The 102,359-nt window shown below is 49.5% G+C and overlaps 6 protein-coding genes across 6 annotated transcripts; 5 read left to right on the top strand and 1 right to left on the bottom strand.

Moving 5' to 3' along the window:
- The first annotated feature begins 344 nt into the window (after positions 1–344).
- STAT6 (signal transducer and activator of transcription 6) lies at positions 345–13,770 on the top strand. The gene is made up of 22 exons (XM_082850630.1): positions 345–478; positions 3,083–3,219; positions 3,627–3,765; positions 4,061–4,144; positions 4,565–4,703; positions 4,830–4,882; positions 5,055–5,203; positions 5,792–5,923; positions 6,045–6,233; positions 6,565–6,652; positions 6,777–6,899; positions 7,497–7,589; positions 8,286–8,492; positions 9,681–9,775; positions 9,872–10,008; positions 10,348–10,494; positions 10,712–10,775; positions 10,882–10,992; positions 11,186–11,278; positions 12,087–12,152; positions 12,257–12,385; positions 12,464–13,770. Exons 2-22 carry the CDS (start codon positions 3,104–3,106, stop codon positions 12,651–12,653), a joined length of 2,544 nt encoding a protein of 847 aa, XP_082706756.1. The 5' UTR covers positions 345–478; positions 3,083–3,103; the 3' UTR covers positions 12,654–13,770.
- A 406-nt stretch (positions 13,771–14,176) lies between these two features.
- Positions 14,177–19,590, bottom strand: NAB2 (NGFI-A binding protein 2). The gene is made up of 7 exons (XM_082850631.1): positions 19,388–19,590; positions 17,048–17,921; positions 16,577–16,710; positions 16,189–16,240; positions 15,963–16,095; positions 15,561–15,752; positions 14,177–14,592 (listed from the first exon to the last, which is right to left on the bottom strand). Exons 1-7 carry the CDS (start codon positions 19,468–19,470, stop codon positions 14,483–14,485), a joined length of 1,578 nt encoding a protein of 525 aa, XP_082706757.1. The 5' UTR covers positions 19,471–19,590; the 3' UTR covers positions 14,177–14,482.
- An 8,598-nt stretch (positions 19,591–28,188) lies between these two features.
- On the top strand, positions 28,189–43,679 carry NEMP1 (nuclear envelope integral membrane protein 1; the record flags this gene model as incomplete). Its single annotated transcript, XM_082851212.1, has 9 exons — positions 28,189–28,338; positions 35,492–35,616; positions 36,802–37,021; positions 38,396–38,468; positions 39,854–39,947; positions 40,421–40,535; positions 41,254–41,479; positions 42,590–42,763; positions 43,496–43,679. The coding sequence occupies exons 1-9, from the start codon at positions 28,212–28,214 to the stop codon at positions 43,677–43,679; spliced, it is 1,338 nt and encodes a 445-aa protein (XP_082707338.1). The 5' UTR covers positions 28,189–28,211.
- Positions 43,591–72,792, top strand: MYO1A (myosin IA; the record flags this gene model as incomplete). The annotated part of the gene is made up of 28 exons (XM_082851211.1): positions 43,591–43,639; positions 54,601–54,734; positions 54,841–54,956; positions 55,220–55,314; positions 55,508–55,612; positions 55,806–55,852; positions 55,988–56,051; positions 56,254–56,352; positions 58,252–58,355; positions 58,471–58,618; positions 59,094–59,212; positions 59,293–59,379; positions 60,730–60,795; positions 60,939–61,043; positions 63,075–63,137; positions 63,344–63,544; positions 63,718–63,944; positions 64,309–64,509; positions 64,773–64,866; positions 65,323–65,472; positions 65,582–65,650; positions 66,095–66,169; positions 70,438–70,572; positions 71,200–71,306; positions 71,695–71,827; positions 71,932–72,084; positions 72,263–72,390; positions 72,666–72,792. The coding sequence occupies exons 2-28, from the start codon at positions 54,621–54,623 to the stop codon at positions 72,790–72,792; spliced, it is 3,132 nt and encodes a 1,043-aa protein (XP_082707337.1). The 5' UTR covers positions 43,591–43,639; positions 54,601–54,620.
- Positions 72,793–78,769: 5,977 nt separating this feature from the next.
- TAC3 (tachykinin precursor 3) lies at positions 78,770–82,653 on the top strand (the record flags this gene model as incomplete). The annotated part of the gene is made up of 5 exons (XM_082851213.1): positions 78,770–78,883; positions 81,303–81,408; positions 81,601–81,630; positions 82,124–82,177; positions 82,580–82,653. 5 exons carry the CDS (start codon positions 78,770–78,772, stop codon positions 82,651–82,653), a joined length of 378 nt encoding a protein of 125 aa, XP_082707339.1.
- An 11,776-nt stretch (positions 82,654–94,429) lies between these two features.
- Positions 94,430–96,565, top strand: ZBTB39 (zinc finger and BTB domain containing 39; the record flags this gene model as incomplete). The annotated part of the gene is made up of 1 exon (XM_082849588.1): positions 94,430–96,565. One exon carries the CDS (start codon positions 94,430–94,432, stop codon positions 96,563–96,565), a length of 2,136 nt encoding a protein of 711 aa, XP_082705714.1.
- Between the last annotated feature and the right edge of the window lie 5,794 nt (positions 96,566–102,359).

The raw sequence follows: 102,359 nt of genomic DNA, 5'->3' as shown, positions 1-102,359 counted from the left end.
GGAGGAAACTTGATTGCTTTTGAGGGGGGACAGAGTAAGTGGGGATCAGCATCCCCTCCAGCCTGGCCCCAGGGCCCCCAAGCCCCAGTCCTGGCTCCCCACCACGCCATGCTCCCCTACCCGGTATCGGAGGCACACACGCTCACCCCACTTTCTTCCTCTTCCTCCTCCAGCCCACTTTCCCTTGACTGTGTCGTCAGAGCTCCAGGGAGGGACCTGGGTAGTCGGAGAAGCCGGAAACAGCAGGCTGGGGCAGCCACTGCTTACACTGAAGAGGAAGGACGGGAGAGGATTGTGTGTGTGTGTGTGTGTGTGTGTGTGTGTGTGTGTGCGCGTGTATTTTTTTTCTTTTTGGTGCTGGAGGTGGAGGGGGGGGTGCTAGCAGGGCCAGCCCTGAACCCGCTGGACAGAACTACAGACCCATGGGGCCTGGCAGTGGCCGCTGAGAGAGGGAGAAGACAGCAGAGGGGTTGGCAAGGTGAGGGGATGCCTCCAAGGAGGGGAGGGTGGGGGGCCTCTGACTATGAATATGTGGGTCGGTGGGTTGCGGGGAGTGCCTCTCAGGATCCTCCCTCGGCAGAGTGGATGGTCCCCAAGAAATTGTTTCAGCTGGGGTTGGTGGTTGGTGGTACTGAGTTTTGGCAGTTTCGAAGTGTCAGAAGAATCTGGGGTGAGTACAGGCCCAGCACTTCCCCTCCCCCCCTCCCCACCGTGGGTCACTTTTTCCATACACCCCGTCCCCCGCACCTCCAGGGACATGTAAAGGCAGGGAAAGGAGGGCAAGGAGGTGCTCCTCTGCCCTCTGAGTTGGGGGGAGGTGGACGCCCCTCCCTAGAAGGCTGATACCAGAGGGCAGTAGGTCCTAGACAAACCCGTATCCGGGCCCCCCAAAAAGGTTCCTGTTCAAGGGTGCGGCTAAGGGGTGAGCGAGCCCCAGACGCAGACCTCATGGTGTCCCAAAGGAGAGGGAATTTCCCCCCTCAAAACTGCTCCACTTTTGGCGCGGCCAAGTCACGCAGTTAACCCTACTCTTGCTGAACTGGCTCCGCCTCCCGGCCCCCCGCCCCGCCCCCGCCGCCGCAGACACACACTGGGCAACTCAGAGAAGCTCGTTTGACTCTTGATCTTGTGGTCCCACGGTCAAAGGGTTCGGGAATGTAAGGGTTGAGGTGACGTTTAGGCCACGAAGAGGGCTGATGAAGATCCTGGACGTTGGGTTTCCCTTCCCGGTTGGGAAAGGAACACTGGCCCCGCCCCCTCAGGCCGCGGCTCCTCCCTCCCTGCCTGTGTTGGGGGCCTACAGCAGAAGGTGCCCCTGGCCTGGCCGGCCGATTGACCCAACCTGGTTACTGGGTGTGGCTGGGGGAAAGTCTGGCCCCCTGCTGCCTGAGGATGGAGTGGGGAAGATCTGAAGCCAGGACCAGGCCAGGAAGCTGGTCACTCAACAGGGGCATGGAGAAGAAAGGGGGGCTGCCTATGGCTTAGGGATCGCCTCAGTCCCCAATAGGGTAGGGAGAGAGGTCAAAGGTCTGAGCACCGTGAGACACAGGAGAGGAAGAGGGAAGAGAGAGATGGAGTCCTCCCCTGAGTTTGAAACACAAACCAAAAGGGGCCCCACCCCAAGGTGGGTGTAGAGAAAGGTCTATTAGAGGACCCTGAGCAGGACTGGGGGAGGATTCTGCCTTTGGGAGAAAAGAGCTCAAGGGGATAGGCACTGGGGGGAGCGGCAGGAGCTTCCAGAAAAGGGGTCCCTCTGTTCTCCGTCCCTCTGGGAGTCCTGGGAGAGAGGAGGGGCTAAAAGTGCAGCAGGAAAACTTGGGGTTACCAGGTTGGGGGCGACCCAGGGAGTTTCCATCCCCATCCTTTCTGTCATCTCTGGGAAGAGGGATATTTTGAGAAACTGGAAACTGAGAGACCCCTGGGAAACCACTGGTTTACCCACCCCACCCTGTGGCCCACCCAGAAATGGGGAGACAGCCCTCTCCCCTACCCTCCCATCTCCTTTCCTCTTGCCTCCTTTTCTTCTCTTCGTTGTAGCCCTAGCCTCCTTACCCCTCTTCTAGGCTTTTCATTGAAGGCTTATTAACCCCACTTTTTTCTCTAATCTCTCACCATCTTCCTGAGTTCTCTCTACTTTTCCTTCCGCTCAATCTCCTCTTTTTCAATTCTCCTCCCATGCCCACCCCCTTAGGATTATGGGATTTGGATCTGGAAGGCATCCTAACAGCACAACGTGGTGGTTAATCCCCTCTCGGGTTCAAATCGCTTGCTGAGTGGCCTCAGCAAGTTGGAGAACCTCCTTGAACTCGGTTTCTCTACCTGTGAAAGGGGATAATTCTATATTTTAAAAATTGTTGCAAGATTTTAATGAGGTAATGAGCTCAGTATAATGCCTCATACATAGTAACTGCTTAACAAATGGTAGCTATCATTACTCTGCCGTGCTCTTCATCATCTAGCCAGGTAGTTTTCAGATTCTCTCACGGAACCCTGGAATTTTGAGGGTTTTCTCCAGGGACACCTTTGGGGTCAGGAGGTGGGGAGAAGGAAGTAAGAAGCAGTAGAATTCCAGGCCTACCACACTTGCTTTCAACAGAGAAACTCCAATTTTATATAATTGGGATTCCACAGATTAAAACTAAAATTGTCCACTGCTTTAAAAAGTTTGGAAAGTTCTGCACTTTATGCAAGCCTCATATTTTATAGATGAGAAGATTGAGGTCCACAGAGGGGAGGTTTTTTGCCTACAGAACCAGAGCCAGGCCTAGAGCTACAACCCACATCCTCTGTCTTGTCTCAGAGAGCTTTCCCTACTGCCCCATTGCCCCTGTCTCCCACCCCGCCCTCTGACTGCAGCTCAGCTCTTCCCACCCCATCACCCCTGTGTCTACCGTTGAAGGAATTACCTTGTCTGAGGCATTGGCCAGGAATGTCCCTGGTTTGAGGTGGTCTGGCTGTGAGTGGTGCTGGGGACGGTCTCTGGGAGGGCTGTCTACGGGAGGTCCCTGGCTGCCCCCAAACAAAAGCCAGCTTTCTTGGGCGCCTCTCAGAGTGCCCAAGTAGCCTTGTTCCTTTTCTCCAGGCACCCTCCAAACCCCAGATCATGTCTCTGTGGGGTCTGGTCTCCAAAATGCCCCCAGAAAAACTGCAGCGGCTCTATGTTGACTTCCCTCAACACCTTCGGCATCTCCTGGGTGACTGGCTGGAGAACCAGCCCTGGTGAGTCCTGGCTGCCCCATGTTGGTCCCCCAGGTCCTCCCCAACCCACCTTCCCTTTCATTAGATTTTCTTCATCCCATTTCAAGACTTGGGACTCGTTATTCCATGTGCGGCGGTGCAGATTTAGCTGGGAGTCTGTGCCTCACCAGACTATGCGTGTTGATATGTGGAGTCCCCCATCCCCTTAGGAGGCTGAGCCAAAGAGGAGGGAGGTCAGAGCTGGGGTAAGGGCACCACCCACAACAGCTGGAAAACTGGGGAACAAGGGGTGGGGCTGAGGGCTACAGAGGGCTTGGATGGAGGATAAGAGGAGGAAGGAGCCGCTGAGCTGACTGCTGTGGGGTAAAGGGACAGTAGAGCAGAGGAAGCCCTGACCCGAGGCTGCCTCATCCTTGATCTTCCTGCAGGGAATTCCTTGTCGGCTCAGACGCCTTCTGCTGCAACATGGCCAGCGCCCTACTTTCTGCCACTGTCCAGCGTCTTCAGGCCTCAGCTGGAGAACAGGGGGAGGGGAGCACCATCCTGCAACACATCAGCACCCTGGAGGTGGGGCAGGAGGGGAGGGGACAAGGCTGGGTGGGGCCTGGAATGGAGCTGGGGTGAGCATTGGATGCTGGAAGAAAATTGGTTGGATGCTGGAAGCAAATTGGTGTTCCTGTGGCTAGCTGTTAGCTAGCATGCAAATTAGATTTTAAAAGCATGCAAATGCATGAAAACTTCTGGAGCCTACAGTTGTGCTGCCTTTCAGTGCATGCGTGAATGGGGGGGCTGGGGATTGGAAGGGGAGAAAGACATGGGTAAGAGCCAGGCTAACCCTGTCTACCACCCTTCATTTCTATAGAGCATATATCAGAGGGACCCCCTGAAGCTGGTGGCCACTTTCAGACACATACTTCAAGGGGAAAAAAAAGCCATTATGGAACAGGTACTGTGGTACCCCACCTCCCACCCCAACTCAGCTCCCTGGGACCTTAGCCTGAGCCATGAGAAACTAGAAGGAATTTGAACTTCAGGAAAAGTTCAGTGTTCTAGGCCCAGGATGACCAAAGGAGTCAAAGTGAGCCCCAAGTTAAGCTCAGAGAAGCTTGCAATGAGGGACTGAGGGTAGTGGGGCCTAGGAAGGAGAGAGCAAGTGATAAGGAGCTGATTCTGCCAGGAGAGAGGTCTTATCTTCAGGAAATTCCAAAAGGTCAGGAAGGACTGTCAAAGGAGAGAAGGGAGTCAGACAAGAGAAGTGGTCTGTTTTCTGCAGAGCATGGCGGTTGCACCCCTTTAGGGAGTGGAGGCCGAAGGGAAAGGGCTGGGCAGAATGTCTCACCTCCTGGCATCTCTCCTTCCTGTGCAGTTCCGCCACCTGCCAATGCCCTTCCACTGGAAGCAAGAGGAACTCAAGTTTAACACAGTCCTGCGGAGGCTGCAGCACCGAGTGGGGGAAACCTGCCTTCTCCGCAAAGCCCTGCAGCCTGGGGCTGAGGGAGGCCAAGGTGGGAACCTGGGCCTAGAGCCCTAAGAGGGTCCTGAGGAGTGTGTGGGAGTGATCCCCTCTTGGATCTCAACCTTGACTGAACCTCAAATCTATCTGCACCCCTGATCTCTGCCCCTACCCTCAGTGTCTTTGCACAGCCTGATAGAAACTCCTGCCAATGGGACCGGGCCAAGTGAGGTGAGTAATGGACTGGGACATGGAGATTGAGCTCCAAGGGCAGACTCTGAGGGTCTCAAATCTGTGGAGGGATGGAGATTAGACCTCAGAGAGGTGAGAAAGAGAGCCCTACCCTCCAGAGCTGGGTGAGGAGGAAGCGTGTGGCCCTGGCTCAGGCCCTTTCTTCCCACAGGCCCTCGCCACGTTCCTGCAGGAGACTGTCGGGGAGCTGGAGGCTGCCCAGGCCCTGGTGCTGAAGAGGATCCAGATTTGGAAACGGCAGCAGCAGCTGGCAGGGAATGGCGCACCCTTTGAGGAGAGCCTGGCCCCACTACAGGAGAGGTTGGGGCAGGGCTGACAGGGAAGGGTGGGGGGCTGGGGGTGGACACCTGCTGTCCCTGCTGGAGCACCCACAGGTGTGAGAGAGAAAACCAGGCCAAAGGGTCTTGGGGTGAGTCAAGACTCAGAGAAGCCCGTTCCAGCAGAGCCATGCACACTGTTGTTCAGGTTGTGTCCTGTACACGTGCACCCGGCGGACGGGGCACAAGCAGGAGTTCTTCCAACCCACAATTCTCTCTTCAAGCCCCGTGCCCAGAGGAATGGGAAGTCTATTTGGTCTATTGGGCGGGGCACCTTTGAAAATGCACAAAAGCATCATATGTGCTGGCAGCTGACCTGGGTACCAGAGCCCTGGGGAAGAGGCAGCTGGGTTTCCACAGAGCTTCCAGGCACTGAGAAGGAACCTTCCTCCCCAGAGCCAAGGCATGTCCCACAACTCGGTTAGCCCAGGTGCCTTGCAGCCACGCCCACTGCTCATCCCACCCCTCCACACACACTCTCCTGCTATCTTCCTGGGTTTAGGGGTGGGGGGTCTGGGCGGGGAGCAGGCAGCCTAAACCCTGTGCCCCCTAACCACTGTCCTGGCCCCAGGTGTGAGAGCCTGGTGGACATTTACTCCCAGCTGCAGCAGGAGGTGGGGGCGGCTGGTGGGGAGCTTGAGCCCAAGACCCGGGCAGCGCTGATTAGCCGGCTGGATGAAGTCCTGCGAACCCTCATCACCAGGTATGAAACCCCAGCCTGGCCTAGAGCAGACCCCAAGGAAGGAAGAGGGTCAGAGCTGTGGGGAGGGCACCAGGAGGGACCCAGCTGCTAACTTCCCTTGTGTCCTCCTCACTCCTCCCAGCTCTTTCCTGGTGGAAAAGCAGCCCCCCCAGGTTCTGAAGACTCAGACCAAGTTCCAGGCCGGGGTTCGATTCCTGCTGGGCCTGCGGTTCCTGGCGGCCCCAGCCAAGCCTCTGATGGTCAGGGCCGACATGGTAACCGAGAAGCAGGCGAGGGAGCTGAGCATGCCCCAGGGGCCCGGGGCTGGAGTGTAAGCTGGGGCTGGAGAGGGGCTGGAGGGTGGTGGAGGCCAGAGGAGCCTGGGGGACTGGCACCACGAAGAACGGGGTGATGACAGGGAGGGCGGGCCATGGGATGTGGGGACCCTGTGTGATAGTCAAGGCAGAGGAAGGGGAGGGACCCATCAGTGCTGGAATGGGGTGGGAGCATCATGATTTGGCTAAGATGGGGACTTCTCCCTTAAGAACTCAAGCGGGGAGATGGAGATTAGGGGCCAGTAGTCCAGGCCATTAGCCGGTGGACTCAAGCCCCAGCCACTCCTGGCCCAGTTGGGATGAGCCACTCTCTGACTTGCCTGGCAGAGAAAGCACTGGGGAAATCATTAACAACACCGTGCCCCTGGAGAACAGCATTCCCGGGAATTGCTGCACTGCTCTGTTCAAGAACCTGGTGAGGCCTGCGGGGAGCAGTGGGCGGGGGTCCTCAGGCCAGGACATTCTCCTTGGAGAGGGTGTTGGGAGCCCAGGAGAAGCAGTCGCTGCCCTCACCCTCCTCTCCCTCGCCCCACCCGCAGCTTCTGAAGAAAATCAAGCGGTGCGAACGGAAGGGCACAGAGTCTGTCACCGAGGAGAAGTGTGCCGTGCTCTTTTCCACCAGCTTCACGCTCAGCCCCAACAAACTCCCTATCCAGCTCCAGGTGAACCGAGGCCCCAGCCCTGCCCGAGGCGGGGGCCCAGGTGCCCCTCCCGGCCACACACTGGGGCCCTGCATCCTCACTCTTCATGACTGCCCCATACCCTGTGTGTTTGGGATTTGTGCATGCTGGGGCCCCGGGTGAGCGGGGAGGAGCCAGAACCGGAGTGCACACCCCAGGGAATGACAGCATAGGAGCAACTGGCACTTACGCACGTTTCATAGACCAGGGCACTGTTTTAAGTCACACACGTGCACACACACGCGTGGTTTTCACAATAACATTCTGAGGTATGTATTATTACTAGCCTGATTTTATAGATGAGGACATTGAGACACAGAGACATTAAGTAATTAGCCCAGGTCACACAGCTACTGAATGTTGGAGCTGGCATTGGAAACCTGGGGACTCTATAGCACTGACCTGTAACCACTTCTCTGCCGTAAGGCCCTAATTGAGCTTCAGAAAGCACTCGATAACATACCATGAGTTTTTCACCATGTTGTATGAGTCCAGTAGCTCCCCTGCACCCTCAGAGCCAGCCCTCTGTGGAAGCCCCTTGCCCCAGTAAGAAGAATCCCCTTTCCTCACCCACTTCAGGCCCTGTCTCTGCCCCTGGTGGTCATCGTCCACGGCAACCAAGACAACAATGCCAAAGCCACCATTCTGTGGGACAACGCCTTCTCTGAGATGGTGATGAAAGACCTGGAGTTGGCGGGGGCAGGGGGGGGTCTTACCTGGGAGGTGGGGTGCAGGCTGGCAAGCATGTTCAAAAGAGAGTGACCTTAACTCCTTCTCATAGACCTGTTTTTGTACTCCTGACCTCTTTTCGTGCCAATTTTTTTCATACTTCATTTTTTATCTTATTAATTTATTTACTCATTTATTTTTTGGCTGCCTTGGGTCTTCGCTGCCGCGCGCAGGCTTTTCTCTAGTTGCGGCGAGCGGGGGCTACTCTCGTTGCAGTGCGTGGACTTCTCATTGCGGTGCCTTCTCTTTGTTGCAGAATATGGGCTGTAGGCGCGCGGGCTTCAGTAGTTGTGGCTTGGAGGCTCTAGAGCGCAGGCTCAGTAGTTGTGGTGCACGGGCTTAGCTGCTCCGCAGCATGTGGGATCTTCCCGGAGCAGGGCTCGAACCCGTGTCCCCTGCATTGGCAGGCGGATTCTTAACCACTACACCACCAGGGAAGCCCCCTTTTCATGCCAATCTTAACAGCTATCCTGCAGTAGCACCTTAGACTCCTTTGGAAAAGCACCATCTTTGTTGAGCAAGTTCAGGGGGACAAGGCTGGGGAGCGGCAGGCTTGGGGAAGTGGCAAAGATGAAGGCCCTCCTGAGGAGGGATGGGGATGTCAGCCTGAGGCTCCCTTTCCTTCTCTCCTCCCCCCAGGACCGCGTGCCCTTTGTGGTGGCTGAGCGGGTGCCCTGGGAGAAGATGTGTGAAACTCTTAACCTCAAGTTCATGGCTGAGGTGGGGACCAACCGGGGGTTACTCCCAGAGCACTTCCTCTTCCTGGCCCAGAAGATCTTCACCGACAACAGCCTCAGCATGGAGGCCTTCCAGCACCGTTCTGTGTCCTGGTCACAGTTCAACAAGGTCATTCCCCGGCGCTTCGGACTTCCCACCCCCAAGCTCTTCATCCCTGGGGCACTCAGGGCTTCCCCAACGTCTGCCCAGGGATCAAACCGCTGGGATCTTCACAATGCCCCACCACGTTCATCAGGAAGGCCTCTGTCATGGCCCAGGCAGGAAAACCCCTCAGGTCTCTGGCATCCCCCCGTTTTGGTCTGGGGGCCCTCCGTCCTCCCTCTTTGCTAGTGATCTGCATGACTCACCCAGATTGTGTGTAAACACAGCTTTGGTTCAAAATGACTTTGACCCATTGGGAAAATAGATCTTATTGCAAAAACAGGGACGAAATCCCACAGGGACATATGCAATAATACCAGCTACCAAGTGTTGACAGCTTACTGTATCCAGGCACTGTGCTTCAGCAGTTTAGATATGTTATCATCCCAACCTCCCTTTGAGGTAGGTACTATTACCCCCATTTTACAGAGGATGAACCCGCCCAGAGGGGTTAAGTGGTTTGTCCAAGGCCTCCCAGCAAGTGAGTGGCATGTCTGGGATGGAACACCGTATTTCTGACTCTTGTCCTTAGCGACTACATTTTACTGCCTCCAAAATAAGGTGGCTCAGGACTGGATCTGTTACAAGAAACAGGGGAAAAAGGAGGTCTGGGTGTCTTGGTTGAGGACCAGCTGGGTAAATGCAGTCACGCACTGATCCCTTTTTTAAAAAAGGAAGAAAGAAAAGCCCACACGACCAGAGGATGTGTTAGCAAAGGGAGCAGGACACTCACACCCTGCAAGCTGCCTTCTCTGGACACCACTTCCTCCAGGCCTCATTCAGGAGGGTGTGGAGCACAGTGGTTAAGAGGGGGCCCAGCCCAGACTTCCTGGGCTGAATCCCAGCTCTGCTTCTCACCAGCTGTGTGAGAAGCAAGTTATTTGACCTTTCTAGGCTTCCATTTCTTCATCTGTAAGATGGGATACTCACAGGACCTACCTCCCTAGGCTTGTAAGGATCAGATACATTAATTTATGAAAAGAGCACGGAACAGTGCCCGGCACGTGGGGAGCCTGAGTGTCGGCCATGTCATGGATGGGGTCTCAGGTCCAATGTGGTTCCCTCAGTCCTGTGACTCTGTCGTGTAGGTACTCACAGCCCAATGCCTGCCCTAACTAGGCTCCTGTGCCCCCACCAACTCCCCTCTCCCCACAGGAGATCCTGCTGGGTCGTGGCTTCACCTTTTGGCAGTGGTTTGATGGCGTCCTGGACCTCACCAAACGCTGTCTCCGGAGCTACTGGTCAGATCGGTGAGTCCCCGCCCCAGGTGGCCTGAGCAGCTGTACCTCCAGCTCCCACTCCACACCCTGCGACCCCATCCACATCCTCTCCCTCATCCTGGCCAGGTTGATCATTGGCTTCATCAGCAAACAATACGTCACTAGCCTTCTTCTCAACGAGCCTGATGGAACATTCCTCCTTCGGTTCAGTGACTCAGAGATTGGGGGCATCACCATTGCCCATGTCATCCGGGGCCAGGATGGTGAGGTCACCCCAGCCAGTCCTCTGCCTCTGTGCCTATGCCCTCTGGGGTTTCTTCTGGGGAGGAAACATCCTGGCCTTCCTTGAGGCCAACCCTGGTCTTCAAGAAGTTCTTCCTTCAGTCCAACTTCTCTTCCTCCTTTTGTGGTCTAAACGTCTACCTTCTCACTGTGAGCTCTGTGGGAATGGAGACTGGTGGGTCTCCCTCCCTCAGGACCCTCACCCTAGCTCCTCTCCTCCTCACCTTGGTAGATTGAGAATGAGTCCAATAGTGGGAGGAGGTTGGGGTAGGGGAATAAAGTCTGGACAGAGGGGACTCAAGGTCTCATTCCTATTTTAGGCTCCCCACAGATAGAGAACATCCAGCCATTCTCTGCCAAAGACCTGTCCATTCGCTCACTTGGTGACCGAATCCGGGACCTCGCTCAGCTCAAAAACCTCTACCCCAAGAAACCCAAGGACGAGGCTTTCCGGAGCCACTACAAGCGTGAGCTGGGGCTGGCAGTTCTGACTCCGTCCTGTTGTCCACCTTCTCCCTGCTCCCAGCTGCCCCCTCCCTGCCTGCTGTGTGTCATCCCCGACTTCTCTCTCCGTTTTCATCTCCCTGCTTCTGCTACCTGCCCATCAGCCATGCTCACCTTTTCCACCTCCCTTCCCCCCTAAATCAGAAGCACTCCATGGCTCTCCTTTCCTCCCCACAACAGCTGAGCAGATGGGTAAGGACGGCAGGGGTTATGTCCCAGCTACAATCAAGATGACTGTGGAAAGGTGAATGTGCTGGTATGGATGGAGGGTGGGGCCCAGTACTTACCTGGGGGAAGGGGTGGTGGCATCAGCCCCTGGTCAGTCACACATGCCTCCTCCCCTCCTCCAGGGACCAGCCACTTACCACCCCTGAGCCCCAAACGCCTACCATGATGCCCTCTTACGATCTTGGAATGGTCCCTGACTGCTCCATGAACATGCAGCTCGGCCCAGATATGGCGTAAGAAGCTTGAGAGACGGAACTGGGAGTGGTCTGCGCCAGCAGGCTGTTTCAGCATGGGCAACTGGGGGAGCTGGCACTGGGGGCTGAAGTAGGGAATTCCCTTTCCTTGAAAGGGATTCCCCATCTTGAGGCAGGGATTTGGGGTGTCCAGGAGAAGGGCTGGCATCAGGGGTCTGCTTTCTTTCCCCAGGCCCCAGGGGTACCCACCACGCTCTCACTCCATCCCCTCATATCCAGCCCTTCCCCGGGAAGAATCGGTCAATGTGCTGCCAGCCTTCCAGGAGTAAGTGGGGCCCCCTCTGGGGAACGGGGTGGGATACCCACCTGCAACGGGCCTGGGCACTTGCATTTGTTAGGAAAGGCTCTTCTGTGAGAACAGGGTGGCAAAAAGCCAACACCTGGGTCTCTTCTGTCCATTCCACTGAGGTGTTAGTGGTTAAGATCCAGGTTCGAATTCCAGCTCCACCACTTGCTGACTTTGGGCAAGTTACTTAACTCTGATGTGTCATCTGTAAAATAGGGAATAATGATAATAACAATACCTACCTCACAGGGTTATTGTGAAGGTTAATTGAGTTAATAGTATGTGTAAAGCTAAACACAGTACCTGGCTCACAGGAAGAGGTATGTAAGTATTAGTATTATCTCTCCCGCCCCTGAAATCTACTGTCATTTATCTGCTGTCTTGATTTTTATTTATTTATCTTTTTGGGCCTGAAGTGGCATAGACACTTGTTCTCCAGGTAGCACTCAGGTGCTTACTAACTCTCAGTCGAGGCATGACATCTCCCCTCCCAGGAGTTGAGGTAGGGGTGGGGACAGGGGTACTTAGAGCCAGCAAAGTTCAAAGTCCAAAGAAACATCAGAAATTAGCTAATCTAGCCCTCCTCTCTCTCCTGCCCCCAGTCGCCAATGCATACGCATTTATACAGATGAGAAGTCCAAGCTCACAGGTGGAAATGGCTTGCCCAGTGCTTGCCGTCAGGATGAGGAGCTGGAAATACTGTTTCCTCACTCAGTGGTCTTGACTTTGCAACACCCTGCCCTCGTCCAGCTTTTCTTTCTGACTGTGTCCTCCTTCCTGATTCCAGACCTCACCTGCAGATGCCGCCCAGCCTGAGTCAGATGGGCCTGCCCTTTGACCAACCTCACCCGCAGTGAGTGACACCCACCCCCATCCTGAGCTCATGCGCCTCATTCATCCCCAGCCTCAACCCCCCGACCCCCGCCACCACCTCAGTTACTTCTCTGGGCCCGGCAGGGGCCTGCTGCCTTGCCAGCCTCAGGAGCATGCCGGGTCCAGCTCCAAGCCCTTGCTCTGCTCAGATGTGACCATGGCGGAAGACAGCTGCCTGACGCAGCCGGTGGGAGGGTTCCCTCAAGGCACCTGGTGAGTGTCAGCCGGGGGGTGGAGGCTGAGGAGTGGGTGCCATGCCTATCTCACTGCTTCCCTCCTTCCTCCCTGCAGGGTCCGTGAAGACATGCTCCCGCCCTTGCTGCCTCCCACTGAACAGGACCTCACCAAGCTTCTCCTGGAGGGGCAAGGAGAGTCAGAGGGAGGGTCCTTGGGAGCCCAACCCCTCCTGCAGCCCTCCTGCTATGGGCAGTCTGGGATCTCAATGTCCCACCTGGACATAAGGGCTAACCCCACTTGGTGATCCCAGCTGGAGGGGGAGCCCAGAGACAGCTCTCCTGCCCCCATGGACCTGCTCTGAACACCTGCCTGTGCTCCTGCCAAGCAGCAGCTGGGGAGGGTGTCCTATCCCCACCTACTCCCTGGTCAGGAGGAAAAGACTTTGCCAGGAGAATGTACAGTGGGTGGAACATATCTACTCCTTCCTTCCCACCACACACCCCTGCCCTCCACTTTCCAAATACTGGAAGGGAAATTCAGGTTCCAAGTGAGACACGCCCCAAAACGCCTGCACACGCAGAACACACACACACACACCCTTTCCTTAGAAGATGTGGCTGAGCAGGAAGGGGGCTGGGCCAGAGCACAGGTGAGGGCATGGAGGGCTTCTCTGCTTGCCCTGAGCCGGGGCTCCGGACACACATGTGGAAACACACAGACACGTGCACACATCTGCTTCAGAGGCTAGGGGTGGAAGTATGGGCTTGGGTCCCAGCCCTGGGGGCATGGGAAACCGTTCAGGAGACCCTGGGAGAGAGGGGGGTCTGTACATTTGGTCGCTGATGTGGGTTTTGCCCAGATTAAAAAACAAATCCCAGTCAGCTCCAAATTCCTGTCAGTCAGATGCAGGCTTTTGGATATGTGTACGAGATTGTGCAGAACTATAAGGGCCGAGTTTGCGTATAGCTGTGTGAAAGTGTGTGGACCTGAGATGTGTTAATATATAGATGTCACACGTTAGTTTTATGGCCACATAGAACACACACCTCTCTGATTTTGCCTGTGTGACAACACGTTTGGAAGTGTGAGACAATGCTCAAAAGACACCAGCGAGTATACTCGCCTCTCTGATGTATGCTAACCCAAATGTACTAAGCTTTGAGTATGACTGTGCCCAGGTTGGGTCTATGTGGCTGTAGCTTCGATGGCTCAACACCTCCAATCCTGCCCAGAGGCAGAGGCTGAGCCTGGGGTCCAGACTCAGGTGTGTGGTCCTCATGGTGTATTAGGGGCCCTACCCGCTTCTTCTTTTCTATTTCCCCACCCACCGCCAGCTTCCCTCCACTCCCCAACCCCATGCCACCCTTTCTCCATCTTGGGGGTCATAGATCCTAAGCCATAAAATAAATTTTATTCCAAAATAACAAAATAAATAATCTACTGTACACGATCTGAAAAGAAAGACGCTCTAACTGCTCAGACAGGTGCTGCGGCCCAGATCCCAGCTGAGGGAGACCCTGAGTCCACCCAGGCCTCCCGAGGGGGCCGGTGAAGGGGACCCCACACCCCCCTAGAGAGGGCAAGAGGGAGAGAACCGCTGAGGGCTTGGGGGGAAGATGGGGATGGGTGGGCAAACTGCAGCACTTGTTAAATTAAAGAAACAAACTAGAAGCACAAAAATGGAGGAGCAGAGGGGAGGAGCAGGTCCAGTGTTCCCAGGCCCCCAGATCTGGGGGGAAACCGTTTCCATTTTTAGCTGCTGGACCCTCCCAAGCCCTTTCCCCCATGTCCAAACTGAGTCCAACTGCTCACGTCACTGACTCTAACTAGAGAGGATGGGAGTGTGCTGTGTAAGGGAGGGGAGAATCCCAAATGCCCTGGAGGCAGAGTTCTTGCCTCCTTGCTCTGGGCAAGGGTGAGGGGGCACCATGCACCCTCCTTGTGTCCTCTCGCCAGGCCCCTGCTTGTTATTGCTTGAAGCCCCATAGTTCTATGCCCATGGGGCAGGTGGGGAGGCAGGAGAAGGGCAGCGGAAGGATCCAGGGTTGTGACTAGATGCCAGGGATGGAGAGTGGAGGGGTCTGTGTGAGCCAGAAGCCTGGTGCCCTGGGTCTGAGGATGCCAGTCCCCCCCTCACTGCCGGCTGGCCTCAGCCTCCACTTTCACGCTGCTCCTTCGACCTTCCACCAGAGCAGGATGGGGTCCTGGGGCAGGGCATCGGTCCAGCAACCCCTCCTCGAACTCTGCAGGGAGAAGGGGTAGGTTAGGAGGCTGCGGGATGGACGCTGCAGACAGAGCGGGGCTGAGAACAGAGGCAGGGGTAGAGAAGGCTGCGAAGATGAGCTTGAATTCCTGACTCCTGCCCACCTCTGGTCTAGGGGGCGGTTCCATACCCAAGTGTGTGTGCCCCCCTCCCCTTGCTGGCTGTGTGTAGCTCTCTGTCTCTGGATGTGTCTCTCTCTTTCTGTCTCTCCCGCCTCCGTTCTGCTGGAATTTCTGGTTCTGTCAGGAGCTGTGGGGGCGGCTTGGCTCTGACCTCTCCCCCTCCCCCCTTCCCAGGCTCTGCTGCCCCCGCTTATCCCTGGCCTCCTCTCAGGGCAGCCCCCCAACCCTACCATGCCCCCCAGGGTTCTTAGAAGCCAAAACAGGGGGGACACAGGAAGCCAGCCTCCCAGCTCCTTCCCCAAGAAGAGCCCCCCTGTCAGTCCCTGCCCCCAGTTCCCACCCACACACAGTTTAAAAATACCAAGCTAGGGTTGGTGGCTTTGTCTGCTGCGTCACTCTGAGCCCAGCCGATGCCCGGCCCTCTGCCGGCCTCCTTGCCTACTCCCGCTTCCCCCATCCACACACAAAGCATCCCCCTCTGGGCTCCTCCAATTCCAAGCTGGCAACCCTACCCCAACTCCTGGCCTGCTCCACCCTCCTGCGTCGGTAGAAGTTCCATCCAAACTTCCCTTCTTGGTGGCTCTCCTCTTCCTGCTCCCCTTCGTTCCCCATTCTCTGTCCCCCTGCTCCCCAAGCTCGCCATTCACAGACGTCCACTTGGGGTTAGACCCTCCCCACTGGGAACAGCCCTGCAGGGTTCCCCCCTCCTCAACCCAAGGCCTGGTTAGCTGGAGCCCCACCATGCTACTGCCCCGAGGACACCAGGACTGCTGTGCGGGGCCTGGGCGGCAGGGGTGCTTGGGGATGGCACTGCTGGCTGCCTCACCTGCGAGAGGTGGCTTTGCGGGCACACAGGGGCTGAGGCGGCCCACACGGTCGTGGGAGACGAGGCGGGCTAGCCGCAGCCCCTCGTCCATCAGCGTCTGCTGCAGGATGTGGCGGCTCCACAGCCCATGGGCTGGCAACGCCAGAGGCAGGTCAGCAGGGGGCGGCGTCAGCCTTGGGCACGACCCCACAGCTGTGGGCAGGGGCACGGGTCAGGTAGGGGGCCGCAGTCAATGGAACCCTCACCCTCAACCACACAGCCAGCCCCACGGGCCCAGGCCCATTCGCTCCCGCCCAGCCAGGCCTCCCAGCCCTGTGCCAGGCAGTGGCCTCCTGGCGCCCTCCTCCCACACCTCCCCCCACCCCAGCCCCCTCAGTGAGAAGGGCTCTGACGCATACTCACCCTGCAAGTGTCCATCCAGGCTCTCCCCGGACAGGCTGGCGCTGTCTTCCTCCAGGCTGGGGCGGTATGGGTGTGCATAGGACTCAGGGCCTGGGGGAGGCTGCTGGATATCAGAGTGACTTTGTTCTCCAACCTGTGGATGCCCCAAATGGGGAAATGAGGACTGGCAAGAGAGGGGGCTGGGGAAGACTGCCCTAACCTCCTATATGTACCCTAGCAAACCTACCTCTTGTTTCAGTTTCTTCAGTGGGGGGCCTCCCAGTTCTTCAGGGTGGAGCCTGCAAAGATGGAGAGAAACAAGGAGGATGAGGCTGGGGAGGGACACATGGTGGACAGGACACAGAATCTGATGGGGAACATGCATTATTCCCAGGATCTGGAAAGATGAAGGGTAAGCAGCAGTCCCCAGCTCAAGCACTATTGTTGTGGGGGGCAGAAGGGACCTGAGAGGGATGGGAGGTGGGGCCAGACCTAGGCAAGTGGACTTGGCCAAAAGCAGGGACACGCAGGCAGGTGGGAAGCAGGCCTACAGGCACCTGAACTGGAGGTCAGGACGTGACCCATCTCCTTGGCGGGATTCTGATCTAGGGAGAACCTGGAGAAGGGGGTCTCACCTGGAGCCCTTCAAGGAGGACAGGTAGGTGCTCTCTCGGGCCACTTGGCGGGACAGGGAGAAGAGTTCCACCCTCCGCAGTAAAAGAGTGTTGTCCCTCATGCAAAACTGGGCAGCAGCCTCGTTGATGGTCAGCTGTGGAGAGGACCGCCAGAGCAGTCAGAATCCTCACTGGCCCACCACCTTGCCCAGACCTCCTCACTCCCCTTCACCACCAGACAAATGAGGCTTATCCATCGGATGTTTGCTTGGGTTTGGACATCATGCAGGAGCTTTCTGAGGAAGGAAAACAGAGGTCAGCACCCACAGCTTCCTAGGAACGCCTGGGGCCTCCTCCACTCCTGGGGCATCCTGAGCGGCGTGGGGCTGGACAGCCAGGCTCTTGCCTGTGTCTCTGCTTCCCCCTTAGTTGAGGGAAGCACTGCAACAACTGAAGTTGGTAGGGGAGGGGATCAGGGCCTGGGGTCCTCACCTCATGCAGGCTCAGCTGCTTGCCCTCCCGCCGCTTGGAGTCAAAGCGGCCATAGATGATGCTGTATTTGCGTATCTCCTCTTCCTTCTGGCTGTCATTATCGTCCATCTCAAAGATGTGGCCCACGCTCCGTGCCAGCTTCTTGTTCAGCTTCAGCAGGGAAGTTACCTCCCCAGCATCCCCCCTTGGGAAGCTTCGGAAGATCCTCTCCACGCTCTCCACCACCATGCGTACCATCTCTGGCTCCAGTCGATCCGGACCACCACCAGCCCCAGCTGCTGCCAGCCCCCCAGCCCCAGTCCCCTCAGGGACTCCTCCCCCTGCAGGTGGGGAGAACGGGGGTGAGCCAGCCTCCTCTTCTCCTCCTGCCCCAACATCAGACTCTGGAGTGCTCCGGCCTGGCCAGATCCGGGGGTCCCCTGCCCCAGGTCCCCCAGACAATGGCGACAGCTTCTCTCCGAGTTCAAGGGGGCTCTTAGGGCTAAAACTGCGGGCACTGCCCGCCTTCTCCCCTGGGCTGCCATGCCCGTTGCTCATGCTCCCTTTCCGGGTCCCTGCAGTTTCAGAGATCTTGAAGAGTGGAATGCTGGAAACGGGCACGGCAGGCACTGGCTGGCTGAAGAGCCCTGGATTGGTGGCCCACTCTCTCAGTGCCTTCTGTAGGCGTCGGACATGGAGGGGCTTGGTGGCCATGCCCACGAGGGCCATGATCTCCAGGAACTCCTCCTCACCCGCCTCACACAGTTGCTGCACGTCGTCCCCTCCCTGCTGGATGAAGGTCTCATAGTAGGAAAGGAGATTGGCGCGCTGCAGGACCCGGTACAGCTGCAGCTCCCCCAGTGTCCGAGGCAGGGCCATGGCTCGGGCACTGGGCCTGAGAAGGAGGCACACAAAGGGTGGGGGGGCAGTCAGTGCAAGTTCCCTTGCTGGGTACCAACCCACACTCACAACTGTTTTCTCTTTCCTGCCTGTTTCTCTTCCCCTCTTTTGAATGCTCTCTCTACCCAGACCTGAACACAGACTAGGAGAATCAGGCACTGCTCAGAGGCATAGCCATGCCAGTGCTATCCCAGACTGGCCGCAAGTACCAAAAGCCAGATCAGTTTTTGCCAAAGTCAAAGGCTCCAAGCCCCCGCCCTCAGCTTTTACTTTTCTGGCCTGAGGCAAGGAGACCTTGAGCACTGAGGCCAGCCAGCACACCCCTGGGATGGCTGGACCAACCTCTCTTCCAGAACACAGTCCTCACCTTCCACCCTAAACACCTAGCAGTCTCAACATTACACAAGTTAACTTCGCACACTGAGGTGAACGCAGGACCCCCATCCTCCCTGCAGTGGACACCTAGGACCACTATGGGTCAGCTTTATTCCCTGGTGGCATCCTGCTCATGTGGCTGAGAGGCAGGGGTGTGGCCCCTACCCCTGCCCTTTTCCAGTCAGTGAGCTAGGCAGAACATCCTCTGCTCCCCTTTTCCCACCCCTGTTCAGCTTTTAACCACGGATTAGGCATTCTTTGCCCACTCTTGCCCTCTCTCCCCAGGACCTCCCCTGCCTTCCAGACTGCCCAGTGCACCTCAGTTGGCCCCTCTCCCAGCAGTGACCTTCCCACCTGCTCCATAGGTAAGCCCATCCCTTCAGCTCGGGCACGGGAGAGAGGAGGAGTGCCTCAATTGTTCTGCTTCGGGGCCCGGTCCGCCCCCACACACTCCCACAGTGCTACCGTCTGTGGGCGAACACCGCCGGGGGGCTCCCGCCTATCCTTCTCTCCCTCATTTTCCACCCTCGTCTTCAAGGGTTGTGTGGGTGCGACTCAAGACCCCTTGAGGGAGGGGCCGCACAACGAAACCCCCCCCCCCCCGCAAGCCACAGAAATGGAAAGAGACGCCTAAGGCATGCCCCGCTTCTGCAGAGCTCCTTTGATGCTCTGTTGGTTCAAAGGCGCCGGCTTCTCCCGGACCCCGGAGCCGCGCGCTCCGTGCCGACGACGGACTGAGCCAGCTGAGTGGCCCTCCCCCGGCACTGGTGCCAGCTAAAGCTCCAGGGCTTCCCCTAGCGCTTGGGAGCCTCCACATTCTTTGCAGGGGGCTCACATGCCAGGTCATGCGCACAAAATAAACGGGCGATGGAGAATTAGGTACTGCTCTTTCACATCCAGCTTCATCAGCTTCCTGCCTGCTCCCAGGGCCCCTAATTCGAAGACGCACCCCCTTTCCGTCAGTCTCCACCCCCCACCCCCGTCCCGCTTCCCCTCGTCCTCTGCTCGACCTCCGCCCTCCGGACCCCTTTCCCGAGTCCAGCTCCACCCATCTCCACTCCCCGGCGCTTCCCTTTGCCCACTAACTTGAGTCTGGGCTGCGGGGTCCGGCGGGCGCTGTCCCCTCCGCCCGGCGGCTGCTCGGCTGTGGGGGAGGGAGCTCTGTGCATGGACGGCTGCAGACCACCGGGGATGCCCCTCTCGGTGCCCAGAGCTCAGCGCCTGCCGCGCGCTGCTCTCTTCCGGGCGCGCGAGGCCGTGTCCGCCGCTGTCCGGGCTCCGTCCCTCCCTCCACGTCTCCTCTCTTCGAGCCTCCGCGCCTCTGTCTGTGCCTCTGCCCCCCCCACCTCCCCGGCTGCGCTTGCCGCCTCTCCGCGCCTCCGCCCCCGCAGGACGCACGGGGAGCGAGGCCCGGCGCAGCTCTGGCTGCCTGGCGGGCGGAGGGCGTGGGCCGAGCCGGGGGCGGAGGCCGGGGGCGGGGGGCGGGCGCCCGGGCCTCTCCGCGGGCCTCAGGACGCCGCGGCGGAGAGATTGAGAGAGGCGGAGACTGGGGGGGAGGGGGTGTGGAGCAGGAGGCGGGGGCGGGGACTCGGAGCCTGGGCGCCGAGTTGGGGACTGAGGTGACCGACGCTGGGCTGTGGAAGGCGGGCTTGGGGATCCGGCGGGCGGGGCGAGGTCGCTCCGTGCCGCCCACGCCGGATGCACAGCCGGCCTTCTCCGCGCCCACGTACCCACGTGAGAGCCCAGCCGGCGACATTCTTACTCCCACCCCCTTCCCCTCCGAGCGGAGAGCGGAATTTCACAACCACGCACAGGTACACAAAGACCCAGAAGCGCACGGACGGGCACAGGCGTCTAAACTACGCGGACGCCTGCCTGCAGACACTCGGGCTTCGCGGTGCTGTACTTGTGAATGTTAGGAGCGAGCCCGTAAAAGTTGTTGGAGACTCGGGGTGCACGGCTCCTTTCGCGCGTGCATGTGATTCCCATAGGGTGTGCACTTCAGGCAGGCCTGTGAGCGTGGGGCTCTGCAGGAATCTTTTGCATATCCTCGCGCTGTTCCCCAGCCCCAAAAGGAGTTATTTGAAGAGGCCGTTCTCGGAAACCCAGGCGTCCTCCCATCCCTGCCCTAAGTTCCCGTCGAAGTTTGGCGAACAGGAATGGGCGGGGCTCACTAGAAGCTACCACTTAGACGCGCGGCGATTAGTCGCGTCGGGTTTTGTTAGCGCTTAGGTCAGGCTGGGGTGGGAGGGGTACCCCGCCTTCCTCTACTCGTCGCACCCTATTTGCTGAGGCCCCAGGGACCTGCTCCTGGGGAATTGTGTGGCAAGCCTGGGAGAAAGAAGATACCCTTTCTAGGGATGTCTATTAGGGCACTTTGCCCGCAAGAGTCCAGTAGAAGATGGGCAAGGGCCGGCTGCATCCAACGTGGCTCCCTACAGAGGAGTAGGAGGGAGGAGCTCCTTCGAGGAGCCTAGCCCCTCCCCGCAACCCACCCCCCTCCCCGCTTTGTTTCTCCCAGCCCCATCTGGTTCCCATTACACTCCCGCCCACGCCTGGGAGGGCGGACAGGCGGGGGCTCTGAGCGCCCGGCCCTGTGGCTCTAGGCCCCGAGGAAATGAAGGAGGTTGGGGGAGAGGCCGCGGGAAGCGAGCGGACTGGCCAGAAGCAAGGTTCCCCCTAGTCCGAAACCTCACCCCCGCCCGCCATTCCGCACTTCTGAGTGGGTGGCGTGGGCCAGGGCTGGTTATACATTCCGCCTTGGTGAGGGGACCGTTAGGCCTCCGGTGGGAACCGGAGAGGAGGGGGTGCATCACTGGGGGGAATTTCGGTAGCCAAGATTGTCTTCTCCATGCCATTAAGCCCCAAACACGGGGGTGGGGAGTGATAGAAATGAGCTGAGTCCTCGGTCCCGAAACTGGAGGGTGCGGCTACACGGGGTCCCTTCGGGCTCACTCCCCGGGGGCACTCCCGACCCCTCTTAAGTGTGTGGGCGCCCCTCCCCCCTCTCTTCTCCGGTTATTTTAGAGCCTTGGCTGCCAGCGGCTGGCCCCGGGTTTCCACGTGCCTCCGCCCTCCCTCTGCCCACGCTCCCCGTGACGCACATCCTCCGCCCACGCAGCCTCTGCTCGAGGAGCCCCCCTCCCTCCCACCCGGGCCCCCTTGGGGTGGTGCTGAGCCCCCGGATCCGGAGGGAGACGCTGGCCCGCCCGGGGAAGAGGGCGGAATAGGGCGTGAAGCAAGGGGGCGGTAACCAACTGGGCTCATGGCAATTGGGTCCCGGCCCAGGAAAGAGCACGGTGGAGGAGCCAAATCTGGGGCCTCAGCTCCACGGTACTGGGGCCGGTACTAGGCCAGAGAGGGACGGGGAGCGAAGAATCCCACGCACTGGGCCAGCCCACTCCCCTAGGGGTCAGAAGGAATCTGTTTGGGTGCGGACGTGTATCTGAGAGTGAAACTCCCGAGTGTTTGTATCTTTGTTTCTCAGGGTTGTTGTGAGGTTCAAATGAGAGGGTGTATATGAAAACTTTGTAAATTGTGAAATGTTAATAAGCAGATTTAAGACGCTATTGCCAGTTTGTGCCTCTGTACCCTGAGATTATGTATTTATACGTTTCTTTACATCTAGTTGTGTGTGTCTCTGTCTCTCTCTAGGTTTGTGAGCCCCTCTGTGTGGATTTAAAAATATGTACATTTAAAAAATCATTGACTTGTCAAGCCCCACCAGAGGCCGAGACGCCCCCGCAGCCGGAGCTGCTGAGATGTCTGTTCTTCGCTTCCCTCCCACTCCTACCACCTCCAACTCCCCTCCTACTCCCTTCCGTTGACAACAAGGAATTTCCAGCCTTTAGCAAATGGAGAGAAACAGAGACAAAGAGACCAAGACTATGAGAAACTACGGAAAAACAATAAAGATAAGAGACAGGTGGGGGAGAGGTTGACAAAAAGGGGGTGCGGCAAATTAAAAACCTTAATTTCTTCTTTTTCTCCTTGAGCCCCGTTTTCCCCAGTGTGGCTCAAGCCCACTTCCCTACCTGACTCACCTGCTCCCTCCCCTCTCCTTCCGCGTCGGTGTTCTCAGAGGCTCACAGAGCTGAGCAACGGATCCCATTTAATCAAGGATTAGTTTAATGCTACACTGATCACTTCCAGGAAGGGAAACGATCCTCAGTCCCCATTTTCCAAGAACAGAGGAATAGATTGTGAAGAAAGTGGGTGGAAGAGGAGTGTAGAAATTGCCAACCAGAGGGATTGTCATTCCTAGGCATGAGTAGATTTTCATCCAGCAGATTGCACTGCTCACTGACCCCCCACCCCAAGTTTTCACCAGACCAAATCCAGCTCATACAGCAAGATCTGGCTCAAATATCACCATCCTGGTTCCTCCCCTTCTTGTACCTCCTCTAGGCAGAATTAATTCCTCCCATCCCTCAGTGGCCCCATGGCTCTTCGTATACATTTCAATTATAGTTGCTTGTTTCACCTTTAGCCTGGGACCTCTCCTAATCTGGTCTCTGGTGGGCCCTCTGAAATGAGTGAGTTGATGATGCTATTTCCAGGCCTGAGCAGCTTTGAAAAGGGCAATTGACACAGATTTTACTCCAGAGGGGGCTGAACCTGGGCAGAACTGTTCAAGTGGAGACAATTGTTTTCTATGTCTCCTTCCTTTAAGCTTAAAGTTTCCAGCGGGTCTCACAAGTCTGGTTCCTTGGCCTTCTAAAATGTCCACTACTCTGGCAAATTAATTCATACCCAGGTGCTAAAGGTAAAACTGAAATCCTTGCTGGTAACAGAAAAATATGAATATAAAGTAATGATCCTCTTTTTTTTTCTCTTTCGTCAACATGTTAGAATTGTAGTCTTCAGAGGAGTACTGTACTTCAGTTTTGTCATCTTGCCAGGGATGCTTCACCTCTCAAAGACAAATAATCCTGACTTCTGCCTTTAAGGAACTCATAGACTAGTGGGGGAGGTAGCCACGATTACAGTGTAGTGCCATAATAGGGGTACAAACAATGATAGAAGTATAGGGGGCAAGTGATGTCTTCTGCTTGGAGTTGTGAGGGACTGGTTTAAACAGGCATCCAAAGGAGGTGATGATGCAGCCTAGGATTTTGAAGTGTAAATAGATTTCCAGGAAGAAGTGACAGTCAAATCAGAGAGAGCAGAATTTAAATTTACGTGGAAGTATGGAACAGAATGATATGTTTGAGAACCTAGAAATTGTTCTAGGTTCTAGAGCCCAGGGAGGTGTACAAGACCATTTCATTAAGAATATTAGAGACCAGTACTTCTCAAACTATAGTAAAGGACCAATTTTTAAAACAATTTCCAGGGACTTCCCTGGTGGCACAGTGGCTAGGAATCCACCTGCCAGTGCAGAGGACACGGGTTCGATCCCTGGTCCGGGAAGATCCCACATGCCGCGGAGCAACTAAACTCGTGCGCCACAACTACTGAGCCTGCGCTCTAGAGCCCGCGAGCCACAACTACTGAGCCAGAGTGCCACAACTACTGAAGCCCACTCACCTAGAGCCCGTGCTCTCAACAAGAGAAGCCACTCCATGAGAAGCCCAGGAACCTCAATGAAGAGTAGCCCCCGCTCGCAGCAACTAGAGAAAAGCCCGCGTGCAGCGACAAAGATCCAAGGCAGCCAAAAATTTTAAAAAATTATAAATAAATAAAACTTTATTTTAAAAAACCCCAACAATTTCCAATCACGGTAGAGTCCACTACTCTATAAAATACACTAAAAGTGAATTATTAGAAAAAATGAAATAAAATCCCATTTTTATTAAATTCAATAAATATAAAATTTCTCTGTCAAATTCCTATCAAAGTTTCTAAATGCCTACACTTAATTTCTGAAATTGTTTCATTGCAGATTGGTCACAAACTTTGAGTAGCACTGTTGTAGTTAAAATTTTTTTATGTTTTAGGTCATATAAGGGCAATGGACTTCATCACAGGAGATACCATGGAAAAATAAAGACTTGGTAACATGGGAGTGACATGGTCAGATATGCATTTAGGAGTAGTGTAGAGGAAGGGTTTTATGGCTGCAAAAACAGCAAGGAGGCCAGCTTGAAGGAAACTAAAGTGGTCCAAGAGAGCAATGGTAAGGTGCTAGACTAAATCACTGGCGTGGGATGGAGAGGAAAGGACAGATTCAAAGGATAGTCAGCAGGTAAAATCAATAGGACTTGATGATTGGCTAAAGGGTTGGGGGAAGAGAAGAGTTTAGGGTGACTCTTGGGCTTCTAGCTTGGGTGATTGAGTGAATGGAATGGAGCATCTTCAAATATTTACCGTCTGCAGTCTTTTTCCTAAATTGAGATTATGAAAACCAAAATTTTTAATTTCTCATTTGACCGCAGAACCTAATCTGACCTGAACTTATTTTGTGGCAGACCACCTAAACTTACATGAGGTTATTTATAGTTTCATTTATCCCACTTTCATTTATACCCATGTGGATCTTCATATCTCTTATTGCAGAAATATTAATTTGTTTATGAGGTGCTATCCCAGACCCCATTAGGATTGCTGCCTTATATATTATATATGTATCATATTACATTTCTAAAATGCAAAATTCTGAAACACATTTACTGTCCAGATTTTCCACCCCATTTACTCATCAGTCTTGGCCTGAGTTCTTTTGGCTATTTGCATAAATCAGATCCGCCTGCAGGTAATGAATAATCATTGCATTGTGTGCTATGGAGTCTGAAGATGATTCTCAAAGTGTTTTGAGCAGTGTCCTTATTATTAAAACAAGGCTAAAAGCTTCTTGAGTGTCTACCTGGAAGTGACAGAACTCATTTGGATGATAAGGTGTGATGTGTTTATGGACAACCAGTCTCCTTGCTGTACACTTTGTTTACACATTTGAACAGTTAGTGGCAGTCCAGTGGTTAGGACTCAGTGCTTTCACTGCCAGATCCCGGGTTCAGTCCCGGTGGGGGAACTAAGATCCCGCAAGCCACGCAGCACAGCCAAAACCAAAACCAAACCAAACCAAACCAAAACAAAACAGTGGTCAGTGATCCTCTGGAATTAGTTCCCCTGTTCTCTGGACTTTGTTCAAAACCAAAGAGCAAGCTCTGAATGCTGAGAATTTGGGACCTGGTAGAAAATGAAGTGTGTGTATGGGTGTGGGTGTGGCTGTGGGTGGGTGTGTGGGTGTATAAATTATTTTTTAAAACAGTTTTAGACTTGCAGAAAAATTGAGAAGATAGTACAGAGAGTTCCTATGTACCCCACATCCAGTTTCCCCTATTATTATCATATATTAGTATGGTGCATTTGCCACCTTAATGAACCAGTGTTGATACATTATTATTATTATTTTTAAATTATTTATTTTATTTATTTACTTTTGGCTGCGTTGGGTCTTTGTTGCTGCGTGCAGGCTTTCTCTAGTTGCGGCAAGTGGGGGCTACTCTTTGTTGCGGTGCGCGGGCTTCTCATTGCGGTGGCTTCTCTTGGGGAGCACGGGCTCTAGGCGTGCGGGCTTCAGTAGTTGTGGCACGTAGGCTCAGTAGTTGTGGCTCACGGGCTCTAGAGCGCAGGCTCAGTAGTCTTGGCGCACGGGCTTAGTTGCTCTGTGGCCTGTAGGATCTTCCTGGAGCAGGGCTCGAACCTGTGTCCTCTGCACTGTCAAGCGGATTCTTAACCACTGTGCCACTAGGGAAGTCCCTGATACATTATTATTAACGAAAAGTCTATAGTTTACTCAGATTTCCTTAGTTTTTACCTAATTTTTTTCTGTTCCAGGATCCCATACATGATACCATATTACATTTGGTTTCCATGTCTCCTTAGGCTCCTCTTGGCTGTTAGTGTCTCAGATTTTCCTTGTTTATGATGACCACGAGGCGTACTGGTCAGGTATTTTGTAGGTTGCCTCTCTCTTTTTTTTGGCCATGCCGCACACGGCTTGCGGGATCTTAGTTCCCCACCAAGGGATTGAACTCCTGTCCTCAAAGGTGGAAGCGCCAAGTCCTAACCACTGGACCGCCAGGGAATTCCCTAGGTTGCCTCTTTATTTGAATTTTTTTAATGTTTATCTCATACTTAGATTAGTTTTAGGGGTTTTGGGGAGGAAAACCACAGAAATACGATTTTCTTCATACAACATCAAGGGTACATAGTAGCAACGAGCTTAATTTTTGTTGATAACTGACCTCTTTAGGTCAGCTAGGGGAGTGTGTGGTGTATGTATATGAGAGACATAGGATGATGACTGCAGCAGGGGTGGCCTTGACTTTTCTGAGGATGAAATTTCTTCTCTTGCCCATGGCTCAGCCCCATTTTGACTCTTAAAAAAATCCTTTGTTTTGAAAGCTTGAACCTTCCCCAGCAGTTACCTCCTTCCATGACTTCCCCCTTAACTCACTAGCCTCCATTATCTCTAGTATTCCTACCCACCACTATCAGATCCTCTAAAAAATAAGATGCTTCAATTTCGACTAACATTTACTAAACACCTGCTATGTGCTAGGCATTCTGCTAGGCCCTCACTGTGTAAATCATTTAATGGGAAGCGCCTGATGCATAGAAAGAACCCAGGCTTTGGGGTAAGACTTGGGTTGGAACCACAGCCCAGCCCAACGAACTATGCAATCTTAGGCAGGTTCCTTTGCCTGTCTTAGCCTTGGCTTCTTCATAAATGAAGCTATTTATCTCACAGGATGTTGTGAGGAATAAAAAAGTTTCTCTTAATATTCACATGCATTTTGCTTCCAACAAAAACTACCCTATGACCACATTTTAAAATTAATTTATTTTGTCTGTGTTGGGTCTTCGTTGCTGCGGGGGCTTTCTCTAATTGCGGCAAGCGGGAGATACTCTTTTTTTTTTTTAAAGAAACTGCTTTTTATTTATTTATTTATTTTTGGCTGTGTTGGGTCTTCGTTTCTGTGCAAGGGCTTTCTCTAGTTGCGGCAAGCGGGGGCCACTCTTCATCGCGGTACGAGGGCCTTTCACTGTCGCGGCCTCTCTTGTTGCGGGGCACAGCTCCAGACGCGCAGGCTCAGTAGTTGTGGCTCACGGGCCTAGTTGCTCTGCGGCATGTGGGATCTTCCCAGAGCAGGGCTCAAACCTGTGTTCCCTGCATTGGCGGGCAGATTCTCAACCACTGCGCCACCAGGGAAGCCCCGTATGACCACATTTTTAAACGTTAATGTTTATTCCTTATAAAACTGTCAACACAACTTTTTGTCACTTCCCTTCTAAATCATTTAGGATTTTGGAGGACACAATGTCTTAAGTTTCCCACAGTGACAAGATCGCGGTGAAAAGGAAAGAAAGGAAACAGAGGGAACCTGAGCCAATTTCGATGGAAATACCAAGTTTGGTAAAAAAGAGTTAACTCCGGGGCTTCCCTGGTGGCGCAGTGGTTGAGAGTCCGTCTGCCGATGCTAGGGGATAGGGGTTCGTGCCCCGATCCAAGAAGATGACGTGCCGCGGAGCGGCTGGGCTCGTGAGGCATGGCCACTAAGCCTGCGCGTCCGGAGCCTGTGCTCCGCAATGGGAGAGGCCACAACAGTGAGAGGCCCGCGTACCGAAAAAATTTGATTTTCTATTGGTTAAGCTTACCATCAATCGCGCCAGTTGTAAATAAACTGGAGACGGAAGCATGTTGTTAAGGGGTGGGATCTTCCTGTCGCCATTGCTAATATGAGAATCAGTTTTCTAATAGGCTGAAAGCTGCTTCTTTCCGCCCTCGCGCATCAGTTGCTAAGAGGCGGGACTATAGGGTCCATAAAGGACTGAAGGCTCGAAGCTTCGCCCGTCCGATTGGTTGGTAGGGGGCGGGTCTTGTAGCGGATAGGCTGCTGGCCCTGCCAGTTCCGGGTTAGTTGCTGGGGAGGGGCACGTGAGGAGGAGGTGGCGTGAGGAGACCATGGCGGGAGGAATGAAAGTGGCGGTCTTATCTGCAGTTGGTGCCGGGCCCTGGAGCTGGGGGGCCGGGGGCGCTGGTGCAGTGCGACTGCTCCTGGTCCTCTCCGGCTGCTTGGTCTGCGGCTCAGGTACCGCCCGGCAGCAGCAGCCGAGGGAGCGGGTACCGAAGGGTTATATTTAGAAAAGTGGGGAGCGTCCCCAGGGCGTGGGCCGTTATTCTGACGGGCGCGGGCGTGGTGCGAAGGAAGAAGCTTCATCCTTGGCGAACGGGCGCCGGCACTGAGGGACCAGGGCCCTGGGGTGGCCTGCGGGAGCTACCCAGAGTGGGGAGGAGCTTGAAGCCTTTTTGGCGGAGACGGGGAGGCCTGCGCTGGGTGAGAAGCGGTCCTGGGGGCTGCGTCCTGCTGCATGGGCCTCTTCGATTTTTTTTTTTGTTGTTGTTCAAAGGAAGGTGACCCGAGGACCGAATGGACAGGCAGAGCTGCCACTGGGAAGGGAGCATACCGTTCATTCAGAAAATTAGCAACACCTGAGCGTATGCTGTCAGGACTCGGCATGGGTGGCTGAACAGATAATTATAGTTCACTGAAATGCAGTGAGCTCTTTCAGTATCTTACGCCCTTGTAAGATCCTGGCTCCAACCGGCCCTATAGAACCGACCTGGAGCCGTTAAATTCCCGTTTCCAAAAACGCTAGTCAGTATCGAGTAGTTTTCTTTTGGAAATTTATTCATTCCTCAAGCAGACTTTCTTGATGCCTGCTACTGCATAATTGGCTCTGGACTGGGATGAAATTGTTTTCCTTTAACGCTCTAATTCAGAAAACCTAGAGTGTGTTTGTAAAAAAACCTCCTTCTACCCTTGTTAAGTGCACAACAGAAAGATAAGCGATGTTTCCAAGCTTCCACTGGAGGGAGTAGAGACTCATGGGGCTAAGGAGAATCGTATCTTGTAAACACATATGCTCTCTCACCTTTCCGTCGTTTGCTGCCTATCTCTTGCTGTCACTTATGATTATCCTTAGATGCAGCTTTAAGGTTATCTCAGGATCCATAGAACTAGTTTCAAACTGCAGCGTCCTTCTGAAACGGTTTTTATAGGGAGAGGGGAATAGGTAACCAAGAAGGTACTTTTCCAGGGGCAGGGCCCAGAGTAACATTTGAAGGGCTACATATGATCTGAATGAACTTTGACCAGATGTTTAACCTTAGAGGCTGTGTATTGTGGAAATGAAAGAGAATATTTATATCAAAATGCTCCCACGTAGTCCGTGCTCAATCAGCAGGCTCCAAGTTTCTTTAATAAGGAGAGGAATGGGGACTTTTTGGCTTGGAGAAGGGTAAACTTGGGATACGTGTTCTTTGTGGCCTAATAGATCATGTAGGTGGCAGCTACAAGGAGACAATCATGTAATAGAGTAGAACTTTCTAAAAGTGGGATCTACCTAAAGAGAGAATGGAGTACTTCAAAAGGCAGGGAGTTCTTTTAGAGCATTTGGCAAGTACAATTAAGTATAAGGAAGTAGAAAAATCACTTACTGTTTATTCCATTCAGAGGCAGTCCGTTAAAGCACGCTTTCTTCTGGTCTGTTTCCACGTGTTTTTAATTAAAATTTTTTTTTGAATTGATAATATATTCATAAACGTGTCAGCACTTCAGTTCTCTTCCCTGGAGGCCACCAGTTGCTGCCAGAGATAGTTTTCTCATATGGTTTTGTAGCATAAACATTTTCCTATGTCATTTAAAATTCTTCATAAATGTTATTTTTAGTTTCATCCTGTGGACAGATTTTTTTTTTTTAGGATAGATTCTCAGAAATGGATTTATTCAATCAAAAATGAAAATATATTTAAGACCCTTGAAACATCTTGCTAAAATATTTTTCTGAAAAGGTGTGCCGGTTTATACGATTATCAGCTATATTTGCTTGTGACCCATTCCCTTGCCAGCATTGGATATTCCAGACAGAAACACCTTTGCTAATTTGATAGATTGAAAGCGGCATCTTAATTTACTTTGCATTTCTTGCATTATTTGTGAGGAAGCATCTTTCAAATATTAATTAGTTATTTAATTTTCTGTTTAGAGTTTACATTTTTTGGAGAGTGTGTCCTTTGCTCTTGGCCTATTTATTGTGATTACTGTTTATTGGGATGTTTGTGTACTTTTAAAATCAGTTGATGAACTTTTTAATATTTTAAGGATGTATATTTTTATAATCTATTTATTACAGAACTTTAATTTGCCCCCTTTATCTTTTTAAATAGAAGATTTATATTTTTTATGTGATCACTTGATTTTATTCTTTAGATTTATTTCCATTGCTTTTGTGCTTGAAGATTCCTCCAAAATTAAATTTTTGTATATGTATATTTTGTGGTACAATTTAATTATTTTTCATTTTACTTTTTAATCAGTGGTTAATGTTAGTATTTGGTGTGAGGTGAGTATCTAGATAGATTTTATTTTCCAAATAACCAGTCAGTTGTACCAGCATCACATTGAATAATCCTTTGCTAAGCCCACTAATTTAAGATGCTAGTTTTTAAGGAGCATTTTAAGATGCTTTTAAGTATGAACTGGATTACCTCTTGACAGAAATGAATAGAGGCTATTTAAGAATTAGAAGAGGTGGTTTTTCATAAATTTTTAGGGTCTTTTCTGGTCCTCACATACTATGAATCATTTTCATTACCTTCTACCAGTAGATGTTAAATGATCAGTGTTGTTGATTGATGAATATAAGTAAATACGAAGTTACTAACTTTTAAGTAGCTGGTTTATGGGTAAATACAATAAGCAAGTTGTGATTCACTAAATTCCAAGGAGGCATTTTCCAAGAAGAACTAGATCTTTGGGCTCAGAAGGCATTTTTTAAATGTTTAATTTATTGTGCTTTTTAACATGCTGGCTAACTCACTTTGGGGAGGGGAAGGAAAGTGTTGTGTATGTCCTTTTGCTATGGGAAGCACAAGATTGTAACATGAGCATTTTGACAGCTTGTACATATTGAAGGTAATTGGTGTAGTTCTATGTTTTTCTAATAATTTAAGCTATAGCTGGAGTGGTGATTGTTTGCACAGATTATCCCCTTAGGCTGATTTGGTGTGTTTTCCCTCTCAATGAATTTCCAAAGATATGGCTGGCCAAGGTGCTGATTTCTGTAGGAGATTGGTGTTAGAGAGGTTTGTTTGTTTATTTACAGTGCTTTCCTTTGAATGGTGTGGAACTTGGGTAAAGGAAGGTTTAAGAAAATGTTGCTTGTTAAATTATTTATTTATTTGTCCGTGGGATCTTAGTTCCCTGACCAGGGATAGAACCTGCGCCCCCTACAGTGGAAGCACGGGAGTCCTAACCACTGGACCGCCAGGGAATTACCCCCAAAATGTTGCTTTTTATAAAAGTTTTATTCCTTTAGGAAAATGACATTGAAGAATTTTAAAATTGGTTTAAAAATACTGATGTCTTTTCTTGGCATTAAATTTTTCAAATCTCCTGTGCTATTGACATATTATTTGTATCTTACTACCCTCTTGAAAATAATAATGGGCTTAAAGAGATGTTGTGTTATATTACTTGGTGCTGTGGGAGAAAGGAGTTAATAAAGTGTGACTCTTAGGTTTTTTAAAATTTATTTGTAAATACACAGTTTTAAGCTTTACATAATCTTACTCTCTTACAGTCTCCAGAAGAAAATAAACTCTTGATCCATATTTGTGAGTGGGTGTTCTTTCAGTATATTTGGGCTTGCTAGTGAAACAAATGTCAATAGGATTTTGAAAGGGTTTCATTTTATGAAAAATAGGCTTGGAGGAAATCCAAATTACTATTGAATTAAACCCTAGTGAGAGATTGATAGATGAGGTTCAGGACATACTACTCCAAAATATGGCACCTTGGCATATTGAATATTTTAAGCTGAGGGAGTTTGAGAAAACAGCAAAGCCGAAAAGTCACTCTGACCTCCCGCACTTTGCCCTCCTTCCTTGAAATAGGCCATGAAATCCTCATGTGAGAGGTGTCCTCCCTATACCTGGAGGAAAGGAGCATCCTTGTCTTCGAAGACAAAGGGGCATGACGAAGAATCCTAATAAACAGGCCTTGCTCAGTTTCCCCCACTTTACTACACTTACCTCATACTCAACCTATCTGCAAATGTCCACTTTTCGTCAAACCTAGCATAAAAGTACGTGGGTCTGTTTCTTTGGGTCTTTATTTCCTTAGAGGTTTTCATGTCACATAAAAGATATGAAATAAATTTGTATGATTTTCTCCTGTTAATATGTCTTTGTCAGTTTAATTTTTGGACCCAGCCAGGGACCTAAGACGGTCAAGGAAAACTTTTCCTCCCCTGCAATATCAAGACTGAATTTTAAAATATTGAGATATAATTCACATACCATAAAATCCACCCTTTCATTGGTCTTCCGTATACAGTTGATCCTTGAACAACACAGATTTGAATTGCATGGGTCCACTTATACGTGGATTTTTATTTTCAATAAATATATACTATAGTACTACCTGATCTTTGGTTGGTTGAATCCACAGATGCGGAACTGTGGATCTAGAGGGCTAACTAAAGTTATACGCTGAGTTTTGACTGAGCAGAGAGGTGGCATCCTTAACCATGGTTGTTCATGGGGCAGCTGTATTCACAGTATTGTGCAGCCATCACCACTGACTAATTACAGAATTTTTTTTAATAGATTTTATTTATTTATTTATTGGCTGCGTTGGGTCTTCCGTTGCTGTGCGTGGACTTTGTCTAGTTGCTGCGAGTGGGGGCTACTCTCTGTTGCGGTGCGAGGGCTTATTGTGGAGGCTTCTTGTTGCGGAGCATGGGCTCTAGGTGCGCAGGCTTCGGTAGTTGTGGCACGCGGGCTCAGCAGTTGTGGCTCGTGGGCTCTAGAGCACAGGCTCAGTAGTTGTGGCACACGGGCTTAGTTGCTCCACGGCATGTGGGATCTTCCAGGACCAGGGCTCGAACCTGTGTCCCCTGCATTGGCAGGCGGATTCTTAACTACTGCAGCACCAGGCATCCCCAGAATATTTTTATTACTCCAAAATGAGGCCCCATACCCCTTAAAGGTCTCTCCCCATTCCCTTCTCCTCCTAGCCCCTGACGACCACTAATCTACTTTCTGCGCCTTTGCTTATTCTGGATATTTATATAAATGGAATCATTTAATATGTGGACTTTTTCTTGACTGGCTTTCATTCAACAAAAAGTTTTTAAGGTTCATGTTGTAGTATGTATCAGTACTTTTATGGCTGAATAATATTCCATTGTATCAATAATACCACATTTTGCTTATCCATTGATCAGCTGATGGACATTTGGGGTGTTTCCACTTTTTGGTTATTATGGATATTGCTGCAGTGAACATTTGTGTACAGGTTTCGGTGTGAACATGTTTTCACTTCTCTTGGGTGTATACATAGGAGTGGAATTGCTGTGTCATGTAATAATTGTGTTTTAGTTTTTGAGGAACTGCCAAGCTGTTTTCCAGAGAGACTGTACCATTTTACATTCCCACCAGCAATGTGTGAGGGTTCCAGTTTCTGCACATCCTTGCCAACACGTGGTTATTGTCCTCTTTTTGATTAGAGCCATCCTAATGAATGTGAAGTGGTATTTCATTGTGGTTTTGACTTGCATTTCCATAATGGCTAATGATGTTGAATCTCTTTTCATTGTGCTTATTGGCCATTTGTGTATCTTCTTTGGAGAAATGTCTATTCAAATCCTTTATGCATTCTAAACATTGGGTTATTTCTCTTTTTATTGTTGAATTGTAGTAGTTCTTTATATATTCTGGATATTAGACCCTTATCAGATATATGATTTGCAAGTGTTTCCTCCCACTTTGTGGGTCATCTTTTCACTTTCTTGATAGTGGCCATTGAAACACAAAAGTTTAAAATTTTTGAAACCATTGTCAAATCCAAGGTCACAAAGGTTTACACACCTGTTTTCTTCTTCTAAGAGTTCTTTAGTTTTCGTTCTTAACATTTAGGTTTGTTTGTTTTTTTTGTTTTTTTGTTTGTTTGTTTGTTTTGCGGTACGCGGGCCTCTCACTGTTTTGGCCTCTCCCGTTGCGGAGCACAAGCTCCGGACGCGCAGGCTCAGCGGCCATGGCTCACGGGCCCAGCTGCTCCGCGGCATGTGGGATCTTCCCGGACCGGGGCACGAACCCGCGTCCCCTGCATTGGCAGGCGGGCTCTCAACCACTGCGCCACCAGGGAAGCCCAATATTTAGGTTTAAGACCGAATTTAACTTCAAAATTAGTCTGAGCTTCACTCTAAAACCATTTTGAACTGATGGGTGTCATTACCTTTTTTGTGTGTGTAACTTTGGCTTTGTAAGGTTTGTTTGAGGTTTTTGTGTTTTGGGGTGTTTTGTTTATTTAAATCTACCCACCTTTATACTAAGAACCAAAGAGTTAACTAAATTTCCCCTAAGAGTAGCACTAAATGAGTTGGTAAGTACAGTGTAGAGCAAGGAAGAAGATATTGAAATGTTTTGTGGTGAAGAAGGTAACTTGTGCAAACTTGGGTGGGAAGATATGATAATGGTCACTTGTAAACCTTAAATTAGCTGAGATTGAATATAAATTCCTCAGGGGAGATCTGTTTTGGTAAAATCAGAGGGACTGCATATGTTCATTGGCTGCTCTTAAAACTTGAATGAAACAAAACAGCTGGAAAAAAGCAACTTTGCAGTCTTTTAGTATCTGCTTAAAGTACTCTAAATACAAAAAGTGTTGCTAATTCTGTTCATCCTACTCAGGATATGGATAGAGAAAGTCACCAGATGGGGTTACTTTAGCTATGCCTTTATAAGAGAAACAAGACCTGGGTGTGAATCTCAGTTTAGCTGTTTACTAGCTGTGTGACTTTGGACAAATTACTTAATCTTTCCTAAGCATCAGTTTCCTCATTTGTAAAATGGGGGTTATGAGAGTGCCAACCTCACAGCATTGCTGGGAGGGTTAAATGAGACAGACAACATACTGTCTGTCTTAATAAACACGTAATAGTGGCTTTTATTATTACTTATCCTGGATTAGTGACTATTTGTAATATTTAACTAATTACATTTGGCAGGAATAAGACTGCCTTATTTCTTCTCTCATCTCAGTTTTCTTCGTGTCTTAGTCGCTGATATTTTTAACCCCAGCTTTAAGAAAGTGGTCAGTTTAATTCTTTTTATGAAATGAGTTATAGTTACTAGCTTGTTCCGTTATATACTTAATTATTTTCTTTCTTTGCATAAAGCCGGAATTGATTTAAACGTGGTCATGCTTCAGGAATCCAAAGTTTATTATATGAATACCAGTCAACAATCCTGTTATAAAAATGTGCTTATCCCGAAGTGGCATGATATATGGACACAGATACAGGTAATGATTTGGAGGCTCCTGGCAGGGGCAGTTTCTGTGAATATCTGTCTGTCTGTGATTAGTGAGTACATTGACACTTTCTTCCCTTCTCACATGCAGTTAAAAAAAAATATATATATATATATATATGTGTGTGTGTGTGTGTGTGTAAAATTAACAACCTTGATAAGATTATGATTATTCTTAATCTCATCAGTGTTTTCATCAGTAAAGCATTTATGCCTATTTTGTGTTTCTCTCTCTGTTTCTTTAAGTGGCCTGAGATAAACTTCCTTCCTCCTTTTCCCCAAGAGAGTACTTCCTTCTCTTCCCCTCACTCCTTTTACACTCACAGAGACACAGACACACACATATAGACCTCTCTTTCTTTTTAAAGGTCTTAGGCCTTCTTTGGGCTGGAAACTGTTGCGTGCCTATCAGGATGTAAACTCTCGCCTTGCTGCTCCTATTCTATTTTGATTCTACACAAGGTGTTGCATAAATGCCCTGAGCTGAAGTTTCCCCTTGATAGAATGACTTTGGTCTCATTTATTTCATAACACTGTTGAGCCAGAGTGTCTGGCTGTAATGATTGAACAAAATGAGTCCTTGGAAATGTTTCTGCTGCTATAAGCATAGTTACTGATAAGGGATTTGTTCACATCAAAAACATAAGGTGGGCTCGTGGGTTTTTAAAAAAAATTCTCTTTTTTCATTGTCTGATATAAAGATCATATTCCATCTGGAGCACATTATAACCAACATTTACCCATAATCAGTGATTTGTGACAAAGGGTTGAACTTTTCAGCTTGTCATTATGGGAAACATTTTTGGTGCTGTTTATGCCTGGCAGTTTTCTTAATATTCTAGACCCTTGCTTTGCATGATCTCTCATAAATAGCGGTATTGGTAACTCTTTCAGCTTGGAAGTCTTTTTTTTCCCCCTATGTTCTGGCCTAATACTAGATTCAGATCATGTTAACAATAAAACATTCTAACAGCTGCCTCTCTGTACCATGTACAGTGTTATTTGCCCAGTTATCTTTTAGCTGCTGTATCTCTGTATTTCTCATAAGCCTGTGGAAAGCTGGTGCCATTATTGATTTAGTTATTTACTCTAAAGTTTTTTTTTTTTTTAATTATATTTGTGAAAATTTTAAATTCCTACTTTCTTCTTTCTCATCCTGATTTTACTTGTGTTACAGATTCGGGTAAATAGTTCCAAACTGGTCCGAGTCACCCAGGTGGAGAATGAGGAGAAACTGAAGGAGCTAGAGCAGTTTAGTATCTGGAACTTTTTTTCCTCCTTTTTAAAAGAGAAATTGAATGACACCTATGTTAACGTGGGTCTATACAGCACAAAAACCTGCCTCAAAGTTGAGATTATAGAGGAAGACACCAAGTACAGTGTCACTGTGACCCGGAGTAAGTCTTACCTCTGTTTTTCTGATGGATTCTCTGGTGAGAAGGGACTGAGCTTTCGAGGATGTAATTAGTGAGAAAAGTCAGCCCAAGACAGCTCCATTTTGGTTCTGATTATAACCTGAATATACCACTGCTCCAAACAGTTCAGAGAGCCTCCACCCCTCATAAAACCCTTTAAGCCTAGATTTGAGACTTTACCATAAGTCATTCTGAGTACTTCCTTACCTGGAATTGTGAAGACTTGTATTTCTAATACTTCCAATGGCTCTGAGCTGATATGCCTAGTATTCTTCAGAGTAAGATAGATGTATTCCTTGTCTTCTGGGCACTTATAGACAAAGATAGATGTCTTGAAATGTACAGGTCTACATTTGAAGACATGAATGGTTAACAATAAAAACTAAAGAAGGGTAGAACTGAATACCTCACAAACAAAAGAATATATGTGGAACCATAAATAAATATGAAGATCACTGCAGTTTCAGGCTTATTCAGTCTAATTGGGAGTTTTCCCTTCTCTGAATGTGTCTGAGAAAGCTTCACAGAAGAGGTGGACCATTATTATCCTCTTGGATTCTCTGTGACTTTTGGTCTCTCCTTGGTAACTACTGTCTTAGGAGAGTAATGTTTTAAGTAGTAGAAATGTTCCTGGGTTTTGCTACGAAATACATTGTGCCCTTCCAACTGTCCTAGGGTTCCACAGTTCTTTGGTTGAACAGGATCAGCCTGTTTTTTGGTGTTCCTTTTGCATTTACTGATCCCTCTCACTCTTCTGTTTGTGGACTTCCCCTAGACTCAAGAGCTCTTGAATGTGAAAGCTGTGGGAGTGTCTGGTATGCCAGTAAGGGGTCTATGCTTGGGCCCCCTGGTCCTGGGTGAGATGTGTTTTGAGTATAGGCTTTTCCAACACAGTGCTTGTGTAGCGAAGAGAAGTAGGTGGTGGTGTTGGTCAAGCAGAGACCAACAGTTAGAGAACAGCAGAGGGCCCTGACCCCAAGTTCTGGGCTGATCTGAATCCGAGCGTGTGTGACTTAAGGCCCGAAAACCAGAGTGGTGGAGACCCCTTGTGGGCGACTGCATGAAGCGCTGATGGCACTATGACTCCATCAAAAGCAAAGCTTAGCTTCTTTTAGCCTTAGCTTAGTAGCCAAAATAAAAATAAACTCTTGAGGGAAGTACAGGTTAGACAGAGACCTAATTATACTTTCTCTTTGGAAGGGTGCCCAGGCTTTGTGTGGAATTTAAAATGCTGTTTAGGTGGGCTGTTTGCATATATTTTATTAGCTGACCAATGATGCCAACATTGTCTTTTATTCTGTAATGCCTTAAATTGTTTTGTTCCCATATTAAGCAGAAGTCTTTTATTTATTTCAGGATTTGACCCCAAACTCTTCCTCATTTTTCTCCTTGGACTTATTCTATTTTTTTGTGGTGACTTGCTGAGCAGGTAGGTTCCAAGGCTAGCGGGCAGAATGAGGAGGCTCAGACCTACCCTGCTTGACTTTTTTTTTAATTCATTCTTGGCTGCGTTGAGTCTTCATTGCTGCGCACGGGCTTTCTCTAGTTGCGGCGAGTGGGGGCTACTCTTCGTTGCAGTGCGCGGGCTTCTCACTGTGGTGGCTTCTCTTGTTGCGGAGCACGGGCTCTAGGCGTGTGGGCTTCAGTAGTTGTGGCACATGGGCTCAGTAGTCATGGCTCGCGGGCTCTAGAGCACAGGCTCAGTAGTTGTGGCGCACAGGCTTAGTTGCTCTGTGGCATGTGGGATCTTCCCAGACCAGGGCTCAAACCCATGTCCCCTGCATTTGCAGGCAGATTCTTAACCACTGCGCCACCAGGGAAGTCCAACCCTGCTTGACTTTTATCATAAAGACTTGAAGTGCTGCCATTCCCTTTTCTAGGACCTTTATGGATGGCTAGGCCATTGCCTGCTTCAATAATTTAAAAAAATAATATGTGTTATAATTATTTTCTTGTATTAATAAGATTGGTAATAATGAAATTCCCCCATTAGGTTACCCATCATGTGTGGGATTTAGCCAATACAGCACCACCCTTTCCACCGTTAGAAATGTTTAGCCCTCATTTTTACAGGGCTGCGTGTTGATGAGTTTCATGCTGTTCAGAAGTAAAGAAACAAATATCAACCACTTACTCATTTCCTGCCTTTAGGAACCTACTAGCTAGATGAAACAGACATGTACAAATATAAAGAAAACATATAGATAACAAACATTGAACAAAGGTAGAATTAACATTAACTTTGAACACAAGGAGAATATTTGTGGAATAGTGAATGAAAGCTTACCAATTGAAGTTTAACTGGAGCAAGGTTGGTGGAAGTTGTTCCTTATTTTGGGGATCCTGAGAGAAACTCAAAGTGAGGGATGGATATCTGGTAGAAAGAACCTAGAAGAGGAAGAGGAGCTCTCTGTTCTGTGCCCTGTGTTTGGTTTATCCTTCTGGGTAATCAGTTCAGTTCTAGTTTCCAGTGTCTACTGGGGCTCTTCCTTCTCCCTAGAGAAGCTGTGCAGTTCCCAGAAGAAAGATTCCCATTAGAAATTGCCTGGGGAGAGGTACTGGGGATGGGAGCGGGAGACTAAGCAGAGGTTTATTACTGGGATATATTTGAGGGGCCCTTATTGATACTAATCTTCATAATCTGGCAGCAACTACATTGTACTAGTCTCTTCAGTTTTCTCATCTGAAGTGTTGGGCAAATACCTGCTCTCACCATGTACCTTTTTTCTATCTTTTGGCTGGGTTAGTTGTCTAGTTTGAACAGTGCCATATATGAATACACACGTAGTCATGAAATGAATTTTATCTCTGCAGAAGTCAAATCTTCTACTATTCCACTGGGATGAGTGTGGGAATTGTGACCTCTTTACTAATCATCATTTTTATGCTGTCCAAGTTTATGCCCAAGGTAAGAAGCAGAATCCTCACATGCAGTTAGGATGAGCTTGGATAGTTGAAGGATTGTTTTTGGATAATCTTACAGCACTGAAAATTTGCATTGATGGCTGATAAGTAAATGTCCTACTCTTTCCTTGATTCAGAAAGGTACTTTCCATGATGAAACGTGCAGCCTCATTACATACAATCTCTCCCTTTTTATTTGAAATCCTGTATACAGTGGGGGTGATTAAAGTCTTCTTCCTGTTTGTTAATTATATAGATTATATAGCCAGGCTTTTAAGTTATTTAGCATCTCATTTTCCCAGTTTTCTTTGCAGACTGTACCATTTAAAATATAAAGGACATCTTTTTAAGAGATGTGTTTTGTGCATTTTTAGTAGGTTGAATTTTTTTTTTTTTTTAAATCACAGTTCTATTTTGTTTCTTTTATGTATGGAAAGCCCATTGTAACTTTTTGCTTTCACTTCTACTCTTTCTTAGAAAAGTCCCATTTACATCATCCTGGTAGGAGGCTGGTCCTTTTCTCTGTACCTCATTCAGCTAGTTTTTAAAAATTTACAAGAGATCTGGAGATGTTACTGGCAGTATCTTTTAAGTAAGTGTTGTTGGTTTTGCTTTACTTTTTATATGTTTATAGGCTGTTTTAGTTAATTTGATCATGAAAAGATGTTGCTTGCTTACTGCTTACAGGAGTTTAATAGTCTATGCCATTTTGTTAACTTGTAAGAATCATAGTTCTTTACTTATTTCTAACCCCTCTATACAGTTGTGACCTTCTCTTAAATTAAAATGATGCTGCTAGGGAGAAGACTTTAATTTCTTGGTGTTTATAAATACGTCTCTGTTTACACAATAGGCATCTTTCTGAAAAGCCGTAAATTGACTTTATGAATATAATCATATTTTAAATACACTTGAGGACCTTAAGAAGTAAAGGACTCTACAGTGAACCTTATCTATAAAGCGAGAATCTTTTGGTTATAAAGATAGTAACTCTTAATCTATCCTTTGAGAGCAGATTAATCTGGATTTTCATATATTAGGTTTTTTAAACAGACTATTTTAGAGTTGTTCAACATGTAGGTTTAATTCTCCACTTGAGAATTAAATAAATTCAGGATAGTAGAAAGGATAGAAGCTTAAAGAGATTAATATATATGAATAATGAAAAAAGTGTGAATAATTGAGTAAAGATCTTACCTATTTCCCTGGTTCATTAGGCGCTACATAGTGAATTTACTGCTGCTCCCCACACAGATTATTTTTACCAACTGTAGATTAAAAAGAATGTCTTCTGATAACTCTTCTCATAGGCTATGTCCTTGCAGTTGGATTCATGAGTTTTGCAGTCTGTTACAAGTATGGGCCCTTGGAGAATGAACGAAGTATCAACCTGCTGACTTGGACCTTGCAGCTGATGGGCTTATGTTTCATGTATTCCAGTATCCAGATACCACACATTGCCCTTGCCATTATCATCACTGCACTGTGTACTAAGAGCGTGGAGTACCCTATTCACTGGCTGTACATCACCTACAGGTGACTGAAAGGCAGTGTAACTTTGTACTGAAACATGCAATGTGGGATGCAGTTGCTGCAAAAGGAGACAGAGGTGTTGACCTGGTAGCCTCTTTGTTAATGCAAATTTATGGTATTATGCTTCACTTTTATTTCCTTCAAGTCTTTCTTTTTAGATTCTCTGTAGGCATTTTTATAGAATTTATAAATTCTGGTTATTTTATATATAAAATAAAAACATCTAGTAAAGTGTCATGTGTTCTTGTTACCACTAGGTGATGCAAAGTATATCACTTTTATACCGCATGCCTCAGGTCACCTGGTTTCAGATTATTTCACACTGGCTCTCAGGTTGCTCTGGGAGTCCTATTCTTTTTTTTTTTTTTTTAATTTATTTTTGGCTGTGTTGGGTCTTCGTTTCTGTGCGAGGGCTTTCTCTAGTTGTGGCGAGCAGGGGCCACGCTTCATCGCGGTGCGCAGGCCTCTCACTATCGCGGCCTCTCTTGTTGTGGAGCACAGGCTCCAGACGCGCAGGCTCAGTAGTTGTGGCTCACGGGCCTAGTTGCTCCACGGCACGTGGGATCCTCCCAGGCCAGGGCTCGAACCCGTGGTCCCCTCCACTGGCAGGCAGATTCTCAACCACTGCGCAACCAGGGAAGCCCCCTGGGAGTCCTATTCTTAGTTTAAGATGTAATTCAAAGCATGTTGTCACTTTGTATGGTGACTGTGGAATGGTCATAGGTTCTGAGGTTATCAATGTTCTTTTTATTACAGATAGTCAAAGTAATGCCTTCAGTTCGGGGGGAACCAAGTTAATGAACCACAGTCTTATGCCATCATTTCTTGTGGTTTTTCCATTTATTGGGAAATAAATATTTTGTCTGTCACTTATTGGAAAATAAGTGAATTTGTTCACATTACTGAATAATATTGATGACTCTGACTTGTCACTCATAGTCTAACATGTCAAGGGTACATTATAACTAAAGATGTCTGTAGAAGAAAGGTGGGAGCAGTGACTCTTAATGCTCAGGGTCTCTGCTGTATGCTTGACCCACTGAAGGGAGTTAGACGTAAGGGTGGATGTAGATTACTGATTAATCATTCATGATGTTATTTTGGTGAGCACAGAAAGATGTGTAATGCAACAGAAAAGACTGTCCCCCCTCGTCTTCTGACAGAAGAAGAATATCGGATACAAGGAGAGGTAGAGACCCGAAAGGCTTTAGAGAAGCTTAGAGAATACTGCAACAGTCCAGACTGCCCGGCTTGGAAGACTGTTTCTCGAATCCAGTCTCCAAAAAGGTAAATAAACTCTTTGCCAGAAGTGCCAAGTGTCTGTCAGGGTGCTTGTGACCTTCAGTTTTAACAGAGATTATGCTTCTGTAATCATTTTGTATTTGTGGCTTTGTTTTCCTTGTTCATCTAGGAGTAGTCAAGAGAAAGGTACTCATATCACATGTTAAGCAGTAGCCTGTTTTCTGATTCCTCAAAGAACTATTTACTCTAGCTTTGATTTTAGCATTGAGATGAGAAGACTTTAGTACCATATTAAGTTTCCCCTTTGATAGTTTTGCACTGCTCTCTTGAGTGTTTTTTTAATTTTTTTTTTTTTTAGGAGAGGGGATCCTTTTTATTTGGAAACATGTGAAGCTTCAATTTGGAATCCTGATGGCATAAAGTTTATAGGGCCATAAACACAAATAAATGTGTAAGGCCCCTTAATCTTATCAGGATTACGGATGACTAAAGGAACTTTAGCACTTCCATAACTAAAAAGCGTAACTAAACTTCCATAACTAAAAGTGCTTATTAAGCAGGATGGGGTTGCAGGAGATGTTGGCCTATGATCCCAGCTTTCCTTTTCTTCTTATTTCTTCCTTTAGTCTACTTACCTGCCAGAGTAAGGATAAGGGTGTTGGCTAGACTCAATATAATTTGAGCTGAGAGCATATCAAGGGTTTCAGTTTGCTCTTATTTTGAAAGAAAACAGGACAGAAGGCAGGTTCCTAATGAGTATTATCTTCTGTTTTTCAGATTTGCTGACTTTGTGGAAGGATCTTTCCACCTCACACCCAATGAGGTTTCTGTCCATGAGCAAGAATATGGGTTAGAGAGCATTATTGCCCAGGATGAACTCTATGAAGAAACATCCTCTGAAGAGGAGGACTTAGATTCTCGGTACCCCCCCATCACACAACAGAACAGCTTCTTGACTTAGGTGGTCGTCAGTTATTTTTATGTGGATTGGCTTGGTACCTCAATGGTCCAGGTTGCATGTGTTGCACAATTGCTTCTCAAATCTTGGAAGTTGAGTGAGATAGTGCTGAAATTCTCCCGCTGAAATTAGAGGCCTGAGTAGACCTCCCTCTGGAAATGGTCTTGGTGGTCTCTGGGGTCCCGAGGAAGCAGAGTGGATAAAGTAGTGACTGCTTCCCAACACGTCCCATTGGTTAAGTTCTTGGCCCACCTTTATATTTCCGAAGAAACTGGATTGCCACAGCTAGCATGGCATTCCAGCTCCTCTTTGAAAGTTGATTCAGTCGTGGCATTTCAAACTCAGAAGTGATAACTGTTATATGTGAAGTAATGCTTTCAGACTATAGGCTGCATCTTTCAGAGACAAATCCACAAATCTGAGCCTCTTTTACTTCTGCTTTTATTTCAGTGACTTTAGCATAATCCTTGTTTCAACTGTTTTAAGAGGAAAATAGATTATTATTTGTCTGTCTTGTTTTTTAAGTGAATACATTTTAAAAAAATGTGACAAACTCGTTCCAGAGCCAGCAAGTGCTCCAGAGTGACCAGCCCAGTAGGCCCCTACGTATTTATTAATATGGATTATCCATTAAAGCCCGAGGAGTGTTGTGCTGAGCTTTGGATTAGTTCTCACACCTATGATATTCTAAGTCCTGCCTGCAGGCCTTTCTGTAGATGAGGTCTGTTGGGGTTTTTATTATATTTAACTTTCAATTCTATTTTAAAAATAGGTTTGCATTCTTCCCTTCTAAGTCCTCGTTGCCCCATTTGCCCTTTCAGGAAGGGTCTATTCCGTCACCTCTGAAGTATATACATTTCAGTATATACATGTTTATATATACAAGTATATACATTTAAGTATATACATGTTTCATTAAGTATATACATGTTTCATTTCTTATATTCTCTTCCCTTTGGTTTATAATAGCATTGTTTCTGCTGATTAGGAGGAGTGATCTTATTTAGGGAATTTAAATGCTTTTTAAGGTTCTCCATTTTTCCTGTCAGTGGGTCACATATCTTTGAATTGCTGTGGGATCAAGAAACTATCTCCTTTTCCCTTGCCTTCCTTTGTCTACCCATTCTACCTATTCTTTTCAGCCTTTCCGTACCACCTGTATCCCTCCCCACCGGAAGTCTGGCTAATTTGTGAGCCTAAAACTATCTGTGAAGGTTCTTGATACAATATACACATTGTAGCTATGTGGCTGCCGCAGTTTGCATTGTCAGGAGATAGACCTCCAGATAATCCTTATGCCTCTGGGTGCCTGTTCAGCCATCAGGAGCAGATGCACTTTTCTATGAACTTATTGTACTTATTTGCAATTCCATTTCTGACCAGAGGTTCATGCTGCCTTTTATTACAGTGGCATTGGTTTCACTTTCTTTTGCCATTGCAAAGTACCCTTATAAACAAGCATTGCCATTTATGAGGGAGCAAATTCCCAAGTCTCTGTCATTCGCTTGGTTCTGTCTTTGTGACCCTCGTACCTTGGAAAAAGCTATAATTACTTTATTCAGGAAGATAGACACTGATGGCAGGAGCACAGCATTGGACTGACTGGCTTAACCATGATCATGGAGAAGGCAGATGATTTTTTAAAAAGCTGTAATGACTCCTTCAGACCAGCCATTAACAGATCATGTTGAAAGGTTCTAGACTCCATTACAGACTTCCAAAATGTCAGTTCTGAGATTCCCCTCCAGGTGACCAGTTGATTTTTTTCTGCCGGTGTTTCCCACAGCTTTAAACTGTCCTAAAGTGACGACTACCTCAGTTGGCAGCAGATAGACATATAGCAGAAAGTGAAAAATAAGCAGTATTTGGACAGATGCCATGGGTTAAAGTTGCTTTATATTAGGAAACCTTTCTATCTTTGTGAATTATGTACGTGGTAACATTTTATCTCTCTACAAAGAACTGTTAAGACCTCTGAAATTTACTATTTTTTGCCTCATTAATAGAAATCGAGACTTAGCATGTTTGAGCCTAAGCTGATTTGAAAGAATAATTCGGCTGCACAAATGGTCTCAGGATTCCCTGGAGACTTTGGTGCCTTCCCCATATAACTACTTAGAGACATGGTTGCTTGCCTCCAGTGTGACTTTTCCCGACTCATGTCTTTATTTCAGCAAGAAAGCATTGTGAAGTAGAGAAAGATTCTCGTCTTTTTCTGTTTAGTAAACCCCTTGTGATATACAGTTTCCATCTCAAGATGAGTTTTTCTCACTGTGTTTGAATTTGGGATGAGTAAAATCAAACTCAGTTTATTACTCCCTGTCTGGTAGTTGGAGAACTGAGCTGTAGGCAGTGGCAATGACAATGGGTCCTGCAGCATGAGAGCTGCTCTCAGACAGTGAAGGACGGTGCCTCTGGTGTGCTGTGTCCTTGCCCTGTCTTCTTGTGTGGCTCTGCCCCAGATGCCTCAGAGCCTCTGTGCGCCTGGAGATTGCTTGACTTCGTAAACCTTTTTTTAGGAGCTGTTCTTGTCTCCCTTTTGGCCACTGAGTCTGCTGGCTCAGTCACTACTTGAAGCCCCCACTTAATTTTCAGTTACAGCTCTTGCAGTTTCGGCATAGTCTCGTCTCAGACAGATCTCATCAAGAAGGATTGAAGGGATAACTGTGGAGTGAGCTGGACATTGGAGCTACGTCTGCTGCCATGTCAGCATCTTGCTCGGCAAATATCAAGCTGTAAATTGGCCCTAGGGCTCTGGGTCCCATCAGCATCAGAAATCTATTGCCCCTAATGGGTCTGACCAAGTTGTGTAGAGCATGACTCCCATTAATGGGAATACAAGAGCCAACTGGCCTAAAACATTTCCCCTTCACTTTCCCACTCAGATTACTTTCAGAAGACCCATGGAACCAATGACTGATAATAAGGAAAATTTAGCAACTTTGATATCTTCTAATAAGAAATTCCTATCAGCCACTTCATCCCACCAAAACTAGTTTACTTCTTCCCCCAAATTCATGACCTTTATGTTAGTTACGGGATTTTGCTGATGATAGACTTTGAGTCCCAGTGTTCCATTTTGTGCTAATACATCCCATTTTAGGGCCTAGCCTTCTCTTCATTGGCTGTGTTCCCTTCAACCCAATCCCCACTTTACATATACAATAGAGAGTTGATGAATGAAAGGACCCAAATAGGCCAGATAGTTCCCCCAGGCCCTGATATCCATAAAAGGCTTGGGAATGGATTATGCAATTGCCCTCAATCTTTTTGTTGTTCCAGAAAAAATGATGGGCCCAGATGGATGCCTACATAAAAATGGTTCCTAGCTGTGTACTCATAACTTTTCTCTGAATTGAGTAGTGAAAGTTGAAGTAGGAGAAAAGGAAATTAAATGTCCTTCTAGTATTCCTTTGGACTCAGGTCTGACATAAGAGATAATAACCTATATTGAAATGCCAAGAATTTTATCTGAATCAAGGAGAGGACAGTTTGACAGATTTATTATGCCTTCATGTTACATAGGCACTGAAACCAAGTAATAAACATAAAATAGCCATTGCACAGGCAAATGCACCTAAAACCTTTTGTTTATGTTTTGATGTAGCAGAAATTGATTTTTAGGGAAACCTATGCAATTGTGGTGTTCCAGGGGTATCTCTTGGTAACTTAGCTTATGGATTCAGTTGCTATTGAGTTGGATTCTAGACAGTTATTACCTTGAAAAGGGAATTTGGTGCCTTATATGATGGGAGCCAGAGACTGCTGGGAATAAACAAAGCGGATTCACACCAGTGTCAACACACAGCTTTAGTGGGGAAGGGGATGGCACACAGTATCCCCAAATTTGGGGCTTTTGTCTCCCGTACCCCCCGCCCATGTGTCTCATCTTCCTTTTCACACTCTTGACACTAACTTGAAAATGGTGAAACCACCTTCTCCGAAATTTTCTACAGCATGGACAACATTCTTTTCTTATTAACATAATAGATAGCTCATAAGGTGAGTGTTAGAACTGTTACAGCCTGCAGTTGCCTCCCTTTATCAAGTTTCTAGAATTGATGGTGAAATAGGGAGTTACTGGGTAAGTTTTAGCCTGTGGGTAATGCCTTAGTGTTATTTTAAAAGATTTGTCATTTATATTTAAAATAAGTTCATGAATGTTTGAAAGCAACAAAATGATCAGGGATGACTCTTTGCCATGGGTCTCATTTTCACTCTTTCCTGTAAGGAAAAACAATGACGTCTTATTATATATTTTTTCATTTTTATTGTACAAGTTTGTAAGTAATCCCAATTTTAATAAAGTTTTATAGACTATATAGTGGTTTCTCTTAATGAACATGTACTTTTTGTTTTTTTGCGGTACGCGGGCCTCTCACTGTTGGGGCCTCTCCCATTGCAGAGCACAGGCTTCGGATGCGTAGGCCCAGCGGCCATGGCTCACAGGCCCAGCCGCTCTGCGGCACGTGGGATCTTCCCGGACCGGGGCATGAATCCGTGTCCCCTGCATCGGCAGGTGGACTGTCAACCACTGCGCCACCAGGGAAGCCCTGAACATGTACTTAAAAAAAAAAAATTTATTTAATTTATTTATTTTTGTCTGTGTTGGGTCTTCGTTGCTGCGCACAGGCTTTCTCTAGTTGCGGTGAGCAGGGGCTGCTCTTCATTGCAGTGCGGGGGCTTCTCATTGCAGAGGCTTCTCTTGTTGTGGAGCACGGGCTGTGGGCGCACGGGCTTCAGTAGTTGTGGCTTGCGGGCTCTAGAGCGCAGGCTCAGTAGTTGTGGTGCGCAGGCTTAGTTGCTCCACGGCATGTAGGATCTTCCCGGACCAGGGCTTGAACCCGTGTCCCCTGCATTGGCAGGCGGATTCTTAACCACTGTGCCACCAGGGAAGTCCCAAACATGCACTTTTCTTGTTTGATCTCTTGTTCTCAGGTAATCAGCAATTAGCTCTTCTGTTTCATGTTTCTGATGAGATTGTTTTGTATGCCATTTATTTTCCTTTTTTTCTTAACTACTGCTCCCCATCCTGGGTCTGTCTTGGTCTACTTCCTTGGACTGGATGATTTCCCAGGATGCCAGATCTCTAAGGGGTATTCTTGCAGGAGCAAAAGGTTGTACCACTGTGCTGTCTCATAGGAAAACAGTGTATAGGTTATTCCTGGTCCAGGGAGCTACTCTGTACTTTAGTTCTTTTCTTTTTTTAATGGCATAAAGTATCTCTTTTGTTTCTCAGTTGGGGTGAGGGGAAGACCTATGGATCCAGCTGTGAGATGCCTGCCAAGAGCTTTATGTAGGGTGAAAGGGAGCAGGGCTGTAGTGAGTATTAGGGGGCATGGAATAAAAACTTCAGTTTTGGACTTCCCTGGTGGCGCAGTGGTTAAGAATCCGCCTGCCAGTGCAGGGGACACGGGTTCGATCCCTGGTCCAGGAAGATCCTGCATGCCGCAGAGCAACAGCCCGTGCGCCACAACTGCAGAGCCCATGCACCACAACTGTTGAGCCCACACACCGCAACTACTGAAGCCCATGCACTCTAGGGCCCGCATGCCGCAACTACTGAGCCCATGTGCTGCAACTACTGAAGCCTGTGCGCCTAAAGCCCATGCTCCGCAACAAGAGAAGCTGCCGCAGTGAGAAGCCTGCACACCACAACGAAGAGTAGCCCCTGCTCGCTGCAACTAGAGAAAGCCAGTGTGCAGCAATGAAGACCCAATGCAGCAAAAATAAAACAAACAAACAAACAAAAAACTTCAATTATGACTAGGCCCAGCTTCTGCATTAGGAAGGAGTCTGGTACCTTCCATTTTCTTTTATGTTTTGGCTATTTTCTTTGCTCTGGGAATCCATTATAGCATTTGCATTAATTCTGTACCTGTCCCTTCTGAGTTATTTTGACTACATGGAAATCCACTGTCCATTTTTCAAAGACAGTTGGTGAAATAGGAAGAAAACAGGGTGTGGATCATATGTAAATTTATGTAGATTAATGCACACCGATGACATCTTTTCTCCTCTTCCTTCTACAACCAAACTAGGTAAATAAGAGACATTGGATGATCATCAATGGTTGAATTAATAAAAACTTAAAGCATAATTGCCAGGTTTGCAAGATCATAGGGTTTTAGTGAGGATAAAAAAAAGATAAGGTGTGTAAAGCAGTTCTTCTCAAACTTTAACATGCATAGGAATCATCTGGACTTCTGATTAAAGTTAAACTGTAGACTTCTGATTCAGTAGGTCTGGGTTGGGGCCCAAGATTCTGCATTTCTAATAAGCTCCCAGGTGATTCAGATGCTGCTGGTCTGTGGACCTCACTTTGGATAGCATTTAGCTTGTTGCCTGGCACATAGTAGCACAGCTGACTCTTAAATCGGGGGTGGGGAGGGTTAGGGTCTCCAAGCCTCTGTCCAGTGGAAAATCCACCTATAATTTTACAGTTGAAGGCCCTCTGTATCTGTGCTTCCACATCTGCACATTCAGGCACCCATGGATCATGTAGTAGCAGTAAGTACTTATTGAAAAAAATCTTGAGTTTAAGTGGACCAGGGAGTTCAAACCTATGTTGTTGAAGGGTCAACTGTACTTGATCAATGTTGTTACTAATTGACACCAGATAGTTTGTGAGGGTCAAAAAGACCCTCTACCACCAAATATCTTCTCCACCATGTCTGAAAACTCCTGTGTTTTTATTGTGTAACATCTTTTAAAAAAGTGAATGTCCCTGGGAGGACTAGTGAGTGTGAATTAGACCAATTAGACTGCCGCCCTCACAGCTCTCAGAAGTCAGCATTGAAGGGTTTAGAATTGCTGCTGCTGCTTCTAGTGCTTCTTTGCCAGCTTTACTGAAGTATAATTTATAAAATTGTACAATACAATAAAGTTCACCAGTCTTAAATCTTGCTGAATTTTGGCAAATGGAGACAGTTGTGTAACCACCACCACAGTTATGTTATAGAGCATTTCCATCACCTCAAAAAGTTCCCTCATGGGACTTCCCTGGTGGCTCAGTGGCTAAGAATCCACCTGCCAATGCAGAAGACACGGATTCAATCCCTGGTCCGGGAGGATCCCACATGCCGCGGAGCAACTAAGTCCGTGCGCCACAACTACTGAGCCTGCGCTCTAGGGCCCGCGTGCTGCAACTACTGAAGCCCATGCACCTAGAGCCCATGCTCTGCAACAAGAGAAGCCACCACAGTGAGAAGCCCGCGCACCGCAACGAAGAGTAGCTCCTGCTCTCCACAACTAGAGAAACTCCACGCACAGCAATGAAGACCCAATGCAAAAAAAAAGAAAAAAAAAGTTCCCTCATTTCCCCCTACGCGACTAGAAATTCTAATGGCGGGATAAGGAAGGGAATTTCAGAGTCAGAGTGGAGGAAGACCAACAAGCTCCAGTTGCTTCAGTTTTGCCTGGGAAGCAGGAGATCACAACCCTGCATCCCCTGTGCCTCCTCTCCACCCCAAGAGTGCTTTGACAGATCTTCAAATCCCAGCTGAGTTGGATGTGTATTTTGTACCTTGTTAATTTAGAATGACCCACTCATCCCCGTTTGCCCAGAACTTTACTGGTTTTAGCACTCAAATACCCATGTCCAGAAAACTCATCTCAGGTCCCAGACAAACCATTGATGGTTGGTCACCCTAGCTGTGATGTTCATGCCATTGTTTCTAAGCCTGAGGTTGCCATCTCATTTTAGAGTCACTTCTCTCATGTGAGCACATAGTAGGCACTTGGTAAATGAGTCTGTGGATGGACACAAATGAACCTCAGTTGTAGGCAGCTGCAGATTCCTGGCCTGGAGAACAGGAGACCTGTGTTCTGGTCCTGGCGCTGCCAGGTTTGCAGCGGTGTGATCCTAGGAAAGTGGTTTCTCACTCTAGGTGTGTTTCCTCCACTGCAAAATAGGGGAACTTTAGTCATTTCTGCCTCTGCTGTGATACTGCTCTCCCTGTACATGGGATTATGTTCTGATGTCACTTCCACTCAGCTTTCTCTCTCTCTCTCTTGCCTCTTGCTTTTTACCCCCTTCAAATATATATATATTTAGTAGATCAATAATTTATGTAAGGGCAGGTTGGTAATGGAATTGCTGATGGGCCAGGTTTATGCAGAGTGCTTCTGTGAGAGCAATAGAGTTTGGACCTTGAACCAAGCAGCTGTGGCTGGGAGTTGGAGCATCAAGTCTCTGTCTTCAGCTAAGTGTGTGTAATGACCTAATTTGCTCTTTGTGCGTGCCTGGGAGGGAGGGGGGTGGGCATAGGGAGCCTGCTGTTTAGGAATTTTCCTGGGTGGATGAGGGGGTACCCTGGGAAATAGGATTTTAAAGCTTCTTGTCCACTGGAGGGAGTTATTTCCAGCTGAGATAGTGCCCAGGAAAGAGCATCCCAGGGTCTTATTCGGTATTCTAGCACAGAAGAAGGAATAAAATGAGAAATACCAGGACTTGGGCTGGAACCTGTGGCCAACTTAGGGTCAGGAAGCTGCATTTTTCTGTTCCTGGTTCTGCCATGTGCCGTCTGTGGAACTAGGGGCACATTGTGTAACCTCTCTGAGCCTCGGTGTTTGTCTCTAATTTTCCTTTTTAATGGAGTGAGTCTGCACTGCCTACCTCACAGGGTGGTGTGATTCAATGAGGTGACATAGGTGGGAGTTCACTGAATGAATGAAATGTCAGTTGTTACCACTAACTTTAATCTTTGGACCTTTATGATGGGGTCTGATTCATGGGGGGAGGGAAGTGGAGAGAAATTTGGGGATTTTGTCTGCTTAGTTCTTCCAATAATGTCATCAGTACCCCCTGGCTCTGAACAAGATAGGAAGGGTAGGTTTGAGGGAGGTACTACTTCTTTGGTTAGAAGACACCCCAGCCTAACTTCCTCTTTGACAATATTCCTGACTTTTGGAAAAAGCTTTTCCTTGGCTATAAAGTCTGCTCCTTCTGCCCTCATTTCCAAATTTTGGGGGCAATGGAGCAAGAACTCTGCTTGAACCCCTCAGCTAAGGCCAGCCAGATACCCCTTCCTACCTAGAGGGGGCTTTCTCATGCGACTGAGTGTCTCCCTCCGGGGCTGCAGGCCTGTGAAGGGTTAAGCGAGCCACACCCTCAGCAGGAACAGCCTCGGACTTTGTGCTGAGCAGCCATCTCAGGGCTCGCCTGGCCTGACTGGCACAGGGAGCCCTGGCTGGAGGAGGCTGCACAGAGGAAGGTCAGCATCGTGGACGCTGGGAAGAAGAGGGTCGGATATCTCCTGTCTTCCTTGACACCATGGACAGCTCCCATTAACGAGGGCACCTCTCCAGCCTTGGGGCCTGGGACTCCTATGCCCCCTTCCTGTCGAATTGGGATTTCATCCACCAGTTTCCAAGAGACACTGAAGTTACACCCTAGTTCCAGTATTGGGTGAGTCCTTCCTTAACCTGCCTGTACTTCTCTTTTCACATCTTTGGGTGCCCCATGTGGGGGCTGCTTTTTTTCCCTCTTCCCCACCTCCAACCAATCTTATTCCCATTCCTTTCAAATCTAAATCCAAAGAAGATGCCTTCTCCCAGCTCTGCTTCTGCTTCTCTCCCTTCCCTGCCAAGTTATTTAAAATCTTAACTTTTTTTGTTTAATCTAGAAAATGTGGGATGATAATAGTATCTACTTCATGGGGATATTGTAAGCATCGAGTGAATTAGTGTATGTAAAATGTTTAGAGCCTGCCTAGCCCGTAGTACATACTACCTGATTGCTAAAGGTTGCGATAGTCATTATTATTGCTCCCTCCGTTGTGACTTTACAGGAAGTGACAGGTGCTCCCTTTTCCCGAAGCTTGGGGAAGGCAGAGTGAAGGGAGAAGGCAGCCCGTGCCCCCTTCTTGCCCCACCTTCCCTTCCTGCTTCCCTCCCTTCCCCCAGTCAGTTTCAGCAATGCAGCACAGGAGGATGTGGCTCTTTTATTCCTGTTAGGGAGTGGCGTTGACCATTGTAATAGTCCCGTCCTGCACAGGTCGCCCTGCCTACTCAGTCCCCCAGGAAAGACTGAGGAGGTCTGGGCTTCCACTCTAGGGAGCACCTGCCATATGCCTACTGCGTGGAGGCCGAGCCGCACGGTGTCCCCTGCCCCTCTGACTCTGCCCATTCCCACCAGCTACTAAAAAGCTAGGTGTGTCCCTCTGGGGCAAAGTCCATGCCAGAAGCTTATGGTCATGGGTGTAAAATCTGGACATGGAAATATAGGGACAGACGTGTAGGCACATCCAGAGGTCCTGACAGCTACTTGCTTTTGGGGAAACAAACCTCATTTTCATTTTCTTTGGGGCATTCCAGCCTTTTACGGAGGAACTTCCATCTCTGTCCTTGAGCTCATCACCTCTTCCAGTCCCCATTTAAAAAATGAATCTCACTGTAGCAGAGAGATGGGAGGAAAGACACTGGCACAATTTTTCAAAGGGGTATGGGGTGTGCTGGGTGACTGAAACGGGGGCTGTGAGAGGCGGGGAGTTGAGAAGGAGAATGGGGGACAAAGAGTCAGGGAGTCTGGACCCTGGCCTCAGCCTCCGTGCAGGAGGGAGGGAGCTTTTGGTGCCTGGCTGTGGCATGAAGTTTGCTTACCCTTTCCTCCCCAGCCCTCTCCCCTGCAAGCACAAGGATGCTCCCCCAGCTGCTGCCTACTGGGTGCCTTCTTTACCCTGGTGGTCCTGTGCCACCCCCACCAACCCTAATTCAGGGAGCAGAGGATTCCCTCGCCTCCCACCAGGAGTTTCTGCAGCCTCCACTGTTAGCTTGGGCTGGCCCAGAGGCCTTTCCCAGGTTGGGGGCTCTCTCTAGGGCCAGAACTGGGGGAGGGGAAAGCTCTCTTAGGTCCTTCTGCCTTCCTCCCCTCAAACAGCTACTGGCCTCTAGAGCTGAGCAGACGTCAACAAACTGACCCCAGGATCAGCTGCTCCTCTGGACATGACTCTCCTGGAAGGGTCCATTGGGGTGGAGGACCTTGTGCTCCTGGAACCCCTGGAGCAGGAGTCTCTGATCAAGAACCTCCAGCTGCGCTATGAGAATGGGGAGATTTATGTGAGTGCTTACGGGTGCCCCTGCCTGTGGCCGTGTGGCCAGAGAGTTCATGTGCCTCCCCCTAACCCCCACCCTCGCTCATTCCCTTCATCTTCCCTGGCTCCAGACCTACATTGGGAACGTGTTGGTCTCAGTGAATCCCTACCAACAGCTGCCCATCTATGGCCCAGAGTTCATTGCCAGATACAGGGACTATACCTTCTACGAGCTGAAGCCCCATGTGTGAGTAGAGGGACCGAGGAAAGGTGACAGGGCCCCGGCTCGCTATGATGACACATCCTAATTTCCTCTTTCCTTCCTCCTGAAGGAGGTTCTCCAGCTGCCCCTTCCTCCCTTGGCCCTCTGGAGGCCCCTTCCTGGGCCTGTCACTTGCCTTGGTCTGGTCCAAGTGGGGAGGGCGAATGAGTCTGGGGGTTGGGGGTCGAGTGAAAGGTGTTGTCCTGGACTGGTCCCACACTAGTCACCACCCACTTCCTCCCCACAAGCTATGCACTGGCAAATGAGGCATACCAGTCACTGAGGGACCAGGACCAAGACCAGTGTATCCTCATCACGGGCGAGAGTGGAGCTGGCAAGACAGGTGAGGCGCCCGGCGGGGAAGCCATGGAGTCACTGCTGGAACTACCCCCTTGTCTCTTTCCAAGCCAGGCCCAGTTCTGCCCCCACCCCCTGAAATTCCTCCCTGGCTTTTTCTGACTCTGAGTGGTGTGAGGTGCTGGGATGAGGGAGGTTAAGGGCATTGGTGGGGATTCACGCGAGGGTTTCTCTTGCAGAGGCTAGTAAGCTAGTGATGACTTACGTGGCGGCTGTCTGTGGGGAAGGGGAACGGGTGAACTCTGTGAAGGAACAACTGCTTCAGTCAAATCCAGTGCTGGAGGGTGAGAAGTCCAGTCTCTGCCCGATCCACCCCCACCCCACCCTACCGTCCCCAGTGTTCCCCACATCGCCGTTCTTGCTCAGCCTGAGAAACCTGAGATCGACCTCATGGCTGGAGGGCCTTCCCCCTCCCCCTGCTCTGGAGTCCCTCTTCTCGCCTCAGCCATCGTATTCCCCCTCCCCTCATCTCCGCAGCTTTTGGCAATGCCAAGACCATTCGCAACAACAACTCCTCTCGATTTGTGAGTGAACATCTCCCCGGACTGGGACAAGAGGGTGTGGGGCCTTGAGAGGGAGGAACAAGGCGCAGATCCCTCCTGGACAGGGTGGCGAGAAGGGGAGGAAGCCAAGTCTCTCTCTCTCTCTGGTCTCTGAAGGGAAAATACATGGATGTTGAGTTTGACTTCAAGGGATCCCCCCTTGGTGGCATCATCACAAACTGTACGTGTCTCCCCATCCCGCTTACCACCTGTCCCACCTGCCCCCGCGGTGTTCCTTTTGGCTAATCTGCTGCTGTAGGAAGGAGGAATGTTAGACTACCAGGCTTCCCAACCACTAGGAATGCTAGGGATGAGGGCAGAATTAGAGGGAAGCTGCAGTACCTCCCAGGTCCTCAGAACGTGATTTTCAAATTCTCTGCCAGATCTGCTTGAGAAATCCCGCGTGGTGAAGCACCTTGAAGGAGAAAGGAACTTCCACATCTTCTATCAGCTACTGGCTGGAGCAGATCCAGAGCTGCTGAGTATGTGCCTGCCCCCGACACATGGCAGAACATCCCTAGCCTCCATTCAATGCCCAGAACCCCTGGACCCCTCTGGATCCCTGTAGCCCTCTTCCCTTGAATCTCAGGGCAGTCCCCACCCTGAATCTCATCCACCCATTGTTGGGAACAAATCCCTTGACCTCTGTGTTCTCTTCCTTTTCTGGGGTTTTATTGCTAGGAATAAGCCTTCTTACCTCTTCCCTGCTCTTATTTCTCTGTCTTGTCTGGATTCCTCTTTCCCCACGCTGGCTTCAAAAATGGAACACTTATTTCCATCTACCATCTCTCCTATCTTCAATTTAAGGGACTTTATCCGTAGCTCAGCAGGAAAGCAGGCAGGAGGTTACAAGTGTTCAAGAACTTTCAATGAGCTCTAGCTGAAGTTGTCCTGGGTGTACATCTGCCTTGCCCAGGACCTTGTCCTTGATTTTCTCTTCTTAGATAGTTCTGTGGAGGTTCCATTCAATCATTCATCAAACATCTCTTGAACACCTACTATGCTTGAACATTGTGCTAGCTTCTAGGGATACAGAGGTGAGTAAGAGACCTTGTCCTCGAAGAACTTAGAGTCTTCTAGGGATGGCAGATGCATGAACAGCTACATCGCAATACAGTGTGATCAGTGCCAATAGGCTCTGCAGCTAGCTAGAGGGGCAGAAGGCATGGAGCACCTTACGTTGTCTTGGGGAAGAGACCATCTCAGCCTGGATGCTGGATGGGCCTGAGGTGGCTCGGGATGGGCATTACTGCAGGGTCTGATGGGACTTAAAGCCCTGCCAGAGTTTCCCCTCTCAATCCCCCCTCTAACTGTGGGCACTGTGGGTGTCTTGGCCTCCAAGAACCTGTCCCTTTGGTTTCTGGTTATCCTATGCTGGACTTGTGCCTGTCTCCTTTCCCCCTCCTGGAGATCTCTATGGTTCAAGAGCCCCCACAGGTCTCATCCTCCCTCCTGGCTTAATTGTCTTGACTGTATTCTGTTTTTCTGAATCATAGGTACTAGAGTTGTGCTCTGGCTGAAACTGCCATTAAACTCTAGTTTGAGGGTCACTCCCTGATTCTCAGATCATTTGAATAACAGATAACTGATATCCTTCAAGCTCCATGATTAACCCATTCCTTCCCATCTCAGGTGAACGGCTTTGACCATTCCCTTGATTCATTTATTAAAAAGAAAAAAGTTCCTGCATGCCAGCCAGGCACACAGAATATGAAGATGAAAAACACAGTCCCAACACACAAGTTGTTCATTTGTAGGAGGGACAGAAAAAACCCCAAAGCCCAGCGCATGGGATGTGGTCTGGGGTAGAGATGCACAATGGGGGAACCCAAGAGGGCCATTTGGCTCAGCTATGCGCAGAGAAAACCTTCCCGAAGGGAGTCAGGGTTGGGGAACATAGTATCTGTCACTTGGTTGGTGCTTTGTGAACAAATAATGGGTGCGCCAACATGGGCCTAGGGTGAGGCCTCGAGGCTGGGGGTGGGTGGCAGATGTGTGCTCTCCCTTCTTTCCTCACCTTCATCCTCCGAGAACCATTGAGAACTGAGCAGGACAGAGAGGTGTCTTGTTTGTTTTTACTGTTTGGAACCTGATGGTGGGGAAAAGAGTAGAATGAGGCTTTTCTTTCATAAAAGTTGGGGAAAACCTCAACAATTATGAACACCCAAACCCTAAATACCACTTAAAAATGTAGTCGATCATCACAGGAATTAGTGATCCCAAAACAAAAGAGGCAGGGGAAGAAGGGAAGAACCTAAAACAAAAACGGCTCCTCTGAATAAATGAATGAACCAACCTAGGACAAGGACCGTGAGGGTCAAGGCTGGAGGACTCCAGAAAGCATGTGTACTGACCCTCTTCCCTCATGCTGGCCCTCCCAGAGGCCCTGAAGCTTGAGCGGGACACAAATGGCTATGCCTACCTGAACCCGGGGGCATCCAGGGTGGATGGCATGGACGACACTGCCAACTTCAAGGCCCTCCAGGTGAGTACCTGGGATGGGCCATTAGGCCATGCCCTGAGCCCAGGCTCTGGCTTTGAGAAGGGAGGCGTAAGACTGGCACCGCAGTTCAACTTTGGACTTCTCCTTTCTCTCCAAGAGTGCGATGACTGTGATTGGGTTCTCCAAGGAGGAGATTCGGCAGGTGCTAGAGGTGGTGGCCCTGGTGTTGAAGCTGGGGAATGTGGAACTGGCAGACGAGTTCCAGGCCAATGGGGTACCAGCAAGTGGCATCCGTGATGGGAGAGGTCTGCACCCAACCAGCTCCCTGAATCTCCTGCTACAATTTCTGTTCTTCCACCATCTCCAGCATAATAGACCTCACTCTGATTCAGTCCCCCTCTGCCCGCTCAGGAGTTCTTCCCCAAACATACTCATTCAGAACTCCCTGTGAGGCATATTGGAATGAGGTTTTGATGTTTGGTAGACCTAGATTCTGGGACCTCTCTGAGTCTCAGTGGATTCTTTGCAGAAATGGGGACAATTACACTCATTTCAGGAGATTCTCATATTAAAGGAGATAATGCATGCAAAGTGTCAAGATCTCCCTTTCCTCCTCCTCCCCAGAGATTCCTCCAGAGCCATGTTCTGGATTGGCTGTAAGGACTTTCCCAGTAAGACCCAGGAACAGCAGGCTCTCAGCAGTTCCACTTTTCAGCCCTCCCTCCCTCCCCTGGGAGCAAGCCCTCTCTCAGGCCATGTTGTATTTCCTCATCACTCCAGGTATTCAAGAGATTGGGGAAATGGTGGGTTTGAATTCAGTGGAACTAGAGAGAGCTTTGTGCTCAAGGACCATGGAAACGGGCAAAGAAAAAGTGGTCACTGCACTGAATGTCGTCCAGGTGAGGGGACCTGTGGGAGGAGGCTGAGTTTTGAGTCTGTTCTGTGGCTGCCACACTAACCAGTTGGCACTGCCCTGCAGGCTCAGTACGCTCGGGATGCTCTGGCTAAGAACGTCTACAGCCGCCTTTTCACCTGGCTGGTGAATCGAATCAATGAGAGTATCCAGGTGAGAGACTGCCCTCCTCCCTCAGCACTCTCCTCTGCCCGCCCCATGCCTTGGGTTCTGAGATGAACAGAGTAAGGAGGATAGGGTGTATTTATTTATTTACGATAACGTAGTGTTTTGGAAACATCTCTGTTTTTTTGAGTTCATCTATTTGGGTTCCCTACTTACCAACTGTGTGGTCTTTCAGTTTCACAGAGATTCTGAACCTCAGTTTCCCGATTTGGGAAATGAGACACACTAATGCCTACTTGTTTCACAGGATTTAGTGAGGATCAGATGAAATTGTGTACGTGGTTACCATATAACCCAGCAATTCTACTCCTAAGTATATATCCAAAAGAACTGAAAACAGATGTCCACATAAAAACCTGTGCATAAATGTTCATAGAGGCATTATTCATAATAGCCAAGAAGTGGAAACAACCCCAGTGTACATCAACTAATGAATGGATAAACAAAATGTGGTATATCCATACAGTGGGATATTATTTGGCCATTAAAAGGCACGAAGTGCTCATACATGCTCAACGTGGATGAACCTTGGAAAGATGTTGAGTGAAAGAAGCCAGACACAAAAGGTCACATTTTGTATGGTTCCATTTATATGAAATGTCCAGAGTAAGCAATCCATCGGGATGGGAAGTAGGTCAGCAGTTGGCAGGGGAATAGGGAGTGACTGCTAATGGGTTACATGTATAAGATTTCATCTGGGGATGATGAAAATGCTCTGGAATTTGGTGGTGGTGGTTGTATACCTTTTGAATATACTGAAAAAAAAATCCCACTGAATTGTATACTTTTAAAGGGTAAATTTTATGGTGTGCAAATTCGGTCAAAATAGAGCTATCATTTAAAAATTCGTATGTGAAAGTGCTGTCAATTTAGAATCTGTTACCAGAAGGCAGCAGGGTAATACAGGATTTGAATCTAGATTTGGGTAAATGCTTAGCTCTTTTGAAGTTCGATTTTTTTTCATCTATAGAATGGGAATAATCACACCTTATAGGGATAGATGGATTAATGAAATAAGATCATAGGATTTTTTGTAAAATGCTCTACAGATATAAGGGATGGTTATTTTCCCGAGAAGATTTTAACGTCTTTCTACTTTGTACCATGGGAGCATTTTCCTGGAATCTATTACATCTTCCTTTTCCTCCTTTCCTCCCTCTTTGCTTGTCCCTCAGCATATAGAGGAAAAGGGAGAGTAAAATTACACCAATTCCTTGCCAGCTTGGTCAAGCTCACCCAAGTTCTGTTTGCTCCCTGCTTTACTCACATCCATCCCAGAGGGGCCTGGCCTGGTGTGTAGAGGGCCGGTCCTCAGATTTATCTTTTCCTCCTCTTCAGGTGGGCACTGGGGAGAAAAGGAAGGTCATGGGGGTCCTGGATATCTATGGCTTTGAAATATTAGAGGTGAGAGAGCTTCAGCAACCTCAGCACCCTGCTTCCTGAGGGTTAGGAGCGCCAGGCTCCAAGGGGGGTGTGAGAGAGGGGAGGTAGGGCTGAGACAGAGGAAGTGTCTTGGTCTCACTCTCTAACCTGTGTACCCACCACAGGATAATAGCTTTGAGCAATTTGTGATCAACTACTGCAATGAGAAGCTACAGCAGGTGTTCATAGAGATAACGCTGAAAGAGGAGCAAGAGGAATATAAGAGAGAGGTAAATGAGGACTTCCTGCTTCCCCTCTCTCAGATGACTTCTAGGCGTATGCCAGATCTTTCTCCTTCATCACAGCTTCCTCTCAATTGTCCCCAGATGAGAACACTAAGGACAGAAAGTCTCCCTTGCACAGCTGAATATTCCAGCATTACCAAGAAGCCCTAATTCTCTGCTCTCCAGTTCCCCATCCTGCCCTCCAGGCCAGGAGAGGAAGGGAGCAGATTGATGGAAGGGTGTTGGGGTGGGTAGGGGTGGGGGAGAGGGCTGACAAGAGTGAAGTGACAGCTGTGCTTGGCCCAGGGCAGGCTATGAGCCAAATCTAGAAGGGGCATTTCTCCTGGGCTTGGCACCCTACCACATCCCTTTCGGTGCCCTTCTCTGACGTCTCAGAATCTTTTGTCTCCTCTGGGCTGGACTGATGTTGCCGTCCCCTCTTGTAGCACCCAGACTTTCTCACCAGAAATGCCCCGTGGCTCAAAGTTTCCACACTCCTTCCCCTGGTCAGCGAAAACCGCACACCCTCCCCCCCCCCGGCCCGCACCCCGCCCCCCCCCCCCCCCCCCCCAGTTTCCTATGGCCAAGTGTTAGAAAAGCTCTCTGTTTGAGCTAATTCACTCCAAAGTGTGAATGGCTGAGTCTCACTCATCAAAACCCTCCCAGGGATGTTCCCTGTGAGCCCTCAGGAACCTGCTGTGGCAGAATTTCAGGCAATGTGGTCACAACTAAAAGTTTTTTTAGTTTTGTATGTTTTTACTTTAAAATTTTAAATTAGCAAATAGATATACATTCCCATGCTTCAAGATTCAAAAAGCTTAAAAAGGTGTATAAAGAAAGGTCTCCCTCCCACCCCATCCCAGCTTCCTAGTTCTCCCCCCGCATCTAGAGGCAACTGAAGTCGGCCTCCTTCCAGACGTCTTTTATGTGTAATCAAAAAAATCTGTAAATATATTTCCCCTCAAAATTTATTCAAGTGGCAATGAATACACTCTGTTCTGCATCTTGCTTTCACCAGTTAACAAGAGACCTTTCTGTATCAGTACATAAAGATGCTTTTCTATAGCTGCATAGGATTGTTCATTTAGCCAGTTGGGGAGGTATTTTGGGGATGAAGTGGGCGGGCAACTTTACTTGATTCCACTCTGCATTCCCTAAAGACCTGTGAGGGAGCAGGAAGAGAAAGGCTCGTGTTCCCCAACCACACCTGGGAATGGCCTGAGCCTGGGAGGTCTGGCCCTTGGCTGGTCCAGAGCTCTCCTGTATATAGGCCTGTTACCCAGCAAAGCTCTAAATTAGAGATGCATGGTCTTATGGGTCTTCTGCTTCTATACCATTCTTGCTTTTTAAAAAACAAATTATACAGCCCCAAAGTATCATGTAGATCAGTTGTTCTGAAAGTGTGGTCCTGGACCAGCAGCAGCAGTGTCCCCTGGGAACATGTTGGAAAGACAGATTTCCAGGCCCTGTCCCAGACCTGCTGAATCAGAACCTGGGGGTGGGGCCCAGCCATCTGTATTTTAACAAGCCCTCCAGGTGACTGTGATGCACACTGGAGTTTGGGAATCACTGATGAAGGTCTTTGAAGATGTATCAAATTAGCTTTGTTGTTTTATGATAAACTCACCTATGTGCTTTGGTTCCATAGCTTGTTGCCAGAACAGTATGGCTATTTGCTCTTCTACATACTCAAGGACCCTTCCCCACTCCCACAGTGGGGTAATCCCTATCCCAGTCTTCACCCAACATATTCCACTTCCTTCTCCAACCTACAGCACCTACATGGCTTTCTGCACTGTCTCACCCTCTCTCACAACTGCTCTGGGTCCTCCCACACGTCTGCCCACCCACCCCACAAATTCTCCATCAACCTTGGAGGGATGAGGATGTGATAGAAACCACACCAAGGACCCCTCTGAACTATAGGGCTTTCTGATGGTCCTTTGTGGGGTGGGTGAAAGGGGGCCTGGTTCTGGTGAGACCGTTGGAGACTTGTCTTGGACCTGCTCCGTGTAATTTGTCATCTCCCGTTGCCAGGGCATACCGTGGGTGAAGGTGGACTACTTTGATAATGGCATTATCTGTAACCTCATTGAGGATGTAAGTTATCCTTCTCTCATCTCTGGGACCTCCCCCTCCAGGCAGCCTGAACACCCTTCCCCTGTCTCTCTCTCCCCTCCTCCCCCACCCCACTTGATAAGGATGGTAAAGAGGGCAAAGGATGAGGGGGCAGAGGGGCGGCAGTGAGGACGTGGACGTCTTGAAGGACCAGGTCTAGGTTGGGCTGATCGTGTTCCCCTGGCCAGAATCAACGAGGCATCCTGGCCATGCTGGACGAGGAGTGCCTGCGGCCTGGGGTGGTCAGTGACTCCACCTTCCTAGCAAAGCTGAACCAGGTCTTCTCCAAGCATGGCCACTATGAGAGCAAAGTCACCCAGAACGCCCAGCACCAGTATGACCACAGCATGGGCCTCAGCTGCTTCCGCATCTGCCACTACGCGGGCAAGGTGATGTCACGGGGCTGGAGGGTGAAGACTAGGGCCTGGGCACAGGCTGAAGGCAATGGGGGAGGCACTGGGGGGAGGTGAGAACCAGGAACACTTCGCAGTGAGACTGGGGGGGCCACGCGCACGACAGACAATGTGGTGGGCTGTCCAGACCAAGTGCTGTTCCTGTACAGGTGACCTACAACGTGAACAGCTTCATCGACAAGAATAACGACCTGCTCTTCCGGGACTTGTCCCAGGCCATGTGGAAGGCCCAGCACCCCCTCCTTCGGTCCTTGTTTCCTGAGGGTGATCCAAAGCAGGCGTCTCTCAAACGCCCCCCAACTGCTGGGGTCCAGTTCAAGGGTTCTGTGGCCATTCTCATGAAGAACCTGTATTCCAAGAAACCCAACTACATCAGGTGACATGCTGGGCACATAGGGGAACATGCTGCATTTGTGATGACACTTGCAGGGTCCATGCATGGTAGAACATGTCCGTGCGGGGGTGGGGGGGTGGCTGTCTCTGGAATAGGATACCAGATCCCTTTGCCTCATGAAAAACAGAGCCAGCTGAGGAGCTGAGAGTCCTGTAAGGGGGAGAGCGTCATGGTCAAGTAGGGACCATGCTATAGTGAGTGAAACTGGGAAGGCCAGTGTGTCTGCTTCCTCTAAAAATTTTCAGCTAACGGGAATGTGTACAGAATAGAGGTGTAGAGACCAGGGTGGGTGACACTGGCAAGGGTGAAGCTCCTGGAGCCCCGGCCTCGCCTTACCTCCCACCAGGTGTATAAAGCCCAATGAGCATCAGAAGCGAGGTGAGTTCTCCTTGGAGCTGGTGGCCGTCCAGTCTCGGTACCTGGGGCTGCTGGAGAATGTGCGAGTGCGACGAGCAGGCTATGCCTACCGCCAGGCCTACGGGTCCTTCCTGGAAAGGTACCGATTGCTGAGCCGGAGCACTTGGCCTCGCTGGGACGGTGGAGACCGGTAAGACTCAGTGGGAGACTGGGGAGAAGGGAAGGGCAGTGCAGGGAACCTCTGTGGGGGAAGAGACCAGGTGGTGCCATGTGTATCGCTGAAGCTCGTGAAGGGGCTTCTCGGGGAAATGAATTGAATGATCACTTCTCAGAGGCTCTGAAGTCTGTCCGAACCCTGAACTCTTCTCCTGAGGTGGAAGGTGGTAGAGGACAGGTGGGAGAGGACCCTCCCCTGGGATGCCCTTTGGCAGCTTTCCCCACCTGCTCCTGTAGGGAGGGGGTCGAGAAGGTCCTGGGGGAGCTGAGTGTGTCCTCAGAGGAGCTGGCCTTTGGGAGGACAAAGATCTTCATCAGAAGCCCCAAGACTGTGAGTTGGAGGGTGCACTTGTGTTTGGTGGGGCTGGAAGGTGGAAGAGTTGGAGAGCCCACGTGAGTGAGAGGCTGGGCGACGGGAGCTTCTAGAACCTGGAATGGATAGTGGATGAGGAAGTCTCCTCTCTGCAGGGACTTTATCCCTGGGAACTGAGTTCTTGGGTTCCTGCCCTGCCTGCCTTGAGCCCTGGAATTAAGTGTGCTTGCATTGCTGGTCTGAGCGCCTCTGCCTGAAGCAGGACTCCTTGAGAGTCAGGGTGTCTGAGTTTCCAAGTCTTAGCACAATGCCTGCTAAAGAGTCAGAGCTCAGTAGCTGCTTATTAAATGAATGAATGCATAAATGAATAAGAGGACTAAGGAACGATTGAATAAGACACTGGCTAGGAAACCTTTGGTGCCGTGGGGTTCCCCTAGGTGAGCCCCTCTCTGCCCCCCTTTCACCTCTCCACAGCTTTTCCACCTGGAAGATCAGAGGCGCCTACGAATCCATCAGCTGGCCACACTCATACAGAAGATGTACCGAGGCTGGCGCTGCCGCGTCCACTACCAACTGATGCGCAAGAGTCAGATCCTCATTTCCTCTTGGTTTCGGGGCAACATGGTATCTGTCACCCCCAAAGTCCTATCCCCCTTACTCTAATAGGAGAGTGGGAAGCGGAGAGGTGGTTCAGGAGGTGGAGTTTTTCTAACAGGCCCACTGTTTTCTACAGCAAAAGAAACGCTATGGGAAGATGAAGGCATCAGCATTGTTGATCCAGGCTTTTGTGAGAGGTTGGAAGGTAATGGGGAAGGGAGAGGGGTTTCCTCCCCTCACGTGGCTCCTCCGGGTCATGCCAGCTGCTGCTGGTGGGGAAGAGTAGCAGAGAGAAGGTCCTGCCCTCACCCAGGACACATCTGTGTGTGATGGTATGTCTGTGTCTTGGTGTGTTTCTGGGTCTGCTCTGTGTGTGTCTGGGAGTGTGGATGCATCTTGGGGAGATCTGAATATATGCTTGGGTGTGTTTCTGACTTAGCAGCAGAGCTCTGCCTTCTGCTTTGAGTGTCCTCCTGACTGCCAGCTTGTCTGACTTTACTCTCTCCCTCCAGCTATAGTCTCAGCTCTTTTCCTTACTCTGTTCTTTGTGTGGTTGAAAAATAGTAGAACCTCTTCTAGGCCTGTCTTCTATCTTCCAGGTATAACTCTCTATCTTTACTTTGGCCCTTTTCTTGTATGTCCCTGCCAGGCTCGCAAGAATTATCGGAAGTACTTCCGGTCAGGGGCTGCCCTCACCTTGTCAGATTTCATCTACAAGAGCATGGTAAGTGGTGGGGATTGAGGGTGGAAACGGGGCATTGAGGAGGGAGGGACAGGTTGGGAAGAGGAAGTATGTGGGGTTTGAGAGGAGGTGACTCAAAGCTTTTCCCCAAGAGCCTCCTCTATCTGATGTACTTAAACCCTGGGAGCAGAGGGGATGGGGCAGCAGCCTGCACGGGGAGGCCCCCAGCGCCTAGGGGCCTAGGGGCAGAATCAGAGCACATTTTGGCATGAATAGACACTGCAGGCAACCTTGTGGCAGGAAGGGGTCCCAGCACACCCACCAACTAGTCCATGGTGAGTAGGCTGGAGAAGAGACTGGAGCTAGGTGGTTAACAACAGTTGCAGAGGCTGCGCCTCATTGAAGAGCAGAGAGAGGACACACATAGGGTTAAGTAACCCAACCTCCTGAGATTCATTTTAGGGCTGGGGGTGAAGGTGGAGGAGTCATAGCTTCCTTCTATCTCTTCTGACACTGTAGCAGGCCAGGCTGAAACGGAATCTCAGGAAGGACCTTAATTCTGGAGGACTTGGGTCAGGGTGGGCAGGAAGAAGCCAAGAGCAGGTCTGGACGTTCAAACTATGGACAGTTTCCAGTGAGAGGAAAACAGGGACAGAGAGGGGTGATTTCCAGAGACATACATCCGATAGCAACAGTGCTTCTGAGAAGTGTTGGAGGGAAACCAGATGGGGGAGAGCAGCACTCCATTGAAACCTTGGGAAAGACCAGAGAGAAGAGCGGGAGATCTTGGACAGAGGGCTGGAGTGAATTAGAACTGACCTCGGCTGATTTGATTTTTGATGGTTGTTAGGACTCTTACTGACTTTGCTCGTAAAGACACGAGATGCATTGGAGCTCCTCTCTGTTCCCTTGGCTAAGTTGAGGAATGGGGGCTCTGGGCCTCTTCCCACCTCCCTGAGTCTTCACTGTGTCCTCCTCCCCCTCCCCCGGGAAGCTCCATTGTCCTAGGCCTCTTCCATTGCCAGGGCTCTCCTCAGGCAGGCTCCAGGGTGTCTGCCTTACCAGAGTACGTGCTCTCTTGCTGCACACCCGAGACCTGTAATCTGATTTTGCTCTTATCTCCTGAATGACCTCTAGTCTACCTTCTCTTTCACCTGTATATCATCAGGCATCTGCTGAATGTCACCACAGGAGCTGTTGCCTTTAAACCAGTATTTCAATAAATCAGACCCACTGTGGAAGTCTGCGTATAGGGGACCACAGGGCGTTGATTGCCCCAGTGTTTCTGACTAGTCCATATTTTGCCATTGCCTTGCCTATAACTCACTTACTATGTGCTAAGCCCTTTACATGCATTAACTCTAATGCTTTCAACAACCCTCTGAGGTAGGCCCTTATATTGCCCTCATTTTATTTTATAATTAATTAATTAATTGAACTTTTTTTTTGGCTGCTTTGGGTCTTCATCACTGCACATGGGCTTTTCTCTAGTTGTGGCGAGCAGGGGCTACTCTTCATTGCAGTGTGCTGTCTTCTCATTGTGGTGGCTTCTCTTGTTGCAGAGCACGGGGCTCCAGGCTTGTGGGATTCAATAACTGTGGCAAGCGGGCTCAGTAGTTGTGGTGCACGGGCTTAGTTGCTCCACAGCATGTGGGATCTTCCTGGACCAGGGATCGAACCCGTGTCGCCTGCATTGGCAGGTGGATTCTTAACGACTGCACCACCAGGGAAGTCCCAACCTTTTCTTTTTAAAAGCACAAAACCCTATATACTGAAATTGTACACATCAAGTATTGGTCCAATCTTATATCAATCTATTTACAATTAAACACCATGGTTTTCTTACCTAGGTTAGTTAAACATGCCCAGAAAATTGTTATTCAAAGTATATGTTTTTTAAAAATAAAATATACTCTCTCCCTCATTTTATTGGTAAAAACTAAGGCCCAGAGAGGTTGAATAACTTGTAGGAGTTCCATAGCTGGTATGTGGTAGAGCTGGGATACAAGCTATTTGACTCTAGTTTTAACCACCACCTGTGACTGTTCCCCTCCCCTTCCTGCCTCACCACTCCCAACACACTCACAGAGGCCTGGACAACCCAGGTATCCATGGCTCTGGGTAGACCTGTGGACAGGAGGGCTGCATAGGGAAAGCAGAACTTTCTAGATCTAAAAAAACAAAAGAAAAACCTCAGAATCTCCACATCAGTTGGAACATGGGGGATTATGGGACATGCTAAGGAATGTTTATTGAATTAAATCAAACCAGGCCAAGGACTGGGGACTCCAGGGTGATTAGACCAAGCCCACTAGATCTTTGTAGTGGAAGGTACAAAGAGCTTGGATTGTTCCTGGAGAGTTACAGCAATGCACTGTGTGTTCTGCCTTTTTCTATTTTAGTTTTTTAACCTAATATCTCAGTAAAAAGTTTTCACAAAAATTCCAAAAATTTGGAAGTGTTCAAGGTCAAGTCATTTTCTATACCTTCAGTAATTCTATCCCATAAATAAACAGGGTGCTAGGTGCTCCCTGAGATATAAAGACTTAAGAGTCCTTGTTCTAGATTGGGGGAGACTAAACAGTCAGATGCCACGGGTGAAACTTGATTGGATCCTGGATCAGGAAAAATTAAAACGAAGTTAAAGAGTACATTTTTAAAGTTTATAAAGGACATTAGAAGAGATTTGCATACACATTACTGTTGGGTGAGTGTGTCCAATTAATGTTAATTTTCTTAGGTATGGTGATAGAATCATGATTGTGTAGGAAAATATCCTGGTTCTTGGGCAATGCGTGCTTAAGCTTTAGAGGAAAATGTCGTGATAACTGTAACCTACTTTAGGATGCCATAGTAGCCAAGATTTGTACATATGCGTGTATTTATATACTTACATGCATTTGTATTTATGTGTGCGTGTGTTAGAAAGAGCACAAAGATAGGGTAAGATGTTAACATTATCAGCTGGTGAATTTAGGTGAGAAGTATATGTTATTCAGATGTTCATTGCAATGTTGTTTCAGCTTTCACTCAAATTCTAAAAATTTCAAAATAAGAAAATAAGTTGTATTACATTTTAAAAAGTAAAAAGTAAAACCTTAAGTCAGTTTATGTCACTCTTCCTCTAAGACCCTCTAAAGGTGTTCCATTTCACCCCACATAAAGCCAAATGTCCTTACCACAGCCTACAAGGCCCTTCATGATCTCTCCTTGGCTAACCGACTCTCTGATCTTTTCTTCTCTTGCTCAATTTAGCCCAGTCACACTGGCTTTCCTTCTTGTCTGGAATATGCTACCACTCATTCCTGTCTCTGTTCTGCTTTTTTTTGCATCATAGCGTATATAATTATTGGAAGCTACAGTCTATGTTTATTTGCTTGTGGGCTGTCTCCTTCTCCACCCACAGTAGAATGTAAACTCAGTGAGAAGAGACTTTGTTTACTCTGTTCACTGCTCTGTCCCCATACCTAGAACAGTGCCAGGCACAGAACAGATGCTTAATGATGTCGAATGGTGAAAAAACTCAGGACCTAGCATCCTGACTCCCAAAGACTCACCCTGTTGAAGAGGGAGATTTCCATGCAAATCACAGTAGTACAAAAACAAATGTATAGACAACGTGCTATGGGGCTTCAAAGAAAGGAGAGACACCACTGGCCCAGGGAATCTGGGAGGGCTTTGAGCTGCATCTCAAAGGATAGGTAGAATCTGGGTTGGCAGAGTTGAGCTGAGAGCAGCATGAGCTAAGGCACAGAGTGATAATGAATGGGCGGGGCAGAGGGCAAGTCAGGGAGTCCAGTCTGGTTGGTGTGCCAGGATTAGATAATGCAGGGGACCCTGTGACATGAGGTTGGGCTCTGAGTAGAGGACTTTGAATGCCAGGTTGAGGTGTTGGCCTTGACTGAGCAGAGAGGAGGGAAGATTTGGCACCTGTCCAATAGCTAACACAGACAGTGGGGCAGCCATCTGTAGGCAATTATAAGCCTCGAGAATAGGAAGCTACAGAAGCAAAATATTAAGGCCAGTTTTCATATTGCTCCTCCCACCTCACCACCCTGTGTAGAAGGTATCTGCTTGGAACTACTCCTTCTCTCCCCTCCATCTCCCGATCACGCTCTTACTGCCCAACCTCAAGTCTGCATTCACACTGAAAGAGATCAGGAGGGAACTCCCTTCCATCTCCTCAACTGCACTTGTTGCTTCTCCCTGTGGGTGGCCTTCTTTCTCAAAGTGGTGGGATCTGGGTGCCAGTTTGCCTGTCAGGAGGTCTTCTCGTCATCCCATTCCCAACCCCCCTGCTCCCAACCCAGGCACAGAAATTCCTCCTGGGGCTGAAGAACGATTTGCCGCCTACCAATGTCTTGGACAAAAGGTGGCCAGCTGCCCCTTACAAGTACTTCAACACAGCTAACCACGAGCTTCAGAAGCTCTTCTACCAATGGAAGGTGAGCGGGGCCTGGGCAGCCTCTCCTGGTGCTCAGGCAACTCCTCTCTCATTTGTCTTTTTTTTTTTTTTCTCCTCCTCCTGATTTTCCTCTTCTGCCTCCCTCTTCCACTTAAATTTTTTTTTTTATTGTGGTAATACATAAAATTTACCATTTTAACTATTTTTAAGTAAACAGTTCAGTGGCATTAAGCACATTCGCATTGTTGTGCGACCAGCACCGCCATCTGTCTCCATACTATTTTTCATCATCCCAAACTGAAACTCTGTACACATTAAGCAATAACTCCCCATTCCTCTGTCCCTCAGCCCCCAGAAAGTGTGATCTACTTTCTGTCTCTATGAATTTAACTAGTCTAGGTACCTCATATAAGTGAACTCATGCCACATTTGTCCTTTTGTCTGGCTTGTTTCACTTAGCACAGAGTTCTTCTACTCAAGAAATACTTTTGAGCACCTGTCTGGGAGTAGGCCTTGTGCTGTGCTGTGGGCACACAGCCCTCCTGGGGCTTGTATTTGACTGTTTCCATCCCCCTCCCCCAGCATCCCTCAGTCCCCCTTCCCCTCCCCAGTGCTCCTCCAGCCCCTGCCCTCTCTGAAGTGTCCTCCTTCCCCGCCCCTGTCACAGTGCAAGAAATTCCGGGATCAGCTGTCCCCGAAGCAGGTAGAGGTCCTAAGGGAGAAGCTCTGTGCCAGCGAACTGTTCAAGGGCAAGAAGGCTTCATACCCCCAGAGGTGAGTGCCTCCCAGACCCTGTGCAGCTTCATCAATAGCAAAGAGAAGATTCCCCAGGTGGAACAGAGCTGTGGTTCTCAAACTTTAGTGCGCCTCAGAATCACCTGGCAGACTGGATAACAGCCAGGTTGCTGCATGCCCTCCTCAGAGTTTCTGTTTTAGGAGGTCTGGGGTGGGGCCAAAGAATTTGCCTTTCTAACAAGGTCCTAGGGGATGCTGGTGTCGGTCCTGGACCGTGCTCTGAGAACCGCTGAGACACAGGGTACGGCAGAGGATGGGGGATGGAGCACGGGAGGACCAAGATGGGAACTCGGGGGGGAGGTACAAGGACCTTGGAGGTCGGAGGTAAGGACCTTATCTCCACTGCGTACCTCCCGTGTGTCCTCAGTGTCCCTATTCCATTCCACGGTGACTACATTGGGCTGCAAGGAAACCCCAAGCTACAGAAGCTGAAGGGCAGGGAGGAAGGGCCTGTTCTGGTGGCTGAGACGGTGATGAAGGTCAACCGTGGCAATGGCAAGGTGAAGGCCCATATCCTGAACTCCTCCCCCAGCCTGATCCAGAGCCTCGGCTGGTAGCTGGAAGGGTGGGGATGCATCACAACCCTTCCTCACACTTTCCCTAGACTTCCTCTCGAATTCTCCTTCTGACCAAGGGGCACGTGATTATCTCAGACACCAAGAATTCCCAGGCCAAGATTGTCGTCTCACTAAACAGTGTGGCCGGGGTGTCAGTCACCAGCTTCAAGGATGGGCTTTTTAGCCTGCATCTGAGTGAGGTATCAGAGCTGGGTGGGGGCAGGGCCCCAGACTGGAGAAGGTGGTGGGCATCACAGGGCTGGGGTGAGCTGGAGGCCATGGAGAGCAGACCTCTCACTCTGGGCCTTTGATATCTCCCGGGCTGCTCCTGAGGAGAAAAAAATGAATCCCTTCCCTGCTGTTTCTCTCCTTCCTAAGATATCGTCAGTGGGCTCCAAGGGGGACTTCCTGCTCGTCAGCGAGCATGTGATTGAACTGCTGACCAAGATGTACCGGGCTGTGCTGGATGCCACACAGAGGCAGCTTCCAGTCACCGTGACTGAGGAGTAAGGCCATGAGCTGGGGGTGAGGGATGGCTTGGGGCAGATGACCAAGCTGGCGGTCATTGTGACCGGGAAAATTTGTCCTGTCAGAAAGTGAAGCGTACTATGTCGGGTCAGGGCCACCCAAGTTCTCTGCGGCCTTGAGTCTTCTGACATAGGGGGCTGGTGGGGGGATGTACTTGCCTCAAGAAGGGGAGGGGAAGCCACCATGAAAATACAGGAGTAGGGGTGAGGGGATGAGGGCACTAGCTTTGTCTTTCTGTCTGTTCCCCCTCCAGGTTCTCAGTGAGGTTCAAGGAGAGCAGCTTGGCTGTCAAGGTCATCCAGGGCCCTGGGGGTGGTGGGAATGGCAAGCTGAGCTGCAAGAAGAAGGGGAGTCGTTGCCTGGAGGTGACGGTACAGTGAGGAGGTGCAGCAGTTTCTTCTTGCTGGACCAGCACCGGCCCTACTCCCACCCACCCACCTTCGTGGGAGGCTCCCGTGCCTGAGCCCTCTGATGGGAGGTGGGGCTCAGAGAGTGCAGAACCCTTGAAGAGGACCTTGCTTCTCCCAATCCTTTCCAATCCTCTCTCCAAACTTAGCTTCCTCCCGCCCTCAGCCTCTTTGCCCACTAATAAAACAAGAGGCTTTGCAAACGTATGGTCATGTGGGTGGGTCCCTGTTCCCCCACCTTTTCACTGGCTTGTACTCAGACCCTCTGCCCCCCTCCCTCTCCTCTCCTCAGGCTCCTTGGAGCCAGCTAATGCAGATAATAAGAATGAAGAAGAAGGGAAATTGTCTCCGGGCTCCTTGACCGGCTGAGCTCTGGCGGGGTTTGGAGAGACTGGGGTGGGGGTGGGGCAGTCGGGGACGGGGCTCAGGTCGCAGGTGGCCAATGAGCTGATTCATTAAGTGTGTCCCTGGAGGGAAGAAGTGAGGATCCCTGTCTTGGCAGAAACTGGGATCCTTTGGAGATTCAGCCCAGAAAGAGGCCCAAGGCTGGAGGGCTTATGCGAGCTGAGGTGAGCTGGGGAATGCAGGGTCCCCGGCTCCATAGCCCCCTCCACCCCAAGCTCAGCACTGGGTTTTGTCACACCTGCCCCCTGGCACCCCTTTCCTTTCTGTACACCAGAGATGCCAGGCTGCTGCCAACAGTTATCTTACTAATCACGGCCCCACAGCTGGGGCCTGCAGCTGGTGGCACTTGACAGGGGGACACGCCCCCCCACCCGGACTCCCCCATTCCTGTGACTGACCTCTCTCATCTTCATTTATTTTCCATGTGTCATCGTCATTATTTCTTTCTTGGTTTCCAACTGTCTGACACCATCTCGTTGTCCCCGTTGCTGTGGGCTCTGACTAATGGTGACACGTAAGAGTTTGTATAATGCTTTAAATATCACCCTCCCCCACTTCCTTCATGGCTATTTCCTCATAGATTCTGTCTTGTCTAAGCCTCTCCCACTCTGCTCTCTACCTTTGGGGAACAAGCATCTCCTGGGTTTGCAGTAAAATGTAGACTGCGCTCTATGCGAGCACACAAATGGCTGCCTTTTGTTTCTGTCTGGACGGCTCTGCCTCCTTTCGGACCTCTGCCTTCCCTGCCTCTTCCCTGTCTCCGCTGAGCTCACGGTGCCTTGAGGCTGGGGTCTCCCTCCACCTCAGCCTCCACTGGCAGGCAGCTCACTCTCCAGGTGGTCACGCTGGCGGGAGACCTGATTAGCTCATCCTCTGACTGCAGATTAATCTAGCCCTCAGAGCACAAGCCAGCCCCGTGTTCTGGCACACCCTGCTCTGAGCCGAGATGGGGCCCAGGGAGGCAGCCCTTCCCAGTGGGTGAGGGGTTAGAGCTGTCGTGGGGAGCCGTGTCCAGAGTTGGGGCTCTGGCCACCCTTCCGCCACCCCCAACAGTTCCCCCATCCTTTACTTCTCAGAACCAGGCCGAGAGGGGGGTGGTGACCAGAGCCTGACCGCCCCCGCTCTCGCCTCATCTGCTGCTCCCAGGGCCCAAATTGTCGTCACTTTCCCAGTGAAGTGTCTGGTCATTTCAGAAGCAATTTCAGGAGAATATGCAGCTGCTGCTCCCTATCCTGCTTTTCCTTTCCCAGGGCTGAAGGCACTGTCAGCTCTCCGGGCTGGGAATGGTAGGAGCGGGGAGGGCTGGGGCCCCTGCTCTCTTTCCTGTCCTCCCCCCGTCAGTCATGTGGATAGACGGTAGGCTGAGGGAGGTGTGTGGGGGGTCCTCTCTTCTTTACTCTCCCATCTCTCCCTCCCTCCTCCTCTTTCCTGTCTCTGCTTCTCTTCTCTTCTGGAGCTCAGGAGTGTGTGTTTTTGTCCCCTGAAGCCTATAGGGGCTCAGTTTCCCCACCTGTTGTTATAGGGCTTGAATTGGCTCCATCATGATGGGAGAAGCTGAAGTTCTGCTGCCCCCCCCGCTCACAGCCAGTCCAGCTCTCTCAAAGTCTAGGCTGTTTGAGCCTCTGAGGGGCACAAGCCATCCTGGAGTCCCCTAGCCCCCAAGAGGGGCCATTTGAGCATCTCACAGCACAAACCACTCTAGCTCAGCCCTCTTGGCTCAGCCCATTTCTTCCCCAGGCTCTGAGGGACTCTTCTCCTCGTGCTGTGGGTTGTCTCCCGACTGTGTCCTGGCCACAGGACTCGGCATCCTTCCAGTCCTCACTGGTATCTCCACCCATTGTCACATATGGCCCAGCCCCCTCCCCCAGCAGCCCGCGGCACCCCTCCAGAATGTCGAAGGGGTCCACGTGTCGCGCCCAAGCTGTGCATGTTGTGGACATACGCAGGCCAGCTTGCGCGCACAGTCACGTGCCCCACCTGGACCCCTGGGAAGGGCCGATTAAAGCATCTCAGCTCAGTGTTTTACTGGCTTCACCCCCAACCTGCACCAGCAATAAAGAGGGGGGGCTCCGGAGGGATGGTCTGCTAGGGATCCTGCTCCGCTAGGCCAGTGACAGTTAGTGTCTGAGGTGTGACTCAAAGAGTAAGTGTTCAAAGGAAACACACCTAGGTTCTCTGTAGCTGCAGCACCTGCTTTACATGTCATTTGCATATGATTTGTGGGCAAAGTGAAGCCCAGCCTGCCCTAGCCCTCCAAAGCCTCCCTCCTTCATCACCTCTCTGACTTAGCATCAGCTTTTTCAAGTCTTTGCTAATCCCCAGAGATCAAGAGGTGGTCAATTCTCCCTGCCATTCCCTTGCTCCCCCCATCCTTGGCTCCTGCCATCCTCTGTGAGATGCCTCATCATCAAAGGAGATTATTCATGACGGACCTTTGCTGAATCCTTGCTTCCCTAGTCCCAGGGCTTGGGGGCAGGGATGGATGGGTTGGTGGGGGAGGGAGGCTGATGTAGAGATGGGACCCAGGAGGCTTTTGTTCTTAGCCCTCAGTCTAACACATTCTTCCTACTGCACCCCCAATTTCCTCCAGCCTGCCCAGCTTGGACCTCCTTTTCCAGATTGGTGAGGGAGGAGAAGAGGAGGAGGTGGGAGATGACCTGGTCCAATTAGGAATAGCATCAGAGCTTCTCAAAGGCATGAACAAGTCATGCCATTAACATGTAAACAGCCTTCCACTTCTACCTTTTATTCCACTAATGGCTCCCAACCCTGAGTCCTGGGCCATGGTTGCCCCACAGAGCCCTGTAATTAGCTGGGTAATGGGAAGCCTTTATTGAGGCCCCATTGGCCTCTCACATAATTAAGGGGCCTTGAGACCTAGCTGCTGCCCTCACTCGGGGATGAACATGGGGCCCCGTGAAGCCGGAATGACTTCTCAGTATGGCCCAAACCCCAGGGTGGGTAGGGTGGGGAGACAAACATTTCAGGACCCTAGCAGTGCTTGAGAGGCTCTGTGGAGGATCCACATTGTGGGCCGCAATGCAAGAAGCTGGACTCAGACTTGCTTTTTTGTTTTATAAATACATTTTTATTGAGCACCTATTATATGCCAAGCACTATAGAGCTAGGAATCCAACAGTAAAGCGACGGAAGTCCTTGCCCTTATAATGCTGACATTCTGGTGGGATGTGGGGTAGACAGACCATAAGTAAAATTGTAGTATGTTTGATGTAATATATGAAGAAAAGAAATGAAGGGATATGGAGAATGGAGTGGTAGTAATTTTAAATAGGGTGATTGGGGAAGGTGCTGGTGAGCAGAAGTCTTTGTAGTAAATATGCAACAGAGCTATGATTCTCTTCCCAATCCCAAGATGTAGAAGAGTACAAGGTCCCAAATCTCCAGGTCTTTTGGAGAGGTGGACCCCCAACTCCCTCTGGGAGACTTAACTGTTCCCTTACTGGTCAAAGTACAGACCAGTGCAGTAAAATGAAGGGGAAGTTTGGAGTGAGAAAAACCTAAATTTGAGGCTGTTCTCCAATAGCTATATGTCCTAGAGCATGTGACTGAATTTTTTGAGCCTCAGTTCTCTCATCTGAAAATAGGAATATTTCCTACTCACACGGTGGAGGTGATGAAAATCAGTTGGATTGCTCTCTGCCGAAGCGTCTTGCAAATGTTCAAATTCTGCACCCATTATAAATGCTAAGAGTGATGATTGCTCTGGAGCCGGCTTTCTCTTTCCCTCCCCTCGTCTCCTACAGCAGTATGTTTTTCTCTCTGGGTCTTTTCTTTCTGGATCTGGATCAGATCCTGACTCTGCCTCTCCCCTGGGATTCTCTTACCTTGGGTGTGAAGTGAGCAGAATAAGGCCCCTCGACTGTGGGGCGTGAACTAGAGGCTTGAAAGTTCAGGGGAGAAGATGCCTGAGCTGTAGGGAGACAGATTAGAGTGGAAAAAAATGCAACTGTGAGGAGAAAAGGAAGCAGTTAAGAGATCAATGCTGGAGCGGGGGTGAGGGTAGGGGAAGAGCTCAGCCATGGTGCTCTGTCCCTCCTTTCAGAGATGACAGCAGGAAGGATAGAAGTCAGAACCCTGGAAGGATGCAACTACGTCAGGCTGATTCAGGGGTCAAGAGTGGGGTGGGAGGCCATGGGGAGAGGCTCTGGCACTGGGGAGGTGGAGGGGGGCAGACCCTGGAGTTTTCTGCATTCACTAGTGGGGAGAAGTACCAACCCTACTGGTCTGAGGACCAACGCGATGGGTCAGCTCCAGCCGGGAGGAGGACAGAGGGAGAACTGAGGACTGGAGGGTGTGCCAGACTCACCTCTCAATCGTCAGGGACCTGAGCCTGCTCATCCTGGTGGTAGAAGGGCCAGAGCAGCACCTGGCGGAAATTGTTTTGGCCAGGCAGTTGAGGCTGGAAGTTTAAAGGGCAAAGAGCTGGTGGGTGGCCAAGGAGGAGAAAGAGCCCAGGGACCACACCTGTTGAGTAGGCTCCGGCATGGAAATTTTGTGACAAACCATACACAACATCATCCCTTAGCATGCACAGCTCAGGGGCTATTGGACTGTGGGCTGCTGGATAACCACCGTTCACTGCTGGGTTTGTGGGGGTGTGTGTGTGTGTGTGTGTGTGTGTGTGTGTGTGTGTGTGTGTGTGTGTGTGTGTGTGTGTGTGTGTGTGTGTGTGTGTGTGTCTGCAGCCTATATCCCTCTTCCCCCCACCAGCCTCCCCCTCCCCTCCAGCCACCCTGGGATTGGTGATTCTCAGCCCCTCCCCCGGCTCCCCCAGACCCTCCCAGAGCCTTTATCTGGGAGCTGGGCCGGAGCTCCTGCCACATTCCCCAAGCCCCTCCACTCCCTGTTTCTCTCTTCACGGCAGCACCAGCAGAGTGTGTGGGGAGCGGACAGTGCTCCCGGCCAGCTCCCTGATCCTGCCGGACCATCTGCCCCAGGCTCAGAGCTGCTCCACAGGTAGGCACAAGCGGCAGAATGTTGGATGGACAGGAGCTGGCACCAAAGGACAGGGGCAGAGTCAGGAGGGAATAAAGGTGGCAGCCTTTGATCGGGGAGCAGGATACTGGGAAGGTGAACAGGAGTCAATGGGGGTTGATGTAGTGTTTGGAGCCTGTGGGTACAGACTGATTCTTCCTATATTAGAAAGTTTTTGCCTAAGTCTTGGGGTACCTAGGGCTGGAAAATAGCACCCAGGATCCCTCCTCAAGCCGACTAAGGAAATAGACCCATGCACGTCCTATAAATCTATTATCTTCCCTGGGAGGCTAGAGTCCCCCACATTATTGCGCCATTGCTCATTGCCAGGTGCATATCCTGGGGAAATATGTGATGGGGGAGCAGGGAAACTGAGCGCTTCCCAGCTCAGAGACTCTCCCAGACTAAGGCTTGGGCGGGAGAGTTGGGGGCTGGGGAAGCAGGGTCAAGCCAGGCTGCTAGTCATGAACGTCTCCCATGTTTGCACCTGTGTTGTGTCCTCCTCCTCCTTGCCTTCCCTCCGTCCTGTCCGTCTGCACTCCTAGGCATCATGAGGAGTGCCCTGCTGTTCGCAGTTATCCTGGCCCTCAGCTTGGCTCGGAGTTTTGGGGCGGTGTGTGAGGAGTCACAGGAACAGGTGGTGCCTGGTGGGAGCCACAGCAAGGTAAGGCACCCACTCTGGCTCACCCAGCCTGGCAGAGTACTGGGCAGCATCATAAGGCTGCACTCTGCCTGTCCCACCGTGGTAGGGAGGAAGGTGGGACGGGCGGGCTGGGAGTTACCCATCAGAGGGTTGGACAGCGCAGCCTCTCCAGTGGCCTCATGTTCTCCCAGTATGTCTGTCAGTGTCTCTGTCCCTCTGCATGTCTTTGACACCTTGTACATAAAATGTGCGGCACTAATATGTTGTTTGGTTGGTTGATTGTGTGGTGACCTGGTGATTGGGTGGTACTGTGAGGGGTAAGATAGCGTTGTCTCAGGTTCCCTATGGTCCAGCTCAGGTTCTGTCCCTTTGCAGGGGGGCAGATCCTCCCCACTTCCTGGATGGTATGAAACACAGTCAGAATTTCTCTCCCCAATAGTCATTTGTGTGCTCTTTTACCTATCAGCTATATGTATTTTTTTTTCAAAATTCAAATAAATTCCCTTGTCCCCTGCTCATCCACCCCCAATAACCTCAGGTGCTCCTAACATTCCAACCCTTTCTTCCCTCCTCTCCCATGTCCCCCTCTAGCCTCTGCTGAGTCAGGATAGGAAAAGACCCCACAAAACAGGTTGGGCCCCAATTTCCAAAGTTCATCTAAGAAAAAGAGTAGGAGTTGTCAGGGTAGGGGTACTGGGGGAGAGCAGGGAGGAAGTCTTCTCAAGGTTTTGACAAGACAGCAGTTACATTGGTACGAATGCTTTTAAGATGATTACAGGTGGAACTTACTACATATTCAGTGTGTGAAGTCTAACTGCCTCTCCAGCTCAGATCTGTTTAGCATCTCATTACAGGAGGTGCGCAGAGTATTCGAACAATTTGGGGAAGTGGCTGCGTGGGAAGTTGTGGGCTGGGCAAAGAGAGAGACACCAGCCTTCATCCAGCTGGTGAGGTGTCCCAAGGTATGATAGGTTGGCATCCTTGCAGTAGTTGCACCAGCTCCAAAAGACCAGAACCAGTTCAAAAAACACACAGCGAGTGCCAAATATGGGCTGGACACTGTGTTTGGAGCCCAAAGTTCCAGCTGGAGACAGTCAGAATATCTGGGTCTGTTCCTCTGAGACAAACTTGCTTTGAGACCTTGCCCCTCTTGGTCAATAAAATAGAGCTTGCCATCCTGCCCCTTCTCCCTGCAGGTCCGAGAGGATGAGGGAAATTGGGACGGAACGGGAGTAGGATGTATGTGTGCCTGGGCAGCCAGGTTGGCACGTGTGTGGGTGCATCCTGGGTAAATGCCCATCTGCGTGTGCTCAGCCGCCCAAGGACCCCTAGGCTCTGGAGAGAGAGGAACCGCTGAGATTCAAGGTGAAAATCTCCAAACATGATCAATTGTCATTATCTCTCTGCAGCCGCAATAAACTGGGTGCGTGATGTGTGCCCACCAACCATCCTGCTGTGCCCAAGTTGCTAAAAAAGAAACCACCAAGATGAGAAAGAACCCCTGTTTGGCAGCAGGTCTAGAATGGGGTTCATCTGTGGAGGGGAAGAAGAGGCTTCATTCTGAGCATGCTGCCTTCGTGAAATTCTAAATCCAGGGGAGAGAGGGGAGAGGGAGACAAAAACAGAGGCAGAAACCTGATGCAGAAGAAAAGAGGGGGCGAGGTGGTGGGAAACGCAGGGAGAGAAACATCCACGGACGCAGTGCAGAGTGGGGGCAATTTCAGGATTGCTGGTGGCCCTGACTGCCTACCCCCACCTGTCCCCAGGACCGAGTCCTGTCTGTGACTCAATCATGGAGCACAGACCAGAGGACACTAGCTCTGTCTGATGAGCCTTTCTTGTGAGTGCGGGAATTCCTGGCTCATTCACTTAGTGGGGAAACCACATCGTTGGTCAAACGGGTTCCGGGTGTGCCAGGGAGAAAAGAACCAATGGCCCTTCTCACTGAGAGGTGGCAGGAGCTGGGAGGGGGCCCCAAGGGTCAGTCCCCTTTGAGCTTGGGATATAGCATGACCAACTCCCAGCTTTCCTGGGACTGTCCCAGCTTGAACACTGAAAGCCCCACATGCCTGGGCAAACCGGGACAGTTGGTCGGCCTACAGGGATGCCCAATGTGTTCCCTTTACATGTGCTTCCCAAACCTTGCTGTGCCTATGAATCACCTGGGGGCATGGTTAAGATGCAGATTCTGTCTCAGTAGGTCTGGCGTAGACCAAGATTATGTATTTTTAACAAGCTCCCAGCGGCGATGCTGCTGGTCCATGGACCACACTTTGAGAGCCTACTTCGCTTCTAGTGTACACCAGAGGAAATCCTGAAAGAAATAGGATGTTAAGTTCAGCTGTGATGAGCTCAAGAAGAGGCCATTTCTTGTGGGGAAAGAGTGAGTGGATTGGGTGTGAGCATCCTCCTCAGCCCTCTTTGTTTCTCTCCCCAGAAGGACTCGAATCTCTACCAGCTGCCCCCGTCGTTGCTCCGGAGACTCTATGACAGCCGCTCAGTCTCCCTAGATGGATTGCTCAAAATGCTGAGCAAGGCTAGCGTGGGTAGGAAGCAGCCCCGGGCAGAGGGGCGTGTGGGGCAGGATTCTGAAGATTAAATAGGCCTGGGAGACCCCTTCGCGTGGGAAGGAGACTGGAGATGGCTTAGTGAATTATTGAGGGCTGTGATCTGAACCCCCTCTAATCATCACTTTGCAGATTCCTTTCCCCAGTTACATGCCTGTTCTTGCTTCACAGGTCCTAAGGAGTCGTCACTTCCCCAGAAACGTGAGTAGCCTCTTCTCCCTGCTGATCTCTGCTGACCACTTGCCTAGAGCTCCATGGGCACAGGGCCCAGTGACTATTTCGGCTGGCCCCGGCTCAGCTGGCGCAAACAGCATGCCAGCTGCAACTGCTCAGCCAGCCTTTCCTGAATGGGAGAGGCCGCTGAGAGCCAGAGGAAGCAGATGTGCGGGGCACGGTGGAGTCTCCCTCCGCTGGTAGGTTAGTGGGAACCAAGAGGATCTCTTGGTGGCTGTGAAGATTCTAAGCCAGGTACCTGTTGGGTGGGAGAATTTCAGAGAGTTCTCGAAATGTGGGGGAGGGAGAGGTAGACAGAGAGGGTGGGCCTAGGGGACAGCCTGCTAACTGCGGGGAGTAAGCTGTGGTGAGACACTGAAACGGAGACCAGAAGCCCAACCTCAGAAGTCTTGACACATGTCTGGGGAAATGTATCAGCCCCTCACTATCACCGCTGAAAATGTTGGCCCTGTTTCTGCAGGTGACATGCATGACTTCTTTGTGGGTCTCATGGGCAAGAGGAACATCCGGCCAGGTAGGAAGATGTGGAAGTCGGTGGAAGGGCTAGAGTGCTGGCAAAGATGTAGCAGAAGTCAGCTGCTTCATATTTGTCACCAGAGGGAAAGACAGGACTTTTCTTAGCTACAGTGAGGGTTCCTCTGCCCCTTCTACCCAATCGGCTTGGGTCCACAGTCCAGCCCTCCCCGGGAGCACAGGACGGAGACCTTTATAAGATAGTTCTGCTGCAGCTGGGAGGGGGTCAGGCAAGCTCTGCTTCTCCCCCGCCCCCCGCCCCCATCTCCCAAACAGAGCATCCGTCTACTTCCCAACCCTGTCTTCCAAAGCTGTCCTTCATAGCCAGCCCTTTGCTATTGGGTCAGGGTGAAGGTCATATGCAGAAAAATCCCTCCTAACTACACTGTTTACTTCACCACAGACAATCCTATTGATGTGAACCAAGAGAACGTCCCCAGCTTTGGCACCTTCAAGTATCCCTCCAATGTGGAATGAAGTAAGTACTTAGGGAGAGGAGAGGGGACTGTGTGTGTGTATGTGGGGGGAGTAGGTTGCCAGAGGAGCATTGGAGCATTTCCTCTGATGCTATGTGTATTAATGCTCATAATTAATGGCCTAAATACACTACCAGTGCCTGACACTTAGAAGTGTGTGCTTGCCTGTGATCACACACACACAGACACACACACACAGACACACACACACCCTGTTTCTCATCTCTTTCCAGTCTCATGGACCCCTGCTTATGGCTGAGTGGTAGGAAATGGCAAGGGAGGGGTTTCCCCTGGGGTTTCTTTGATGAGCAGCTTCTCTTGTTTGGACTCCATTCTTGTGATTTGTGCAAAAGGTGGAGAGATCATCATCTGATAATTACAGGTACCACATCTATTCACAGGTGAAGCATTTTGCTTCCCAGGCAGGCTGAAACCATTCAGATCATTCAGAATCTCGGGTTACCGGGTCCACTATATAGTTATTTGCAAGGGTGATTTAGCAAGAAATGCAACAAACTCTGAAATCTAATGGGGAGTAGCTGGAAACTATATCTTAATCGCTCTGTGCAGTGTAATGAATATGAGCATGGCCTGAGTTCGAATCCTGCCACTCACTAGCTGTGTCCCTTGGCCAGGTTACAAAACCCTTCTGTGTCTCAATTTCCTCATCTGAACAACAGGGGTCACAGTATTACCTTGCAGGGCTGTGGTTTTGAGTCTAGGTAAAGTGTTCAGAACAGTGCCTGGCACACAGTGCTGTGTGTTGGCTTTATTGTGATTATAGTCTGGGAAGTGTGGGGAAGGTCCCAGTGTTGACCCTGGCGGGCTCCGGTCTGTCTGCCTGGAGCTGTCTGGGCTGGACCCTGGGCCCGAGTGGGCTGACAGCTCTTCCACTTGGTATGCAAGTGTGAGTCCCCCGGGGAAGTGTCTTGTCAAAACACGGAACCGTCTGCCTCGACACCATCTTCCCACACACAGCAATAGCAGCTCACTGATGGCTTTCTTTGCACTGGCTTCCACTGAAGGTGTCAGGGGAGGAAAGGAGAGGGATCAGGAAGGCTCAGTCTTCACAGAGACTCCTGCCCCTCTCTCTGTGGCCCTGTTACCCACACTCATTGGTCTCAAGGGAGCCCCAAGGACCAGGAGCAGGCTCTCAATGAAACTGCCTGTGTGTGACTCCCCGGGCCCAGAGACCGGGTCTGGCCCCCCATTCAGTGTTGGGTGAGAGGGTACAAAAAGCCGTAATAACCGTAACTCACTGATTACATGGTACTTACTGTATCATTTTGCTCTCATTAGATTGTTATTTCAGTCCTGCTGATGGTCAGATAATTATACGGGCAGCTATATCTGGATGATATACACTCCCCAACGTTATGCATCAACCATAAAGATAATTACAGTGCAATTTTGCCATAGTATTTTATACAAATGGCAGAAACAAGTGCATCGTGGAAATCTACTTTTAATGCTTTCTGGTGAACCTAGGCTCTTTCAGAGGGACCAGGCCCATAATTGCAGCCCTCATAATCTCACCACTGATGGTGCATTCTCAACCTGTTAGGTGCTGGGAAGAATAGACACTAGGTCCCTGGGGGCTGGCATTTAAAGGTTAGATGAGATGGATCAACACAGATCATTGTGCCATCTTATCTCATTCATGTGAAACTGCTGAAAAAGGAAGTGATCCCTGGGCCTGTCCTTCCTCTGGGAGGTTTCTGGAAAGAGGAGGAGGGACTGAGTGAGGCCAGGGGAACATTAGTGCCAGGGTGCATTGGACAGGGCTGTGTGTATGCCTGGCTCATAGGGATGCCAGGATGCTATGAACTTTGCCAGTACTTCTTTCTGCATGGGCCCCTCAGACCATAGCGTGATAAACATGGAAGCTGGGAAGACACCTGCACCTGTGGCTAGGAGAGTTCGGTCCTCTAGTTCAAAGGCTACAGGGGTAGCTGAGGGTTAAGACTTCCATTCTCTCTACTTCTCCCTTACAGATGCCCCTCCCTTTCTCCCCCGCCTCCCCAGTGGGTGGTTGGTGGGAGTTTCACAGGACAGAGATGTGATTTCTTCTTTTTTTGGTCTTCAGCACTCCACTTCTGGACTCCTGGGCTGCATCGTGAAGACACCTGTCACCCTCTCCCAATCCCCAGGTGCACGCACTCCTATTTCCCTTCCTCTCCCACATCCTTGTAACACTCCTGTGCTTTGAGCCCTTCTCCAACCCTCTACCCCACCCGCTGTAGAAACTGCCTAGTGAGCCCCCCCAGTCCCTGCAGGCATTGACTATAGATTGCCCTGGAGTTTCTGTAGCATCCTAAAAATATGATGTCTCTCTCCACGCCTCAAAAATAAAGGATTTTTACATATTATGACCTAGAGTGATGTATTTGGTTGGTGGGTTGGTGGGTGGGTTTTCCTCTTTCTTGACTCTTGCAGCTACATCACACACACATACACAGATATATATATATATATATATATATATATATATATATATATATATATATATATATGATACACACACATATATCATATATAAATGGAAGTATCTTTATTTTGCACACATATTGGTTTCCCCAACAGTGTCTTACTCCTTGCTTCATACAATTAGTATCAGAAGATTTATTTAGTGATTAAAAGAAGAAATGAATTTGGAAGATGGTTTCTAGCACTCAAAGACTTTCACAGACCAGATCTAGATAAAGAAGTACAGATATTCTGAATGGCTTGTCTGTATTTCCAGGATGGGCCTGGGAGACATCAGTCCCTGAATCCTACTCCAAGAAGAGAAGTGGGGATCAAGGCTGTGCGAAGATCCAGCCCAGAGGAGGGTGCATCCCAGCACTGTACTATTTTTCTGTCGCTGAATATTGAACTTGGATCCTGCAGCAGGTCGTGTGGATAAGACGGTGATCCATAAACAGAGTTTACATCGTAGAAGGGCTTTAGACAAGCAAACAGCACTTGATCTTGCTAGGGTGGGGCATAGACAGGGAAGTTACTACAGGGGCTGAGAAAGAGGAGAGCAGATCTTTTTAGTGTTAACTGGCCACCTTAGTGGCCAGTTATAAAGGGAAAACATTTATTTCCTACTCTTCTGTGATGCAACTCTTACCAGCCCCTGTAATGCTGGTCTAGTAGTCCGCAGTGTACATAAGGCACTTAAATGAGGTGTGTGTGGGTGTCTTTTATTAATCTGATGTGCTAACTGTCACAGCCCACTGATCCCAAGGGGAGTTCTGAACCCTAATGGAACAGCCTGGGAAGTCCTCAGGCTCCCTGTCTTAGCCCGGTGTAGGGGACTTGGCCATGGCCCTGAGCCACCCTGATACAAAGTCGACACTCAGTTCTCCCAAGGCTGTGTAAAGTCAGGGCCATGGAGCCAGAGACCAGTTCCTGCAGGTCCTTCACCCCAGTGAAAGTGCTCTCTTCCCAGAACCTGACTGGGGCAACTTTGGACCCACAGCTCTACGGTGCAGGCGCTCACCTCAGTATCTCTGGTGTCAGGTTTATTGCTAGAGGTCAAAGAATACCCTCACCCCAAATCCTCAAGCCTTTTTCCAACGCGTTATATTGTTGGCTTTTCAAAATGATCTACCTAGACGGTTTAAAAGTGGGGTAATTTTGCAGAGTCTGGGGAATTTATTTGGGTCATGAAAGCTTCACGAGGTGGTTCTGTTCTTGCCAAGTAGGAGCATAAGTGTAGAAAGGTTGCTCTCTGGTGGGACTAATGAAAATTGCAGTACTGGGCATTCCAGGCAAAATGAAGACAAACTTTAAATTGGATTTCTGTTTTTGTGCTTGGAGAATGTGTGAAGGAATCCTGGCCTTCTTCTTCCTGTTGTAAAGATGCTGATGCCTAAGGGGACCTGGTCAAAAAGACCTTGGGCTGAATTCCTGGCCCTTCTCCATTTAGCTTTGCATATGTGTGCTATTGTTATTACATGATGATTTACTTTAAAGACTTCGGTATTAAAGGTTCTAGACCCAATTCAGTGTGTGGAGCGGGAGATTTCCCACACCAACAAGCAGTGCTCCAACATTATCTACCTGGAGATAGTATCAGATTCCACAGGTTGAGGGCTCAGTCCTACAAGACGTCCCCCACCCCCACCCCTCCTTCAGATGCCAATCTTAAGCCCAGGTTGTTAACTCTCTACAGGTTGGAGGTTCCCACAACCCTCTCCTTGAGTTCCATTAATTTGCTAGTGTGGTTCACAGAACTCAGGAAGCCTGTTTACTCACTAGATCACCAGTTTATTATAAAAGGATATAACTTAGGAACACCAGATGGAAGAGATGCATAAGGCAAGGCATGGGGAACGGGGTGTGGAGCTTCCATGCTCTCTGTGAGCATGCCACCCTCCTCTCCTTGAATCTCTACATTTTCACCAACCTGGAAGCTCTCCAAACCCAGTTCCTTTAGGATTTTATGGAAGCTTTATTACATAGGTATGATTGATTAAACCATTGACCAACGATAATTGATTCAACCTCCAGGCCCTCTTCCCTCCCTGGAGGTCAGGGGCTTAGGAATGAAAGTTCCAACCTTTTAATCATAAAGTTGGTTCTCCTGGAGACCACTCCCCATCTTTAGGTGCAGTCCCGAAGTCACTCGATAGCATAACAAAAGATATCTTTATGGCTCTCATCACTTAGGAAATTCCAAGTGTTTTAGGAGTTCTGTGCTAGAAATGGGGGTAATGACCATATATATATATATATATATATATATATATATTATAAATCACAAGTATAAACAGTATAAACTTTAATCTATACCTTTAGGGGGTTTGTTAACAACTCAACGGGAAATGTAGGCATGGTCCCTGAAAACTCTTTTGAGTTCTGTGTCTCTCTCATTGTTTCCAAGGGCCGTGAGTAAGTTCCTCTCAGCTCTGAGCTCCACTCTCTGTGTCAAGCTCCTGATCTAATTGACTTTCCAATCTGGCACAGGTCAGCTTGAGCTACCAGATGATTCCATCCAGAACCCAATCCCCTAGCCCTTGGTTCAGACCACAATTCCCCCACTTGAGCAGAAAATCCCAGCTGCTGGTTTGTACCCAGATTCCACACAGGGAACTGCTGGTGGTTTGGTCTGCAGTTTCATATTTGTTTGGAATCCTTCCCCAGATTCCATGTTGGGAACTGCTGGTGGCAGCTGCAGCTCCTCATTTGTTTGGAATCAGTCTGCAATCCCCATTGTTTGGGGTCTGCTGGTTCAATCTTTTTTCCAGTCCCCAGTTCCATGGAATTGGTGGTGGTGCACACAGGGACTTTCCTTGGCCAAGCTGCAGTAACATCTCTTGGTTACTGCTGGTGTGTTAAGATGCACATGTTTGTTTGTCTCGCTTAGTGTAGATAAAGGCTATTGTTAATGGGAATCTTGGAAGCCATAAAGTTACAAAAATTGACGAGCACTTAAAAGCTGTTAGAAAAAAATAAAACAAAACAACAAAAAAACCTGTTAGAGTGCTCACCTAACCAAAAGACTCCCACGTTAGGATAATTTGGTCATAGAATGGGTTAGATTGATGCCAACCTCAATAAAATTTCCATGCAATGAGGTACACTTGTAAAACACCACACAATCTCCAACCCAGTGGCACATCCCTCTTAGGTATTAGTTTGGCTCCAAGAGACCCAAAATCTTAGCTAAAGATATAACAGGATCCTTAAGCTCCAAAGAGTCAAGCAGGCCACCTTCTGGCATACCTGCCTATTTTATGTCTAAGAACGATGGTTCCAGAAGCTATAAATATCTACAAAAATGGCAAAATCTTACTAAAAACACAAAAGGTATCTAGAACAACACCTAGGCCTCCCCTATTACATCCTCCTAGGTGTCCATCATCAAAATGCTGCCCCAGGGATTGATGTTCAGTTGTAATCAATGGAAACACTGGAAAAGGGATTGTTCTTAAAGGCCTTATGCAAATTCTTCAACATCAGCTGCAAAAGTATGTCATTTTCAAGAAGATTCATGGAAAGGACTTTGGTAAGTACAGGTTTATGATAACTTTAAGAGCATATAACTGAACAAGGTAAGAATTTCCAGAACTAATGGAAAAACTGGATTCAAGCAGAACAAGTATTACTTACATGGGACTGAATAACTGAGGAGAAGAATTAAAAATTTTACGACTTTTTTGTTTGCAACATTGCTGGTCCCTTAATGTTTTGTTTTTCTAAACTTAAGAAAACCTTTTTTTTTCTTAAGCTATCTATGATTTACAGCAATTTGGTAACATATACCTTTGTAAACAAAGATGAAACATGTACTTTTTCTCCCTACCTGATCCTGTCAGAATTCAGAAACTCTTGAGTATTCTTCTCATGGCAATATGATTAGTTATTTGCATAAGTCCAATAAAAATCTGCTCTCCTTGTAACAGGATGCAATTGGAAACGCTGGCTACATTATCAAGGCTTTGACTGAAATGTCATAGTTAAGAGAAATGTGCATAGACTCAGATATGACTAGGTAGCTCTAAGGAACTAAGGTTGACTTTATAAGGCCAGTAAAGCCCCTTGGAAAAATTGGCTTGGTACTCTACTTACAGGGTTCCTGGCAGCCTTACCATGTAAGTAAGGAAGGTCATTTCCCGGCAGGTCCAGGAACCCCAGGATATTTTCAGGACCTTGAGAAGAGGAGAATTCACCCAAACTACAGGTTTTTCAGGTAAAGTCTGATGGCAATCCTTGGCTTGGCTTCCTGGCTTCAGAGGCTTTTAAGAGTTCAATCTGAAACTCCTAGTAAAGCAGTCTTAAAAAAGAGCTTATAGGGTCAATCACTACTCTTGTTGCACTTACGTAACTAATCAGGCCAAGTTAAATTCAAACGAATTGTTGTGTTATCTTTGGGGGGAAATGGGGTGATTGTAGAGAGAAAAATTATGTTTTAACCTTTGTAAATATTAGATTCTAATTCTGTTAATTATCTTTGAGGTTTTGTAATATACTTGAAAACTAAACTAGATCCTGAATTCTTCTAGTTTCCTCAAATATCTGGCTACAACTCTCCAAACTAATGTTTCCAATTTTCTCCCACCCTTCTAATTTGGAATCACTAATAACCTAATAATCACTAATAGAATGCCCTTGAAACTCCTTGGAAGGGACTATACCAGGTCTTACCCGGATGGCAGCCAAACTTCAGGAACTTGAACGTTGGGTCCACAGCTCCTAATTAAAAAGGGCTCCTTCTGATTTTAGGAACTGCACACCAGCTAGAGACCTCAAAATCAAATTGACAAAGAAGAGGGGTAGCGGACATTGATGTAAACTTCTTCCACCCAAGACATCAGATCAAGACTTCCTACTTTAACTAAACTTGAAACCCTTACTTCTTTTCTTTCTTTCCTTTACTCTGTCATTGGTCTGGAAAGATGACACCATCATCCATATGTCCCAGGCCATTGCTAAGGGGGATAACATTTCAGACTGCTGGTTTTGTCATAAAAACTCTGATCTGACCATTAATAGTGCCACCTTAGCAGAATTGGTCTGTGTCCTGACAGAATTAATCTTTGTGGTGGTTGTCATTCTCCTTGGGCCTAGGAATGCCTGGATGGCTAGTGCATAACTGGGCAATGCCTTTTAGGTTATGTAACTGTGCCCCTGACTGTTCACAGACAAACTGAGACACCTTATTGGGTCAACTTCCCTGAATTTACATCATCAAATTAGAAAGGACCTACCAGGAGGCTTTCGTGATTCAGGATTTGCTTCCTTTGGCAGGTCCCTCTACTCCTGGTTAGGAGTGAGTACAGATGAGGTTGTGATCAGAAATCTCTCCTTAACTCTTAAAGATTTTCCTGAATGTGCTCCTAAACTAATCCCTGCCCAACAAAAATCCTTAGACTCTCCAGCCAAAGTTGTTCTTGATTTTCTTTTAGCTGAACAAGGAGGTATCTGTGCTATGGCCACCGCCACCCACTGTACCTAAATGAACACTTCTGGGGAAGTTGAAACTCAGCTGCATAAGATTACTGAACAAGCCACTTGGCTTAAAAAGGTGACTCCTCTAATGGGGTCTTTCTTTGACTTGTTTGATTTTGATTGCTTTGGGTCTTGGGGACCATGGCTCTGAAGTGCACTCTAGACATTGGGAATTGTCCTGCTTATAATCGTTATAGTAGTCTCCTTGTGCCCTGTATTCTCTCTCTCTCTTTTTTTAAAAAATAAATTTATTTATTTATGGCTGTGTTGGGTGTTCGTTGCTGCACGCAGGCTTTCTCTAGTTGCGGTGAGTGGGGGCTGCTCTTCCTTGCTGTGTGCAGGTTCCTCATTGCAGTGGCTTCTCCTGCTGCAGAGCATGGGCTCTAGGCACACAGGCTTCAGTAGTTGTGGCTCACGGGCTCTAGAGCACAGGCTCAGTAGTTGTGGCGCTCAGGCTTAGTTGCTCTGCAGCACGTGGGATATTCCCAGACCAGGGTTCGAACCCGTGTGTCCTGCATTGGCAGGCGGATTCTTAACCACTACGCCACCAAGGAAGCCTCTTGTATTCTCTTAAAAGCTTTAAATGCATGTTGTCAGTTGCTAACCACCAAGCAAATGATCTCCCTAAGACTGGAACACCAAAAAGGGAATAAAAAATATGACCAACTAAAAAACTGTGAGCCTGAAGTCGTGACCTGTGAATACCACAGAGATTCAGCCAAAAAACCTTCATGACCTGTGAATGTCACAGTAAAAGCTGTGATGAGAACTTCAGACTGGTCGCTGGTAATGGTGCCAATGCCTTAAATTTTGATCACATCTCTCAGTTAAACTCAGGTAGTTTCAGTTTGATAACAATTCTTGGGCAGGAGCATCTGGGAAGAAGATTTGGAGGGTAACTGCTGCACTAAAGGAGAAGGGTGGGTGGAAGCAGAGAAACTGAGCTGAAAACGAGTTGAGGAAGTAGGGGAGGAAAAATAATTCTCCCTCACCCTTTGAGGTTCCTGGCTGAGTAAATAATAAAAGACAGATTAAAAGGAAAAAAGAAACAGAAGTTTAACAACAGGTATACTTCCTGTATACATGGGAGATACCCAGGAAAACTAAGTTTCTAGACATTTAGTAACCCTTCTCTTCCTGGTACAGAGAGGTACCTTACAAATGGACATTTCCCTTATAAATGTAAATATCTTTTACAAAAGCGTAAATTCTACTCACTTTTCAGAGCTTCTCCCCTGTCTGCTGCTTCTTAAAAATAATCCTTATGCCAAAGAGGCATATTTTGAGGTGTCAAGTTCTGCACCCCTCCAGGGAGGACAAGCTGCCGGGAACAGGCCTGCGCTGCCAAGGTGCAGTGGGATCCTGTGAATTCCTTCATTTGCCCACCTAGCTGGAAGGAGGGTCCACAGTGAACTTCCAGAGGGTTCTCCACCAGGGACCCAAAAGTACTTGTTCATTCATTCAAACAGGCTTTGTTAAGCACCTATCATATGAACCAGAAGCGTGTGGGAAGCGCAGGGACGCGGTAGTGTGCAGAACCACGGCGCCCTGCCTTCAGGAAGGTCACTGCCTGGTGGAGGAGACGTAAATTAATCAAACAGTCTCACAACTTCGTGTAAAACTACAACAGCATACGTTCTGAGAGTAAACTTCTGGGAATATGAGATGTGGAACAGGGAAGCCGATTTAAGCTTAGAGCTGGGATAGGGTTTTTCACTTCTCCAGGTACCAGCGCGAGGAGGGAGTGGTCCTGCATCCGGAGGATCAGTGCTTCAGAAAAGCCAGGCCTGGGTTGGGGATGGGGGTGTTGGAAACGTCCTCACCGTTGCCCGCGGGGCCCGGCGGCGGCGGTCCCTGGGCCGCGCGGGGGTTGGAGGTGGGGTCGAGGGTCCCGGGTAGCGCGAGGGCCGGGCGGGGAAGCGGAGAGGGCGCGAGGGGTGAGGGCGGCCGAAGGCTCGGCGGCTTTGGCCCGCTGGCCTCGCGCCCGGCCCCGCCTTGAGGGGGCGCTGCCTCCTCCTGGGCGGCTGGGGGCGCTGCGGCCGAGCGGCGGGGGGCGCTGCCTCCTCCGGGACGGCGGGGGGCGCTGCGGGCCGGGCGGTGGGGGCGGCCCGGGCCGGTGCGGCGAGCGGCGCGGCGGATGGAGAGTCTGGCCGCGGCCGGCGGCGCCGCCTCCTTGTCGGGCCGGGCACGGCGGGCCGGGGCCTTTGTGTGAGGCGGCGGCGGCGATGGTGCTCGAGCCCCGCGGAGCCGGGTAAGCGCGGCCCGGCCGAGGGCTGCCCCGGCCGAGGCCCGACCCCCATCCCGGCCTTTCTCTCGCTCTCGCTTGGCTCCCTCCTGCCCGCTCCCCTCGGCCGGACCCATCCTCCCCGGCCGCGCGCCGACCCTGGCCGGCCCCGCCGCCTATCCCCTCGATCCCCATCCGACCCCGCTCCCCGCCGCCACCCCCCGTCCCCGCCCGAGGTCTCCCTGAGGAATTCCCCCGCTGTTTGGGGAGGGACCGAAGTGCTCGATGCCTCCCAGATGGAGTGCCCCAGCCAGATCCAACGCCCTTCCTCTCGGATTCGACCCTCCAGAGGGGAGACGGCGGCGCCGCGGGATTGTTGGGGTGCCTTCTCCGAAGTTCTGAATCCGTCCCCTCCCACTGCCCGCTTGGGCTTCCCGGTGTCCGGACCTACTGACCGCTGATGTGTGGCCACCAGGGCCCGGGAGATGCTTGGCTGGTACCCAGCAATGCTCAGAAGCTTCCTGGGCCCCAGAAAAAGTTGGGAGTTAGTCGAACGTGGTGAGGTGAAGAAAGGGTCTGTGTTGCCCAGGGCGAGTCGTGAGGCCGAGAGAGAAGGCAACTAGTTTGTCTTCTTTCTGGCGGGCAGGACTCAAAAAGGGGAAAAAGTGGTACTGAGCAAGCCTTTAGGAGTTACCTATGTAATTAGATGCCTTCTTATGGCATCAGCTATATATCTCTTACTTCTGGTCAACATAAGCATAAATCCTGAAAAGGGTGGGAAGAAAAATTGAAGCATATTTAGGTAATATTAAATGCCACAGTGGTGTTCTGCTTTGCTTTACTTCTCTGGTGTCTGAGTGTTTTAACTTCATCCACAGCATAGAGAATGTGATAGAGCAGTATCTGAATGGCTCTGGGCTATGGAGAGACAAGAGGGGAGGCAGGTAGCATAGGTAGGGAGAGATGGGAACTCAAGAATAAGCAAGAGATTTTTTTACGGCCTGAACGATCACAGCAATGATAGGAAACTAAAGGGTAGAGCATCCTTATCTTGTCCCCAACAGCTAATGGAGCTTGATAATTGTGTTCAAGTATGTATATGGCATTTGGCATCATAAGCGAAGAGAATATACTCAGTGAGATAGGAAAGCCTGGATTCAGGAAGAAATTAGGCATTTAATATGAGAAAAATTAGCACCAGTTGCTCTGGTAATGATGTATAAGATTGTGTCGAGAGGATGCTTCTGGCTTGGCTTTAAGGCACTACCTTCTGTCCACCCAGGCCTACAGCTTCTCTTACTCTTAAAGACCAACCCATCAGATTTTTTTCAATAGTTTTGGATTTTGTTGTGACAACTCTTGTCTTTGGGAGTATGCAGGGAGAGAGGTCACTGCCCTGTCACTTTTGCTGTCCTTGCCCCGAGCAGAATGGAGCAGGTGTCTGTCCATTCACTCTTGCTCTCCGCCCAGGGCTTGGAAACGTGCAGACTGGTGGCATTTCGTCCTGCAGAACTCCTCACTGGCAGGGGTGTGTTTGGCCATCCACCTTTTCCTTTTGCTGTCCACAGATTAACCGTGCTGATAGGGAGGCAACGTCATAGGAGCTGCTAAGATGGGCATGAGGATCAAACTGCAAAGCACCAACCACCCCAACAACCTGCTGAAGGAACTCAACAAGTGCCGGCTCTCCGAGACCATGTGTGATGTCACCATCGTAGTGGGGAGCCGCTCCTTCCCAGCCCACAAAGCCGTGCTGGCCTGCGCAGCTGGCTACTTCCAGAACCTCTTCCTGAACACTGGGCTTGATGCTGCCAGGACCTATGTGGTAGACTTCATCACCCCCGCCAACTTTGAGAAGATTCTGAGCTTTGTCTACACGTCAGAGCTCTTCACGGACCTGATCAACGTTGGGGTCATTTATGAGGTAGCTGAGCGACTGGGTATGGAGGATCTCCTCCGGGCCTGTCACTCCACCTTTCCTGACCTGGAGAGCACTGCTGTGGCCAAGCCCCTGAACAGCACCAGTGAGAGCCACTCCAGTACCCTGAGTTGTAGCTCAGCAGAACCAGCCCATCCCCTTGGAGAACTCAAGGGTGGGGGGGAGCACTTTGGTCCTGATCGAAACTATGCGTTGCCTAGTGATGCTGGAGGAAACTATAAAGAGGAAGAGAGAAACATTACCAGTGACACTAACCATAGCCTGCCTCTGCCGCAGCAGCCACTGCCGCCAAAGACAGAAGACCATGATGCCCCTGCTCCGTTCACGTCCGTTCCCAGTGTGGTGACCCAGCCAGTCCTAGGCGCTGTCGGCATGGGCGTCCAAACCAGCACAAGGTCCTGCCAGCCATACAAAGTCCAGAGCAATGGAGACTTCAGTAAAAACAGTTTCTTCACCCCCGACAATGCCATAGACATCACCACTGGGACCAACTCCTGTCTGAGCAATAGCGACCACTCCAAAGACCCGAGCTGTGGGCAGATGGATGAGCTCCAGCTGGAGGACCTGGGGGATGAAGACTTGCAGTTTGAAGACCCCACCGAGGAGATAGGCACGGCCGAGGAGGTGATTGAGTTGAGTGATGACAGTGAGGACGAGCTGACTTTTGGAGAGAGTGACAGCCGAGAGAATAAGGCCATGCCCTGCCAGGTATGCAAGAAAGTTCTAGAGCCCAACATTCAACTGATCCGACAGCATGCTCGGGACCATGTGGACCTGCTGACCGGCAACTGCAAGGTCTGTGAGACCCACTTCCAGGACCGAAACTCCCGGGTGACCCATGTTCTGTCCCACATTGGTATTTTCCTCTTCTCCTGCGACATGTGTGAAACTAAGTTCTTTACCCAGTGGCAGCTGACCCTCCACCGACGGGATGGAATATTTGAGAACAACATCATCGTCCACCCCAACGACCCCCTGCCTGGGAAGCTGGGTCTCTTTTCAGGGGCAGCCTCCGCAGAGCTGCAGTGTGCTGCCTGCGGGAAGGCATTGGCCAAAGATTTCCACGTGGTCCGGGGCCACATCCTTGACCATCTGAACCTGAAAGGCCAGGCCTGCAGCGTCTGTGACCAGCGCCACCTTAACCTCTGCAGCCTCATGTGGCACACACTCTCCCATCTCGGTATCTCAGTCTTCTCCTGCTCTGTCTGTGCGAACAGCTTTGTGGACTGGCCTCTCCTGGAGAAGCACATGGCTGTGCACCAAAGCCTGGAAGACGCCCTCTTCCACTGTCACTTGTGCAGCCAGAGCTTCAAGTCGGAGGCTGCCTATCGCTACCACGTCAGCCAGCACAAATGCAACAGTGGCCTTGACGCACGGCCTGGTTTGGGGCTACAGCACCCAGCTCTCCAGAAGCGGAAGCTGCCGGCTGAGGAGTTCCTGAATGAGGAGCTGGTGCTGCAGGGCCAACCCGGGAATAGCAAGTATAGCTGCAAGGTGTGTGGCAAAAGGTTTGCCCACACGAGTGAGTTCAACTACCACCGGCGGATCCACACGGGCGAGAAGCCGTACCAGTGTAAGGTGTGCCACAAGTTCTTCCGAGGCCGCTCGACCATCAAATGCCACCTGAAGACGCACTCGGGGGCCCTCATGTATCGCTGCACGGTCTGTGGCCACTACAGCTCCACCCTTAACCTCATGAGCAAGCACGTCGGCGTGCACAAAGGCAGCCTCCCGCCCGACTTCACCATTGAGCAGACCTTCATGTACATTATCCATTCCAAAGAGGCCGAAAAGAACCTGGACAGCTGACTGGGTCCCAGCAGAGCCAGGGGGAGCTCCCAGGCAGCAGCCAGGACGTTGGTTTTCTAATGGCTGTTGGTCCCTCCCCAGCTGAAGTTACAGTTTTGCCTTGCTAGGAGTTCTGTTCTGTCCTGTGTTGAAAGAAGAAGAAAGAAGAAATAGCACATGAACACTGTTACTGTTTTTGAGAACAACGGCCCTATATCATGTTTACCTCCTTACCTGTTCTTGCCCATGGAGGGCTGTGTTTTTGATTCTTTTGAGGCTGGTTTTGGGATCTCGTCAGGCAGTTGGTGTCAACTAGATCCCCTTCCCCAGCCGCTCGAGTTTTAGTTTACTGATAGGTTTTATGCTGCTAAGAATCCAACCAACAGCCTCACTGAACAGAGGAGGTGGAGAGAGGTTTTCACCGTGGGTATTACTGCCAGACCTCCAGCCGGGACAACCAGCTATGAGAGAGATTTTGGGAATGTGGTCATTCAGAAAAGACTGGTCAGCAGGGCAGCTCACCTCAGGTGCCAGTCCCAGCCCTCAGCAGGGGAAAGGGGTCAGGGATGGAGGGTCCTGCTTGCTCCATGGCTCGAATCTGCTGATTGGACAGTAAAATCTCTTGGCAGCTAGATCCAAACTGGAGACAAAGCGTTCTGTGTAGGTCAGAAGGCTTTGGGATGAATCCTTGCCAGCCAGAAGAGGTGTCCTGCAGTGCCGCCGGAAGTGGCAGCCTGGATGGACAGGAAGGGAGGTTTTCTCTTTTCTCCTCAATTCCAAAGAAACACAATTTTATGGAGTGATGGCCCGGGACGTCAGGCCTTCCCTGTGGGCAGAAAGGACAGGGAGCCGCTTTGATGTAATCCTCTGTCATCTGGCCACGTCCATCGACCTTGAGTTTCCTGGTGGAGAGGTGGGGATGTCTCTGAAGCAGCAGCCTTGCCTTAATTTACATCCAGTCTCCCACCTAGAAGTGTGTTTGGCCTATAGCGTAGATGAGAAGACCCCATGAGGTGGAGTGGTGGACTGTGAGCCCTTCAGGATTAAAGGGACCCGAGTAACTGGTGGTTTGTAGCGGGATGTGTGTCTGTCTGTCCCAGTCAGGTAACCTGTTGTTAATACTTTGTGCTAACTGGGCCAGAGCTTTGGCAGCTCCCCTTTGACCTGCTGGAATTTATCCTGATCTGTCATTGTGTCGCCACCAGGGGGCGCTATTGACCAGCAGCTGGTTCAGGCCCTCCCTAGGTGACTCGGGAATGGGTCTGCCCAGCCCTGGGGTGCTGGTTGGCTCCGTTCTTAGTTGCCTTTTTGAGGGGTCTTACCCAAAGAAGGCTTGAGGGAGAGGGCCCTTGGATCTCGCATCTCACAAGGTGGCACCTCAGTAATCCATACTACCTCACCTGCTCAGGCGAGCTCTGGGGGTCCCTGGCCTCGGCCCTGATACAGCCCCTCGTGGGACTCAGCAGCACCCCAGGCTGTTTTACAAGCAAGTGGTTTTAATTAACTCACAAGGCCTTTTTGGACATTAATATTTATTTATTTTTGTTTTTGTATACATATTACCCAGCATCTCTTGGATAAGAGACTTCAGGAAAATGAGCTTCTCCCCAGCAAGTAGCCATATTCCAGGGGACAATCCTGGCCAGATATTTGGGAAACAGGGGCTAAAACTAGGGGAGAACAGGCCAAGCCTTTAAACAAGCAAATTCTTTTCTTTCTCTCCAGATAGTCTCTTGCAGAATAGACCCAGGGAACCATTTAGGTAATGGATGTACATTCTAGAAAGTTGAGGCTTGTTAAATCCCTAGGCCTTCCATCCCCTTTCCATCCTCTGATTGAGTAGGTTGGGCACTGGGTTGAGGGGATCAAGTCACGTGAAGGACCTTTTTGCATATTTTCTCATCCTTCCTAAAGTTGGGAAGCTATAATAAGACATACAAATAAACCAAAGCTCTGTCCCTGTTGGACCTGCTGCCTCTCTCCCCAGCCCTAAACTGATAAAGCCTCCGAGTTTGTGTGCATGGCTCTCTGGTGGGGTGACCGTTACATGAAGGGACTTGTCAGGTGGCCACCTTTCACCATCGGAATCCAACTAGTTAAATGTTCCCCTGGGACATTCTTGTCAGAAAGCAGTGCTGACACTTCTTCCCTGACTGACTGCTCCCTTTCTTCCTACGCTGACCATTAGGCGATTAAGAAGGAAGGTGTGTAAAAGACTACAGTCACCTATCTGCTAAGCTTTTCAAGCCTGAGTGGTTTCTCCCAGATTGTTGGTGAGGACTGAGTTTTGAAGGGCTGGATCTGAGAGTGGGGATGCTCACTGGGACCCCGCCAGGTAGCTGAGAATGGATCAATATGCTGGAGAAACCCTCTTCCTTAACAGAGGGTATCATGGGTGCTGGGTAGTCTGTATACTCAACCTGAAACTGTGAAGTTTTCCCTTTTCGCCAGTAAACCAAAAAGCAAGTCCTTGAAACTTTGCCCCCGAAACACTAAACAAGAAACTACACCCCCTGATCCTCCTGAGGCAAAGTGGTCAGCCAGGGTGGCCCGGCTGGTTGCAGTCAGACATGTAGCAGGTCAGTAGCTCATGAGGCTCATTGACCAAACCCTGTTCCCCTGCGTGTCCCCCATGTTCGCACCTCAACCCTTCCTCTGTTTGGAGTCATGTTTGCTGCCTCTGCCACCAGCTCACCCTTTTCTGCACTGTTTTACTTGAAACACTATATTGTGGCAAAGGGTGCTCTAGGATACCTGGTGGAAGGTATTAATTGTATTTTGAATTTAAAATTTTTTCAACTGTTCTTTGGATTTTGTTGCCCTCTCTGCCCTGGAGCCCAGTTTAGCACTGTCTCCTGCTGTATTGTTCCAAAGTTCTGTTTGATCCTTGAATGTCTTTTCTTCTCCCTTTTCTCCCTTTTTCTTGTTCTGTACTCAGGACCAGCTACATAATTTACAGAGCCCTTTGTTTAAAAATTATTAAGAATTTCAAGATGGCGACTAGAGCATTAAAGCAAACACGAGGCCATTCCCAACTCTTTTCCTAAGGGAAAACGGTGATACTCTAATGGCACACTGTAAACAGCTGCTGTGGCCAGAGGAAGGGATCAGTATCCTGGTGCTCCTCTGGCCCATCCACGGCTCACTGATGCCACAGCACCTGCTGGGAAGCTCTGCTGTACCCTGGTATTTGGGCCTAAATTTTAAGACTCCGTGGAGTCACTCTAGTTCATGGCTAGTTGGGAAGAAAGGAGGTGGGGGTGGGGGGTCAGGAAATGGATAAAAATTCTTTCTGACTTTCTTCTGCTCTGTCAGTACCCTTTTGTCTCTAGGATAACCTTTGAGCTTAAATACCTTCTCCCCAGTCAGGTTTTGCTGCTGGTGGATTTTCTTCCTCTTCTGGCCACCTGCTGTGCCCTAGTCCCCAGACTACTCAACTTAGGAAGTGAATTTAAATTCCTTCATAGATGGGCATGATTTTGGTGGCATGGAAGTGGGCTGTGTGGAGAAATCTGCCCATGTGGGAGTCCCCACGTGTCCTTTTCCCTAAATCCTGCGCTGAATGAATCAGGAAGCAGGGCACACAGCGTTGATTTCAACGTGATAACTCATGGTAAACTTAACATCAGAATGAAAAGGAAACTTTTACCTTGGATGTTTCTTTAACACCCTTCCCCTGTCCAGTCCACCCTCCCCTCCCACCTCTACTAGCTAAATCTCTTTTGAAACCAAGAAAAATTGTTGACGTCTTAACTCCTTCCATTAAATTAATAAGTACTGACCTCCTAATATTTAAGTGTTTACTATCTATTGCTGTAAAGTTTTGTATATTTTGTAAACTTTTTCCCCCAAATAGTAGATGTCTAAAATCGTTGTACATCTGATTCTTTTATATTCCATTGTTCGGCACAAAGTGTGGTTTTTATTTAGAATAAAAAAAGGAAATTTGAAATGGGAATTCTTTTCTTATTTACTGTGATCGTGCTCATCGCTCAGGGTTCAGAGGATCTGGGCCTTCACCCTTTCAGTAGCAGGATTCTGCTCAGCAGGTGCCAGCACTCTTTCAGGTGCACATTTTCCTTTCCTGTAGCTGGAATTCCCCGGACTTGATCTGTTTTTAGTGGAAAATTAACTCGATGGCCCAACCTTTTCAGAGGGACCATCTCTGGATCTTCTGTTGGCCCAGAGAGAGCAGTGGGACTCTGCTAATGTCTGGGTGGCCCAGAGATTTGGCCGCAGATTGTCTTGCCAGTGCCATTTCATTCACCACGACGTGATACGTCAGAGTGGAGAGAGGCAGATTCAGAGAAGGGGGCGGAGGTTCGGCATGATTTCATGAGGTTGGTAACAGATGTCCCCCCACAGAGAAGAGACAGGCCTCTCTAGAAGTCAGGGTGCAATGTGGTCCATTTGGTCTCAGAGCACACTGCTTGGACCCAGGCCCCCATCAGTGCACTGCAAACGCAGAGCAGAGGGCCTTGCTGCTGTCAGCACACGCGTTCTCCTCTCAGGCCCTAAGGAAGTATTTGTGCCGCCAGGGTGGTCACTGGTTGCCAAAATGGAGTCCACGAGAAGAGAAGATGTTGGGAAAGTGGCCTCAGGTAATCTGGGGTGTGACAGATGTAAAACTGGGTTTCCTTGAGACAACTTCCGGACCCTGAGGCAGAGGGGCCAGTGATAAGGGCATTGGGTCTGGGCTGGGTTTTTATGTGGGCGCAAGTGAGGAAAGTCTGTCTAATACATTCTGTGCCTTGTTAGGTCAGCCCTTACTGCAGCGCCAAGTCACAACCCAAACTCCCCTGGCTGAGAAAGGTTTCAGGTCTGCGCCACCAAGCAGCTGTTTGAAGCGTTAAGACTCTTAAAAAAAAAAGAAAAGAAAAGAAAAGAAAAGGCCCTTTTTCAGGTTTGGGCCCAATGAGCAGGGGGAGTTAGACACAGATTTCCCTCTGTGCTCCTGACAAACGGGTTCATACACCGCTGGAGCACATGTTTAATGCATCTGGTGAATACAGTCTCAGATTTCTAAGTGCAGAGGAGATGGTGCTCTAGGTCAGCGAGTGGTTATTCCAAGTTAAACATTCCTGACATACTGAGCACTTGAGCAGGACAGAAGGTCTCAGTGAGTGTGTCCACAAACCTCTCGTTCTCCACAGGCAGGATGGAGGGGCGGAGGGCTCGGCACTGGTGGGCTGGGACCTGCTCTTAGGCTCTACTTCAGTCAGAGTGCTTCATGGACGTGGTCCTAGTTTCCCAAACTGATAAATGAGCCCTTTCCAGAAGACCTCCTTGTTAACAAGAGGACTTCTTTTCCTGTCTATAGGACAAGTGTTAATAGAAGTTGCTGGACAGGAAAATTATGAGACGACTTGGCCAGGAAGAAAGAAGTCTGAGGGTGAGACCTGACTTAGGAGAACACCAGAACTCTGCCCTGTGACAGAATTGGAAGATTTCCACTTCCCCACCCCGTGCAGGGGCAAAGGCTGAGGGACAGAGCACGTGTCAGTGCCTCCTGCTGCCTGTCCCGAAGTCTGCTCCCAGAGTGGATGTCTTGATAGTTTCCTATGATCTGGAGAGAAAGGGAGGGACTGAGGGTAGAAGTCTGGAAACCTGCTAGACCCAGAGCTGGGGGAAGATGGGCTACGAGGAGCGTGGACTCTGGGACAGCACCTCTGCTTTGGGGGGAGGGGATCAGGATGGACGAAGGGGAGAGTATCAGCAAGGAAATGGAGCCCTTTCCTGCATGGTGGGGGTGGAGAATCCTCGAGCCGGCCCAGCTGCAGGGTGCCTGTCTGAGACCTCAGCTTCACCCCGCCCC

This window comes from Leucopleurus acutus (genome assembly GCF_964270905.1).
Source record: "Leucopleurus acutus genome assembly, chromosome: 11".
Classification (NCBI taxonomy): domain Eukaryota; kingdom Metazoa; phylum Chordata; class Mammalia; order Artiodactyla; family Delphinidae; genus Leucopleurus; species Leucopleurus acutus.
Note: the sequence above shows the minus strand (reverse complement) of the source record. Positions and strands in the feature narration are given on the sequence as shown.

Bases quoted from the DNA above. Each gene is read 5' to 3' on its own strand.
- STAT6 (XM_082850630.1), top strand. From the start codon at position 3,104: ATGTCTCTGTGGGGTCTGGTCTCCAAAATGCCCCCAGAAAAACTGCAG. The intron at 3,766-4,060 runs GTGGGGCAGGAG...TCATTTCTATAG, and splicing joins AACACATCAGCACCCTGGAG to AGCATATATCAGAGGGACCC. The intron at 4,145-4,564 runs GTACTGTGGTAC...CTTCCTGTGCAG, and splicing joins AAAAAGCCATTATGGAACAG to TTCCGCCACCTGCCAATGCC.
- NAB2 (XM_082850631.1), bottom strand. From the start codon at position 19,470: ATGCACAGAGCTCCCTCCCCCACAGCCGAGCAGCCGCCGGGCGGAGGG. The intron at 17,922-19,387 runs GTTAGTGGGCAA...CCTCCTTCTCAG, and splicing joins ACCCCGCAGCCCAGACTCAA to GCCCAGTGCCCGAGCCATGG. The intron at 14,593-15,560 runs GTGAGGCAGCCA...TTCTCCCTGCAG, and splicing joins CGCAAAGCCACCTCTCGCAG to AGTTCGAGGAGGGGTTGCTG.